At 43.8% G+C, this 121618-nt stretch overlaps 1 protein-coding gene across 3 annotated transcripts; it reads right to left on the bottom strand.

The window, feature by feature from the left end:
- Positions 1-7912: 7912 nt before the first annotated feature.
- Positions 7913-88330, bottom strand: BLM (BLM RecQ like helicase). Of its 3 annotated transcripts, XM_084772372.1 has the most exons (20): positions 88213-88330; positions 72264-72365; positions 70072-70754; positions 63665-63797; positions 62701-63371; positions 60259-60450; positions 58231-58349; positions 56449-56562; positions 54891-54989; positions 54571-54719; positions 38254-38360; positions 37235-37395; positions 34132-34327; positions 28727-28917; positions 24645-24783; positions 19585-19784; positions 18068-18260; positions 14576-14698; positions 11489-11693; positions 7913-8257 (listed from the first exon to the last, which is right to left on the bottom strand). In XM_084772372.1, exons 2-20 carry the CDS (start codon positions 72359-72361, stop codon positions 8080-8082), a joined length of 3951 nt encoding a protein of 1316 aa, XP_084628498.1. In that variant the 5' UTR covers positions 72362-72365; positions 88213-88330; the 3' UTR covers positions 7913-8079. The 3 variants fall into 3 exon arrangements, with proteins under 3 accessions (XP_084628498.1, XP_084628500.1, XP_084628499.1); XM_084772374.1 differs by lacking the exons at positions 70072-70754; positions 88213-88330 and having other exon boundaries at positions 72264-72364; XM_084772373.1 differs by lacking the exons at positions 7913-8257; positions 18068-18260 and having other exon boundaries at positions 11555-11693.
- Between the last annotated feature and the right edge of the window lie 33288 nt (positions 88331-121618).

Here is a 121618-nt window from a genome sequence, read left to right on the forward strand (position 1 = left end):
CACAGGCACAGGCACGGGCTTGGGCTCAGGCTCAGGCACAGGTTCAGACACAGGCATAGGTACAGGCACAGGCTCAGGCTCAGGCTCAGGCTCAGGCTCAGGCTCAGGCACAGGCTCAGGCTCAGGCTCAGGCACAGGCTCGGGCTCGGGCACGGGCTCGGGCTCAGGCTCAGGCTCAGGCTCAGGCTCAGGCTCAGGCTCAGGCTCAGGCTCAGGCTCAGGCACAGGCTCAGGCTCAGGCTCAGGCTCAGGCTCAGGCTCAGGCTCAGGCACAGGCTCAGGCTCAGGCTCAGGCACAGGCTCAGGCACAGGCTCAGGCACAGGCTCAGGCTCAGGCACAGGCTCAGGCACAGGCTCAGGCTCAGGCTCAGGCACAGGCTCGGGCACGGGCACGGGCTCAGGCTCAGGCACAGGCACAGGCTCGGGCACGGGCACGGGCATGGGCTCAGGCTCAGGCACAGGCTCAGGCTCAGGCACAGGCACAGGCTCGGGCTCAGGCTCAGGCACAGGTTCAGACACAGGCATAGGTACAGGCACAGGCTCAGGCTCACGCTCACGCTCAGGCTCAGGCTCAGGCTCAGGCACAGGCTCAGGCACAGGCTCAGGCTCAGGCACAGGCACAGGCTCGGGCTCAGGCTCAGGCACAGGTTCAGACACAGGCATAGGTACAGGCACAGGCTCAGGCTCACGCTCACGCTCAGGCTCAGGCTCAGGCTCAGGCACAGGCTCAGGCACAGGCTCAGGCTCGGGCATGGGTACAGGCACAGGTACAGGCTCAGGCACGGGCACGGGCTCAGGCTTAGGCACAGGTTCAGACACAGGCATAGGTACAGGCACAGGCTCAGGCTCACGCTCACGCTCAGGCTCAGGCTCAGGCTCAGGCACAGGCTCAGGCTCAGGCACAGGCACAGGCTCGGGCTCAGGCTCAGGCACAGGTTCAGACACAGGCATAGGTACAGGCACAGGCTCAGGCTCACGCTCACGCTCAGGCTCAGGCTCAGGCTCAGGCACAGGCTCAGGCACAGGCTCAGGCTCGGGCATGGGTACAGGCACAGGTACAGGCTCAGGCACGGGCACGGGCTCAGGCTTAGGCACAGGTTCAGACACAGGCATAGGTACAGGCACAGGCTCAGGCTCACGCTCACGCTCAGGCTCAGGCTCAGGCTCAGGCTCAGGCTCAGGCTCAGGCACAGGCTTGGGCTCAGGCTCAGGCACAGGTTCAGACACAGGCATAGGTACAGGCACAGGCTCAGGCTCACGCTCAGGCTCAGGCTCAGGCTCAGGCTCAGGCACAGGCACGGGCACAGGCACAGGCTCAGGCTCGGGCATGGGTACAGGCACAGGTACAGGCTCAGGCACGGGCACGGGCTCAGGCTTAGGCATGGGCTCAGGCTCAGGCTCAGGCACAGGCACGGGCTCAGGCTCGGGCACAGGTACAGGCTCAGACTCCGGCACAGGTACAGGCTCAGACTCGGGCACAGGCACAGGCTCAGGCTCAGGCACAGGCTCGGGCTCGGGCTCGGGCTCAGGCTCAGGCACAGGCTCGGGCTCGGGCTCAGGCTCAGGCTCAGGCACAGGCTCGGGCTCAGGCACAGGCTCGGGCACAGGTACAGGCTCAGACTCAGGCACAGGCTCAGGCTCAGGCACAGGCTCGGGCTCGGGCTCAGGCTCAGGCACAGGCACAGGCTCAGGCTCAGGCACAGGCTCGGGCACAGGTACAGGCTCAGACTCAGGCACAGGCTCAGGCTCAGGCACAGGCTCAGGCACAGGCACAGGCTCAGGCTCAGGCTCAGGCACGGGCTCGGGCTCAGGCTCAGGCAAGGGCTCGGGCTCAGGCTCAGGCTCAGGCTCAGGCTCAGGCTCAGGCTCAGGCTCAGGCACAGGCTCAGGCACAGGCTTAGGCTCAGGCATAGTTACAGGCACAGACATGGTAGTGGTTACCAAGTGAGGCTCCTGCTTGAGAGATAGATGCAGGATGAGCAAGAGTTTGCTCTCTCTGGCTACTGGCCAAGTTCAAGGCCAACCTAAGATACTTAAGACCCTCAAGTATTCCCCCACCCCATAGCTGCATTTCAGAGCTGGAAGTGCTTAGAGCCCTGTCCTCTTATGAGCAGAGTGTGAGGAAATTACCTCTGTGTAAGAATGGTCCACTTCTATGTTCATCACTCTCTGTGTCCCTGGACAGGTATTTCAACACTGAAGATGGAGGTGACAGATATCATAGAGTATAAAGCCATTTTTTGTTTGTTTTGAGACAAGGTTTCACTTCGTAGCATAGGCTGGTCTGGAACTCACAAGTCCAGACCTCAGCATGCCACCCTCAGCTTCTGGGAGTGCTGGGATTATACTTGTGAGCCACCCATCTAGTGAAAGTCTTCATTTTTGTACCTATGAAACAAAGATAAAGGAGGAGGGAGCCAGGTCTAACAGTGCACACCTGTAGTCCCACGGCTCGGGAGCCTGAGGCAGGACGATCACTTAAGCCTGCCAGGTAGAGACCAGCTTGGGCTACAAAGGAGAGAGGAGAATGTCTTCGCTAAGTCCAGGAAACTAAAACTCAGCAGCTATCCATACTCACCCAGGGCTGACTCCTGCTACCCTTCAGCAAGAGGCTAATCATGCTGGGTCTTAAACCATAGCAACAGATAGGAAGTCTGTAAGAAAGGCAGACTACCCTCCTGGACATGCTGAGTTCCATGTTTCCTCTTGCCCAAGGAGGCTGATGCTACAGCCAGAGTGGGAACCACCATCCCTGACTGCTGTCTTCCCAGCTGGGATCTGAAGCTGTTCACAGGTGCAATCCAAAGACTCTGCCCCATGGCCCTGAAGTCCTTACACAGCTTTCCACATGCAAGTAAACTATAAGTGCATGGACAGAAAGGGAGCTGAAATCAGATGCTGTGGGTTGCACAACTCTAAGCACATAAGTGATGCAGCTTCAGGCCGGTACATGGGGGGTGGGGGGACTGGGCTGACTATGTGAGATCCACACCCAAAACATCAGCGCATGCATAAAAGAACTGCATGAACACTGAGGCTGACCACAAGAAACCTTGCATTTGTCTTGGAAGTGAGGGAGGAACCAGGCCACAGAAGCTTGGGCCATCACCTCTATAGGCCATAGGATACCATGGTCTGTAGACTCAAGTCCCTGTCCCCATCCACCTATCCTAGTCTCCATTGTGAAAGAAGTCTAGGAGAATGCCATCAGTTGTCCCCTTCACACAGCTCACATGTTCATCCTTCCACCCCTTTTCCTGTAGCCATCCACTTATCAATTCATCTACCCACCCCTCACCGATTCCCCCAACTCATTATCATCCATCCATCCATCCATCCATCCATCCACCACCCACTGATCCCTGTCAAGCATCAATCACTTATGCATCTCTTTTCAGTTCCCAGGCACCTGCTGTGTACCAGCACCCTGGGTAGAATCCAGACCTAGATGGAGGCAGTGGCAGGACCTATTTGGGGCGGGAAGAGGGTCTGTTTCAATCTGTTTTCTGTTGCTACATATAAGGTAATAACTGAGATCGAGTCACTTATAAAGAAAAAGTTTAATTAGCTCAAAATTCTAAAGGCTGTGAAGTCTATGTGGTTTGAACTCGTGGTGGAAAGTGAAACCACAATGGGGCAAACATGCTTTATGATAATGTACTTGTGAAGTCAGCAGCTAAGCTAGCTAGTGTTTTTTGTTTGTTTTTTGTTTTTTTTTCCGAGACAGAGTTTCTCTGTGTAGCCTTGGCTGTCCTGGGCTAGCTTTGTGGACCAGGCTAGCCTTGAACTTGCAGTGATCTACCTGCCTTTGTCTCCCAAGTGCTGGGATTAAAGGTGTGCATCACCATGCCTGGCCCTAGTTTTTTGTTTTTGTTTTTGTTTTTGGTCAACTTGACAAAAGCTAAAGTCATCTGGGAAGAGGGAGCTTTAATTGAGGGATTGCCTGGGGGCAAGCCTGTGGAGCATTTTCTTGATTTATCATTGTTGTAGAGCCCAGTCCACTAAGGGCAGAGCCACCCCTGCATGAGTTAGTCATGGGTGGTACAGGAACACAGGCTGAGCAAGCCATCGACAGAGCCAGTCAGCAGCACTCCTCCATGGTCTCTGCTTCAGTGCCTGCCTAATTTAGAGTTCTGCTTTGAGTTCCTGCCCTGATTTTCCTCAGCAATGGAAAGATGGACTGTAAATTCTAAGATGTCATAGACCCTTTCTGCTTCAAGTTGCTTTTGGTCATGGTCTTTATCACAGAGGTTAAGAGCAGTGGCTACTCTTCCAAAGGTCCTTAATTCAATTCCCAGCAACCACCTGGTGGCTCACAACCATCTATAATGAGATCTGGTGCCCTCTTCTGGCCTGCAGGAACACATGCAGGCAGAGCATTGTATACATAAAAAATAAATTTTTAAAGAAAAAAAAAGAGTTGGCAGTGAGGTGGGTGTGATGATACACACCTTTAATCCTCATACTCAGGAGGCAGAGGCAGTAGGGTCTCTGAGTCCAAGGCCAGCCTGGTCTATCCAGCAAGCTCCAGGACAGCCAGGGATACACAGAGAAACCAAACCAAACCAACCAACAAACAAAAAGAGGCTCAGAGAGGCTGCAGAGCTTACAGTCACTTGATTTCTGAAGTCAGGGCAGACACAAGAGCCCCAGGATGACCCTTGATACTCAAGTCTTGTGGAGCTTGAGTGGGCATGTGTTGCTGCATGGTTGATCTCCAGCTGTACAGCACTGCCACCAGATGCTGACATTCCTCTATGACATTAATGGGGTTATGGTTTCACTAGTTAAGGAGAGAGAACTTAAGGTCCCTCCTATGGAAGAGAGACAAGGATGCTGAGCTTCAGCTGGCCTTTGGCCATAAGTCTTGGTGTCTCTGGTGTCTGTCCTTCCAGGTTAGGATGTCAGAGGCTGCTAATGGACAGAAGTTCCAGGCTAGACTTCTCAACTCAAGCCTCACTATGTCTCAAGGGTCACTGCTTGGGGTTTCTCCCCCCATGAGGTAATCTTTTCTGGGCGAATATGGAGCCCTGCCTTGGCAAAGGGTCACACTGCTCCCAGCAGGGACTGAGATAGGGCCAGGCCAGGCCAGGCTGCCCCTTGTATGAGCATGGCTGGCCCTCTGTGGGATCCATAAGGACAGACAGGCCTTTTAGGGGTACAGACCTCAGCTTAGGGGCCATAAAAAGTATTATCTGTCCCTGCACCCTCCTGTCCGTCCTCAAACCAAACTCCAGTGTGCACACTTGGCTGGATGTAGGGACCTAGCCACAGGCCCTATGTGAGGGTGAAGAATGGTCTACCCTACCAGGGGCTCTGTTCTGACTTCTTGTCTTGTTCTTTGCCATTGCAGCAATCATCGGAACAGGTCCAAAGGCTACCCCAACCACTGTGTATCTCCCTCCTCCTCAGGTAGCTGAATGAACTGGGAGGTAAAAAGCAGGAGATAGCCTGTTTTAGAAGCCCATATTTGCAAAGTCTGGAACTTTGTTCTGTCCTGCACAGCTGCAGATACTGAACCTTTGCCTCAGAGCATCTGGGAGCTAAGCACGAGAACCACAGCACCATATGGGGCAGGGCAGAAACTGCCTCCTGTGTGAGACTCACCAACTTGTGTCTTTGGTTCCCACCAGGGAGGTTACAGAGGGTCTGTGGGAGTCAACTAAGAGGCTGTTAGAGCTCAGTAGGGGAACCTCTCTAGGCCATTGTCCCTCTGCCTAGACTCCAGGCCCTAGAGGCCTCTCACCCAGACTGGGAGCTGGACTCTCAGGCTTATGGCAGTTCCCACTTACACAGTCCTGGAGCTGGAGAAGATTTGGCTGGGCTTCTAGAGCTTTCTAAGGATGGAGATGGAGGGAGACTTTCAGGGAGGTGGAGGTGCAGCAGTTTCTCAAGAAGACCAGGGCCCTGGGCCTCCATTTCCTCTTGTTTAGAAGCTGCAGCTGAGCTGTGCTGCCTGATTCTGCAGGCTGGCTGTCCCTGGAGCTTGCAGCAAGGGAGCAGAACAGGTCAGGGCAGGTGGACCCCGAGGCTTTGGAAGAATGGGGGAGGTTGGATTGCTTAGGGAAAGAACAGAGACTCTTGAGCATGTAGACCTGGATCGCATATAATTCACTGTCCTAACTGGAACATTTCTGAGAACGAAAGGGGGTTGTGTTAATTACAGCAGGAAAAAGATACAACCTGGGACTCTGGGGCAGAGGCCTGTGTTACCCTACTTATTACGACTTCCCAGCTCCTCTCTCTCTCTCTCTCTCTCTCTCTCTCTCTCTCTCTCTGGGTTTTCTCTTGGGAAAGTTACATAACCTTTCTGGATTCTGCTTCCTACATAAAAAAAGGATAGTATGATGTACTGCTTCCCAGGGCTGGTGCAGGATGAGTGGATGCGAGCTGCTGGATGGATAGACTTGACTCTTCATGTTTCCTCCATGAGGTCCTGGAAGGGACCAGGAGTCACTTACCTATTAGCTCTTTGGAATATAAGGACCTCATGGGGGTATGCATAGATGTTGGCCAAAGCTGAAGAGGCAAGCATCCTTATCACCGTGACCAGGGGAAGGCTCCAGATTCCTGGTGGACCGGCCTCTTGCCTGCCCTTAGGTGATGGTTGCACAGAACATCCTTATTAGGGTTCAGCTCAGGACAGCTTCACTGTCACTTGTCTCCTCTTGAGGTCACCCACATGGAATGGTGCATTCCCCAGGGTATCTGCTCAGATGGAAGCCAAGTTGGAGGACAGAGGCAGCTGCATTTTCTATGTCAGCTCCAACCTAGAATGTTTCTCCAGAGCTGAGTGAACCCTGTGTCTGCCATATGTGGTTGCTATATTCTGGACAAGTCAAAGTTCCCCAGGCTCCAGGCAGGATGTTGGGAGGACTATCCTGTACTTTTATTTTGGAGGCAGGGTCTTATATGACCCAGCCTGTGGCCAAATTCATGGTGTAACCTTGAACTCTTAATCCAATTGGCCTAGAGCAGATTTGCTTTTATAGGAAAGGTGGCAGCAGGGCCTTGTTGGACCCCAGCTCTCCTGGTGACCTTGGCTACTTTGTTCTTTATTTCTTCTTTTCACTGAACTCCAATCCTGGCTCAGCAGCTCTCAAAGGTTTATTAAAGCAAACAGCTCTCAGCTAACTAATTTGTGCAGTCTCTCCACTAAACAGCCAGAGGTAGCAGGAAGCAGGAGATCCCGAAGCCTAGATGCATGCCCACCTCAGTTCTGAAGTCTTAGGACAGCCGTCTGCAGGCTGCTAGCTCCCTTCTCCTGAGTGACGTCAAAGAGTTGGGCATTACACAAAAGATAAACCAGGAAATACATCAACATTAATAATTCTTGCAAGCACAGTCTATTTGGCTATTTTCATCTAGTACAGCCAAGACACTTTGTTTGTTTCTTGTTTTTGTCTGTTTATCCTTTTTCTTTTTAAGAAGAGAGTATGTCTCCATTGCTCAGGTTGGCCCTGAATTCGTAGGCTCAGGCGATTTTCTTGGCTAACTGTGCGACACTGTACCCAGTCCTAGTGTTGACAATGTGACAGGCAAAAGAACAGCACCTCATGTTTTAATTGCTACTTTCAATTAACTAGGGAGATATTTTTCACATATTTGTGGGCCATTTGAATTTCTTTTGTGGAGACTAGCCTATTCACAGCCTTTGTTCTGCTGTCTTTTTCTTAATGATTTATAGGTACTCTTTGTATATTATAGGAATTATGTAATATATTTCTATTTTCTCTGTCATTTGTCTTTTGATTTTTTGTTGAGGTTGTCTCACACAAGAAGTTCTACAGTTTCACAATGTCCCATGCAGTCTTTTGGCTTCAGTGTCATATTACACTCAGAATCTCTCTTGGATAGGTGACTCAGCCATCATTACAGATGCTCTGAGAAACAGTGGCCACTCCATTTGCAGTAGCAGCAAAGAAAATGTTTATTTAAAAATAAGAACCATCGCATGAGATACATTTAAATGTTAATAGACAGGAGTGCAAACTTGGAATGCTGTAATGAGACTAACAGCTTTCCCATTCCCAGACGGTCAGACGCCACCGAACAAGCTCCACGTGCTGAGAAGTACTGTTAGGAGAACGCAAACGAAGGCCTAAGGAATGTCCTACTTACAGGCTTTGGGGGAGCCATAATCCCCAGTTTTCTACTGGCTGTTGATGTTGCTTGAAAAGCAGATGAGGCCGAGCTGGATCCAGTTACACTAGCGAATTTACTTTTAGAAGATGCTTTTCTCCATGTAGTAGAGCCCCTAAAATGTGGCAAAAAAAAAAAAAAAAAAAAAAAAAAAAAAGAAAGAAAGAAAGAAAGGAAATTAAAAGAAAATTAAGGTGCTAAATGAGACCAAGTTAATGGTCTTTTGTCTGTTAATTTTCTAGAACAAGCATGGTTTTTGGGTCTTATGGTTGTCTGCATTTTCTGTCTGGAAACCCCATGGGGAGGGTGAGTTTCCTTATCCCTCTACACAAGTCTGCCCTAAATTTGTCTTTGTAAAGTATCTCAAATTCTGTGGCCTGTGACCAAGCCACAGACCCTCTCTCTTCAGTTACACCTTCCACAGCCCACAGTCAGAATCCTCTGGATCTATTCTGACAAAAAAGGAGGTGAAGACATCTCTAAGAGACGCAAATCTCTGGCCATCAGATACCCTAGAATGACGGCACTGACACAGTTGTGAGCTTTGTGGGTAGTGGGGATAAGGTAGAGCCTCTGGGTGGCCTTGTCCTAGGAAGGCTGCAGATGTGGCTCCTTAGGGAGGACCAAGATGCTTCATGCAGTGGTCTGGCATATGTCAGGTCCATGTAGCCTGCAGCTGCCCCTATACCCAAAGACCTGCCAACTCTTCCTTCCTGCTCACTGCCTCATGCAAAGAGGGAAGAGGGCCCTGCCACAGCCTGACTGAGTGGTGTACATCATTTCTTTGCTGACCTGAAGATAGCAATTTTCTTTCCCTTAATAAAGTAAAAAGCAATCCACCCTGCCAGTTGGTTTACAGTGATAGTGGGCAGGCCCTTCAGAGGCTCTGCAAACCCACTGAGGCCCACCAGTAGCTCTAGAATCCAGGACAGTCAGTGGCATCCCAGGACACTCTGCTGGGGCGAGGTAAAGAGTTTTTCAACATTTTAAAGCTCTTGCGGGAGGGAAAACAATTTTATTGCAGGTCTGGAAGAGCAGCAGCCTGAAGTTTCCCTATGCTTATTTCCTGCTGAGAAATGAAGCCTGGAGCAAAACCCCGCTGTTTATGTTGATTTACAGAATGAATCTGCCAACAACAGCCTCCATTTCAACAGCTCATACATTTTCCTCCCACTCAGAAAACCCAGAACACACCTGGCTCATTGTGTGTCAGCCAGGAGATGTAAGCCCCAGTGGTCTCCCACTGCACAGGTGAACAGCCTGGGGGCTGGAAACGCCCTCAGGGTGGGCTGTGAAACCCAGAGGACCAGAGCAGATGCAAAGAAGCTGCTGATGGTGAAGAGTTACCAAGCTGGCAGGCAGAAGAGAATCCTTCTTAAACTCACAGGCTAATTACACCTGGCATGGAAACTGGTGATGATTGTAGGACACTATGATATTGTTTTCTGAGACAGGGTCTCATATAGCTCAGACTGGCTTTGGCGTGCGTATGTATGTATGTATGTATGTATGTATTTATGTATGTATGTATGTATGTATGTATGTACGTACGTACGTACGTACGTACTTATTTTTGTTTTTCCGAGCCAGGGTTTCTCTGTATAGCCCTTGCTGTCCTCAAACTCAGAGTTTGTCTGCCTCGGCCTGTGCCTCTGACTGGAGGAGTGTGTGACCGTGTGTAGCACTGAGCTCAGTATCCTGCACTCTGACCTTCCTGCCTCCTACCTCCTAAGTGCTAGGGTTATAGGCATGGCCCTTCATGCCTGGTTTAAGTATGAATTTCATTCCTTATTAAATTAGATTGCAGGTGACACCGCAAAGAGCTTCTTTCTCACAAATGCTGTGAAAATTAAATAAAGGAGCCAGCAGCAATGAACAGTGTTGGCATCCTATCTTCTAACAAGCAAAATCCAGATGACAGATTGCCCACATTTTCAAGGAGTGTCCACAGATGCACACAAGTGAAAGCACTCTGAGCGGTCCTGCTGGGCCAGTGTCCACTCCCACCTCTGAAACTGACCAGGTGACACTGGCCTCAGGCAAGCCCTTCCCACATAGGCCAGTTTCCCCACCTTAAACCCAAGGGGGTTGGACCCGAAGCTTTTTAAGGTCTCATGCTCTGCAAGCAACTAAGGAAAGGAAATGAGTACTTCCCAAGGGAGAGGAATAAATGAAGGAAATGAGAAAATGTCCTCACTGAAGAATATCTGATGGTCACTTGCGCATTCAAAGCCACAAAATTAAACCACTGTTTCCGAATGTCTTTAATTCTGTATGCTGGCAGAAGGGTTAGCACATGTAAGAGTTCTGTTTATGGATTTAACAAGAAATGACAATTTAGTGATATTGCCTTCCTTTCTCTTCCCCCGACTCAACCTTGTTTTCATCATTCAGAAGAAGAGGTAGAAAAACTACAAACGCGCACACACACAGCTTGCAAAAGCCACTGCAGCCTTGCCTCTCCTTTCCTAAGCAATGCTGTTACAGTATGCAGTCATTGGGGACAACCACCTCCAGGCTGAAGGCAAAGATGCAAGGAAGAAGGTGAAGGCCATGTGGCAGAGGTGGGGAAAGGGGCTGTTGGACACAGTTCAGTTGTGGAAAAAAAGCCTGCTGCCAAGACCTGGCCATTCTACCTTTGCTTCTCCCTGTGTAGACATGTTGTAGCCCAAAGACAAGCAAAGGGAAGACAGAAATCTCTTACACACTCCTTGGTCTCCCAGCCTTTGGATTTCCCCAGTGTAGTCTCAGCTCAGCTATCCTGTCAAGGCTAGGAGGCCCAACCTCCAGGGAGGGCGGGGCAGTAGCCGGGCTGGCTGTGCTGATTTAGTATGTAGGAGGCAGTGCAGGAGCCAGGTGTGTTGCCATGTGTACTCTCAGCAGTTGGGAGGTAGAGGCAGGAATGTAAACTCAGGGTCATCTTTGGCTATAAACCAAGTTTACCAGGCTGTGCTCCATGAGACCCTGTTGCAAAGACAGAATCCTGCAGCCAGAGGGAGTGTAGCAAACACTTGCAGACTCACAAAAACCTGGAGGACACATAGTCCTCTGTTATTTATTCAATGTATTTTTGGTGGAAAAGTACTTTAAGAAGAGCAATTACCTCAAAACAAACAAAAATTCCAAGTCTGAAAAAAATTCCAAGTTTGAAAAGTATTTGCAAATTAAATTACTTTCGAAATCTTAAGCCATGTTTTTATTTTGGTTTGGGTCTTAACTATCAATCTATTAACTAATAATGGTAATTTCAGTAAGTACTTTAAAGCAACCTAGAGTAGTTCCGTGCACTTTTGTCCTTACCCCCCTTCCACCTGATGCTGCAAAGGACATCAAAGATCATACATACCCCTTTGCTCTGAAGCCACCATAACTAGTTCTTCTCCTCTTGGGCTTTTGGGAGGCTGGCATTTTCTTCCTCTTCCTTTCATTTCTAGTTTTATTTGCAAAGTAGTGAGAAGATACAGGTGCTTCCTCCTCCTCAGTTTCATCTGGGCTGCTCCTTCCCGTGCCTCTGCTGCCCATCAGGCTTCTGCCTGGGGAACTGTCCTCAGCTACAAACAGAAAATGCAGACGTTTGCAAGTGACCCTGGATTAGGAGCCCAATACTAGTTGCTTTTCTGTTGTATAAATTCAGTAACTCAGCAGGAACCAAACATTTCTATTTTGAAAAGCTCAACTGTGTTCAATGGCAATTTATATTTAATGAAAAAGAATAACAGTTCATTACTTAAAATTTTCAGCTGGGCAAGGTGGTGCAGGCCTTTAATCCCAGCACTGAGGAGGCAGGGGCAGGCAGACCTCTGTGAGTTCAAAGCCTGCATGGTTTATAGAGTGAGTCCAGGACAGCCGGGGTATACAGAGAAACCCGGTCTCAAAATAAACAACAAACAAACAAAAACCAAAAGCAAACAAACAAGCAAAAAATGAAAACCAAAAATAAAACAAAAAACAAAACAACAGCAAAAAATTCTGCCATAATTTTTAACTTAACTCAAGTTCACACTCTGCTGCATGAAGCCTATTGTGCAGCCGATCCCTGTGATTTGAAGTAAAGGCTGCCATCAGTGTCAGCCAACTTTATTATCATTTAAACTTGCTGAGAAAGGAAGTCCAATATAAAGAAGGCAACAAAGTATGTTCTCCCTCATCTTTAAGCAAAAGTCTCTTAATAAACACACTGGGAAATTCAGTACTATATTTTACTTCTTGTAGACATAAACCATTTCTTTATATAATTGTTATGAACGCTTCACGAATTAAACAGGAATGTGGCCTGAGTGAAAACATACACTTGCAAGGGAGAAAGTAATTTCTGTCAGTATTTGCATCTTAAGGCACCCGAAAAGCTGAAACCTCTCTAATGTCACACAGAGGTCTGTCTGTCCAGATGAGCTGCACTCTCCTAACCTGGAAAGCAGGTGGTGGAGGAGGAGGCAGCAAAACTACAGGTGAAGTGCACTGCTTTTTATTTTCATACTTTTCAGACAGAATCTCATCATGTAGCCCTGGCTGGTCTAGAACTCACTCTGTAGGCCAGGCTGGCTTCAGAATCAAGAGTTCCACCTGCCCCTGGCTCCTGAGTGCTGAGATTAAAGGTTTGCGCCATTCTGCCTAACTCAAAGGTAAAGTTCAAATCAGTTAAGTCCCCTCCAAACTAGTTACCAGGCTGGTCTCAAACTCACGGAGATCCACCTGCCTCTGCCTCCTGAATGCTGGGATTAAAGGAGTGCGCCATCACGCTCGGCTCAGAACATATCTTTTATTGAATTACTATATAAAGGAATTTATGAAAACCCATTTCTTTTTTTGTTCGTTTTTTGAGACAGTTTCTCTGTGTAGCCTTGGCTGTCCTGGACTCGCTGTGTAGACCAGGCTGCCCTTGAACTCAGTGATCCACCTGCCTCTACCTCTGAAATTCTAAGATTAAGGCGTGCGCCACCGCCCGGCCTGAAAACCTCATTTCTTAACACTTTGTTAAATGGATTAAGAAAATGCTGTGAGCCAGGTGGCTGTGGCCCACACCTTTAATCCCAGCACTTGAGAGGCAGAGGCAGGTGGAACTTCGGAATCTCTTGATTTCGAGGCCAGCCTGTTTTACAGAGTTCCAGGGTAACACATAGAAACCGTGTCTCAACAAAACAAAACAAAACAAAACAAAACAAAACAAAACATCCCCTGCCCCAAAACAAAACAAATACTGTGAAGAGCTTGACATACATGCTCATTTTTCACCTTGTTCACATTTCCATTAGTTTTTAGAAGACTTTTCTAATCCAGCTTATTAGAGGTACAGAAACAATGAGTTTGACAGGTGTGTTGGTTAGTTCTTGTCAATTTGACATAGGCTAGAATCATCTGAGAAGAGGGGCCCTCAACTGGGAGAGTGCCCCCCTCAGATTGGCCTATGGGCAGTCCTGGGGCATTTTCTTTTCATTTTTAGTTTTTTGAGACAAGGTTTCTCTGTGTAGCCCTGGCTGCTCTGGAACTTGCTCTGTAGACTAGGCTGGCCTAGAACTCAGAGTTTCACCTGCTCCTGCCTCCGAAGTGCTGGGATTAAAGGTGTGTGCCAACACTGCCTGGCTTGAATTTTCTTGCCTGGCTTGAATTTTCTTGACTGGTGAAGAGGAGGCCCCCAGCCCACCTTCAGCCACGTTGTCCTTGGGAAGGCGGTCCTGAGGACTGTGGGATGGCAGGCTGAGCAAGCCAAGCGGGGAGTAAGCCAGCAAGTAAGCAACGTTCCTTCACAGCTTCTGCTTCAGCTCGTGCCTTGGTTTCCCTCAATGGACTATGATTGAGGATGTATAAGCCAAACAAGCCTTTTGGTCCCCAACAGGTCTGCTAGGGAGGATAACTTCCTGCATGACACACAATGGACAGCACACCCTGTCTGTCCTTTACTATCCCTATAACAATAACAATACCCTTTTGTTCTCAGTTTCCCTCAGTAAGTGACTTCCATACCAGCACCAGGGCTTGTGAGGAGCGTCACAAGACAGACCTAACGCTGTCAGGCTCTTCTGATGACAAGAGCATTCCAAGGACATGCTCATTCCCCAAAGCATTTACGCTCTACTCTTACATGTTATCTTAGACAAGCTTGTTAGATAACATGCTCCTTCCTTAGATAAGGACACTGAAGCACACAGAGGTTGCTGGTGTCCTGCCAAGACTCACACAGCGAGGTGACTCCTTGCCTTACCAGAACAACAATGTGTAGGCCCATGGGCCCAGAGGTTCCCTTTTGTGCTCCATTAGCAGGTTTAATGACTGGCTTCCCTGGAGATGCCTGTCAGGCTCCCAGGGGGTGCTTCTAGGACATGAACGTCAGTGTGACAGGTGTAGGGTGAATTAACTACCTAATTCCAATTCAGTGAGATACAAAGCTTAACATTAAAATAGGCTTTTAGAAAGCAGGTTTGGTGGGATACTGAACCTGGCAATGTCCATTCTGAGTATTTTTGTAATATTGGAATCACTTCTGCACCATATTTTTCCAGCTTGTCTTCAGTAACACCATCAATCTGAAGCAAAACCTCAGGATCAGAAGATAAAGATTCTGTGTGTGGACATAAAATTAAGAATTTAAATTATTACTCATAGAAAAACCACTGAATTCATGTGCATCCACTCATTTAGCTCATGTTTGTTAAAAGCCAACTATTGCTGGGCACCAGGCACATGGGGAATTTCCTCAAAGGTAAAGTTAGGCCAGGGGGCAGGACCCATTGTCAAATTTCAGCAGCAAAGGTACAGATGCCAAGGTAAGTGGGTGGGAAACAGCCAGGTGCTTGGGGAAAACTAGAGAGAGGGATCTGTGCTGTGTGCTCAGACTTTTAGCACAATCAGATTTTGTCCACTGTCCCCATTGCCAAGACTTGTCTAGCTGCAAGACTGATGTCCTGTATTTGTTACAAACGCTCACATTCTATTTCTTTTTTTTTTTTAAATTATTTATTACATACACAGTGTTCTGCCTCCATATACACCTGCACATCAGAAGAGGGCATCAGATCTCATTATAGATGGCTGTGAGCCACCATGTGATTGCTGGGAATTGAACTCAGGACCCCTGGAAGAGCAGGCAGTGCTCTTAACCTCTGAGCTATCTCTCCAGCCCTCACATTCTATTTCTAGCTCTGACTCTTTCCTTACACTGCAGACATGCACACACCATCTTGAGAGACACATTACATAGATGCTGCCCCAGCCCTGGCTTATTCTTAATCTGGTCAGTCCCATGTAGGATGAAGCCACAAGTGGAATCTGGAGTGCTCTGCAGAGGTAGCATATGCATCTATGGCTGCACAAGTCTGTGGTTTAAAGGTCACTGTAGCTACTGTATGGAAAGAGTGGAAAGGGGGACTTAGTGGCTCTGAAGGAAGAAGAATGGAGCAAGCCAGATGCAGTGGTAGAGATCAAGAAAGCTTGGATTTGTTCTGAGGCCAAGAGTGCTAGCTTTGGAGAGCGAGGGGGTGCTAATCCCTACACCTCTGACTGGAGCAGAGGGTGGATTTCAGATCCTTTCTAGTCTGTGATTCCTCCTCATTCCTATGTTTAGAGGGAAAGCGGCAGACTGTGGGATAGAGCAGCAGTTTCCTGAAGAGGGCTGGTGGGAGAAGAAAGGAGATGACCCTTGACTGTATTGTGTCCAGTGAACTGTTGTAGCTTTAGTGGTTTTGGGAACATTAAAATTAAAAACACACCACGCTCACATCTGGAATTAGGGAGATCTGTTAGGAAACCACATTAAGGAAAAATCACCATTTTTTACTGATTCTAACTCACATACTTCCGTAATATTTTTTAGGGTGTGTGTGTGTTGGTGTTTCAAGACAGCTTCCCACTGTTTTTTGTTGTTGTTTGTTTGGTGACAGGGTCTTTCTGTGTAGCCTTGACTATCCTGTAACTTAGTATGTAGACCAGGTTGGCCTTGAACTCACAGAGAGCCACCTGCCTCTGCCTCTCCAAGTGCTGGGATTACAGGCGTGGCTTACACTGTTAAAATATTGCATTTCTGAAGTCAAGAAGAGTCTTATGAGTACTGCTGAACAAACTGCAGCTGTGCTGTACTCACTTATGCCTGTAAGCATGAAACCTTAAGTACAGCTATTAATAATTAGTATTGTTGCCAGGTACGGTGGTGCTTGAATTTTATCCTAGCCTTCAGGAGGCAGAGGCAGTGAGTTCAAGGCCAGCCTGGTCTACAAGTGAGTCCAGGACAGCCAGGGCTCTGTTACACAGAGAAATCCTGTCTTGGGGGTGGGGGTGTGGGGGTGGTGGGTGGGAAGGGGGGAGAAGCTGGGTGGTAGTGGCTCATGCCTTTAATCCCAGCACTCGGAAGGCAGAGGCAGGGTGGATCCCTGTGAGTTCAAGGCAAGCCTGGTCTACAATGAGAGTCCAGGACAGCCAAGGCTACACAGAGAAACTCTGTCTGGAAAAACCAAAACAACAACAACAAAAACAAACAAACAAAAATCTAAAAAACAAAACTCAACCAACCCCCAAAAGTTACCAGGCCAACAAACTTATTGTTATTGGTACATCACAGAGTTTAACTATATGAAAGACTATTGGGGCTAAGGATGGCTTAGTAAGTACAGTGCTTGCTGCAAGGCACGAGGATCAAAGTTTGGTTACTAGCACCAGTGTGAAAGCTGGGCATATAATTCCAGTGCTTGGGGGTGTAGAGACAGAAAGACCCTGGGGTTTACTGGACAGTTAGCCTAGCCTAATTATCTAGACCCAGGTCCTAGTGAAAGACCACTGTGGAAAAAAAAGTACATGGTGTTTGAAGAACAACACATGAGATTGTCTTCTGGTTTTCACACACACGCACACTGGACATATTAGCATAAAAATGTTGTAAATGTAGAAATGCAATAAGGTCAAGTTCTAGGTAATAAATTTAGCATTAATAAAGTATTTGTCTTTGAGAAATGACCATATTTCATAGTTTTCTTGCATGCAACACTGAGTGTTTTAAATGACCTAAAAAAGATGCTTAGAGTCAATAAAGCAGTATTACATTTTTGTTACTGAGATGTGCAACCTTCTGTTGACATCTTCTGGTGTCATCAAAAAAGCACGCGTATTAGAATAGAATGCTTAGGTGCGGCTGTAGCTTAGCAGTAGAGCCAGTGCTTAGCATCCATGGGGATCAGGGTCAAATTCCCAGCACAACAGCAGCATAAAATAAAACAAAAACCTCAAACCAAATCGCAGACTGGGGATAGCAGTGATGATACAAGGGACAGCAAAGGCACAGGTCCCGGATAGAAGAGTGATTTGACGGTAGGATGGGAACGGACCAGAGAGAGGATGATGATGCGGTTTCATGAAGGAGGAGCACAGAAGGAACATACAGCAGTTGATTACAACAACAACTTCTTTTCCAGAGAACTTAGCACTGAAATTCTGGGCTAAGCTATCTCAGCCCATGCAAATCACTCAGATCAGCAGATATTTCCTAACTAAAGACACAGAAGCATTATAGATCCAGATGCAAAGAAGCCTAAGACAGTTTCTTTCATGTTTAGCTCCTCATTGCAAAGCCCTTGCACAGAAATAGCTGAACATCACGAAGGAAGGCAAACTGCACAAATAATTGACATCTGGTTTTACAGAAGGCAATTATTCATATCCTCACATCCATTCAGCTTTACAGAAAAGCATAAAATTAAAATTATAGCACATATCTGAACTGTATATATCTTAAATATTTTTACCTCAAGAAAGAGCTTAAACTCAAAATAATTAAATAAATTAAAATAGATCAAGACTTGCAATGGCAGGCAGACCTCTGTGAGTTCAAGGCCAGCCTGGCCTACAAAGTGAGATCTAGGCCAGTCAGGGTGACATGGTGAAACCCTGTCTCAACAGCAACAAATTAATTTGGGTCAGAAGAGCAAGGCACACAGGCTCTTACCTGCAAGCTTCTTGAGTGTGGCTGTATTAAAAATATTGAAGTAATGAACACCAAAAACTTTGCCCAGCAATTTGCAGACTTCTGTAAGTTCTCCAAGACAGTTCTTAACTACCTCTTCTCTCTGGGATACTTTGGCTACTAGAGCTTTTTGTTTTTTCATACTGCTTGTATTTTCCGTTTCCATGAATTCCACCTTAGTGATAAGAAAAAGCACTCAGAGCGTTGAGCAGAAGCATACTTATAACCAAGGAAGGTTTTCTTTTTCAGTGTTTGACTTGTGTGTGTGTATATATATGAGTATGGATGTGTGTCATGGCAAATGTGTAGAGGTCAGAGAACAACACTGTGGAGTCAGCTCTTTCCTTCCACCTGGGTTCTGGGATCAAACTCAGGTAGCCAGGCTTGAATGGCAGCACCTTTACCTGCTGAGTCATGCTGTCTATGCTTGTATTTCTTTCCCTCCAAAGGTAGTAACACCCCTTGCTGGAGGATGCTTTTGTGCACTGTGTATTCAAATGCCAATTTCTGAACCCAGAGATCTGGTTGCAGGCCAGATTTTGGCATTGTAACTATTATGAAGCATCTGTCTTGAAGTGTTGTAAACATTGTTCTCCATCACCTTCTGATTGGTCAAATAAAGAGCTAACATCCCCCCCCCCCAATACCCAGCCAATAGCTGGGCAGAAGAGGATAAGGTGGGACTTCTGGGCCCAGAGAGAGTGTTTCAGAACATGGGTAAAGACTAAGATGGCAGATAACGGGCTACATGGCGGGGAAGTAGGGCCAGGCCATTATTGTTGGGTTGGAATAGCTGAGTGTCTGCCCAGCTACAGTACCTAAAGGTTTTTGGGTTTTTTTCGAGACAGGACTTCTCGGTGTAGACTTGCTTTGTAGACCAGGCTGGCCTCGAACTCACAGAGATCCACCTGCCTCTGTGAGTGCTGGGATTAAAGGCATGCGCCACCATGCCCGGCATGCAAGTACTAAAGATTTTAATAAATATAATAGGTCTCCTTGTCATTATTCATAGCTAGGGTGGGCACAGAAAAATTGTACTTTTATACCCTTTTGAGAACAAGGGTGTGCATTTTTCATTGCCAGGACCTAGTACATGAGAGCATCTCTTGATAAATACTTATTTATTTTTTTCCTTTTTATCTACGTGTGTGTGTGTATGCACATATACACACAGGCACACCATGGTGTATATAAAAGACAATTTACAGGAGTCCTCTCTCTCTTTTGTCCTGTAGGTCCCTTTACCCACTTGCCAGCCCACATGTACTTATTTAAGGAATTTAGGAAGATTTAGTAGGTTGAGTATCTATTAAATTCATTTTGACAAATATCATATTAATTGGTTCAATTTAAAAAATCTCTTTCCACTTAAGAACACAATATGTTCCTGAGGGAATATATATGTAAATTTAGTACCTAAAGTAAGGACAACAAACTCTGTCATGATATATTATGGTGCACTCACAGAGACAGCAAAGTGTGTGTTTAAAATACCTTACCTTCAAGTGGCCATTTAGCACACTTTGGGCTTTAGTTCCTAGCATCACATAGGCGATTGGTTGGTCATTAGCATTGATATATAGGTCTTCATCCAAAATTTTGTCTAGGATCAGCTTTTTAAAAAGTCTTTCGGCATTGTGTCGTGAATAGGAAGATCCCTTTCCAAATATTCCCGACTGAATCTTTGCACTCTTACTCCCTAATGAGGTTCAAAAAGGTTGATGAGTAAGTATAGACGCATCATTATTCAGACAGAAGAGGCTAAAAAGTCATGCAAGGACATCTTTGGACAAACAGAAGGGATCATCTGTTCCACAGGAAACCCCACAGCACAAACAGACCCACATTTCTGAATTACAAGCACATCTGAGGAGAATTCCAGGGTTTCTGTGGTTGCATGTCTTTTTCTCTTAGTACTAAGGGGCAGAAGCCAGCACCTTGTGCACACTGAGCTTGAATTCCACACCAGCCCCTGGCTTCTTCTGTTTTTCCTTGTTTTATAACACATGTTGTTAAAAAACCACAGCAAAATTAAGCTTGTTATATCAAAATGTTGCATTCACAACTTATAAAATTATATTAGAAAAATGGAGCAAAGAAAGAACTCAAGTAAGTGCTAACAGCTAATACTACTGTTACACTTCATATCTCTGTGCATTACTGACAAAGTTACACAACATTTCTTTGTTGCCACCATACTCAGCTCACAGAATTTTTAAAAATTATGTTTTATTTACTGTGTGCACACATGTCCCAAGGCTTCTGTTTTGGAGGTTTGAGGACAACCTTGGAGAAGCTGCTTCTCTCAACCATGTGGGACCCAGGGACTAAACTCAAGTTGTCAGCTGGGCAACAGGCATCTTCACTACTGAGCTACCTTGCTGGCCCTCAAAGAACCTTTGACATTTTTTTCCAGTGCTAAGGCTGAACCAAAGAGTCTAGCTTACACTAGCTCTATCACTGAGCCTCTGGATCAGTTTTCTAAATACCATTTTTGGTCCTAGTTATTTAAATATCCATTTGCTTATAAAGCACATATTTAAGTCTGTACATACTCTTACACTCTGATAAAGCATACCCAAATTCCAAAACCAAAACCAAAACCTAATATCTCACCAGATCTCATAAGAGGTGAGGATGAAGAAGTTCTGCCCCTTTCTCCTGTCTTCTGAGATCAGCACAGTGACACTTTCAACTTAACATTTTTGTTTTTGTTTTGTTTTTGAGACAAGGTCTCTCTGTGTAGCATTGGCTGCCCTGGACTTGCTTTTGTAGACCAGGATGGCCTCAAGTTCACACAGACCCACCTGCCTCTGCCTCCCTAGTGCTGGGATTAAAGGTGTGTACCACTACGACGGGCTTAACATGATTTTTTAAAGTTAAAAAAAAATTAAAATTTTTATTTATATACTTATGTTTTGTTTTTTAAAAAATTTATTTATTTTTCTTATGTGCATTGGTGTTTAGCCTACATGTATATCTGTTGGTGTCATCTCTCTCTTTTTTAAAAAAATTTATTTTATGTGCACTGGTATGAAGGTGTCAGAATCCCTGGAACTGGAGTTACAGATGGTTGTAAGCTGACATGTGGGTGCTGGGACTTGAACCTGGGTCCTTTGGAAAAGCAGAAAGTGCTTTTAACCACTGAGCCATCATCTCACCAGCCCCCGGTGTCATCTCTTAGAGTTACAGACAGTTGGGAGCTGCCATGTAGGTGCTGGGAATTGAACCAGGGTCCTCTGGAAAGGCAGTCTGTACTCTTAACCGCTGAGCCAGCACTCTAGGCCATAATTTTTAGTTTTTAGAGACAGGGTTTCTCTGTGTAGCACTGGTTATGCTGGACTCACTTTGTAGATTGGGCTGGCCTCGAATTCAGATACCTGCCTTCCTCTGCCTCCCTAAATTCTGGAATTAAGGGCGTGTGCCATCATGTAGGCACAATTTCTTTCTTTTCTTTCTTTTTTTTCTTTTTTTTAAAAAAAGACAGGGTCTTACTTTATAGTTTTCACTGGTTTGTAACTTACTATGTAGATGAGGCTGGCCTCAAACTTGTAGAGATTTGCCTGCCTCTTGCCTCTCAAGTGCTGGGACAAAAGTTGTGTACCACCATACCCAGGATTCAAAAAAATTTTTGGGACAGTTTGCTACACAACCTCAGATGGTTTGAAACTCAAAATATAAACAAGATTAGCTTTGAACTTGTGGTGATCTTCCTGTCTCTGCCTCTGTAATTACAGGCATGCCCCGCCCGCTATTCCTGGGAATTACTACCTGGTATCTTCCCACTAACACCCACTCATGCTGTGAAAGACACACTGTGGGTCATCTATGGATTGTGTTTGCACCGTTAGACAGAGCTCCTGGCCACCCCACTTCCTACTACTGTATGACCACTGGAAGCAGCCCCATACTTTTTATTCTTACTTATTGTACATTTATTTACTTATTCAGAGACAGGGTCTCACACTGTGTAGCTTGGGCTAGCCTCGAACTCACAGAGATCTACCAGTACTTCTACTGGGACCTCAGGTCAGTGCCACGGTGCACTCCAGCAATAGCACTTACTTTCTTTTTTTAGTCTTTTAGTCTCAAGGGTTACAGATAGTCACCTAATAATGCCAGTCTGGCTTTTGCATCTTTTTATCTTTCTAAAGTATTCAAGATTGTCTCTTAAGTCCCAATATGCCTCCATGGCATAAAAATTTGAGCAGAAGGCATTTAAATTCCTAAAATCCATTGTCTGCCAAAAAAGAAAGGCTCCCCCCAATAAACTCACTTTTCATCAAGTTGCTATGAAAACAAAAAACAAAAACAAACAAAAAACCAGGGAAGGCTGATCTCATAAGCAGAGAGGAGAGATCTCCACACCTCACGTTAGGCCACTGTCATAAACTACCGTCTCTCTCCTCTAGCAGCCTAAGCGCTCACTGTCTACCTACGTCAGCTGCTGCCCCTAAGCTCCCCATCCCCTACTAAGATGTACACAAAGCCCATATTCTAACTGCCTTACCATTTCCTCCCCATTAGGACAGGGTCTTGCTATACAGCCCAAGGTGGCCTCAGACTCTTGCTTCTTCCAATTCAGGCTCCTGGGTGCTGTGCCTAGATCTGTATGCCACCACTCCCTGCTTTCTGTTTCTTTACTGTCACTTTAGTAGAGCCTCAAGCAGAAAAGACAGGGCGCCATCTTAAATTAGATGCTGTGTGTTAGAAAGATGGCTCAGCTTTTTTTTTGAGACAGGGTTTCTCTGTGTAGCCTTGGCTGTTCTAGATTTGCTTTGTAGACCAGGCTGGCCTTGAACTCACCGAGATCCACCTGCCTCTGTCTCCCTAGTGCTGGGATTAAAGGTGTGCGCCACCACACCCAGGTGATGGCTCAGCTTTTAAGATCACTTGCTCCTGCAGAGGAACCAACTTCAGTTTCCAGCAACCACAGTGGATGGCATACAACTGCCAGTAACTTAGCTCAAGGGGCTCTGTCTCCCTTTCCTGGTCTCTACACATGTGTGCATACCGCTACACCAACAAACAACCCTGTCTCCCACATCCACACTTAAAATGGGGCACAGGAGAGATGGTTTTGCAGTTATGAGTGGTGGCTGTTCTTCCAGAGGACCTGGGTTTGAATTCCAGCACTCACATAGTGGCTTTACAATTGTCAGTAACTCTAGCTTCTGGGGGATCCACTGCTATCTTCTACCCTCTATGGGCACCAGGAATGCAAATGATACACAACCACATATGCAGCCAAAATACATACATAAAAATTTAAAAATTTAAATGGGCCAGGTGCAGTGGTGCATGCCTGTAATTCCAGCTCTCCGGAGGAAGGGGCAGGTAGATCACTGTGAGTTCTACAAAGTAAGTCCAAGACAGTCAGGGCTATGACACAGAGAAACTCTGTCTCGAATAAACCAACCAACCAACCAACCAACAAACAAACAAATAGAAAGACAATTTACAGGTAGTGCTCTAAGCAACTCATACTTGACTCACTCAAATGCATAAGCTTTACTACCATTATTATCTTTTGCATCATTATTCATCTGTGTGCATATGTTTGTGTATGTGTGTAGAGGCCAGAGGGCAGGCGTGGGTTCTGTACCTCAGCTGCTGTCTACCTGTTCCTTTTTGAGACAGGGTCTTTCACTGCCCTGGAGCTCACCAAGTAGGTAGGCTTCTGGATGGGGAAGCTCAGGGAAGCATGCTTGCGTGTATGTACGCATGCAAGAGAGGTTAAAGTTAAGTCTCTATCTGAAGCTCTTCATTTTTACTACTGTGGCTAGCTGGCAAGCTCCTGGGATCTGCCCATCACCCCCACCCCCCACCCCCATCACTAGGGCTTATAGGCAAGTACTGGTGTGCCCAGATCTTACATAGTGTTGGGACCCAAACTCAGATCCTCATGCCTATTGCAGCAGCAAGCACTTTATCCACTGAGCTGCCTCCCCAGCTCAAGTTTGGAATCCTTTCTTTCTCTCTTTCTTCTTTCCTTTCTTTCTTTCGGTCTGAGTAGCCCAGGCTGTCCTGGAACTCATTACGTAGCCAGGCTGGCCTCAAACTAAAGAGTTCTGCCTGCCTCTGCCTCCTGAGTTCTGCAATTGCCTGGCCCACAAGGGTTTCCTTTTGGAGGTTAAGAATATCAAACTCAGTCTTTGTGCCATCTTGTTAGTTCTATTGTAATGTAAAAACTCTCTTCAATGACTTTCTTTCTTTTTTTTTTTTTTTTGGGTTTTGAAAGACAGTATTTCTCTGGGCTAGGGCTCACTCTGTAGACAGAGATTTGCCTGCTTTTGCCTCCCAAGTGCTGGAATTAAAGTCGTGCACCACTACCGCCCGGCCAAGAGAATAAACTTTTTTCCTTTTTATTTTTTTGAGACAAGTTTTCTCTGTGTAGTCTTGGTTGTCTGGGACCTGCTTTGCAGACCAGGTTGGCCTGGAACTCACAGTGATCGGCTACCATGCCCAGCTCTTAGTGACTTTTTATATCCACTTGTAATCACTTCTTTAGATGTTTAATTTTAACTGATATAATTCAAACACACAGTAGATAACTTACCCAAGAAAATGTCGACCAGCATGTTTAGAGTAAATCTTCCAGAAGGACCTATATTTCTTGTTCCTGGTGATGAACTATGTTCTTGAACAAATCTTATAATATTTTTCACGTCATCCGTCACATCTTTTGTTTTATAATCCTATGGATAAAATAAACTATCTTCTGTTATAATTAAAATGAGACCCTGGTTACTAGAGCTTAATATTAACTATGGTAAGACTTATAATTTGTTTCCACACTAAAATGAAGATTAAAAACAAAGGAAGTTTTGCTAGGTGTTGTGGTGCATGCACGCCTGTAATCCCAGCATTCAGGAGGCAGAGGCAGGCAGATCACTGTGAGTTCGAGGCCAGCCTGGTCTACAAAGTGAGTCTAGGACAGCCAAGGCTACACAGAGAAACCCTGTCTCGAAAAACTAAAAAAAAAAACAAAAAACAAAAACAAACAAACAAACAAAAAAACCCTAAGGAAGTTTCAAAGGCTCATTCTTAAATTCTACAATAATTAGGGCTGTGTTGCTATTGCTTCAGATATATATCTTGTCTTTCATCACCTACCAGCACTCCAAGCAGGAAACACAAGTCCTTCATCGTTACAACTCCTAGAACAGTGAGTGCTCTGTCTTTTATGTGACATCCTTTAGGAGGAGAAGCACTGTCCATCAGTGCAGTTGATAAATTCTCTAATCTCTTTTCAGGCTTTGGTGCTATTGTATTGTATTGTTTGTTGGTTTTGTTTTCTGCTTACAAGGTTTCATTATATATAGCTTTGGCTGGTCTGGAACTTACTATGTAGAGCAGGCTAACCCTGAACTCCTAGCTCCACCTCCTCAGTGCTGGGATTAACTACATGGGTCACCATACATGACAATCTCTTCTTTCCTAAATGATTTCCTTTTAGTTCCTCTTCTCATTTCTTCAGTGTTTGCCTACCTTTTAAAGTCTTCATTACTAGATGATCCTTCTGCCTTCATCTACCCTATTTCTCCATATTGGCATGTCCACTAAATTCCTAGCACAGAACCTGTCAGAACAGGTGCTCCACAAGTAAGTGAACTGAGGTGAGTGGGCAGGAAGAACAGTGAATCTACAGATTCCACAGAGTAGCTCACTCCCTGCTCGCCTCGCCCTCCATATTTCAGCAACACTTCTGTATTACTCTGTAGTACGTGCCTGCCTTCCTTCACTAGGTGTTCCTAGCACACTGAAGGTGGTTTCAATAATATAGCAAGTGTGCAAAAGTCTGTAAACAGCGGGGCATTATAAATACTATAACATGAAGTATTAGCCAGGTGTAATAGCTCAATGCCTGTAATATCAATTCGTGGCAGTCTGAGGAAGAAGGAACACTGCAGACTTGAGGCTACACTGTGAGTTCTAGGACAACCTGTGTTACTATTTTAGGTTGATTTCTGTGGCTGTGATAAAACAGTTTGACAAATGTAACTTAGGGGGAAAAATGGATTTATTCTTGTTTACAGGTGTGTCTATCACTGAGAGAGGTCAGAGCAGGAACAATTAGAAGAACACTGCTTGTTGGCTCATGTTTAGCTAGCTTCCTTCTTCCTCCTTTTTTTTTTTTTTTTTTTGGTTTTTCGAGACAGGGTTTCTCTGTGTAGCCTTGGCTGTCCTGGAACTCACGTGGTAGACCAGGTGACCAGGCTAGCCTTGAACTCAGAGATCCACCTGCCTCCCGAGTGCTGGGATTAAAAGCGTGTGTCACCATTGCCTGGCTAAAGATGTTATCTTTTTAAAAATAAAATAAAAAGGGCGAGGGCTTGGGAATTAAGTTCTTTCGTAGATCACTTGCCTAATATGCTTGAGGTCCTAGGACCAAGTCTCAGCACCAGGGTGATTGTGCGTGTGTGTGAAATTGCCATAAGCTAAGTGCTGAATGAATGAATCTAACAGTCTCCAGGGCTATATTACACTTATCCAGAAGCCATGTTGTTGTCGTCATCCTCCTCCTTGACATCATCTCACTACGTAGCCCCACGTTGGACTTAAATTCTCTATCTTCCTTGACTCAGTCTCTGAACTGCTGAGATTTATACCATCATGTTGTTCTCATTCTTTTTTTTTTTTTTTTTTAGGTTTTTCAAGACAGGGTTTCTCTGTGTAGCCTTGGCTGTCCTGGAGTCGCTTTGTAGACCAGGCTGGCCTCGAACTCACAGCGATCCACCTGCCTCTGCCTCTGCCTCCCCAAGTGCTGGGATTAAAGGGGTGCGCCACCACGCCCGGCGTTGTTTTCATTCTTTATAGTTAAAGAAACACATAATTTTCAAACATAATACTATTACTACTACTGTTTTGAGAATATCTTTAAATATAGCTTATAGTTGAATTTAAAATATCCTGCTAAACCAGGCGTAGTAGTACACGCCTTTAATCCCAGTACTTTTATTTATTTATTTTTTTATTTTTTAAAGATTTCTTTATTTGTTATGTATACAATATCCTGCCTGCAAGCCAAAAGAGGACACCAGATCTCATTATAGATGGTTGTGAGCCACCATGTGGTTGCTGGGAATTGAACTCATGACCTTTGGAAGAGCAGTCGGTGCTCTTAACCTCTGAGCCATCTCTCCAGCCCAATCCCAGTACTTTTAGGCAGAGGCAGGCAGATCTCTTTTGAGTTCCAGGCCAGCCTGGTCTATAGATAGTTCCAGGCCAGCCAGGGCTACACAGAGAAACCCTATCTTGGTAAACCAAACCAAGGGCTAGAGAGATGGCTCAGAGGTTAAGAGCACTAGCTGCTTTTCCAAAGGTCCTGAGTTCAATTCCCAGCAACCACATGGTGGCTCACAACCATCTATAATGAGATCTGGTGCCCTCTTCTAGCCTGAAGGCAGAATACTGTATACTTAATAAATAAACAAATCTTTAAACAAACAAACAAACAAACAAACTACCCTGTTTGCCCAGGGTGGATCTTTTTTAACTTTTGGAACCAAGGTTTCAAGTAGCCCAAGTTGTCCTAAAGCACACCATGCAGCGAAGAGTCCCTCATCTTCCTGCTTCTGCTTCCTAAGAACTGGGCTACAAACAGGGGCCACAATGCCTGGACTACTTTTACTCATTTGCTTTTTTTTTTTTTGAGACAGGGTTTCACATTGTAGCCTTGGCTGTCCTAGTCTCACTAGGTAGACCAGACTGCCTCAAACTCAAACTTTGGCCTCCTGAGTGCAGAAATTAAAAGCATTTTCTACTACACCTGAACTACTTAAAACAAAAAATTATTTATTTAGTATACAGTGCTCTGCCTGCATGTACACCTGCATGCCAGAAAAGGGCACTGATCACATTGTAGATGGTTGTGAGCCACCATGTAGTTGCTGGGAATTGAACTCAGGACCTCTGGGAGAGCAGCCAGTGTTTTAACCTCTGAGCTATTTCTCCAGCCCTGAACTCCTTTAAAAAAGAAAAGAACAGCACATGTCAGAAATTTTCTTTTCTTTTTGGTTTTTCAAGTCAGGTTTCTCTGTATAATAGCTGTGGCTGTCCTGGACTCACTTTGGAGACCAGGCTGGGCTCGAACTCAGAGGTCTGCCTGCTACTGCCTCCCCACTGCTGGGATTAAAGTCAAGTGCTACCATGCCTGGCAGAATTCATTATCATCATCTTCTTCTTCATCTTCATCATTTTCTTCTCCTTCTTTTTAATGTTTTTTGAGACAGGATGTCCTTGTGTAGCCTTGGCCATCCTGGGCTTGCTATGTAGACCAGGCTGGCCTTGAATTCACAGCAATCTGCCTGCCTCTGCCTCCTGAAGTGCTGGGATTAAAGTCGTGTACCACCATGCCCAGCTCAGAAAATTTCTTAATTATTAAGTAATTTTTGTTTGTTTGTTTCTTTAGTTCTTTTTTTTTTTTTGTTGTTGTTGTTGTTTATTGATTCATGGTTTTTTCTGTGTAACCCTTGCCGTTCTGGAACTTACTCTGTAGACCAGGCTGGCTTTGAATTTATAGATTCACATCCCTCTGCCGCCTGAATGCTGGGATCAAAGGCTTGCACCGCCAGCGCTACCACAACCACCACCACCACCACCACCAATGATTAAGTAATTTAAAATGACATCTCTTACCTTTGCTTTACAGCAATTGTCACAAGAAACATCTGGGTATTTCTTACAAAAATCAGGGTTAAATCCTTTTTCACCAAAGTAAGCTAAAAGCTGTATTCTTCTGCATTCCGCTATATTTTCACAGTAGTGCACCATGCTATATAAATTATTGAAGTGAGTTTCCTTTGTATGATAGTTTCCATCTTTTTCCACTAAAAGAGATGAAGCACAAACAAAATAAAATTTTATAGTAGAATTCCAAAAGAGTAAAAAAGAATATTTAGAGTAGATTCATATAACTTTCTTTTCTATTTGTTTGCTTTTTGAGATAAGGTCTTGCTATGGTTAGAAGGGCTTTAAAATACCTTAGTTTCCTGTATGCAGACATGAGTCACTGTGCTCTGCTAGATTTAAACACGGAATAAGTAAATGACTACTAACAATGACATCGCTTTAAATTGCAATTTACTGGATGTTAAGTTCATCTCTCACAGTTTTAATTTTATAGGAATGTGTAGTTATCTTTTTTTTTTTTTTTTTTGAGGTAAAGTCTCACACTAAACCCAAGATGGCCTTGAAATTGTGAAATCCTGTCTCTAAAATATCGGGATTACAGGCATAAACTATTTCACACTAAAATGTTTATTTCTCTGCCCCCAAATTGAAAATCTGAAAATCCTCTTTACATCTTTATTATCTCAATGATAGAGGTTTGTGTTACACTTTCTCTCTAGGCAGACATGTGCTGAGCTGGAAGTCTAGAAGAAGCAGGGAGTTCCCATGGCTGAAATTCCAGTGAAACCCAGGACTTCTAAAATTGTGGTCAAGAATTCAGGGGAGCTCTAGAGAACTGAGATAGGCGGTTGTTATGGAAGTTTTGGTTTCTTTGTAAACTAAGTTATGTTATGTAAATATGTTTTTGTTTTAATCCCAAGTGTGGGATTTCAATTTGGGCTTTACTATGTCCACAGCTGTGGGGCGTGGTCTTTGCCAGCTGGTGATGCCTGGCTTGTCTGGTACGAAGAGGGATGCGGTCTAGGACTCTGAGGGAGATAAATAGGAGAGCCCCGAGACAGAAAGTGTAGTGTGTGGCCTGTGGTATGTAGCAATACCAATGGAGAGACCTGAGGTGGACGGTGTGGCAACTTGGAGACAGATAGAGAGAGAAACGGTTCAACTCAGTGGCTTGGAGGAGACTGCTTGCTGCGCCTGCTGTAGATGGAGATTGGTTTTCTCCCCAAAAGAACCCATTGACCCTAAACAGCTGGGAGAAGTAAAGTAAACTTCTTTCTCTTATCCAGGGCTAAGGGGTTATTGGAACTGAAGTAGAGGTTTCAATACCCTAAAGAAAATAATAGTTTAAAAAAACAGGAGGTCCTAAATTTAAGGGAAATGGCAATACCTACATTTGTTGAATGTTATTCAAACTAGTTATTTGAGATAGTTCATGACTTTAACATTGCATTATATTATATTTCAGGTGGAGATATAAATTTGTGAAGTTGGAATTTCTGTAGGTGTTGTAATAAAATGAGTAGTGCAATAAAACAAATATGACAATTATGGTGGTATATGTCTCTAATCCTAGTACTTGGGAGGCAGGAGGATTATGAATTTATTACAAGCTTGGGTGTAGAGGTGACCTTCACTCATACTGTATTAAGGTGTGTCTCTGTGTATTCACTGTTAATTGTTGGATCAGCAGTGAGCTAAATGCTATCAGATTCTGGTATTGTCACTGCTAGCTATTGAGGAGTCTTCTGTCTCAATATTGTATGAAAAAAAAAAGTCATTCCCTAATTATCTCTGATTGGTTAATAACGACGCTGAAGAGCCTATGACTGGGCAGAGGAGACAGTAGGCAGGATTTCTGGTGTGTGTGTGTGTTGGCCCCCAGATAGATAGATAGATAGATAGATAGACAGACAGATAGATAGATAGACAGATAGATAGGAAAGGAAAGGGAAAGGAGAGGAAGAAGAAGAAGAAGGTTCCTGGCCATGAGGAGCAACAGGCCATGAGGAGTTGCCACGGGGACAAAGATGAAGCAAGAGCAGCCGGGGCAAGACTAGAGGAAGTAGGCCTGGCTAGCACAGATGGGTTAAAATACATGAAAATCTATCTAGCTTAGTCCTTTAATGCTTATTTACAAATGTTACAGGTCCTTTCTGTCATATTTGGGAGCTAGAATGGGTGTAGAAAAAAACATAATACTTGAGTTACATAGTGAGACCTTGTCTCAAAAACACAAAACAAAACAAAAACAAAAAACCAAACAAACCCCAAAACCAGAACTATCCAGGCATCATGGAGCATACCTTTAATTCCAGCATGTAGGTGGCAGAAACAGGCAGATTTCTAGAAGTTTAAGGACAATCTGGTCTACATTGTCAATTCTAAGTCAGTCAGAACTACATAGCGAGGCCGTGTCTCAAACAACTACCACCACCACCACCTAACAAAAAGCCACAAGGACTAGGGATGTAGTTCAGTGGTAGAGTGCTTGCCTAGCATGTCCACACATGCCTCTGGGTTTGATCCCTAGCATCCCCTATACATGCTTACACAAAACAGAAACTAGGAGTAGGAGTAACCTATTTGAGGCCAAGAATTAAGAACAAGAAATGGGGCCGAAGAGATGGCCGAGCAGATTAAAGTGCTGCTGTTAAGCCTGATGACCTGGGCTTAATTCCTAGAACCCACATAGCACAAGGAGAGAACCAACTCGTGGAAGCTGTTGTTCTCTGACCACCACACACGCATGTGGCACGTGCACCCAGAAAACACATAACATGCCCCTGGTGTATATTCTCCATTCACAATCAATCATGGCTATTTAAGAATCAAATAACTATTTTCCTTCCAGTTTCTAAGTATTATTTTTTCAAATGGTTGCTAAGTTATCAGGATTTAAATATGTAGGCTTAATAATACAAATGTTTTTAGAGTTATGAAAGGTCATGCCTATCCCCCCCACCCCCCCTGCTTTTTCGAGACAGGGTTTCTCTGTGTAGCCTTGGCAGTTCTGGACTGGATTTGCAGACCAGGCTGGCCTTGAACTCACAACACCTGCCTCTACCTCCCAGAGTCCTGGGATTAAAGGCATGCGCCACCATGCCCTGCTGAAAGGTCTTGTCTTGATAAACCTATTTTGAGTTGAAAATATACCAGGATATTGCACTTAATGCACCTCTCCTGCTGAGGATCCCAGATGAGTAACCCAGCAGACTGTGAGCTGTCAGTTACTGACTCCTGTGGTTGTAAGGCTGATTTCAAGCTGAGGCTGCCAACACCTCAGATCACAAGAAAAGACCAAACTGTAATTAATTCACTAGCTCACAAAAACGTCAACACTAGGGTTTGGAGAGATGGCTCAGTGGTTAAGAGCACTTGCTGCTCATGCAGAGGACGTGGGTTTGGGTCTCAGCACTCACATGGCAGACCATATTCAGCTATAACTCTAGTTTCAGGGAATCTCATGCCCTCTTCTGATTCCCACAGGCACCAGACACACAGTGGTTCACATATACATTCAGGCGTTTACACATACACATAAAATAAACATTAGAAACCCCTCGCCAGGACTCCCCATACTAATATTAAAATTTTAAAGGATGGCTCAACTGAATGTATAAACCTATCATAAGGCTAAAATCTGTCAAGCCACCATAAATGGAAAACTGCTTGTCCAGGTTTTGCTTAAAAACACCAAAAAGCACACCAAATGTAAACAATTCATTGCTTTGTACTGAGCATCAATTTGGGACAGTGGACGAATCATGCCCAGGCTTTGCAGCTAGATGAACCTGGGTGGCTTTAGGGGATCTGCTGCTCACTGATTCTAGATCTCATTTTCTTCTCTTCAGTGAGGTAAGTAATAGTCTTATCAGAGTTGTGGTAAAGATAAAGTGGGCCGATAGGTAATAAAGCATTTAAAACAGCATATGGAGCTGGCTTGGTGGTTTACTGCTGTAATCCCAGCACTGAAAAGCCTGAGGCAGAGGATCATGAGTTCAAGGCCAACCTGGGCTACAAAGTGAGACTATATCTCAAAAGAAAACCACCACCACCACCACCACCAAACCAATAAACAAAAAGAAACTAACATGGAAGTGAAACAGCATCTGTACCAATGGCCACACTCCATCAGGTCATTCCTCCAATAAATGTTCCCTCAAGTATCTTGGGGGCAAGTTACAAAATCTTGTAGCTCACAGGAATTACTGTGTCTAGTGCCATTTTCAGTACCTGCGCCAGCACAAATAAGATCACAGTCTCAAAAATATAGGAACAGATTGCAAAACAGATTTAACTTAAAACAAGAAGAAAAAAAAAAGAAGCACAAATAATAAAATCAAATTCTAAAAAATAGATTCATTTGACCTAAGACAGTTGAAATTTATCCAATATACATAACTGTACAAATGCTGAAAGATACCTGTACAAGGCTGTCTAGCACTACATGGAGATAACAGTGAAAGATAATAAAAACTTAAATATCTATTAAGAGGGGTTTGCAATTTTCTGTAGCACTATGTAATTGAAACAATTATACAATATATAATAGACTCATTATGAGTCTATATACAATTATCTTTAGATTTTGTTTGTTTTTAAAATGACATTTATTTATTTATGTGTGCAAATGAACACATGCATATGAATATATGCATGTATGTACATGTGCTATTGCATAAGGTATGAAGGCCAGAGGACAACTTTTGGGGGTACAGAACTCAGGTTATCTGGCTTGGTGGCAGGCATCTAACCACTGAGACATCTTGAAGACCACCCATTTACATTTAAAAACATTTGCATTTGGAAAGGGTGAATATCAAACACAAGATGCTGCCTGCCTCTAATGGAAAAGAATAAAGCAGAAGAGGGCCACAGGGGTGGGGCAGAGGTGTCTGGCTCTCTTGCCCCTCCTTTCCTTCTAAGACTGGGTCTCACCATTCTCCCTTGCTTCTGAGACAGCGTTTCACAATGTTGCCTGGACCAGCCTCAGCCTCAACTCAATTCCTAGGCTCAAGCAATCTCCTCTGTCAGCTTTCTCAGTGAGACTCAGCCATATGCCTCCATACCTGGCTTTCCCCCAGTCTGCATTAACCTGGATGGTAGCTCATTATTTTCTCTTGTTTTCCCATGAAATGGTGTTATTATATGTAAGGGTGCATAAGATTGGGTCTGGAAGAGTATAAAGGAACCCACTATCTGAAGTTTAGCCTGCCTGGTTTGGAATTGCTCTGCTTTGTGCATGTATCGCTCGACTTTACCAAACAAGTATATACTACCTTTATGACAAACAAAGTTTACAATATCAAATGCCTCTATTTTCTATGACTATCTAATGAAAACATGACCAAATACTACAACAGCATAGTTAGACTGTTCCCATGAGATGAAGCGTGACGGTATTGGCTTACTCATTATAAGTCTCTTTAGTCTGGTCACATCATGATAGGCATAGAAAAGCACACAGTGAGATATTTCCCCATCTCTCCCAGCTCGGCCGGATTCCTGGTAGTAACCCTCCACGGATTTAGGTAGAGATGCATGAATCACAAATCGCACATCAGGTTTGTCAATTCCCATTCCAAACGCTATTGTTGCACATATAACCTGGTATGAAAATGAAAGCTTATTAGTCTCATAATGCATTTAAAGGAACACTTTAAGACTAGATAATTCCAAAAACTATCTGTTATCTTAAATAACAATTTAGGGTAACTGCACACAATGATATTTATCATGACCAAGGTGAGATGTTCATATTGGTAACTTGTGATTCTCTTCAGATCCAAAAAGGTAACAAGATGTTCAGGGTGGCAGGGTCTTTCTGTGTGCCCTGGTATTACCTCTGAAGGACTCAGAATCAACTGCAGCCAGCCCTTTGTGTGCTGGTTGTTTGTCCTGTTTCTGATAGGCACATGTGGTGGGTGTTGTTTACATAGCCATGACTTCCAAGTTAAGGTGCAGAAGCAATGTCTTGGGCCCCAAGGTGGTATCTAGCCCTCAGAAGTAATTGCTGCTAGCTCTTCCTATGACCAGAAACAATGACATTCTCATCTGCTCTTGTCTTTCTCATCAGTCTTTGACATAGTACCAAATGTAACTTGGTACTACATGTAACTTATTTTATTTGAAATCATAAATAGCTGATTTCAAAGTAAAAGCTTATGAAATTTAAACTGTAGATAAAAGCCTAAATTATTTATACAAAAAGAAAACAAAACAAAAACTATAAAAATAAAACAGAAAAACCAGGGATTATCCTCCTGGTCCATACAAATCATTTAGTGGAAGCTAGGTAACAGTTAATCTTTAGGAGCTTGACAAATTTGTACCAATTTCAAGGCCTGAAGAGAAGTTCAATTGTTAAAAAGAGTGTATACTGCTCTTGCAGAGAACTCAAGTTTAGTTTCCAGCACCCATGCTGAGCAGCTCACAATTGCCTATTCACTCCAGGTCATCCAATGCCCTCTTCTGGCTTCTGTGGGAACCTGCATTTATGTATAGAGAATTTAAAATAAAATGAGCTTGGCTTTGTGAGCAGCTCTACAAGTGCCTGTAACTCTAGCTCCAGGAGAAATCTATTATCTCTTCTGGACTAGGAGCACCTATATTCACATGTGCACATTTTGCCCCCACTGTCATATACACAGTTAAAAAAAAAAAAAAAACACCCCCAAGAGAATATTTCAATTGAAAACCTAGAACTTATTTGATCAAGGCCAAAATACTTTGTTTAGGCAAAATTACATTATACAAATAAAGTGGTCTATTTTTAGCACTTAAAAATGACTTGATATTGCAAGAATAGCATTTCAAGAGTGACAGAAATATCTAGTAGTCATACTAAGGCTAATGACATGATTTTGCCATTATGAATAAAAGAGGAACTACAACCCACAGGCACAGGGTCAGCAGATCAGTGTATTTATCAGCACAGGATGCCCTGGCTTACAGTCAAGGTTACTCATCTATCTACACTTATGGCTCTTGATTAAAAGGAATGTCCTAGGAAAGAGAAAGCTTACAGTGGCCTCTCATAATGGAGAGGGGACAAAAGGCTGTACCAGAGTGACCTGCAAACTTCTGTGCAGCAAGCTGCAGCTATCAGTGTTAGGTGAGTACACGGCTCTGAGGCACATGGTACAGGTTATCAAGAAGCCAGATGATGTCAATCATTTCTGAAAGTTCTTTTTTTTTTTTAAATTATTTTTTTATTTTATTTATGACGGGCTCTTGTACAGCCCAAGCTGGCTTCAAATTCATGAGATTATGGCCTCAGCCTCCCAAGAGAGGATCACAGCATAAGCTACCACGCTCAATTATCAATTATGAACACTCATATAACTGGAAGAAAATGGCTTTGTTTAATTCTCCCCCCACCCCCCACTTTCAGACAGGGTTTCTCTGTGTAATAGCCCTAGTTGTGCTGGACTCTCTTTGTAAACCAGGATGGCTTCGAACTCAGAGATCTGCCGCTTCTGCCTTCCCAAGTGCTGGGATTAAAGGTGTGCACCACCACCACCACCACCACCCAGAAGTGGCTTTGTTTCTTATTTCTGTGTAGTCTGAGAGAGGGTCTCAACTCTATATAGTCCTGGTTGCCCTGGAACTTGTTATACAGACCAGATACTCCTCAAACTCAGAGATTATCTTTCTTCCTATCTCCCTAGAGCTGGATTAAAGGTATGTATACCACACCTGACTTGTATATATATATATTTTAACCAAAAAAAAAAAAAAAAAAAAAAAAAAAAAGCAAACACTATGCTTTATATGCTAAAGATACAGTTTATATTGTTGTTTAATTTTTATTCACCCACATGCAAGTCCTTAGTTTGTTTTTAGTTTTTTTGAGACAGGGTTTCTCTGTGTTATCTTGGCAGTTCTAGGCTTGCTTTGTAGACCAGGCTGGCCTTGAACTCACAGCGATCTACCTGCCTCTGCCTTAAAGGCGTGCGTCCCCACGCCCGGCAACTAGGAGTCTTTCTTGACTACTCCTTACCTTAATTGTATCCAGCCCTGTATAATTTATTTTAGTGTAAGAATCTAAACTGAGCCAAGCAGTAGTAGTGCATGCCTATAATCCCAGCACTTGGGAGGCAGAGGTAGGCGGATCACTGAGGTCGAGGCCAGCCTGGTCCACAGAGTGAGTTCTGGAACAGCCAGGAATACACAGAGAACCTGTCTCAAATATCAACAAAACAAAGCAAAAAATAATCTAAAATGGTTTTACTACCAGGTAACTAATGCCATAGTTGAATAATGGTTTACTTAACAAAATTACAATGCCAGGCATGGTGGCGTATGCCTTTAATCTCAGCACTTGGGAGGCAGAGGCAGGTGGATCTCTGTGAGTTCGAGGAGAGCCTGGTCTACATGGCAAGTTCCAGGACAGTCGAGATTATATAGAGACCTTGTTTCAAAATAAACAAGCAAACAATCCCTCCAAGTCCCGAAAAAAAGAAAACTATGATGTGTGTTATATGCATGTGTTGCTGCTTCTGCAAGCATCACCTGGCAGCCATCCTGGTTGATCCACTTGTGCTGCACCTCATCTCTGGCAGAATCACTGAGGCCTGCATGGTAAGCCAGAGCAGCAAGACCATCTCTCTGTAAGGTGTCGGCCATTGTGTCACATTCCCTCCTGGAGAGGCAGTAAATTATCCCCGAGTCATCTGTCAAGAAGCCCAAAGAGTATTGCGGAACCAGGACTTTCCACTTAAATAACAACACATTTATGGTGTGTTCTTAGAAATACATGCCCTATAAATACATCTTTGTAGCATTCTTCTGATACAGGATGATTATGTAAGACAGTTTAAGCAAGGAATTCATGAACACAGAAAACAAGGCTGGACTTGTAACCCTGTTCCTGTGAGGGCAACCTGGACTAATCCTGGGCTGTCTCACAAAACCCAATAGTGGGAGCTACCTTGATGCAATTTTGTAGAAGATATGATAAAAATTATTAAGAATCTAGTAAATATCCTTTGACTCAATTTCCCTCTAGGAAACTAACTTAGGAAAGAAAATAGTACAAGGATTTATGCCAAAATTTTTGGTACAAAAGAAGCTCAATAGAAAACATGTGGGCATAATTAAGATAGAGGATTATGAAATAAATATACTATAACAACTAAGTTATAAAAAGTTTACAAAAGCTATGGGAAAATGATCAAGATGTTGAAAATGGGTTACATTAAAAAATGTTAGGAATGTCAGAAACTCATTTTAGTTAACATAACACAACACCTGGGAGAAGGCACTAAAACAAAGGGCTGTTTTATTCATGTACTGATAGATGCCAGAGAAAAAGACACTGAAACCAGGAATTATAATGTAGATGTGTAGGAAGTATATTGAATAATTTTTTGTTAGGGTTTATTGTTATCTAACCAAATGAGATTTCAAAATTATAATATTCCCTACAAATAGCAAGATGGTGCTATCATAATGCAAAAAGACATATAATTTCATATATTCTATTATAATACAATATCTTTAGATATAATTAATTATACAACTATACTTACATGGATGATGTTTTCTGATCCATTCTAGGCAATCAAATGCCACTTTTTTGGGTTTCTTTGGTAATACGTAGTATTTCAGATTGTGTCTATTAAAACTCATGCTAAACCTAAAAGAAGATCAAAACATAAAATTTAACTATTGTGAGAAAATACAGTTGCACCCACTATCATCAACTGAACGTTTTTCACCCAAAATTCTCCCCCCCCCCCCAGTGCTGGCATTAGGAGGTGGGGCCTCTAGGAGGTAACTAGATGGGGAGGGTAGAGTTACCACAGAGATTGGGGTCCTTATAAAAACAGAGGAATTGGAGAGATAGGTCAGCTGTTAAAGAGCAGTTACTGCTCTGTCAGAGGACTGGAATTTGGATTCCAACACCCACATTAGACATCTCAGAAACCTCTGCAACTCTAGTTCCAAGAGATTAAACATCCTCTTCTGGCCTCTATGGGTACCCACACATACATAGACATAGTAAAATGAATCTTTTTATTTGTTTGTTTTTGTTTTTTGAAACAAGGTTTCTTTGTGTAGCCTTGGCTGTCCTGGAACTCACAGAGATCCACCTGCCTCTGCCTTGAGTGCTGGGATAAAGGTGTGTGCCACCATGCCTGGCCCGTAAAACAAATCTTAAAGGAAAAAACACACCCAAACAGAGACCCTGCAGACCCTCCCCTCCTTGGTATATATGGCTCCAGTGGCAATACTCCCACGTACAAAACAGGGAGGGGGACTCCACCAGGCAAAGGATGAGCTGGAACTTTGAACTTCTTCTCTCAGAATCCAGAACCATAAGAAATAGATTCTGTTGTCTGAGTTATCCAGTCTATGATGCTACTACAGCAGCTCAAATGAAGGCAGCATTTTCAAACATTAAATACTGATTTTTTTTCCCCACCATGTAAACCTCATTAATGGTCTTACATTGACCATTATCCCTGGCAAGTGATATAATAAAACAGTGAAATGCACATTAGATAAAGAATTAAAGATAAAAAGAAAGTGGTTATAAAGAAGGATGTCTACAGACTAAATGATGGAGAGTTGGACTGTAGATTAAAAAAAAAAAATAGGCAAATCAGGAGCAGAGTCTTTTTTTTTTTTTTTTTTTTTTTAAAGTTTTATTTATTTATGTATTTATTTGAATACAGTGTTCTGCCTACACACCAGAAGAGGGCACCAGGGCTCATTATAGATGGCTGTGAGCCACCATGTGGTTGCTGGGAATTGAACTCAAGACCTTTGGAAGAGCAGGTAGTGCTCTTAACCTCTGAGCCATCTCTCCAGCCCCCCAGGAGCAGAGTCTTAAAGGTGATGTAGACTGAAGCCAGAGGTGGGGTGTAGGCAGATGGCTCAGTGGGTAAAGTGCTTACTGTACAATCATGAGGAACTGAATTTGAATCCCTAGCACCCATGCAATACACTCTGCACAGCAGTAACCTTGCCACTGGCAGGTGAACACAGGAGGACCTGAGAGACTCACCTGGCCAGCAGGTAATTAGTCTAGCCTAATTGGTAAGCTCCAAGTTCATCAAGACATCCTGTCTCAATTATGGTGGAGAGAAAGACACCAGATGCTGACCTCTGGCTTATGCACACACACAGACACAGAGACACACACACAGTTGTTGTTGCTGTTTTAAAGCAGAGATGGCTAAAGTCTTAAATGATACAATAAACAACTGTAACTTAAATATTTAAAGATAAAGGGGAGCAATATACATATATCACACGCATGAAATAGATAAATAGATCATGGCCACTTTTCTTTTGTTCTATGCAGCAAAGGGAATGTGGAGACTCTGACACCCATGCACCTTTTTCTCTGGGGATTGCTCTGGCACCCATTTACTCCTTCATGGTGCCTTAGTTCATTCTCTGTATTATCTTCTGACCTGTATTTCTAGACTCGTCTTGTAGGACAATTCCAAGAGCACTAAACGATTCTCCTGTCTTTACCTCTTTCCCTCCCAAGGCAGGTTTCTTAGAAGATTCGGTTCTATCCTCAACCAACTATTCACATACCACATTTTAAATGCTTATTACTTTTTTTCTCTGCCACTACCATCCTACAAAATATCTGCTGTGGTCCAGGTGTCACCTCTGTCCAGTCCTTGAGAATACCCTGGAACAAGTTCATATAGCACTTAGATGCATCTGTCTCTGAGTCAACACAGTAGATAGTTATTAACCTCAGGTGGGAAGGTTGCTTATACACAGGGGAACAAAGATGGGGAAGAACCACCATTGCCTTGAGGTTTTGTATTCCAAACCCAAGCCAGATGGCTTATGCAGCAAGCAGCAGTGATCAGAGCACGTGTGTGCACTGGTGGTCTTCAAGATTTCTCTCTCTGAAACTTAAAGCAATGCCACCAAAATCAGGGATATGACAAGGCTGTCCACTCTCTCCATATCTTATTCAATATAGTACTTGAAATGCTAGCTAGATCAATAAGACAACTAAAGGAGATCAAGGGGATACAAATTGGAAAGAAGTCAAAATATCCCTATTTGCAGATGACATGATAGTATACATAACTGACCCCCCAAAATGCTACCAGAGAATTCCTATAGCTAATAAACACCTTCAGTAAAGTGGCTGGATATAAAATTAACTCCAAAAAACCTAGTAGCCCTCTTTTACACAAAGGATAAATGGGCTGAGAAAGAAGTTATGGAAACAATAGCCTTTACAATAGACACAAATAATAGAAAATATCTTGGTGTAAGTCTAACCAAGCTAGTGAAAGAACTGTATAACAAAAATGTCTCATGATAGGCATAGGGGCACAGGCCTATAATCCCAGCACTCGGGAGATAGAGGCAGGCGGATTGCTGTGAGTTTGAGGACAGCCTGGTCTACAAAGTAAGTCCAGGACAGCCAAGGCTACACAGAGAAAACCTATCTCAGGGAGGGAAAAAAAAAAAAGGTGAGTAAAGGTGCTTGCCGTGAAGAGAAAGAACATTGTCAATAAAACAAAATGGCAGCCTACAGATTGGGAAAAGAATTCACCAACTCTACATCAGACAGGGGCTAATATCTAAAAGTTATAAAGAAGTCAAGAAATTAGACACCCAACAACCCAAATAACTCAATTTAAAAGTGAGGTATAAGCCATGAATGGTGGCACATGAGTCTAATTCCAGCACTTGGGAGGCAGAGGCAGGTGGATCACTGTGAGTTCAAGGCCAATTTGGTCTATAAAGTAAGTCCAGAACTACACAGAGAAACTCTGTCTTGAAAAACAAAAAAACAAAATAAAAAAGAGGGGTACACAGCTAAGCAGAGAATTCTCAGCAGAGGAATCTGGAATGGCCGAGAAGCACTTAAAGAAATGCCCAACGTCTGTTAGTCATCACGGAAATGCAAGATTCCATCTTACACCTGTCAGAATGGCTAAGATCAAAAACTCAAGTGACAGCAGATGGTGGTGAGGATGTGGAGAAAAGGGAACACTCCTCCATTGCTGGTGAGAGTGCAAACTTATACAACCACTTTGGAAATCAGTCTGGCACTTTCTCATAAATTGGGAATTCCACCTCAAGACTCAGCTATACCACTCCTGGGCATATACCCAAAAGATGTTCCACCATACAAAGACATTTGCTCAATTATGTTCACAGTGACTTTATTCATAGTAGCAGAAACTGGAAACAACCCAGATGTCCCTCAACCAAAGAATGGATAAGAAACTGTGGTACATTTATATAATGGAATACTACTTGGCTATTAAAAACAAGGAAATTATGAAATTTGCAGGCAAATGGATGGAACTAAAAAATATTATCCTGAAGGAGGTAACCTAGACACAGAGGGACACTCATGGTATATACTCACTTATAAGTAGATTATCAGTCTACAATCCACAGATCTAAAGAAGCTAAGTAACAAGGAGGGCCCAATGGAGGATGACTGAATCTCACTCAGAAGGGGAACACAGACATTGGAAGTGGATAAGGAGAGAGAACTGGGTGGGAGAGGGGGTGGGAAGGGGATGAGGGTGGGGATCAGGTGGGGGGAGAGCAGGGGTGGAGGGTGAAAAGGCTGGGAGAGAGAAGGGAAACCAATGGGGAGGGGCATCTCTGGGAGAAGCTAGAAACCTGAGACAGGGTAGGTTACTGCGGGAGGATCTGGGGGTGGTTCTAGCTGAGACTCCTAGCAGCTGGGGATATGGAGCCTAAAGTGACTACCTCCTATAGTGAGACAGGACTTCCAGTGGAGGGAGGGGGACACCAGTCCATCCACAAAACCTTCAACCCAAACTTTACCCTGCCTTCAAGGTGTGCAGGGATAAAGATGGAGCAGAGATTGAAGGAAGGGCCAAACACTGACTGGCCCAACTTAAGACCTTCTCCAATGGAAAGAGCCACCCCTGATACTATTATCGATATTCTGCTATGCTTACAGAGACTAGCATAACTGTCCTCTGAGAGCTCCACCCAGCAGTGGATCAAAACAGATGCAGAAACCCACCACAGTCAAACATTAGGTGGAGCTCGGGGAGTCTGGGGAAGAGTTGGGACAAGGATAGAGGGACCCAGAGGGGACAAGAACTCTGCAAGAAGACCACAGAGTCAAGTAACAAAGGACCATGGGGGCTCTCAGAGACTGAGCCACCAATCAAAGAACATGCATTGATTGGACCTAGGTCCCCTACACATATGATGGGCAGCTTGTTCTTCATGAGGGTCCCCTAGCAATTAGAATGGGGCTGTCTCTGACATGGGCTCTCTTGCCTGCTGTGGATCATTTGCCCCTAGCTGGGCTGCCTTGTTTGGCTTCAGTAGAAGAGGATGTGCTTGGTCCTGAAGTGCCTGCGGCAGGTTGATTGGGGGAGGGGTTATGTTCCCTTTTTCTGAGAAGGGAGGGAGGAAGGGAGGAGGAGGTGGACTGGGAGAGGGGAGAGGTTTATGATAGTGGTGTGAATTGAATAAATTAAAAAAAAAAACCTCTCTCTCTGATGCTCCTACTCCATGCTGCTGGCTAACAGCTCTGTCCCCTCTCACAACTTTACATGTTGGTGGGGCTTCCCCATCTCCTTTTTTTCCTTTGTCTACTCCTTAAATGAGAAACACCTTCAAATGTCTGTATCTCTTTTCTCCTTTTCTCAACTGCTCCCTCAGCATAGGATGTTCCCTATTCATGTGTTTAGATAGTGGTCTATAACTGGAGTATGCATGCCCTAGGGCTTCACCAAGACCTTCTAAGAACACATGAGTTAAGATGCTTTTAGGGCAGCGGTTCTCAACCTGTGGGTTGCAACCTTTGGGGTTTAACCACCTTTTACACAGGTTACCTAAGACATTAGAAAAAAAAAGATATTTATATCATGATTCATAAAAGCAAAATTACAGTTAAGAAGTAGCAATGAAAATAATTTTATGGTTGGGAGTCACCACAACATGAAGAACTGTATTAAAAAGTCGCAGCATAGGCAGGTGTAGTGGTGCACACCTTTAATCCCAGCATTTGGGAGGCAGGCGGATTTCTCTGAGTTTGAGGCCAGCCTGGTCTACCAAGCAAACCTAGGACAGCCAGGACTACAAGATAAACCTTGTCTTGGAAAACAAACAAACAAACAAACAAACAAACAATTGCAGCATGAGGAAGATGTGAACCACTACACTAAGGGAATCTAAAGCCTCAGTTTTCATGTCTACTTTCCCTAAAACAGACATGAGAATGGTCTTGCACTCCAGACATCTTACTGGCTACTTCTTCCCTATTTTTCACTTCATTAAGCCTCTTTCTACTTTCTAAATACTAACAATGAAACCTCATCTTCCATCTATTCACATTGGTCCAGGACATCAAACAAAACAAAGTAAACTATGGCATGGGTATAGAAACTTCTTCAATCAAAGCATCAGAAGCCTTTGGAGGGTGGCCTGTGTTTATGTTTTACCTATTTGTGTTAAGAGTAAAGAGTATCGTCAGCCGGGCGTGGTGGCGCACGCCTTTAATCCCAGCACTCGGGAGGCAGAGGCAGGCGGATCGCTGTGAGTTCGAGGCCAGCCTGGTCTACAAAGTGAGTCCAGGACAGCCAAGGCTACATAGAGAAACCCTGTCTCGAAAAACCAAAACCAAAAAAAAAAAAAGAGTGTAAAGTCAGCAATGTAGTGGAAAGGGCTCAAAAGGGCTGACCCCCGAAGCTGCCAGGATGCAGGACTCCAAGTCTTGTGATACTACTATTTAATAAGCATTTACCACCAGACAAGAGGATATGGACTTCAGAGCTAAACAGGGCTAACTAGTGAGACCCTGTCCAAAAAGATGCTTAGCAGTATAAATGATGAAGGACTTTCCGGAATTATGTGAGCTGATGTGGGCTTCTTACTGATAGAAATGCTAGAGGAACTTTGTGTAGGAATGAATGGCTTTATGTCTACCCACTCCCTATTTTAAACTAGATGTTACTTTCAAAACAGTGTTTCGTTCATTTAAAACAACAACAAATGCTTTGGATCAAAAACAAACATTGGGACGAACATGGAGGAGTCAGAACCCTCATAGGTGGGTGTTGGGAATGTAAAACGGTGCAGCCTCTTTGGATGACAGCCTGACAGTTCTTTCAAGGGTGAGGAAGGGCTGGAGAAATGGCTCAGAGGGTTCAGAGCATGTAAACTCTAGCAGCACTAGTCCTGAATTTGGTGCCCAGCATCCACACCAGGCGGCTTACAACTCTTGTTCTAGGGGCTCCAGCCCCTATTCTCACTTCACAAGCACCTGAATGCTTGTGAAGGAGAAATGCACAAACATACAGGCTGGCACACACATATACACCATATGTAAAAGTAAATAAACCTTTAAAAGGCAAGGCAGAGCTATCATGACTTGATAACCCAACTGCTAGCAATACACCAAAGAGAACCCACTTTCATACACCTTCAAGAGCATTATTTATAACAACCAACAGAATGGAAGTGATCCTAATACTAGGTGAATAGCTAAAGGCACTAAAACTACACCATTTTTTCCCCAGCATCAAATCTTGAAAATATTTTGCTAAAAAGATGGCTTAGGGGGAAAAGCACTTGCTGCCAAGTCTGATGGTCCAAGTATGATCCCAGGATCTACATGTGGAAGGAGAGAACCAACTCCAATGAATTGTTCTCTGACTTCCACATGCTTACTACCCTGGTAAAGACAGACAGACAGACAGACAGACAGACAGACAGACAGACACACACACACACACACACACACGTTATAACTCAGATGATTTTTGCAACTATGCTTAATGAAAGAACTGAGAAGAAAAATACGGAATTCGTTCTGATAAAACTCAATTCCATTTTGGAAAACGGAAATATATTTTAGACTTAGGGTATAGGGACACGCACAAATTCTTTAATCCTAGCACTCGGAGGCAGAGGCAGGCAATCTCTTTGAGTTCAAGGTCACTCTGATCTACAGAGTGAGTCCAGAACAGTCTGGACTACACAGAGAAACCCTGTCTCAAAAACGCAAACAAATAAAAAAACCTTTTTATTTATTTTTATTTATTTATTTATTTTTTCATTTTTCGAGACAGGGGTTCTCTGTGTTAGTCTTGGCTGTCCTGGACTCACTTTGTAGACCAGGCTGGCCTCGAACTCAGTGATCTGCCTGCCTCTGCCTCCTGAGTGCTGGGATTAAAGGTGTGCACCACCACGCCCGGCTAAAAATCTTTTTAAAATAAAAGATCATATTCACATAGAATGAACTTTATGAGACACCAGTCCAGGCAAACCTATGCACAGAAAGTGGACTAGTAGTTGCCTGGGCTGCCTGGGTAAGGAGAGGATAATGGGCAGAGTGGTGTACAGCGTAGAGCACCATGAACCACTGGTGACATGTTAGGAATGTGAGCTGGATGATGTGGACATACCCAGTAAAGCTCTTATTAAGAACATCTGGAACATAAGCTGAAATTTTGCTTGGTTTGTGACATAATTGGAAAAACAGAACTATTTACTACTTAAATTGGTCAAATAAATCTTTACTAAAAAGAATAAAATGATATGAGATTTAAACATAAACTTGTAGATCACAAATCCAAATAAAACTGAAACAAACAAATCATTCTACCATAAAAGGTCTGCAGACCACTAATGAAGAGCAGCATTCACACTGTTTGTTATGATGAAAAGTGAACAGACCTGCAGGTTATTGCTTATAACAAATCGTACATTGCCTGTTAGAAAATAAGATGTTAGGGATCACCAGATACCTAGCTAGAGATACTGCCTGTCAAAAAATAAGTGGAAAAGAGACAATTTGGGACATCTATACAAGTAAGTATTATTCACCCCTCCAAAATCATTTTTATGAAGGTTTTTATGTGAAATGAAGGTTGCAGCACATACAGCTCAGTGGTACAGTCTTCACTTAGCACTGGTGAGGCCATGAGATCGATCCCCATTAAAACACACACACACACACACACACACACACTTTATAACTTAGAGGATGTTGGCAAACATGCTTAGTGAAAGAACTGAGAAGAAAAACAGGGAATAAATTCTGATAAAACTCAATTACATTTTGGAAAATAATGGAAATATATTTTAGGCTTAGGCTATAGGGGCAGGTACATAATTCTATGAAAATATAAAAAACACATATAACTATATCTTATGAATAGCTGAGTTTTATGGTACATGAATTATCTCAACAAGTACTTAAAAAAAGACCCAAACTAGATTTCATTGTATCTTGACTAAGGGTGAATTAAATGCTGCCTTTAAAGGGGTAAAGTTGCTGGCATGTTGATATAAACTTATAATCCCAAGAACTTGGGAGGCAGACATGAGGATCAGGAGTTCAAGGCCAGCCTTAGTTACATAGCAAATTTTAGGTTACAAGTCTCAAACAAACAAAAACAAGCCAGGTCTGGTGGTGTTCAGGAGCCAAGAGCTTAGAAGAAAGACGGCAGGTGGATCTAAGTTCAAGGCTAGCCTGATTTATAGAGTGGGTTCCAGGGGCTGGGACTACATAGCAAGAACCTGTCTGAAAGAAATTGCTTTTAGAAAGATAAACAAAATACATTGTCAGCGTATTTCAAATGTCAGGTATAGGCAGAGGTTTCTCTTGAAAAGATGGAAAGAATACCTCACATTTATTAGACAAAACCTAGGAAAGTTTAAAAAAAAAAAAAAACAGAATATGGTCCAGAAAAGACTAAATAGTAGTATTGCTTGTTAGTCAAATATTTTCCAATTTTTTACCTCCCATAAAATTGAGTACCTAACTGAGATGTCAGTTGACAGATCATTAAAAATAATTTTTGATGACAGATCATGATGTAATTTTGGTCTTCAGAAGGAATTCAAATTGAGTGTTACTGCTGTAATAAAATGCTTTTCATTCCCACCTACATGTTTATGTCAGCAACATTTCTCAGGGCTTACATCTATAAAAATAAAATATATGCACTGAGCCAACTCATCTGTACATACAGTAATTGTAAAAGAAAAAAAATTTTGGTGTGTTTTTTTAGACAGAGTTTCTCTGTGTAACCCTGGCCATCCTGGAGCTTGCTCTGTATACCAGGCTAGCCTTGAACTCAGAAATCCACCTGTCTCTGCCTCTCCAATGCTGGGAATAAGGCGTGTACCACTACCCAGCAAAACAGAAATTCTTAACTCACTAACAAATATAATCTCAATAAAAAGTTTATGCCTAGAATCATTTTTGAAACATATTTAAGATGGATGTGGTGGTATATTCCTGAAGTTTCAGTTACTTAAGAAGCTGAGGTGGGAAGATAGCTTGAGCTCATGCATTCAAGACTACTCCTGTCAACCTAGCAAGACACTGTTCAGCTATACTAAGTGAATAATGCATTTTAAAGAAAGTAACACAGACATGTATGTAACCACTCCAATAATGACTAATGATCTTAGTCATTTATTTTTAACATTTACTTATTTTTTTATATGTTGTGTGCATGCATGCAAGAATGAATGCAGCATGCCACAGTGCATGTGTAGAGGTCAGAGAACAACTTGTGGGAGTCAGTTTTCTCCCCCACATGTGGGCTCTGGGGATCAAACTCAGGTCATTAGACTTGGAAGCTGGTGCCTTTATCCACTGAGTAGTCTCTTTGGCCCCTAATAATTTTAATAATTCAATCTAGATCAAAAATATTTTAGTACAGTTGATTTAAAAACCAAGTTTTATTTGTTTACACAATTTACTTGTATGCAAATATGATAAAAAACATTTAACACATAAAAATATATAAAATTCATGGATGCAGTGATGTGTGCCTTTAATCCCAGCACTCAGGAGGCAGAGGTAGGTGGATCTGGGAGTTTGAAGCCAGCCTGGTGAGATCCCAGACAGCCAAGGCCATAAGAAGAAACCCTCACTCAAAATAAATAAGTATTCTCCCTTTGTATATAAATACTGTAAGAATTAAAACACTTTTCTTTCTCCATTTTTCCCTCTAATGCTAAGGAACTTACCCAGGGTTTAAATGTATTCTAGGCTAATACTATGCTACTGAAATATTTGCAGCCTAAATGATAAACATTAAAAAAAATTATTTTTATTAATGGGTGCAGAGTGTACTTTTCAAGGCCAGAAGGGAGCATGAGATCTCCTGAAGCTGGATAAGGCAGTTGTGAGCTGACCAAAGTGGGTATTGGGAACTGTACTTAGTTTCTCTGGAAAAGCAGCAAGCACTTTTTACCACCTTAGCGATCTCTCCAGTTCCAAATTACACTTTTACAATGTATTTTGTGAATTTCATTTAGTGAACATAAACATTAAAGAGCTAGGTGATAAACGGTTTTAATGTTGCTGTTTAGGTGGGCTGGAGAGATGATGGCTCAGCAGTTAAAAGTACTTGTTCTTGTAGAGGACCCCTTCGATTCCCATCACCCACATGGTGGTTTACACCATCTATTAACTCCAGCACCTGGGGATCTGACGCCTGCCCTCTTCTGACTTACACAGGTACCAGGCATGCACATGGCTGTTGGGGGTTGGTCTGGTGCTGCTGTGTATTCAAATGTGGCCCCACAAGATCTTGTTGCTGTCCAAAAGAGTACATTCTCACATACACACCAAGTGATGCTATGTAGACTTTGCTCTCTTATTACCCCTGATTGTCTAATAAAAAAAGGTTGGAGCCTATAGGGGGTGGGCACAACAGAGGTAGGAGGAGCTTCAGTTCCCAGGCTGCGGGTGAGAAGGAAAAGGATGGAGAAAGTGGCCTGGTGGAGCAGATCCAGCCCAGGCAGGCTGATTTATTGACAAGTAACTAAGGGAATCCAGCTGAGAAGCAGCCAGACTAGCTTAGAAAATTAAATGTAAATCCATGGGTCTCTGTCGATTACTTTGAGGGCGAGCCCAGTCACAGAATAGCCCTTTAGAGCTTAATAAAGATTCAACTCCCATGATATACACACACATACATAGGCAAAGGATTCACACACACAAAATAAATCAGTCTAAAACAAACTTTAAAACATTGCTGTTTACAAAGGACCACACATATATGTTTGGTGTTGTTGCTGGGTACTGGAGTGTTAAATCTAAAGACTTTGGGCATGAGAGGAAAACATATTATCCACTGACTGGAAAATACACACCTGCCCTTGCCTGACAGACTTGTTGGAGTAAAAGCAGACATACTAAGACACTGTTTAAAATTACCTTCCTGGGCTGGAGATGGAGCTCAGTTGGTATAACGCTTGCCTAAGATGTGCAAAACCCTGGGCTGGAACTCCACAACCACATAAACTGGACACGATGGCACATGCCTGTAATCTCAGAACTGGGGAGGTAAAGGCAGGATCAGAAGTTCAAGGTCATCATCTGTTACAGAGTTTGAGGTTACTCTGATATGCATGAGACCCCAGCTCAAAAACTAAATAAAACAAGAAAAAGATGAAAATAAACAAAATAATGTTTTGGAGATGGGTAAGGCTCTACTTAGTAAATGCTAGACCAACCTAGGTTACATAGTAAGACATTATCTCAAAATCAATAGATGCCTCTGCAGTCAAAGGTGTTTGCCACTAAGCCTGACAACCTGAGTTCAATCCCAGGGATCTACACGGTAGATGGAGAGAACCACTTTCTGCAAGTTGTCCTCTGACTTCCACACATAGCACATGCATGCTCGAGAACACACACACTATAATACCTTTCAATTATGTGTATGAGGTATATATGAAACAAATCAATCTCATGTTTAGGGCTGGAGAGATGGCCCAGAGGTTAAGAGCACTGTCTACCCTTCCATAGGTTCTGAGTTCAGTTCCCAGCATCCACATGGTGGCTCACAACTATCATAATGAGATCCATTGCCCTCTTCTGACAGGCAGGCACACATACAGGCAGAACATTGTATACATAATAAATAAGTCTTTAACAACAACAACAACCACCACCTCATGTTCATTAGCCTTAAGTCACATCCCAAAATACCTCATTATGCATATGCAAATACCCCCAAATCTAGAAAACTTCACATCTAAAACACTTCTGGTCCCCAAGCATTGAGGATAAATAACCTGTATGTGAAATGTCCAGAATACAAAAAAATCTGTGAAGGTAAAAAGTCAATGAATGGTTGCCTGGGGCAGAGGGGAAAAGAGATTAGCTGTTAATGAGAACAGAGCTCTTAAGGGAGAGAGAAGGCACTAAAAGTAGACACCAGTGATGATTGCATAACTCCATGAAAAAACTAAACACTGCACCGACTCCTGCAGTTTAACTAGGTGAGTTTTATGGTATGAAAGGCAAATCTCAGTACAACCTGAGACTTTCTCCGCAAGCTGCCCCTCCTGTAAGACCTGCATCATTTTAAAAACATCTGACCTCCCCCCTCTGCTAGCTGCTACACTGTGTTACAATGCTGACTTTCTGGCCATCCTAGTCGGCAGTTATCTTTAGTCCCAACTTCTGTTTTGCATTTTAGAGTAGTATTTAAAAGTTTCTGCAACAAGATTGCTGGGATTGAAGTCTTTACTCCTACATTTGTTAGGGTTATGAACTTTGCAAGTTACTAATTTCTTTGTGACTGTTTCTTTTATCTTTTAAAAATAAATTTAAACTATACTTATTTGATATATTATGTATGTGTGCTATATTGGGCATGCAGAGGCCAGAGGGCAGCTTGAGGGAGCTGGTTCCCTCCACCATGTCTGACTTGCCTAACCCACTGAGCCATCTTGTCAATCTTTTATAATTTATTTTTATAACTTATGCATATGGGTGTTTTACCTACATGTATGTCTGTACACCATTTGCATGTAGTTTCCTCTGAAGCCAGGAGGGTATTAGATTCATTGGAACTAGTGTTACAAATGTTTGTTAACTACCATGTGGGTGCTGGGAATTGAAAACAGATCCTCTGGAAGAACAGCCAGTGCTCTTAACACTGAGCCACCTTTCCACCCACACCCCACAATATTACCTAATGTATTATAGGCTGGCCTCTAGCTTGCTATGTATTGAGAGTGACCCTGAACTTTTGATCCTCCTGCCTTTGCTTCCCATGCCAAGTTTTGGGATGTTGGTGTGGTGGCACATGCCTTTATCCCAGTGCCCAGGAAGGACAAGCAGAAACATGTGGATCTCTATGAGTGAAAGACCAGCCCAATCTACATAGTGAGTTCCAGGCTAGCCAGAGCTACATAGTGAGACCCAGTCTCAAAAACAAAAATAAAACAAACCAAGTGCTAGAATCTCAGGTATTTGCTATTGTGTGCTATGATTCAAGTTTGTCACCTGCCTGTGACTCAGTTTCTTTATGTAGAGAATGAGGAAATGGAGGATTATATATCATGTAGGACTTTTATGAGGTGAATACATAAGATTGCATATAAAATGTTAGGAGCAGCAGCTGGCACACTGTGGGGAGAAATATTACTGTACAACAGTTACATCTGTATGTTTGATTCTTTGTTCTCTCTTTGTTCATCTGCTAGGATCTTAGAGAACAGCATGAGATCATGTATTATTAGCCATTCTTGTATTTCCCAAAGTAGAATTTCCTTTTGCAAGTTCAAGAGGAAGAGTATTATCATAGGACTATAGGGAGAGAGGGGCGTGAGGCGACTGGTGTAAACCCAGGGGCATCTGACTTCACTAACACCACAACACAACAGCAGTTGGCAAATTCATTCAAATAAGGGACCTACTGGCAGAAAAAGATCAGGAAACAGCATTCCAGAAAGTGCTTCCTAAAAATCTACTTCTACTATGGGATTTATAACTTTCTAAAGCAGAAATAGCAGACATATTAAGGAATCAACAGATTTACATTTTATCCACATTTACCAAACCCTTCCATATGTTTCACTTATTCACTCGTACTGAGTATCAGATATGCACAAGGCGCCATGTGCTAGAGTCTGGATATGTATAATTTTGCTTTCTCAGACACATCGCTTTCCCACAGTTCCAGGAAAAGAGATTTAAGGTGCCTGTCTCTAGATAAATGTGTAAGTCCTCTATTTCCAGAAAATCATTCAAATGTAAGGGAATTTACATGACTTCTTTTAATTATGGGGTTGTGCCAATGGTCGTCAGCATTTGCTTACCACTTGTAATGCAAAAACCGGGAAGGCAGACATAAGGTGGATCCCCAGGCCATTCTAGCCGACAGAGCTAACTCCAGTCATATCAGAAAATCCTGCCTCCAAAAAATGAGGTGGTTGCCTCCTAAGGAACACTCACAAACACTCACATGAGCACACACACACACATACACACATTCATGCAGAAAAGATACATAATCCAGGATGATGGTGCACACTTGTAATCACCGCTTTTGAGAAGATGAGGCAAGAAGACTGCCAAAAGTTCAGTGATGGCCTGGTCTACACTTTAAGTTCCAAGACAGTGGCGCTTCATAGCAAGACTCTGCACCTCATCTCAATAAAAACACAGGAGGGTAGGTAGAAATAAAACATTTTATAGGAAGTACAATAGTTGTAGAAACACATTTCTAGCATTCAGCATACATTAGAACCTCATGTATAACATTAATATTCAATATAGAATTAAGAGCACATATTTAATGTGGAGGCAAAATATATTCTCTTACCCAAATTTTACATAAATATTCCTCACTGCAAGTGACATTAAAACATTCCATTCTAAGCTGGGCGGCGGTGGCGCACGCCTTTAATCCCAGCACTCAGGAGGCAGAGGCAGGTGGACCTCTGTGAGTGCGAGGCCAGCCTGGTCTACAAAATGAGCCAAAGTTACACAGAGAAACCCTGTCTCGAAAAACCAAAACGAAACATTCCGTTCTACATTTTGTGATTATACACAAACAATTCTGAGAACACTAACATTCTGCACTCAAGTACGGCCATTAGAGGTATATAAAAGTCAGATTACCAGGGATCTGATGTCTTCTGGCTTTTGTGGGTACCAGGGATAGATATAGTGCTCAGACATATATGCAGACAAACACTCGTATATATTAAATAAAATAAATCATTTTAAAAAATAAATAAAAATCTACCTGTCCATCCATATTCCTTCAGACAGTCTACCTCAACCTCAAAATAACCTTGGTGTGCAAACATGTTAAGTATTTGCTGAGCTAGTTAACTTAACAAAGAATGCATCTATTTCAACAAACTCAGGCAGAGGTGCGCTAACCCTGCAGGACCTAAATATATACAGGGGAATTTTTTGTGTGGCTTTTGTTACCAGTTAGTTATGGATTTGGAGGTAGCAAGAACCATGCTGTGCCATGAAGTCCAAGTGAAAATGGCATCCTAAGAGGGTCTAGACTGTTCTCAGATTATGCATATAATTGAGACTTTAAGGAAAAAAAAAAAAAAAGACAAAGCAGGGTCATCTGTTAACTCCATGAAGTGCTTTGGGAGCCTGGAAGCCAAAGTAAAGGTTACCTGTTCAGAGGGCTGCACTGTGTTGGATGTATCCCACTTCTAAGGCACAGGGTGGGAGCATTTACTTTTTTAATTTTTACTTGTTTGTCTATTAGGGCTCGCTTGTGGAGGTCAAAGGCAACAGGCAGGAGGTGCCAGTTCTCTCATTCTACCAGGGATTGAACTCGTGCAGTCAGGCCTGGCTGCAGGCACTTTTATGTGTTGTGCCATCTAAGCTGCCACAGAGTCTACTTCTAACAACAACAACAACAACAAAAAACCAAACAGATTTTGCTCCCAATTTTAATGCACCTGGAATCCTTTGAGGATTAAAAAAACAAACACCCAACTTAAAATATTCTAATTTACCTGCCATCGGGAATAATCTGGATACTTGGATTGTTAAAACCCCATAGGTGATGCTAATGTACAGAAGCAGGGAACTGAAAGCATGGCCTTCACCAACTTACACCTGAGGTCTGAGAATCTTCAGCTGAGTGAGGATGTCCTTTTGCACTCTGGGATTTGCTGTGGCAGTGAGAGCCATCACTGGAACAGAAGGAAACTTCTGGCGAAGCATATTCATCCTTTTGTAATCTTGACGGAAATCATGACCCCACTAATTGGAAAACAACACTGTTTCAGATCATTGTACCTCTATGACAGCCAGCACTGGTTAGAATACAGGAGGTGCTTTATTCTCCAGTGGGGCAATGTGGTTGTTCTTCAATGCTGTGGTTGTGAGTACTACTGGTGGTACAGACACACTGATAGCCCAAGAGAAACTCACCTGACTCACACAGTGCGCTTCATCAATCACAAAACGCGCCAAGAGCTTCCGCTCATAAAGATTCTCCAGAGTAGAAATCAGCCTGTTACTTGCACAGACCTGAATCAGAGATACATGAGATTTAAACACGTGATTTGAATGACTACCGTTAATATCACTGCAATTACTCTGCTAGAACTGGCCCACACAGAAGCGACTCTCTTCTCAGTCCACGGAGACCAGAAGTAGAAGAGCAACTGAGACATCTCCGTGCGCTCATGCACATTCTGTTGAGTCTCAGCTATCAGGTTAGCAGCTATAGCTTTTTTCCGCCTCAGCATATCTAAGTGTTCTTGCTTTGTCCAGAAGCAATGGCATCCCAGTAACAAGCACGACTTGACAGGGACATATGAAAAGGACACAGAAGCCAGGTTGATGAACCTTCCTCACTGGTCAAATCTAGGCAATTAGAACATCAAATACATAATAAAATTTGATTATAACTTACTAAACAAATAAAGAATGCACAAGTTCACACTGATAAGTGTGTAGCGAAGGCAAAGCTCTCACTATGCCATGATGGGCAATGCTAGGAAAATCAAAACTTGGCACTCACTCTAGTGATAACTGATTGAGAAACAAAGTCACCCATGGAAAGTAAAACTTGTGGAGCGGCTCTGGTGCCTAAGAGGGCATTTAAATCTCAGCATCCCCACAATGGGTGTCTACTAATTACAAAGACAAAGGGGGAGGAGAAGTAAGAATGAAGGAGAAGCAGCCTGGCAATGCTATTTTAATCTAGCGATTGTTAAGGAACACCACTGGTGGTGGACAAGTCAACGCCATGTGTCTTCCATCAGCACACTTAGGACCATGCCACCACATCTGCAGCATCCCTGCCAAAGTGAGAATGTGAATTTAACCAACAGGAAATGAGACAAATTCAACTTGAAGCACACTCTTCAAAACTGGTCCTTATGTTTCAAAAATGTCAAAATTAGAAAACTGGGGAAAAAAACCTGTTTAAATAAAAGGAGATTAAATTGGGATTTTCTTGCTTTCTATTTATAAAGGTCATTACTGGCGCTAGAGAGACAGCTCAGAGGTTAAGAGCATTTGCTGCTCTTCCAGAGGTCCTGAGTTCAATTCCCAGCAACCACCTGGTGGCTCACAACCATCTGTAATATGATCTGGTGCCCTCTTCTAGTGTGTATGAAGACAGTGTACTTATATACATAAAATAAATAAAGCTTTTTTTAAAAGGTTATTACTGGAAGCTTACTTGCTTAGGTAACAGGATGTAGCACTGTACATTTCCTGATGCATAAATTACACTGATTACTGAGGGAATACTATATGGTCAGGAAATGCATAGTGAAGAAAATGGCAGGTCTGCAACTCATTCTCAATTAAGTCCTTCAGAACAATAAAGGAGCCAGAGAAGCTCTTAGCATTTGTACTCTGGAGTGAAGACTACAAGAATTCTTTAATGTGTGTAAAAATTATGACAAAGTTCTTAAAATATATGTACTTTAGTGTGTTGTAATCTTACACTAAAAGTAGTGAAATAAATACAAACCTTCTCAGGAGTAACATACAAAAGCTTGATAATTGGGTCTTTTTTTGATAACTGGAGGTAAATATTTGCAGCTTCTGAGTCAGTCTTATCCCCCGTCAGATATGTAGCTGGAATCTAAGTTAAAAATAATAATTCCATTTTATTTATACATTAATTAGACATGCTTGTGCTTTTTAGGTTTTATATTTTATAAGTCATATACACCTGCCAAAAGAAACAAGTACCTCACTATAATAACAATGAACATACACATTTTTACTCTTACGTTTTGTTTTGTGAGTCAGAGTCTCACTTTGAGACTGAAGCTTGTGATTCACTGGCATCATCAGCTCTCCAATGCTGGTATTATAGGTGTGTCACATCTAGTTAGTACACAGTTGTAAAAATTCATGTTAAACATAACTCCAAATAGCCTTCCTACCTCAGTGGGTTGGCACAAGTGAGCAATCTCAGCAACACTCAAGAGGATGAGAAAGGCGGACTAGGAGTCTGAGGGCAGCCTTGGCATCACGGGAAACCTGAAGCTAGCTTGTGTTATGGCAAGATGCTTCTGTGTCAAGAAAAACTGCAAAAGCCTCCCCACTGTTCCTTTCATTTTCTCGTTTGAATATTTGCTACTAACCCTTCTCGACTTCGGCCTTCAAAGCTCTCGTTTGAATATTTGCTACGTTCCTTTCATTTTCTATACTGCTTTACCTCTTCTATCTGTAAACAAGACCATGGTGTCTGTGCACGTCTGTGTGTGTGTGAGACAGGGCCCGAAACTTGCTTGTAGGCCAGGCTTGCTGCTGCTGCTGCTGCTGCTGCTGCTTCTTCTGCTGCTGCTTCTTCTTCTTCTTCTTCCTCTTCTTCCTCTTCTTTTTCTTCCTCTTCCTCCTCCCCCCTCCTCCTCCTCTTCTTCTTCTTCTTGGTTTTTCTGTCTGGTCTGTCTGTGTAGCCTTGTCTGTCCTGGACTTGCTTTGTAGACCAGGCTGGCCTCGAAATCACAGCAATCCACCTGCCTCTGCCTCCCAAGTACTGGGATTACAGGCTGGCTTCTAACTGACAGAGAGGGACCTCTTTTTGCTTCCCAAGTGCTGGGATTAAAGGTTTCCATCACTGTGGATGGGTTGGCTATGCTATGTTTACAGGTCTTAATATATCTTTAGGGTTTCCCTGTAGAGCCATGATGGACAATGGTTGTAACACTGAACAGCTGGGCATAGTTACCATCACTGCACTGACACTTCTTTAGAAGAAAAATCAAACCAGTTGTCAAGCTGATATGATGTGATTCACAACATCGTCATCAATTCTTTTGCAATGTGAAGAACTTAATAGAATGTAGCAACAGCTGTAATTCCTTCAGCCCAGCAATGAAGAAAAAGACAGGTGTACAGGCACACCCATGTACATAGGGAAAGAGAGCCATGATCTCACATTAGCTAAAAAAAGAAACCTCTTTATAGTAGAAACAAATTACATCAGCAAAATATAGGTTAACAGTTATCACTAAAATACATTCTTCTAGAAGAATAAAATCAGACTGAATTACAGACGGTTATTTGAATCAAAATGTTTTAACACATGTGCTTCACTCTACAGCTTAACTATATGCTTTATTTATTTAATCTTAGTTATTTTTTGCAGTATGCTAGGCAAGCACTCTGCCATGGAGCTATGTACCCAGAATAATTTGTGAATTATTCTTATATCTTAAACAATAGTTAATAAGATTTCCTAGCTTACTGGAAAGTGTTTCTAAGGCACAGTTTTTATTAATAGTTTTATGTAATAACCTACATCAAAGGAAGTCAGCTTTTGGACTTGATCTACTATTAGTGACCTCAAAGGAGAAATGACAACAGTGACTCCAGGAGAAACACAGGCAGGTAGCTGGTAACACAAACTTTTACCACCTCCTAAAAGACAAATAACGAAAAAATGTCAGCTTTCATCTTGAGTGTAAAGGTAAAAGTTACAAAGGAAACCAAATATAATATTTAAAATAATTAACAGGACACCAAACAGGATTACCTACAGCAATTAGCCTTAATGAATTAAACAAATTCTTTAGGAAATTTAAATAAAGCGCAGTTTTTCAAGACATCTTGTATAGATATATGCAACAGTAAGTGCAAGAAACAGAAGTCAAGCGAACTGTTTAAAGCAATATAAGGGGCCTCTAAAAATCCTAAATCTAGGACTAACATAATTAATATAGAAATTATTCCTTTGAAATGAAAGGGTAAAGCTACACGTGTACTCATTTTCCCTCTCTGCCCTGCTCCATGTTGGGGCTCAAATTCAAGGCTCTGTGCAGGCATCTGCTCTACCAACGAGCTACACCTCCAGCCCTGAAGAACATATTTTAAATAACTACATGATTATATTCCAGTTAATTTGTAATTTCACCAATATACTAACGGCAAAAGCTGGGCTAGGTAGTTTTTAGAACTAAAATTTATCTTAAAAATATGTACTACATTCCTTCTTTTCCATATAGTGAGTAAATTTCATTCTGGCATATATGCAGACATGTCAAGAAAGGAGTGGGATGCTGAGAATAGAGATCTGCTCTACCACTTAATTAGCTGCATGGACTCAGACATGCCCTTTAACCTGTCTATGCCTCAGTTTCTTCATCTATAAAATGCATGAGGCCAGTGGTTTTAAAAAAGTTGTCTAAAAGAAATTTTATTTGGAATCGTTTTACTTTCTCTGTTGTCAAGAGGCTGAAATCAGAAAATGCCTCCGGAAGCTGGGGAGAGCCACTGAAAGCTCTGGGTAGATGACTGTCAGAGTCAGGGTCAGAACTTTCAAGGGCCAAACCAGGGTTGAAATGTAGGCACAGTGCCACTAAGTTAATAAAGTCTGAAATGTGGATAAGCCACCATTGCCTAATCTTTAAAATAAGTCTGAGGGCCTGGATAAAAGCTTGCTGTACAAGTCTGATAAGACTTTCACGGAGCCGGACATGGTGGATCTCTGTGAGTTTGAGGGCTGTTACACAGAGAAATCCTGTCTCAAAAAACAAACAAACAACAACAACAACAACAACAAAAACCCCCAAACCAAACCAACCAACCAACCAACCAAACAAACAAACAAACAAAAAAGCCAGGTGGTGGCGCACATCTTTAATCCCAGCACTCAGGAGGCAGAGGATCACTGTGAGTTCAAGGGCAGCTTGGACTACAAAGTGAGTCCAGGACAGCCAAGGCTACACAGAAAAGGCCTGTCGCAAAAACAAACAAAAACAAAAAAACAAAGACTTTCGCATGTATGCCCTGGCATGCTCATAGCCCCCTCAATGCCCCACATCACAATGTAAAAAACTATGTGATGTTTAACCCAGCTTGAAAAAATTCAGATGTCTAGTCAATAGATGTGATAATAAAAGCAGCAGCAATTGGTACTTGCTAAAGGCTCTGACAAGACAAGCAAAGAGTGAAGCGCCTTGTCCGTGGGCACGCCCCTCCCTGGCGAGGGGCAGAGCTACATGCGAATGCCATGCCTTCACCCCGGAGCTGATGATCAGAACCATGGCCATGGTTTCTCAGATCCATTTTCTGCTCCCTTCTAGGTTTATTTAGATTAGAAAAAAGAAAAATTCCCAAAGAAAAGTTCTACATCCGGTTACCCAAATGAGCTCTCAGTTAAAAACCTTAAGGAGCTGAGATAAATTTCCTTACTGTGGTTTGGTGGGGGGGGCCTAAAGGGTCCCTGGACAATAAGAATAATGTGAGGTGTTCTATTTATTTCTATTAAAGAGCTTTCATTTAACATCTGCCAATGGACTCCTGCCAATTCTTATCTAAAAATACATACCAGTGGGCATTAGGATAAAGCAATCTTCACCAAGCAGCGCAGCATTGATCGCCTCTAGCTGATTAGTTCTAAAATTATGCAAGCCAAATTTCTTATGGAAAATTTTCATCATTTCTTTTGTATGAGGAAAATTAAGACCTTGAAAATATTCATGCTTCAGATTTTTTGATGATAAATTTTGTGTCAACTTATCTACAAAACAATCAATATTTAAAAAACATCAGTACATTATTATAGTAATATAGTTTAGCATTCACCTTTCCCCTACAGAATCAATGGCACACTTTAACTGTTCACATGGCTTTTGTCCCAATTAGTCTCAGATGTTCCTAGGGGCCTAAATCAAGACTTTCCTTGACTTTTCCGCAGCCCCTATCAATACAATTTGTTCATCCTTCCTCTTCAAGATAATCATATCTTCTACTTGCTTTCTCTCATTTCAGTGGTGCTAGGGAGCAAACTTAGAATTTGTACGTCCTAGGATGTAGTGTACTATCACCAGGACACAGTAGTGTACAGCACACAGTGAGCTGTATCCAGCCGGCTTTGAACCCCCTTTCTTGGCTCCACTTCTCCTGCTCCTTAACTTTGGAAGTGGCATTTTGGGATTTTTACTCGTTCTTATTTGGAGTTTTTCTGGTCCTGTGATCTTAAACATAATCTGTGTGCAGAGAATGACTGGCTGTTTCCTGACATCCTCCTAAGTTCCCACTACAAACATCCAACTGACTAAAAGACACTACTTTCTTTTTAAAGCATTTTTAAAAATTAATTAATTTATTTATTTATTTATCCTATTTTTATTCTATGGATATGAGTGTTTCTTCTGCATGTAAATCTGTGCACCACATATATGACTGGTATCTGAGGAGGCCAGAAGAAGGTGTTGAATCCCCCTAGAACTGAGTTGTGAGCTGCCGTGAGGAACCTAACCCAGGTCCTCAGGTGGATGGCCAGTGCTCTTAACTGCCCCCCCCCCCCCCCCCGCTTCCCCCAGACATGTCCTCTTGAATGATTTTCTAACAGTTTTAAGTTCAACAGTCTGAAAATAGTCCTTCTCGACCACTTTCTAAATGGAATCGGCCTCCTGACTTCCCTATTTCTGTGAATGGTGTCACAGTCACCCAGGTCTGAAACCTCAGTGTCACCTGAACTTCTCAGATACTTCTTTCACTGTCTCTCACATCTCTCCCTGCTCGCATTTTCACAGGGCCAGCTCTGGTTCAAGAGAACAAGAGGCTCTCACACACCAGCTCTGGCAACTCCTCTCACTTCAACACTCAACTGTCTCAAAGATAATTGCAGACATCAAGTATGACACATTCTAACGTACCAAAATAAATCCATTAGTGGCTATTTTAAAGGTCAACAGCATCACTGTAAGAACAAACTCAGAGCTATTAAGTCATCAGTGGCAAAAATAGGGAGGGCTGTACTTCATAAAACTTTGCACATGTATTCTTGTTCAGTAAAACCACTTTGAGATAACTTTACAGGGCTGATGTAAGGCTTTAAAATTAATTTAGACTTCACTCTGAGGCCGTTGCAGTAGCTTAGTTCATTCCTCATTAAACTGCCAGATCCAACATGGGTTCTTCTGAAATCTTCCCAGAGCCCAGCCCAGGACATGGTGCACTGTGAGCCTTTACCGAGCAGTTAAAAGATGTTTGTTTTAAGATAGTCTCATGCTATAATCCAAACTCACTGTTATGCTTCTGCCTCAGCCTCCCAAGCGTGAGCCACCATGATTAACTTAGTATTTACTGATTTTCTGCTTTCATATCCTTCTTATGCTGTGTCACATTTTAATGTTACAAGACTTGAAACAATTCTGTACTTTGTAAGTGAATTCCGTCTCACTATCCAGAATTCTGAAAATTTACACATTTTGACCATATAAATTCACCTATTTAGGCAGGCGTGGTGGTACACACGTTTAATCCCAGCACTTGGGAGGGAAAGGCAGGCAAATCTCTGTGAGTTTGAAGCCAGCTTGGTCTGGCCTACAAAGTGAGTCCAGGACAGCCAGGGCTACTATACAGAGAAGCCTTGTCTTGAAAAAAACAAAACAAAACCAAAAACAAAACAAAAAAACCTTTTATTTTGCCTACCCCCAAGTCACTAAAAATTTGGCACCCATGAGCTTTATTGTTTTAGGGACTAGAAAATGTTAGTTTAAAGGCAAAGGCATTTGTGATGACTTTAGAGCTTTACTACAATAGGCTATAATTAGACATTTATAAACCTACAGCTGCTACAGAGACAAAGAGTAACTTGCTTTTGAAATTGTGATTTGTAATTCAAATCATCAGTAGAAATTTGCACAGAAACAATGTGGTGTTCAGGCAATAATGTGCTGCTATGCCTTTTAGCATACAACTCTTATTTTAGACAGTTTTGTTTTCCTATAATATTTAAGCATTCAATTTATTTTAGACTTACCAGTGCGACTCTGACTTGACTCTGTGAAGTTTTTATTCTGAGCAGTTGGTGCCAATGGAAGAGCCGTTGTCTTGGCTGAAGAAATCTTCTCTGATAGAGATTTAACTGGCCCACCTTCCTTGATAGGTGGGTAGGCAGCTGTGGAAGATTTGCTGGCTGAAAAACTGTGCATTATGTTTTCCCAGTCATCATCATCATCATCATCATCAAAGTCATCAATGTTAAAATTATCAATATCATAGGAGGCCTGAACTTCACTCTCTGTGTTGTTTCTTGAAGCAGCATGTTTTTTCTCATCTTTCCCAGTGGTGCTTGTTAGAACACTTCCCGGGAAATCAGTGCTTTCGTTTCTTTTTTCTGTCCTTAGTGTTTCAGCTGAGCTGCCACTTACAAAGGACTTCTGTAAATGACAATTCAACGAAGGCCTTTCAAAGGGATACTCTGGGGTGGCTAGGAATCCTGTCTTTCCTGGAGTGGTGGTCAGTAAACATTCCTCAGTGGAAAGGAAGTGTGAGGGAGGGGATGGTGAGTTTAACTCTTTAATAGAATGTCCCACAGGACAGGAATCACCCTGTACAGTGTGGCCAAGTGAATCAGGCCTGGGCCTACACAGTGAACCCAGAAGACTGATATCATTTCCATTAAAATCTGCTTCAGCCAGGAGCTTCCTTCTGAAGAAAAGAGAACACATTAAATGTAAAGAGTTTGCTATAGTAACCACAAATTTTACCTTCACTTTTAATCCCAACAGAAACTATAGAAAAGTATGTCTTTTTTCCCCAGTCTCAAAAATTATAATATAAATCTTAAATGAATGGTTTGAAAATGAGATAAATCTAAAACTTAAGTGATATAACTATCACCCTTATGTCTGGCCAGACAGCCTGGACACTTTGCCCATTTCTTCACTTGGAGCAGTGGAACTGCAACCAGATCTCTCCCAGAAGGAGGAAAACCAAGGTACCTTATGCTTCGCTGTTGAAGCAACTCGTTCCCACAATTCAAAGCTTTCAATCCATCAACAGGAACAGTATCAACTAATCGACAGATGCGCTCCATCACGTCAATAAGCTGCTGCTGCACACTCATCTGTCTGGCTATAAAGCAATTATAAATAAATAATGATGCTGGAACCCAGAGCCCGAAGATGCCAGGCAAGTACTCTACCACAGCACACCACCTCACAAGACCCTCCACCCTTCTCTTTATTGAGCCATACAACTAAGAGATGTAATTTTAAAAGAGCCGATGTTTTAGATGAAGGGAAGAAAACAATTGTTTAGGGAAAACAATATAAGCAAAGAAAGTGTACACTCAACTTCATATAAAGGAGAAAAAGTCAGTTTACATGGGCTCCAGGAAAACAGTATTCTCTGCAGGCAAGGAAATAAGAAAGGAAAAAAATGCTCAGAGAAGAAAAATGAGACTGCATGGCTGCAGAAGAAAAATAGGCAGCAAGGGTCAGAAAGGAGATAAGAGGGAAAAACAGGGGCATACAAAAACAGTGGGGGGATGATCTTTATGAGAAACACCCAGGAACTATGAGGAAAAGGACATGGCTGTGAGGTGCCAACCATGGCACTGCTGACTTCTTATGTCATTTTGGTTTTCTGTGTAAAGAGCCTCAGACCGAAAAGAAGAGGTTGCACAGTGGTCTGATGAAACTCAAAAGCCAAGGAAGGCTCATGAAGATGCAAGTCCCTACACAGTGGAAAGGAGCTCAGATCTCCCTGCTTGAGAGACCACATACCACCTCACACTACAAGGAAAACCCTTGACCAAGACCTCAAAGGAAAGTGAAGACAGACAACCGTTGTTCTGATTGGGGGGGGCGGGCCACAGGGGAAGGGGAAGAGTGACTGCCAAAAGCTACAAACTAGAAACCTTCACGTGACTCAAGACAAACTCTAGAACTTATTATCAAGATGCTGCTTTGTAGCTCTAAAGAGAGGAAACAATTATGGAATTAGGGAGAGTTTACAAAACAAACAGCCCTCTTACTGCTCCTTCTTTGGAAGGACTACTAGACTGGCGGATGCTAGCTGCCCATTCCTGAAGGCCTATAGCACACCTTGGACTCTAACAACTCTCCAGCAAGGTAGGCATTATTCTCTTCATTGTCTACAAGAACCCCTGGGAGCAGGGTGTGGGGCTGTATGCCTATGATCCCAGCTTGGTAAAACAAAACTCAGTAAGGTCCACAGAGGTTCAGTTAAAGTGCAGTTACTCTGCCAGGAGCAGGAGATGGTTTCCACCACAGGTCTCACTTAAAGCTTATACCCCATCCCTTCACTCTTCCTGCCTCAGACCTTGCTATTTCTAGAGTCCTATACCTAGTCTTTTGTAATTCCATAGAGAAAGAAGAGAAATATCTTGAAGAAAGGTTCATAACTAGGTGATGTCAGCTAGGAGGGAAGTCTCTTGTGAACTGAAAGTCGCTGTCCATGTCCTTATTCTTGAAGCCAATACAGAAGAGGAACCTAGAGATGGGGAAACAGGCTCGTACCATGGTTACCAGGTGAATTCGAGAGACTCCAGACCGCTGGTTCAAATCCTAGCTCTGCTGTTGCCATTTAATTATTTAATTCTCCCGTACCTTAGTTTCCTTATCTCTAGTAAGAGATCACAGCAACTTCCTTAAGGAAAAATTGAGGATTAAATAGTTTACATCATTGGGCTCTTAGAAGAGTGCAAAACAGACATTTCAAGGACACTTCCAGTAAGAAAATCAAGAGACCAAAAATGAAATAAAATAAAATTGGAGAAAAAAAAAACAAAAAACAAAAACAAAAACCAGAGACCACTATACACACATAGGCACGCGCACTATAGGAAGAGTGTGGATGTGTTTCATGAGTGTCTCATGACCTACAGAAATAAATACTCAGAGAACAGAAAAGAGCTCCTGGGTTTCCAGGAGTTGAATAAATAAAAACAATAAATTAGGATTGGAGAGATGGCTCAGAGGATAAGAGCACTGGCTGACTGCTCTTCCAGAGGTCCTGAGTTCCATTCCCAGCAACCACATGGTGGCTCACAGCCATCTATAATGAGATGCAGGCAGGGCACTGTATACATAATAAATAAATCTTTAAAAAACAAAAACAACACCCCCAAACAAACAAAATGACACAATAAATTTTTAAAAGTTAATGATGAAACAACTTTTAGCCATGTGTGATGGTGCAGGCAGTTTAATCCAGTTTCTCAGGAAGGATAGGCAGCTTTCTTGAGTTTAAGGCCAGCCTCGTCTACATAGTGAGACCCAGTTTCAAAACAGCCTGAGAAAAATTTTCTTAATGCGTAGAAAACACAAGAGATATGTTAAAAAAAAAAAAAAAGTTAAGGTGCTCACTTCAGCAGCACATATACTAAAATTGGAACAATACAGAGAAGAATAGCATGGCCCTGTGCAAGGATGACACGCAAATTCATGAAGTGTTCCATACTTTTTAGCTAAAATAATCCTATACAACAAAAGATCCTCCGGAGGAATCTCCATACCTTATCTCAAGCTGTACTATAGAGCAACAGGATTAAAACAGCATGGTGCTGGCACAGCAATAGGCTGGTTGATGAATGGAATTGAACTGAAGACCCAGAAATGAATCCACAAACATATGTTCACTTGATTTTTGACAAAGAAGCCAAATCTATTCAATGGAAAAAGGATAGCATCTTCAACAAATGGTGCTGGTCTAACTGGATGTCTACATGTAGAAAAATGCAATTAGACCAGTATTTGTCACCATGCACAAAACTCAAGTCCAAGTGGATTAAAGACCTCAACATAAAACCAGAGACATTAAATTGGTTAGAAGAAAAAGTGGGGAAAAGTCTGGAACACATTGCCACAGAAGACAACTTTCTGAACATCAACAGCCTAGGCCTTAATGTCAACAATTAATAAATGTGACCTTATGAGGCTGAGAAGCTTCTGTAAGGCAGGAGACACTGTCAACAGAACAAAGTGACAGCCTACAGACTAGGAAAAGATCTTCACCAACCCTACATCTGACAAAGGTCTAATATCCAAACTATATAAAGAACTCAAGAAATTAAACACCACCAAACCAAATAACCCAATTGAGAAATGGGGCTCAGACTAAACAGAGAATTCTCAACAGAGGAATATCGAATGGCTGAGAAACACTTAAAGAAATGCTCATGTCTTTAGTCATCAGAGAAATGCAAATCAAAATGACTCTGAGATTCCATCCTACACCCATCAAAATGGCTAAGATCAAAAATTCAACTGACACCACATGCTGGCAAGAATGTGGAGAAAGGGGAACACTCCTTCATTGCTGGAGGGAACGCAAACTTGTACAACCACTTTGGAAATCTATCTGATGCTATCTCAGAGAACTGGGACTAGGGCTTCCTCAAGACCCAGCTATCCCACTCCTTGGAAAATACCCAGAAAAATGTTCCACCACACAACAAGGACATATGCTCAACCATGTTCATAGCAGCCTTATTCATAATAGCCAGAACCTGGAAACAGCCCAAGTGTCCCTCAGTTGAAGAATGGATAAAGAAACTGTGGTACATTTGCACTATGGAATACTACTCGGCTATTAAAAACAAAGAAATCCTGAAATTTGTGGACAAATGGATAGAACTAAAAATGATCATCCTGAGTGAGTTAACCCAGAGGCAGAAAGACTCACATGGTATATACTCACTTATAATTGGGCACTAGCCCAAAAGGCATGTCCCAGGAAAGTCTTCACTTACTAGGAGATTGGGATAGATGTTACCTAACTGGGACTCTAGGTAAGAGAAATATAGGAGCCGGGCGGTGGTGGTGTACACCTTTAATCCCAGCACTCGGGAGGCAGAGGCAGGCCAGCCTGGTTTACAAAGTTAGTCCAGGACAGCCAAGGCTACACAGAGAAATCTTGTCTCGATAAACAAAACAAAACGAATAAACAAATAAAAACAAAAAACAACAACAACAAAAGAGAAATATAGGAGATGGGGAAATAGAAAGATCCAGAGGGTCCTAGAAACCTACAAAAAGAACAAACAAACAAACAAAAGGAATGCACAGGAGATGAAGGGTTAATTCCTGTTATTGCCCCCAAAGACCTATTGGCAAGAGACTCGTGATAGAAGACAATGATGCTCACAACCCTGACCCTGTGTTAAGCTAATGTTCATGTTCATGTCTTAGTTAAAGAACATTAATAAAGAAAGGAAAGATGGCTGGGCGGTGGTGGCGCACCCTTTTAATCCCAGCACTTGGGAGGCAGAGGCACATGAATCTCTGTGAGTTCGAGGATAGCCTGGACTACAGAGAATGTTCCAGGACAGCCAGAGCTGTTACACAGAGAAACCCTGTCTCAAAAACAAAAAAACAAAAATAATAAAAGGAAAGGAAAGATGGGGTTGGAGAGATGGCTCAGAGGTTAAGAGCACTGCCTGTTTCCTCCCAAGATCCTGAGTTCAATTCCCAGCAACCGCATGGTGGCTCACAAGCATCTATAATGAGATCTGGTGCCCTCTTTTGGCCTGCTGGCTTATGCACAGGCAGAATACTATATAAATAATAAATAAATCTTTTTCTTTTTTTAAAAAAAGAAAAAAGAAGAGCCAGCATGGTCGCACATGCCTTTAATCCCATAACTTGGGAGGCAGAAACAGGTGGATCCAAGACAGCCAAGGATACACAGAGAAACCTGTCTTGAAAAACCAAACCAAAAAAAACCCAAAAACCAACACAACAACAACAACAACAAAAACAAAAAACAAACAAAAAGAAAAGGAAGGAAAGATGAGAGAGAGGAGGGAAGGGAAGGAGTGAGAGATGAAGAGGAAGGAAGAAAAGTAAAGGGTGAATTGGATGTGGAAGTTTTTAATCTTAATTTCAACAGGAGACTGAGGCAGAAGTATCAAAAATTTAAGAGCTGGGGCTAAAGAGATGGCTTAAAGCTTTAAGAGCACTTGCTACTCATGCAGAGGGCCTGGACTGGGTTCCCAGCACCCACACGACGGTTTATAACCATCTATAACTCCAATTCCAAGGGATATGGTGCCCTCTTCTTACCATTGAAGGCACAAAGCATACACATTGTACACATACCCACAAACACACATGCAAAAACACTCATACACACACATCTTAGTTAGGGTTACTATTACTTTGATGGACAACATGACCAAAAGCAACTTAGTGAGGAAAAGGTATTTCATTTTACAACTTGCAGTCCACCATCCAGGTAAGTTAGAGCAGGAACTCACAGAAGAAACCTGGAGGCAAGAACTGTTGCAGAGGCCATGGAACAATTTATTAGCTTGTTCGTCTTATTTTCTTACTGCACCCAGGGCCATCAGCCCAGAGTTGGCACTGTTTAGCGAGCTGTGCCCTTCTAAATCAGCCATCAATCAAGAAGATGCACCATAGGCTTGTCCATCAGCCAATCTGGTGGGAGAATTTTCTTTTTTCCTTTTTTCTTTTTTGGTTTTCGAGACAGGGTTTCTCTGTGTAGCCTTGGCTGTCCTGGACTCACTCTGCAGACCAGGCTGGCCTCGAACTCACAGCTATCCACCTGCCTCTGCCTCCTGAGTGCTGGGATTAAAGGCGTGCACCACCATGCCTGGCTGGTGGGGGAATTTTCAATTGAGAGTCTCTCTTTACAAATAACTCTAGCTTGTGTAAGTTGACATAAAACTAACAACATAAAATAAGAAAAGGAAATATTTTACACCACTCTACAATCAATGCTTTTTGGGCTTAAGCTAAGTATGTATAAGAATTAAAGAATTAAAGCTTAAAAATTACAATGATCTAAAAGTAGCTACTGAGGAAGTGTAAATCTTTTGTGAGTTTTGTGAGTATGCTTCAGGCTAAGTGCAGTGTTTATAATGTAGTGAAATGGCTAGCAACATCCTAGGTCTCTGTCACTTTCCACTCACTCAGAGAAGCTTCCAGTTCTACCAGTTCCACTCATGGTTTGTTCTTTATTCAGTACATAAAATTCTTGAAAAAAAATTGAACGCTTATATTTACTGTACCTTTTGTATAACTAGAGATGTTTCTCAGAACATATCCTTGTCACTAAGAGATACATGACTGCAGTAAACAGGATGATTAGAAATTACCGTCAGCATTTGGTGTGTAATTTATGGTGACCAGTAAGAAATGACACACACAGGAGGGCTCATCTCACTTTCTAGTTCTATCAGCAGCTACTCATTTAACCTCTGTGAACCTTTCTTCATGTAGAAAAGCAGAGCTAACCCTGGCACAGTAGATATTCAGACCCTCAAGGACAAAAACTGTTTTATTTACCACTATTCTCAATGTTTAGCTTTAAATTAAAAAGTAGTATAAACACACTGAAATGAAAATGAGATAATGGCTACCTCTTTCAACTCCCAAATGAGTTTTCAAAGACTGACTTTCCTGAGAGTCTTTCCTCATGAGCTCTTCAGAGGCGGTGTCGTCGTCATCATCGATGCAGATCACGTCACTGCTCAGGCACTTATCCTTGTGATCCTTAGTTATGTCCACGTGCAGGCTTTCAGGGGAAGGAGTCAAGTCAGCCTTTGCTGTAGTTACTTTATGAAGTGGTGGGTTAAAAAAGTTTTTCTTTGTCTTTTTCAATTTCTGAGCAGTGCTTACCCTTGGGACAGGATTTTTGGTCAGGGAAACAAACGCTTCTGATTCTGAAATATCAAAGTCATCTATATCAGCCCAATCATTGAGGGAATCTAGTGAAGAACTAAATTCTAATTTCTTGAAAACAGCAATGTGGGGTTTCTTTGCAGCTGGGGTTTTTGGGGCAGGGCATACAACTTCCTGAGGAATCTGTGCCCCGTCCAGCAGTGATGCTTCGATGCAGGTCCCCTTGGTCTGCTGTCCTCCAGAACTTGTAAAGAAGCTATCAATCGTTGACTGCTGCTTTGGTGTGTGGGGCGGAGGCTCAGTAAATGAAGAGGTCTCAGACACATTCACATCTTTATCACTCAACGCAGGTGTTTTTACCACAGACACACTAGTGACAGACACATCGTTCTCTGATGTTTTCTTTTTAAAAGTAAAGCGTCTGAAAAATAATGGAAAAACTGAATTAGATGAATTCGTTTGTTTGTGATGCTGGGGACTGAACCTCGGGCCTCGTTTATGTTAAGCAAGCATTCTACTATAAATTACAACCCCAGTCCTAGGATGGATTCATTTCAATCTTGACGAACTCATTAGTCTAAAAACATCTTTTCAAATACAAATTACACTTAGGCCTGTCCTGGTGGTGCACACCTTCAATCCCAGCACTCAGGGAGGCAGAGGCAGGCTGATCACTGTGAGTTCAAGACCAGCCTATTCTACAGAATGAATTCAGGACAGCCAGGGCTACACACACACACACACACACACACACACACACACACACACAGAGAGACAGACAGACAGACAGACCGACAGACAGAGAGACAGAGAGACAGAGAGAGAGACAGAGAGAGAAGGAGAGACAGACACTCTGTCTTCCACCTCCACCCCAAAATATTACATTAATTGTATTACAAATGAGCACAGAACCCATCTCCCTCTGTGGTTTTGAAAATCCATTTGGCTGCTCTGATCCTTCCCATTCAGAGGCTAATTACTGGGCTTTGAGAGTTCCCATGCCAGTCCCACACCTTATTTCTCAGGCTGGCAGTCCTTCAGAAGAGACAGAATGTGTGAAAAAAGCAAGAGACTCAGAATGGTTTTTCCTCCTCTGACAAAAAATATTAAGAGAGAAGAGTTAAAAAAAAAGAAAAAAAGAAAGAAAGAAAGAAAGAGGGCATAGTTGGCGCGTGCCTTTAATTCTAGCACTTGGGAGGCAAAAGCAGGTGCATCTCTGTGAGTTCAAGTCCAACCTGGTCTACAAAGTTCAGGACAGCCAGGGAAACCCTGTCTCAAACAAAAAAAAATCTGCTGAGATCTAAAGGACATAAAGGAGGCAAGAGACTTGCCGTCTCCTGAAATTGCTGACATGACGGTTAATAGTGACTTTAAAGCAACGTTAACGTCAAGTGCCTGGAGCAGAGCCTGCGACCTGGTAAGGGCACAACCTAAATACAAATAATAATTACACACCTTAAGAACTTGGGGTATAGCTTGCAGGAGACAGCAGTTGTTTCCCTACATAATTTTGTGGAGCACATGAGATTATATTAAAGTATAATATCTGCCCAATTCTACAAGAAAATTCCTTACTTGTTTATCCAACTTTACTGGACAAGTAATAATGTGCCAGGGCCTGTGTAAAGCTAGAGCAATCACACCCAGATCTCCTAGCACCCGCTCTACTATTATTTTGCAAAATGGGAAAACCACTGAGCCCCTCATCTCCTCTGAAAGAGCTGGAAGAAGCCTGGTGTGGTAACAATCCCAGTGCACAGAGGCTAAGGCAGCACTGCTGCAAGTGTGCAGTGAGGTGGCCGGAACTAAGTAGTGAGTTCTAGGCCAGCATGAGCTACACACAGGATCCTACCTCAAACAGAGCTGAGAGACAAGAGCTCCATTTGTATGACACCTGATTTGCCATGTAAATGAAAATGAATATACTTACGAAGATTTTGGTTTTGAAAGGCTGAGTTTATTATTAAGTTTTCTGGCTGAATGGCGCTGCAGTTGTTCTTGTAGATTGTTCTGAGGAACAGCAGCCATGATCCTAAAAAGGAAGAGGGCAGCCATTAGTGGAGTGAGGTGCTTTGCATCACTCTGTGTATTGAGGAGGTAAAGGACTTGACTCAAAAAGGTGCCCAAAGTAACATGCAGTTTTCTGCTTCTTTTATTTTCCTTTTCTTCTGGTTTTTTTGGTTTTTGTTTTTGTTTGTTTGCTTTTTGTTAACAGATTGCTTTAACATTTACATCTGGTGACATTTAAAACATAATTTTTAACTAGCTAAAGATTTACTTGAATAACAAGTAAATGGCCTCATTTCTCTTTTTTTCAATAGACCCTAAAATCAGCACATTGTGGAGAAGTGGTGATTAGGAAATGCTTGTAGGGGGAAAAATGAGACCTGGCCTAGGCTTGGAGGATAAATAGGAAGTGATGGGGGCTGGGGGAGGAACAATCAAAGCAAACTGGAAACCCAGAGAACACCCAGTAAGTGAATTCTCTGTCCACAGGTTAAAAAATCCAGTAAAGAAAGAACACCCACACCAAGGGCAAAGGTTGAGCAGCAGGAGAGCACGCTGCGTCATCATCTGGCTCCAGCCTAGAAAGAGCAGTTCACCACATACACTTTGTGTAACAAGTTGCTGCTCTGCTTAGCTTTCACCCAAATAAAGCACAGCTCAGTCCACCTTGAAATCATTGAGCTAAAGAAAGACAACTGTGATCTATTAACAGTTTTTTTTTAAAGTTATTTCAGATGAATTAAAATCCCCTTTCCCACTCTACTTGGATTTAAAGCAAAATAGACTATTAGTGTGCATGTGCACATGTGCATGATGAAGGGGAACACTTGCCACCTCACACATGTGGAGGTCAGAGGACAACTCTGTGCAGCTGCTTTCTTCCCTTCTATCTTTATGAGGGTTCTAGGGATGAATGCTGGTCCTTGGTTTGCAGAACAAGCTTTACCACTGACCCACTTTACAGGCTGCTCTGTCCCCCTGCACCCCCCCCCCCATACAAAGTGTGGTGGTTTGACAAAGAATGGCTCCCATATGTGAATGCTTAGTCACCAGGGAGGGGAACTCTTTCACAGGATTAGAAGGACCAGGAGGTGTGGCCTTGTTGGAGGAAATGTGTTATTGGGCGTGGGCTTTGAGGTTTCAAAGGCCCATGCCAGGCCCAGTCTGTCTGTCTGTCTGTGTGTCTGTGTGTCTCTCTCTCCCTGCAGGTCCAGGTGTAGAACTCTTTCTTAGCTAGCTCTCCAGCACGGTGTCTGCCTATGAAAAGAATGGACTAAGCCTCTGAAACTGTAAGCCAGCCTCCAGCTAGCTAGGAGCTGCTGTGGTCATGATGTCTCTTCACAACCATAGAAGAACGACAAAGACAGAAGTGGTTCACTTGAATGAGGGATAGTTCTGTTATCACATTAGGCGTAATCATAACCTGGCTAAATATACAATGCATTTTATGATTCTATGTGGGATAGTTCTATCATGTAGGTGTAATTATAACATGGTTATTGTTTTCATTTCGGAATTAAGTATGACATAAGGTAGAAGGCAAGGGCTGACATCCCAAGCTGTTCTCTGACTGTCACACAGGCACTGTGGCAGGCACATACCTGGGGTGTGGGCAAACACACACACACAAACAAGGTGGGGATTCTAAACACCTCTAAGAGTGACCACTTTTCTCCAAGTACCGTATGAAGGCATAAATTAAACATACTCAGCATCTCTCAGTCCAATGCAATACAGCATCCCAGAACACTTAGGAATGTCAGTGTGGTTCATGCCTGGCCAGTGGCATTCGTTTCAGATAAATCAGAGTCACAACAATCACAAGTACAATTTGGGAAGTGATTAAAAATGTCTTTTACATGAAAAAAGAGACGTTATGACATTTTAACAGCAAAAAGCTACACTACACTGAGTGCAGAGCATACACATAATGCATGTGCGCGTGCGCACGCGTGCACGCGCGCGCGCGCGCGCACACACACACACACACACACACACACAGTCAGGAAACACAGGATGTGATGGAACACAGCTCTTGTGTGTGAAGGAAACTTATGTTAGAGTGAGAGTCTCAAAAAGAAATAAAGTAAAAGTAGTAAATCAAACTGGAAAACCATATCCAAGCCATGCATGGCAACTCACACCTGCCATTCCAGCACCTGGGAGGCTGGGCAGGAGGACCACTGTGTTTGAGGCCAGCTTGAGCTAGTTAGCATGTGTGTCATCTCAAAAAATAAATGATGAAAAGAATAAATGAGTATTCTTATTTGAACTATGTCTTGACTTAGTAAGATCTCAAATCAGAAATAGAGAAAGCTTGTAGTATTTAACAAGCAGATCATGACATTCAGGGATAGTCTTCTTTTATTTTTGATGATACTGAGAACTGAATTTAGGGCTTCATACATCCAAGGCAAGTGCTCTATTACTAAGTTGCATTCTTTTTTTTTTTAAAGATTTATTTTATTTATTGCATATGAGTGCTTTATCTGCAGGAGAGGGCATCAGATCACATTATAGATGGCTATGAGCCACCATGTGGTTGCTGGGATTGAACTCAGGACCTCTGGAAGGGCAGGCGGTGCTCTTAACCTCTGAGCCATCTCTCCAGCACCTAAGTTGCATTCTTAAAACTTTAATTTTAAGAAAGTGTCACACTAAGTTTTTTAAACTGACCTTGAAACCAAGATTCTCCTGCCTTAGCCTCCCCAGCTAAATTAGAGACCTATGATACCAGCCAGGGTCTTAACAGGTAATCTTATAAAATTAGGCCAATTGAAAAAGTATGTCCAGCCGGGTGTGGTGGGGCACGCCTTTAATCCCAGCACTCAGGATGCAGAGGCAGGCAGATCGCTTCGAGCTCGAGGCCAGCCTGGTCTACAAAGAGAGTCTAGGACAGCCAAGGCTGCACAGTGAAACCCTGTGTCCAAAAAAATAATAATAATTTTTTTTTAAAATAGAAAGAAAAAGCATGTCTAGCAGCTGAAGAGATGGCTTAGTGGTTGAGAGTGCATACATGCAGGCAGAACACTGTAAACATCATAAGTAAATCTTGAAGAAAGAAAAAGAAAAAAGAAAAAAGGAGAAACAAAACGAAATGAAAAAATAAGGCAAACCAGGTGGCACAACAGCACTTGGGAGGCAGAGACAGGAAAATCTCTGTGACTTTAAGGCCAGTCTACACAGTGAGTTCTAGGCTAGGTTACAAAGACTGTCTTAAAATCAAATCAATCAAATTAGTAAGTAATAGATAAATAAATAAACCTCTTCAACAACAGAGACACAGCAGAGAAAACAGGTTGTTTTAAAGGATGTGAGGGATTCCTTTTCTTTTAAATAAATGGAATAATTTTTAGATCTATCAAAACTAGGACTACCTTCTCTTTCTAGGTTAAACTCTCCTTTTATTCTTTTTGTTGTAACAAGACAGCTATTTCAGAATATCAAGAAATGGTCTGCCAAAACCACTATTCTAAGACACTTGGTGCAAAGCAACAGTCAGACACTAAAAGTGGAGGCTTTAGAAAGTTGTTCCTAAAAACACAGCTGAGCTCTGTGAGCCTCACCAGGTTACTGTCAGTGGGGAAGGGTGACCTTTCCTTGGGCAAAATGGTAAGCATAACACATGAGCATCATAACTTCATAAAGCTCAACTGGGGCCCTAGAAACAAGGAGCTCTCTATCAAATCAAACACCAAGCAAACAATTTCTGGTCAGAGCTTTAGACAGGCCTCTCATTAACATTATATGCTCTTTTAAATATAATGCATATGTGTCTTCTGCAAAAAGTGACGTAAGGGTTAGTTTTAATTATCAACTTGACAGAATCTAGAATGAGTTGGGAAATGAGCCTGTAAGTATGCCTGTGAGAAAACATATTGATTGCATTAACTGAAATGGGAAGGTACATCTTAATTACGTGTGGGACATTCCCTAGGCTGGGGATCCAGAATGGTGAGTGGGGAGGGAGCTGAGCAGCTGCATTCGCTCATCCCTCTGCTTTCTGACTATGGATGCTATGAGACCAGTTCAAGCTCCTGCTGCCTTGACTTCCCTGAAATGATAGACTATACACTCCCGGAAGGGACTTTTGTCAGGGGATTTTATCATAGCAACAGCAAAAGAAACTAGGACAAGACATGTAACACTCTGTAACTTAAAGTGGAAAAACAGCTGTCCAAATGTATTCCTGAATTAATTATGGTTATCAGAGTCTTAAAGCCCATTTTTTCCCCCAAGAATCTTCCCATTTACCGATTTAAAAAAAAAAATAGGTTTGTCTCACTTTTTTAAAAATCTGCAGTAAAAATGTAGTCAAGTAATTCTCAGCCTTTTACAAATAGGTTATGGTTCAATAATGTCTACTAGGCAAAATTAAGCAAAACAGTTGGTAAAAAAAAATATGAATAGAATCTACATGTTATATCAAAGGAGAATTCAGGAACTAAAAAGCTATACAAGTAAGTTTTAAAATGCCCAAGCTATATTTAATCTATATGACCCAAAGAACAAGAAAATGAAGAAAGCTAAAACTAAAGGTGTAAACACAAGCCAGGCATGTTGTACATCTCTGTAATCCCAGCACTTGAGGCAGAAGAGTTAGTTACCAGGAAGATCTTGATTAAGAGGCCCACCTAATGCTGTGGTGGCGCACACCTATAATCCCAGCACTCAGGAGGCAGAGGCAGGTGGATCTGGGTGAACTGGAAGTCGGCCTGGTCTACAGAGCGAGCTAAAGTACAGCCAGGGTTACACAGAGACCCTGTTTTTTAAAAATGGGGGGTGTGGAGGGGTGGGGGTGGGGGTGGTGGGGGTGGAGATACTTAAATTACAAAGAGTGTCTTCAGCAAAACATAACAAGGTCTACCTAGGAGACTTTCCTGAGAAACCCACATCTACAGTCGGTACATAAAACTACTAACCAACTACTGGTTAGTCTTTTTCAGTGTTTACTCAAATCTGGATTAAAAGCTTTTCACAAAATGCACCTTTGTTTCTGTAAAACAAAAGCTTACTCACTTCATATGGTTGTTATGCAAAATGAATATATTAATATTTGTGGAGTACTGTTATGTAGCAGTTTCCTCCCCAAACTGGCCATCTTAGAGGGAATCTTGTTCCTTAAGACACAAGATGTTAAAGGGGAGGTGAAACAAGAGGATATTCTAAGTGGAAGTAGAACATTCTATCTTGCAGAGGTGCCTATTACGCTCAGGAAATAAATGACGACTTCAGGAAGTTCCTGAAACTGAGCAGTCAGCAGGTCCCGCCTTCTGTAAGCAGACACATTCACTCACACACACAGCTGAGACTAACGGGCTGCCTTAAAAGACCACTTTTGAATTTGTTGAAATGTGCGTGTACTTCATTCACATTTCCAGCTTTCATGAGCTGTCATCCCTACTGGGGTGAGCTTTAGTGATCAGTGCAGACATTTCTGTTCCTGGAAGTAACCTCTCACCCATATTCCTGTATAACCCCAACAAAGTTTATTGGTTCACCAAGTAACACTTTGGTATATTGTATTTTGGTCTATTGTCAATTCTCTATCTGAAGTGAATGACCATTTGTTCATGTCTACCAAGGAATAATGTCACACAGTGAAAAAAAAAAAAGGAATACAAACAATAAACAACATTAAATTCAATAGTTATCCTATAATGTTATAAGAACAAATAGCAGACTAGAAAGATAGCTCAGAGGTTAAGAGCACTGTCTGTTCTTCCAAAGGTCTGAGTTCAATTCCCAGCAACCACATGGTAGCTCACAACCATCTATAATGGGATCTGGTGCCCTCTTCTGAAGGGCAGGCAAACATGTAGGCAGAATACTGTATAAATGATAAATAGAATAAATAAATCTTTAAAAAAAAGAACAAATAGCTTTCTACTGGACATACAGTTGCAATTTAACACTTACTTTATAATTATTTGATTGGCTATTTTCTCACTAAATTGTAAACAACCATTAGCATCTCTAAATGTTTAGAGCTCAATCAATATTTATTTAATTATCTGTTTGTTTGTTTATGGGCAGGGTCTCACTGTGTAGGCCTGGCTGGCCTACAGCTTATTATGTAGGCCACACTCACTGAACTCATAACTCTTCCTACCTCTTTCTTCAGAGTGCTAGGATTAAAGGGGCGTGCCACTATGCCCAGCTCAACAATATTTATTGAATGACAACAAAAAATGTTAAAGATTATAAAAAAGATATCTGAAGAGGATTAAAATTGTCATCAACTATGACTTCTCCCAGAAATGTAACATGGAACAAATTAAGTAAAACTACTCATCTATTATCCAAACAGTTTCACTAATAAAAACAAATATGGCCAGATAAATAAGATTTTTGTATGTTTCAAGATGTAGCATTTATGCAATGAATAAATTGTGACTATGGGGGGGGTCAACAGTTTTGCTTACATACCTTACACGGCACAGCACTCACATCAGGAAGAATGTTCCCAGACACAGAGGCTTCTTCACCCTTCCCCAGTAGGACTAGGTTAATGCCTTTGGATTGATTTTGATATTCTTTTCTGGTTTGCTTCCTTTTTATTAGATTTTTTTTATGTTTAGTCTGCACACATGTATGCATGTGCACCAATTGCATGACTTGTGCCCACAGAGGGCAGAGAGGGTGTTGGAGCCCCTGAAAATGTAGCTACACAGATGGTTTAAGCCACCACATGAGTGGTAGGTATTGAAAGCAAGTCCTCTGTAAGAGCAGTCAGTGCTCTTAACCACTGAGCCATCTCTCCCAGCCATTGTTTGGTTTCCTTTTGAGACAGGGCCTCACTATGTAGCTCAGGCTAGCTTGAAATCACAGTTCTCCTGACTCTAGCTCCCGAGTACAGGGATTACAGTAGTGACCATTACACCTAGCTCCTTGGACTTCTTGGTTCACACATTGTTATCAATATCTTTGTAAAAAGATGTGTAATAAACCTCAAACCACTGTTTTATTTTAAATTATGTATGTATGTATATATAATATATACATATATAATGTAAATATGGGGGGGAGTGCAAGATGACCGTGGATGCCAGAGTCTCTGATTCCCCGGGAACTGGAGTTACAGGCAGTTGTGAGTCACCCAATACAAGTGCTGGGAACTCAGCAAGAACACTATATACTCTCAACCACTGAGCTAATTCTCCAGCCCTAAATGCAAACCATTTTAAATAGATACATTCAAAGGTTCATACACACAAAACAAAAATACGTAAATCTTAAAAAAAAAAAAAAAAGTAAAACAAGAAAGACCACCAGCCAGTGGCACATGCCTCTAATCCCAGCATTTGGGAGGAGGCAGAGGCAGGTGGATGGTTCTGAGTTCGAGGCCAGGCTGGTCTACAAAGCTAGCCTAGGACAGCTAAGGCTACACAGAGAACCTCTGTCACGAAAAAACAAACAAACAAACAAAAATCACCACCAAACTAGAAGTATTTAAAAATCTAAAACTAGCCAGGCATGGTGCTGTACACCAGTAATCCCAGCACTCAGGGAAGCAGAGGCAGGTGAATCGATAAGAGTTTGAGGCTAACCTGGTTTATAAGGCAAGTCCAGGACAGCCAAGGCTACACAGAGAAACTGATATAACATCATATTTTATACTAACAGTGAATCTATTCAAAATAAAGGCAAACTGGGCTCGGTGAAGCAAACCTGTAATCCTAGCACTCAGGGAGCAGAGGCATGCGGATCTCTGTGAGTTTGAGGCCAGTCTGGTCTACAAAGTGAGTCCATGACAGGCAAGGCTACACAGAGAAACCCTGTCTCAAAAAAACAACAAAAAAGGCAAAATCAAGACTGTTCTCTGACCAGGCAGTGGTGGTGCACACCTTTAATCCCAGCACTCGGGATGCAGAGGCAGGGGATTGCTGTGAGTTCAAGGCCAGCCTGGTCTACAAAACGAGTCCAGGACAGTCAAGGCTACACAGAGAAACCCTGTCTCGAAAAACAAAAAAACAAACAAACAAAAAAAGCCTGTTCTCTCATCCCCACTCTCATACTGGCCATCCTTGTCATGGCAAAAAAGGAAATAGTAGAAGAGATGAGATTATCCTTATATGGAGACAACTTAATTACATATTAACACAATAATCCAAGGAAAACCAGTCATAACAACAGGTAATTAAAACTTCAGGAAAACAAAAGATAATATAAATTCTCAAAAGTCAAATGCATTAACATGTGGTAGTAATAACTAGAAAGTACAGTTGTAAAGAGGCATTCTGTTGCAATAGCAGTGAAGCGTGTTAAACAACCAGCAATTAACCTAACAAAAGACAGACAGACATGATAGCAAGAAAATGACCAAAAACTAGTTGAAAAACAAAAGACTTAGGGAAACACATCATGCTCTTAAGTGAAAGATCTAGATAACAGTTCCTTGTAAATTAGTATATGGGTTAACAAAATTCCAACTTAAATACTAAGATAGTTTCCAAAACTTGATAAAAAAAAAAATGCCTCTAAAATTCAGTTGAGGACCAGTTGAGATCACTTAGCAGAGAAAGGTACTTGCTGCCAAGCCTGAGGACTTAGTGTGATCCCTGGGAACCACATGTGAAAGGAGAAACAACTCCTGCTAGTTGTTCTGTGACTTCCACATGCATATCTGTGCATACACACACAAGAAAATGTAATAAAATTGTTCATATCTATTATAATAATGAAGAAAAAAGAGCTTATCCATTTGGGAAGGGAGAAAATATTTCTATTTTAATAAAAAAAAACCTCATACAAAATAAAATTCAGTTTACAAAAGCATAAAATAAAGATATTTTATAATACCAGAGCTGCAACTAGTCTTTAGAAATATAATCGTAGTTGAGTGTGGTGGCACACGCCTTTAATTCCAGCACTTGGGAGGCAGAGGCAGGTAGATTACTGTGGATTCGAGGCCAGCCTGTTCTACAAAGTGAGTCCAGGATAGCTAAGGCTACACAGAGAAATCCTGTCTCAAAAAGAAAAAAAAAAAAAAGAAAGAAAGATAATCGTATTGGGACTGGAGACACAGCTCAGTAGTACAGTACAGCCTGGCATGCAAGAGGCTCTAGGTGTAAACCCCAAAAGCACCTTCCCATGATAAATTTAAACGTTATAGTACCTACTCATCCTCAAAAAAGACAACGCTGGCATTTAACATAAAAGTACAATAATTACAGAAACAACACCACAAGGTAGGAATCATTCCCTAAGAAATGCTATGAGGACAAGTCAGCACTGTTCTCCTGATGAACGTTGGGTACACTATGACTCAGGCTGAGGCCTGTTTTGTAAGTTCGGTTTTGCATGCTCACATATTACATACAGTTACTTCTGAACTGCACAGGAGAATAATCCCAGAACCCACCAGTTGTGCAAAGCCTAAAAAAAAATCCCTATCTGGAGCCGGGCGTGGTGGCACACGCCTTTAATCCCAGCACTCGGGAGGCAGAGGCAGGCGGATCGCTGTGAGTTCGAGGCCAGCCTGGTCTACAAAGCGAGTCCAGGACAGCCAAGGCTACACAGAGAAACCCTGTCTCGAAAAACCAAAAAAAAAAAAAAAAAAAAAAAAAAAAAAAAAATCCCTATCTGGTCCTTTGCAGGCATGGCTTAGATTGCCCTAGATTATTGCTAGATGAAACAAGACATTCTGAAGTATATCTATCCAATCTTTTACGTATTCTCTGAAAAATTCTGGAGCTATGTCAGCAAGACTGGGAACCCAGACCAGTGACAGCACATGGAGGCTGCTATTCTAAGGATGTCTGTCTAACCCTGGGAACTGGAGCACCAGTTTATGCCTTGGAGGAAAAGCTTGGAAGAAGTCAAGGCTAAGGCCCACGAAAGTGTGAGATTTTCTATAAACCAGCATCCCCAAGAACTACCTCCTTCAGGGAAGAGGAAACAATCAAACAAAACAAACAAACAAACAAAAAACCAAGCCCCACTCCCTAGAAATCTACAGGGAAATTAAAGTTATCAGTTCCTGAAGGATTAAGTATGGGCAAGATGCCAGGAGTAGTGGTGCACACCTTTAATCCCAGCATTCGGGAGGCAGAGGCAGGTGGATTGCTGTGAGTTCGAGGCCAGCCTGGTCTACAAATTGAATCTAGGACAGCCAGAGCTATTACACAGTGAAACCCTATCTTCAAAAACCAAAGAGTATGGGCAACACTGAAGCACAAACCCAAGTAACCTCACTACCTAAGTAATTGACAAATCCAAGGTCTGAATTTAAAAGCCCAACACCAAGGCAGTTGGCAAGCACAAAACCCTGTCGGGAAGAATACACCTTTATTCTAGACTAAGTAATTCCAAGAACAGCTTAGAAGGACAGGCATAGCAACAGCCACAGGCATGCAAACAAGGCACAGAAAGTAAGTAGTAAACAGAGCCCAAGAGCCAACGCTATCAGACCTGAGTACCAAACAACCAAACATACTATTTTGAGAGAAACCAAAAGCATGGTTAGCAGTATCTGCAAGACACACACAAAAAAGTAAACTGGACAGTAAGCCAAAAGAGTGGGCAGCATGGTGCACATCTGTAATTCAAAAGGAGCCTGAAATTGGAAGGTTGAGAGTTCAAGTCTAGCAGTCAGTGCTCTCAACCACTGAACCATCTCTCCAGCTCCCTTTTGTGTCTTTAGGGGACACACTGAAATCATAGTTGTCAGCATACAATTGTTCACAGCATTATTATAAAAAGTATTTTACTCCTTTGTGTCCCAGTTTATACTGGGACAGAACCTAGAGCACTGCATACGTCAGATAAGTATATTGCCCTAACTACATCCTGCAGTAAGAATTTTGTAATTTGGTTTCTTTAAAAGCTTTTGTTTTAATCCCAGGTGTGGGTTAAGATGCTGCTTCGCAGCGGGTGACCATGATTTGCCTTGTGCTCTAGCAAGGGCATGGCTTTGCCAGCTGCACATGTTTCTGCAAGTGTGTGACATTTGGAATTCCGGAAACTTTTCAGAGTCCCTGAGAGGCAGGTTGGCTGTTGTTGGCTGGATGCTGTTGGTCAAGTAGTTGTACTCAAAGAAATGAGGGGGGGGGGGGATATCCTGACAGCCAAGGTCAAGCTTGCCGAGGAACTCGATGCCCCTAACCAGCAGGAAGCAATCTAACAATAACTTCACCCCCTTCCCCCTCTATCCTTTTCTCTCCTATGTTAGGGGATTAACAATAGTGGAGAAGGATGGAAGAAAGAAAAAGGAACCCACAAAGCATCAACACCAGCTACAACATCCAACTAGCCTTTTCACTTTTCACCTTGAGCCAGGTCTTATTAAGCTAGTCAGGCTTATCTTAAACATACTCTGTAGAACAATTTGGCCTTGAACCCACCATCTTCCTTCATCAGTCTCCTGTGTAGCTGAACTTATAGGCCTGTACTACCAGACCAGGGAAAAATCCTTTTCATTCTATAGTCGGTTGTAACAGTCCCTCTGTCATTCCTTAGCTACCTGAATCTCTTTCTATGGGACCTGAATGAGAATGGCCCCCACAGGCTCATATTTAAATTCCTGGTCCACAGTTGGTGGAACCATTTGAGAAAAATTAGGAGGTACGGCCTTGTTGGAGAAGTGTCCCCATGGAGGGCGTTGATGCTTCATTCCAGAACCTCTTCTCATGCTCACCGTCTCTGCCTCCAACTTGAGCTCAGATGAAAGCTCTCAGCTACTGCTCTAGCGCCAAGCCTGCCCGCCCGCCGCCATGCTTCCTGCCATACTGGCCATGCGCTCCACTACCTCTGGAACCATGAACCCCCTAATTAAATGCTTTCATTTATAAGTTGCCTTGGTCATAGTGTTTTGTCACTGCAATACAAACATAACCAAGACACTGGCCTCGAACCCACAGCGATCTGCCTGCCTCTGCCTCCTGAGCACTGGGATTAAAGGCCTGTGCCACCACGTCCGGCCACTCTAAGCTTTTCAAGCTGTGACCATTTGGTCATGTGGTAAAGGAGAATTACTGTTGTTGATGGAATTATCTTAAAATAACTACCTGGCAAAGGTGGTGTATTATTTTTATCTCAGCACTTGAGAGGCAAAGGTTGAAGACCAGCCTGGTCTACAGAGTGAGTTCTAGAACAGCCAGGGCAACACAGAGAAACCCTGCCTCGAAAACAAAAACAAAATAACTTTAAAAAACCTTCATGATAATGAATTTTTGTTCTGATTTTGGTTAGTGGTTTTATTAAATCATAAGTTTCTTTGTTTTAACTTGTAAATGTCTTTCTTTTCTCATTTTCTTCTGGCAGTTAAGAGCACTTTCTAAGGCTGGTTGTGGTAGCGGACACCTTTAATCCCAGCAGTCAGTAGGCAGAAGCAGGCTATTGCTATGAATTATAGGATAGTCTAGGACAGCCAAGGCTACACAAAAAGACCCTGTCTCGAAAAACCAGAAGAAAGAAAGAAAGAAAGAAAGAAAGAAAGAAGAAAAGAAAAAGAGACGTGCAGTGGTGGCGCACACCTTTAGTCCCAGCACTTGGGAGGCAGAGGCAGGTGGATCGCTGTGAGTTCGAGGCCAGCCTGGTCTACAAAGCAAGTCCTGGAAAGTCAAGGCTACACAGAGAAACCCTGTCTTGAAAAACCAAAAAAAGTAAAAGAGCACCAACATTATAGCTCACAACCATTTGCAACTGTAGTTCCAGGGAATCTGACGCCCTACTCTGACCCCCAAGGACACCAGGCACACAAGAGGTACACAGACATATATGCAGGCAAAACCCCCAAAATTTGTAAAAATATTATGAGAAGGGGGATAGAGAGATGGTCCAGAGGTAAAAAGAAATTGTTGCCCTTGCAGAGGATCCACGTTTAATTCCCAGTCCCAACAGGGTGGTTCACAACCATCCACAGCTCCAGGCACCTCAATGCCCTCTTCTGACCTCTGTGGGTACCAGGCATGCATATGGCTGCACATAGACACATGCAGGTAAAACACACACAAAATACAATGAATAAGTGTAATAAACTAAAATGTATCATTTATATAACTATTTGTGAATAATGTAATGGTAAGACATATCTTAAAGTGCATGCATATGAGTTTGAGTGGAGGCCAGATGTCAACATGAGGGGCCTTCTCACTGAACCTGGACTGGCTTCTGTCTCATCTCTGTGATGAGATCACAAGTTTGTGCCACTGGAACTGGTTCTGGGGGTCTGAACTTCTGCTTTCATGTTTGTGAAGTAAGTACAATTGAACCATCTCTCTAGCCCAGATGTATCTTAGAAATATTATCAACTGCTAGAGTGTAGCTCAGTAGTGGTAAAACACTTGGTTGGCATGCACTAGGCCCTAGGTTCAACTACCAGCACCACAAAAGAAAAAAAAGAAAAAAAAGCAAAAAGAACGAAAAAAAGAAAATTAACAAACCATACAAGAGCTGGTCATGATGACATACAAGTATAATCCCTGCACTCAGGAGGCAGAAGCAAGGATAGCTTGTTCATGGCCAACCTGAGCTATAATAACAAGACCTTGTCTCAAAACCAAGAGCTGGCGGTACAGTTCACGATTGCAATGCATAGAATACTTAACTAAGGAAACCTGAACCACTCAACTATGAGTACACTGTAATGACGGTTACCTAGGAAAATCTATATAGCTATTTTATAACTAAAATGTGGATAAGAACTTGTGAAAAATGAAAAGAGGACAGTGGGGTGGCTTAGGCAGTAAGAGTGCTTGCCAAGCCTGAGAACCTGAGTTGAATCCCCAGGCTCCACATGGTAGGAGAGAACTGCAAGTTGTTCTCTGATAGGTACCATGGCACGAACCCATACATGCATAAATAAAAAAGAGCATTAAAAATTTTAATAAGCCAGGGTGTGGTAGTGGTGCACACCTTTAGTCTCACCTTAGGAGGTGGATCTCTGAGTTTGAGGCCATTGTGGTCTCAGGTGAGTTCCAGGATAGCCAGGGCTACACAGAGAAACCATGTCTCAAACCACCACCACGACACAGACAGACAAGACAGACAGACACACAACACACAATGAATAAGAATAGCTAAAGTGACAGAAAGACAATATTATAAATGTAATGAGCATTTTAACGTTTGTTTTGGGCTTGGGGACAGGGTCTCATATAGTCTAGACTAGCCTCACATTTGATATGTTACCAGAAGAAGGCTGTCGACTCCTGATCCTTCTGCTTTCACCTTCCATGTGTGTGGACTACAGGCTTGGGTTGCAACAGGCTTCTTTTGGGGATGGAGTCTTTACACAGCTGCTCTCAGCTCTCCATTCTCCTGTCTTATTCAAAGGGCTGAGGTTATAGGTGTGAACCACTGCTCCTGGCGGGAGCTGCAAGACACTCGGGGGCTTTTAGGCACTGGATTGTACAGATTACTTTGCAATTTCTTTGAACCTGGTAACACAGTACAGGCCTGAGAAGACGGCTCAGTAAGTAAAGTGCCTGTAGTACAAACATGAGGACCTGATTTCAAATCTCTAGAACCCACTTAGCAAGCTGGGCGTGGTACTGCGCATCTACAATGACAGTGTTGGGAGGCTTGCGAGTTTAATCAGGAAGTTCCAGGTTCAGTAAGACTGTCCCAAACAGAAAGGTGGAAAACTGAGGAGTGCGTGCAAACACACACACACACACCTGCACAAACATGATCAAGGACACACTCGTATCTCCACTCCCCACAGAGGACAAAAGGAAAAGTACAGAAAATAGAGTGTGCCCATTAACCAAGTTTAAGATGTTACAATCTAGGCCCAGTCCACACTTTTAGTCCCAGCACTCAGGAGGCAGAGGCAGGCAGAACTCTGTGAGCTCAAGGCCAGCCTGGTCTACAAATTGAGTCCAGGACAGCCAGGGCTATTACACAGAGAAACCCTGTCTCAAAAAAAACAAAACAACAACAACAACAAAAAGATGTTACATTCTCTTTTGAAGGTAATTTCTGATACATACATTTAAAATAGCTGAGATAGTGGCACGGGTCTCCAGCACTGGAGAGGTTGACTAAGTATGATCAGGAGTCCGATCAGGAGTCCAAAGTCATCCTCGGCTACACAAGTCTGAGGCCAGCCTGAACTACAAGAGCCAAAACCAACCAACCAACCAACAAACAAAAAGGTATGAATTCTCTATCTTGGGGGACTAGCAATGAAAGTGAGTTGACACCTAGAAATTCCATTTCCTCCCAGGAAATTTAAAACGACCTTCTGACAGAATAACAGCTGGGCTAACAAAATGTTTATTTAAGCTGGTGTGCTGTCATGTCGTCACTGGGTAGCTAAGGCAAGAAGACCCTTTCAGGTTCCACTATAGAGTCCCCAGGCGGCTGCCTCTCCGCCGCTTGTGGTCTCTTCTCGGTTTTTCCTACCACTGGCCCTGGCTGTGGGAGGAAGGCAGTTTATCTAAAGGTGGCTGGAGTCGGCGGACGACAGGCGAGAGGCCGATCCATCTCTAGTGACCTATGGACCGGCAGGGGGAGAAGCCTGCGGCAGCGAGATATGCTTCCGAGCTAGGCAGGTCTTCTTCTAAGCTTCGGCTTCCCGGTCTAAAACTAGAGCAATTTCACACCTTCTGGAGTCTCTCGGAAGCATGTGTTGCAGCCTGACACAAACTCTAGGAAGCAGAAAAGATCTTTTCTCGCATGTGACACACGGAAAGCAAGATCCTGGACCTTAGGGAACGTGCGGACAGCGAGACCCAAGCCTCGGCCGCCTACAACACGGCCTTTTTATGGGGCTCCGGGACTCTGCTCCGGTCTGGGCTTCTGGCTTGGAGGGACTGGGGCAGATGGCTGGGGGAATGGCCGAGGGAGGCCTCGAGCTCCAGGCCCGGCCGAGTGGAGCCGGTTACCCGGTGGAAACACCGCAGCCCTGTGCGCGCCGAACTCACCTCACTCAGGCTCACGCCGCCACCGGGCCGAACCACTATCCAAACTCCGCGCGCTGACAAGGCCCTCCGGCGCCCCGCGCTGCCTCGCTTCGCGCCGCAAGAAGGATGGCTCTGATTGGGTGAGCCCTGAAGAAACGAACCAATACCGTGGCCTCTTGCATCTGGCCCCGCCCCATAGAGCTGCTGGGGCGGGATCACCAGAGCACGTACTCCAAAAGCCCAATCAGAATCCAGCGGATGAGTCAGGTGACTATGGCAAACTATGGGGCTTCCGGCGCTAGTGAGGCTTTGTTTGTGTTTGTGTTTTGTTTTTCTAGCGTCGGAAAAGGCACCTGAAGCCCTATCTGTGATATAATAGAAATTTCCTGGTTTGAAGGTAGCTGAGACTTGCTGGTTCCCACAAGCCAGGCGAAGCGTCTGTGTCCCCTGTTGGATCTGACCCTCTAGTGAGACTTCGGCAGTCTTCACTGCTGACTGTCATTGATGGGGAATTGGGGTCAAAAGCTCAAATGCTTCAGCGGATATGCACAGTGCCTGAGTGCGAAGCTACAGTTCTAGTGGACAGTTGCCACCGTAGCCCAGGCTGGCCTAAAACCTCCAACTAAGTATTAGAAGATGACCTTGAACTCCTGATCCATCAACTTCACTTTCCAAGTACTAGGATTACAGACATGTTCCTCAGTGCTGGGCTCTTGTTAATTCTTTCTTTTTACCACCCTGTCTTCTGTCCTTAGTAGACCAGGCTAGCCCCAAACTCACGAAGATCCGAGTGCTGGGATTAAAGGTGTGCGCCACCACTACCACCACCGGGCTGTCCTTAACTTTTTTTTTTTTTTCCGAGACAAGGTTTTCCTGTGTAGCCTTGCTTTGTAGACCAGGCTGGCCTCCAACTCATAGTGATCCGCCTGCCTCTGCCTCCCGAGTGCTAGGATTAAAGGCATGTGCCACCATGCCCGACTCCCTTACCTTCTTTTAAGAGGGAATAAATCCAAACTGTTGTTACAAGCCATATGGAAAACAGTACAGAGGATTCCAAAGATACTAAATATAAAGACGCTGCATGACCCAGAAATATCTCTTCTGACATATACCCAAATAAGATGAATAAATCACACCTTCCTAAAGCTATCTGCTTTCCCTTGTTCACTGCCTGATGGTCCACAATATCCAAGATATGAAAACAAGCTGTCAGAGAAAGAGTGGAAAGAGAAACTAGCACCATGCACAACAGAATAGTAATCAGCCCTGTGAAAAGAACCAGATCTTTCCATTTGCTACATGTGGATGAGCTTGAGGGACATTATGCTAAGTGAAACAAGTTAGATACAAAAAAAATGATTGCATGATTTTACATCTGGAATGTTTTTTTAATTTTTAAATGTATTTATTTATTATGTATATGAGTACACTGTTTTCATGCACACCAGAAGAGGGCATTGGATCCTATTACAGATAGTTGTGAGCCACCATGTGGTTGCCGAGAATTGAACTCAGGACCTCTGGAAGAGCAGCCAGTGCTCTTAACCGATGAGCCATCTCTCCAACCCACATGTGGAATCTTTATCAAATTAAAACATTCATATCTAGAGAAAACTGGCAGAGAGGTGTAGGTTAAAGGACACATTGGGTGAAAATATTTAGAGATCCAATATACAATATGCAACTCTTATATATTGCATTTGTGCTAAATGATTACGATTTACAAAAACCAAGAAAGGGGTTGGGCATGGTGTTGCACGCCTTTAATCCCAGCACTTGGGAGGCAGATAGCTATGAGTTCGAGGCCAGCCTGGTCTACAAAGTGAGTCTAGGACAGCCAAGGCTACACAGAGAAACCCTGTCTCAAAAAAAAAAAAAGATAACTGCAGATGATGATTAAATTCATTCGTTTCATTATAGTAATCTTTTTACTGTCCATACATGTCTGCATCTGCAGGCATCATGCTGACAAATGGAAACATTTTTAAAGCAATGTCTCACTATGCAGCTCTAGCTAGCCTGGAATTTACATATGTAGACCAGGCTGGCCTCAAAGTCATAGAGATCTGTCTGCCTCTTCCTCCTCCTCCTGAGTGCTGGGAGTAAAGGTGTGTGCAATCGTACATGACTTGAAATCTTTCTTTCCTCTCTCTCTCTCTTTCTCTTCCCTTCTTTCTTTCATTTGTTGGTTCATTCATTCTTTTTTGAGACAGGGTTTCTTTGTGTAGCTCTGGCAATACTGTAATTCCCTCTGTAAACCAGGCTGGTTTTGAACTCCAAGATCTGCCTGCCTCTGCCTACCAAGTGCTGAGATTAAAGGTGTGCGCCACCACTACCCGGCTATGAATGGACATTTCAATGCCTTTGTCTTCCAAGAAGCAGGCCTGCATCACCAGGCCCCAATAGTTAAGCAGTTGTTAAATAGCAAAACGGAAAAGCATGCAGAATAGAGGTAAGGAGAAGATATGACCAACCCACCAAAAGAACGGAACCAATAGCCCTGGGATTTAAGTGGTAGCACCCAGGCAGTAAGCGTGATGCTCACAACTTCCTGAACTCAGCTGAAAGTGCCTACATGTTTGTTTCCCCTTTTCTGTTTACCTTCACTGCTTTTCAACTCTGTCCCCAGTCAAGCTGCTGTGCTAGATAGGCCCCACTATCTAGAACTACCACTCAGAGCAGGCCTCAGTCTGGAGAGGAGGACAGTGCCGAAGTTAATATTCATAGTAGCCATACAAGCTGGCTGTGGTGGTGCATGCTTGTCATTGAAACACTAGGGAGGCAGAGGCAAGGAGCAGCTCCGGTTTGAGGTCAGCCTGAAGTACATAGCCAGACCCTGTCTCATCTCAGAACAGTAACCATTGAAGTCATGGGCATGCTAGCCCAGGGTGTGGTTGCTATCATAGCAGAGATGCAGATGCAGGGGTGGAGGGCCAGGGAAGACTACAGTGAAGGTGGACTGAGAACTGAGGGTAAGTGAAGAACCAGCCTGCCTCCATTTTAAGCTTAAAAGCCATCATACAGTAAAGCCAAACTAGGTCTTTCCTATTTATGATTAAACCTCTGTTTCTCAAGGCTTGGGGCTATGTCCAACCTGTAACCTAACTACAAATGGGTCTGTGCTCCCTGTTCAGGAAACAGCAGGCATGGCTTTGTTTCAGGAGGTCGCTCTGACTAACTTGTTATGCTTATGTCTGACTATTTTGCCCACTGAATCCTTCCTTTGGAAACCCCCTACCTGTGAACTATATAAAAACCTTGTCTTCCTCACATCCAGGGCTGCTCTCTAAAATCCCAACTTAGACAGCTGGCCAGTCCCAGGTGCACCTCTGAAATAAAGCTTGCTTGTTAGACAGTCACGAATTTGGTCTTTCTCCTCACAGTTTTCAGATTTATCAGTAAGTCAGGCCAGGAAAGCAGGAGTGGGTTAGATCTCAGCGACAGAGCACAAGCTTAGCAGGGATGAGGTTCTGAATTCCATCTCTGCCTCAGTTTCCCCTCCCCACCTCCGTGCTCCTATCTCCTTAAGACCTTGAACTTTTTTTTTTTTTTTTTGGTCTAAGTAGTATTGGCTGACCTCAAATTCACAGAGACATGCTTGCCTTTGTCTCCTAGGTTCTGGGATTGAAGGAGTGTACCCTGACAACCAGATTGAATTTTCTTTTTGTGGTTTTTGTTTGGTTTTGGTTTTGGGTTTTTTGTTTGTTTGTTTGTTTGGTTTGGTTTGGTTTTTGGTTGGGTTTTTATTGTTGTTATTGTTTTTGTTGTTGTTGGTGGTGGTGGTGGTTGTTTTTGTTTTTTAGAGACAGAATTACCCCGTTGTAGCCTTGGCTATCCTGGACTCAATTTGTAGCCCAGGCTGGCCTCAAACTCAGGAGATCTGCCTGCCTCTGCCACCCAAGTACTGAGATTACAGGTGTGCACCACCGCACCCAGCTATGTGAGTCATATTTGTACTCCCAGAATTCGAGAGTCTGATGCAGAATTGCCATAAGTTTGAGACCAGCTTGGACTATAGAGTGAGACCATGTCTCAAAACAAAACAACAGCAGCAGAAACGCCTCTAATCCTCCAAATTGTGCTAAGTATTGATTTTGTTTTGTTTGTTTGTTGTTGTTGTTTTGAGACAGGGTTTCTCTGTGTAGCCTTGGCTGCCCTGACTCCCATTGTAGACCAGGCTGGCCTTGAACCCAGAGATCTGCCTGCCCTTGCCTCCCAGTGCTAGGTGTGTTAGGTACTGTATTCTAGAGATGATTTAAATTATACTGTGGGGCTGCGAGTGTAGCTCAAGGTAGAGCATTTGTCTAGAATGCCCAGAATCCCCTGTATAAGAGGTGGCACACCCATATTGTATATTCTAAAAGGAAATGTTGTGGAGTGTTCACCAGAGGAGACTGCTCAGACATGGGGTTAAGCCAATAGAAAGTCTTTATTATCTGGCTGACAACCTGATTGGGTATTTGGGATCCCAGTGTAGCCCCAAGCCTTTCCCAGGGTTAGATTTTAAGCACGGGGTTGATGAATTTCCTAGGCTGATATATATCAGTTAATGAGAACAGTTAGCCAGAAGCTGAACTACAGAAGCCAAAAAACAAGGTCAGTACATTTAGAGACTTTCCCAGAACTACAGACTTTGATGAATTAGGCTTTTGTTTTTATTTTTGGCAGGTGGTGCTGTCTATGTGCTGAGTTTTACAGCCTGAATGGCACTTCCATCATGGAGTCAGTTGTGCTAAGGTCTGGGGCCCTATCAAAATGCAATATCTTGGTTAATGCCACTATTGCTGGTAACTCCAAAGGGAACAGGGAGTGTCTGTCAAACCTCGCATTGTGATTGGTGCTTGTGAAGACAGCTGTGATAGTCATTTATATCCTGTGCATCTGTGGGACAAAAATTCTTTACCTTGGAGGAACAATGTTTAGGTAATGGTGAAAAACTTCTGCCTCATAAGTGTGAAAGTGAAAATATCTGTTGACCAAAGCATCTTGTGCTAAGATGGCTGCCAGAAGATGGCTGAGTGTGTAGCCCTCTGAGCCTGTCCTTTAACAGGGACCTTGACTAAGAAATGGAAAGCCACCACGCTCACTGAGCTTCCCCACATTTAGTGACTGGCAGTACCATCCCATCAGCCATAGGTGCCTCGTGCTCTTCAGTCCATCCCAAGGAGCTGCCTTGCCCAGGGTGGACTTCAGCTAGCATGCTAGCATCTGCCCAGGAACTGAGAATAGTGAAAAGCACCTCTTCCTGATGGTGAACTACACCAGAGGGCCCAGGGTCGGCTCCACACTGGCTTCTTGTTTATTTGAGACAGGGTCCTGTTAGGTAGCCCTGCTGGGCTTTGAATTCAAGATCTCTAACCCTGCTGCCTTCACCTTTAAGTGCTGGGATTACCGCTGTGTATTACCAGGCCTGGCTTGTTGATTTGTAAATGAGTAAGAGAAGGGACCAGGATGGTGGATGCAGAAAAATCTTGTGTGTGCAGTGACAAAGCCAATGAGATACACAGTGCTTGGAGACAGGCAAATTGTTGAGCTAGGCACAGTAAACAGCACAATAGATAAAAGTGCTGATGGGTGTGCTCCGTGCTTGTTATTGACAGAATAGTCAGTAACTTTAATAGTGCAGGCTAGTAGGCGTGAGAAGCTCCAATGAATGGAACCAGATTGTTAAGACTGTAGTTTTTAGGCCGGGCATGGTGGTGTATGCCTTTAATCCCAGCACTCCGGAGGCAGAGGCAGATGGATCACTGAGAGTTCAAGGCCAGCCTGGTGTACAAAGTGAGTCCAGGCCAGCCAAGGCTACACAGAGAAACCCTGTCTCAAACAAACAAACAAACAAACAAAAGGTTGTGGCTTTCCACAAGGAGATTCCCTGCTATGGACTGAATGTTTATCCTCCAACCCCATCCCTGCTACAAAACCAAACACCAAAATGAACTAAAGAGCAAGTGTTGAAGGTGTAGACGTCCTTACCTTTATTGTGACTATGTTTGGAGATTTTATGTGGTTGGGACTTTATGGAGGAGACTAGAATACATTAGGGGGCCCCATCCCTGACAGGATTGCAGTCCTCATGGGAGAGATATGTTTCTGAGAACACACAGTACATTTGAATTTACAATGCACTGTGTTGATTGCATTGGAGAATCTGAGCCCAATGCAGGAAGCCCCTGAGCACTAGGGATTGAACCCAGTGCCTTGCTCAGGATCGGCCAATGCTCTACCATTGAGCTACAACCCCACTTCTGCTTTGGATAGCTTTAAGGCAGTGGAAACAAACACTATGGGGAACTTAGGCAAGCCAAACATTTTTTTAAAACATTTTTAAAGAGGAAGTCAAGGCTGGGGATGCTGCTCAGTAGGTAAAGGGCTTGCCTGACGTGCACTAAACCCTGGGTTTGATCCAAGTACCACATAGACCAATGGTGGTGGCTCATGCCTATAATTTCAGTACTTGGGAGGTAAAGGCAGGAGATTCAGAAGTTCATGATCATCCTTGGCTGCGTAGTAGGTTTGAGGCCAGCCTGGGCTACATGAAATCCTGGCGGGGCGGGGAGCTGGGTGTGGTGGCTTGTGCCTGAAACCCTGCACTTAGGAAGTGGAGTCGGGGAAGAGATCACAAGCCTAGAATACACAAGAAGACCCTGATTCAAAAACCATACCAGCTGGGCTTTAATTGTCGCATTAATTAAGGCTAGTGTGTTTGTTTGGGTGTTTGTTTAAGACAAAGTCTCTGTGTAGCCCAGGGTAGCCCCAAACTCAAGGCAAACTTCCTGGCCTCAGACTCTCAAGTGATGGGATTCTAGAGACGAGCCACCATGCTTTGATTTATATTTTTAGTTGTAGAATCTGGCATCACTTCAGTCTATAAAAGAGCCCAAGTATTCTCCTGGGCAGGGCAGAGAAAGCTTGGTCTTCCAGACAGAGAAGGGTGGAAATAAAGCAGAACGAAGAACAGAAGGTCCTTCCCAAAGCACTGTCCCTGTGCGGCAGGGCGGACTAGAGAGCAGAGGAAAAATAACTGCATGGCTACTGTCTGGCTTCTTCAGGTTCCTTTTTATGGGGATTAGAGGATAGAGGAAGTTCATCGCAATGCCAACAGAAATGTGCCCGTTGCGGGAGCTGCGCTGTTTCTCTGCATTTCTAGGGAGGTTGCATTTCTAGGGAGCTTCATTTACAACTCCATTAATTTTTAGTCTGGTCTGTTTATAGTCTTCAGGGAAAGCCCCTAGTCCAAAAAGGAGTTACAGATACATACATACATACATACTATACACACACACACACACACACACACACACACACACACACACACATATAACACTAAACTTGTATTTTTTGGAGACAAGAAGGTCCCGCTATGTAGCTTTGGTTATCCTGGAACTTGCTCTGTAGACCAGGCTAGCCTTAAACATACAGAGATCTGCTTGCTTCTGCCTCCCAAGTGCTGGGATTAAAGGCATGTAAGACCATGTCCAACTTTTTAAAAAAAATTTTTTTTTTGAGACAAAGTCTCATGTGGTCCAGGCTAGTCTTGAACTCTGTATGTAGCTGAGAGTGACCTTGAACTTCTTCTGAGCCTCTATATCTCAGGTGCAGGAATTATAGGAGGGTGCTACCACCCCTGGTTGTGTGTGTAGCCGTGTGTTTTCTTATGAGATGACTAGACTAAGTCTCCTCGGTACTCAATCATCCCTCATACCCTCCTGCAAATGCCAGTGTGCTGTAGGTGGGGGCTTTAATAACATATGTATTTGGGGATGCACATACACATTTGGGTGATAACACCCCCTATAACACAGGCAGGCTTTGTCTAATCAGTTGAAAGCCAGAAAAGAACCAAAGATTGGCTTTTCTCTCCTGCAAGAGGAATTTTACAGTAGACCATCTTCGAGTTTACTGGGTCTTCCTGATGGCATTTATTTATTTACTTACTTACTGATAGACATGAGGTCATGTATTCCAGGCTGTTCTGAAACTCCTGTGTGGTTGAGGATGACTTTGAACTTGTGTTCCTCCTCCATCTACCTCCTTAGTGCTGAGATGACAGGCTTTTGCCATCATGCTTTTAGTTCATGCAACATGGGGATTTAACCTGGGGCCTCTACTAATTGAGTTCCACCCCCAGCCTCCTGGTAGCCTTTAAACCAGAACACTTGGGCTACAGAGATGGCTTAAAAAATGAGTGCTTGCTGCTCTTCCAGAGGACCCCACTTTGACTCCCAGCACCCACGTCAGGCAGCTTACAAGCAACTGTAACTCCAACTCCAGGGCATCCAACATCCTTTCTGGCTTCTGCAGTCACCCACACATGTGGCATAAACTCATATGGCACACACTCATACTAACGTAGACACACGGGACAGACAGACACACACACATACACATATCTTAAACAAAAAAAAGAAAAGAAAAGAAAAGAAAAAATCCAGACCCTTATTCTCCCGTGTCTTCTGTACCACAAGGCCACCTTACAGATTTTAAGTCTACCAGCCCAGTAATTTCATGACCAAGTTTTCTCTCATCCTGTCTGTGGCTGGCCCCAGATCTGTCATTTCTTTCTTTCTTTCTTTCTTTTTTAAGATTTATTTACTATGTACAGTGTTCTGCCCGCATGTACGCCTGCAGGCCAGTAGAGGGCATCCAATCTTATTATAGATGGTTGTGAGCCACCATGTGGGTGCTGGGAATTGAACTCAGGACCTCTGGAAGAGCAGGCAGTGCTCTTAACCGCTCAGCCATCTCTCCAGCCTGAGATCTGTCATTTCTTGACTCTGCTGACAGTCCCTATGCTCTTCTGCTTTTGAGCGTCCACACTCTGCTGTTATCCATCCTATTGGTCTTATCTTTGTAGATCTGTTGTAGTTAAAACATTGCTTACTTAGCTGGGCGATGGTGGCGCATGCCTTTAATCCCAGCACTTGGGAGGCAGAGGCAGGTGGATCTCTGTGAGTTCAAGGCCAGCCTGGTCTACAAAGGGAGTCCAGAACAGCCAAGGCTACACAGAGAAACCCTGTCTTGGAAAAAAAAAAGATTTGGATAACATTTCCTGGACACTGTGTTCTTATCTAATAAGTTAGTGGCCTTCTGTTGGCCTCCTCCTCATTAAAGATCCTCAAACGAGATGTCTTAATCTCCCTTTCTTCTGTGTCCTTAATGGCCACGAGGCTGCTAAAATAAATTACAATTATGCCTGTCCCCAGCTCCTTGGGTATACACAGTGTGGTGGTGAGCTAGAGGCAGTCTGTTCTGGAGAAGCAGCTGGTCTCTAGGGACCTGACCTCACCACCATTTCACTAATGCATACCTGCTTGTCCATGTCTGGCCTTTGCTGGCAGGAAATATTAAAATATGCTTCAATATAAAACCACTATTACAGCTAACCCAGGCTAACATCATTAAATAATTACCTTTGTCTCAAAACCTAAAAGGCTTTTTTTCCCTCCCTTTAAACAAGTCCTGATAGTACTGTATTACAGTAAGTACTTTGCTGTCTTCCATCATTAAAAAGAAAGGAAGGAAGGAAAAACTTATCAGTGACCCTGAAACCCCAGGCTAATGGAGCAACTGTCTACTGCTCAGTGAGCCCTCCCAGCTGTGTGTGGAGCATTTGATGTGGGGAGGGGCGCCTCTGGCCTGGCAGGCTGTGCATCTCAGCTCCTGCTGAAGAACCCAAACACAAAGCTCAGTGTGAACTGGGCAAGGTGGCACACGCCTTTAATCCCAGCACTTGGGAGGCAGAGACAGGCGGATCTCTGTGAGTTCAAGACCAGCTTGGTCTACAAAGAGAGTCTAGGACAGGTAAGGCTACACAGAGAAGCCCTGTATGGGGTGGGCGGGGTGGGGGGGTGAGGGGGCGGGAGCTCAGCGTGGCAGAGCATCTCCTCCCAAATCCTGGGAGTTAGGACATTGAGGCAGGAGGATGTGAAGTTCAAGGTCATACGCAGATACCAGTACTGAAATAAAGAAAGAAAGAAAAAAAAAGAAAGACAACGAATGGAATGTGTAAAGCGCCCAAAGACAGTTCTGGTCAGCTTCTGTTTTACTGATACCCACTGGTCATATCGTCTTTACACAGATCTCTAAATAAACACAGCCTTTCTACTTCTAACTCCAAAATACTAAAGACCTCACAACCGACTTTTTGGGTTGGTTTTTGCCTTACTTTTATTTCTTAACTTTTCCTGCCTTCACACACAACAAGTCCTGATTAGACAGGCACCGGTCCTTGACGGGGATTGGTCCAGCACCGGCATGGAGGGCTCTGACCGATGAGGACACATCTCACAGGGAGGTGTCCAAGAAGTTTCGGGTTTCCCAGAAAAAGATCCCCAGGAAGAGTCCTCCCTTTTTGCTAATCATTGTTGGGCTAATCATTCGAGGAGAAAGACCACTGACCTAAATCATCATGGCCAAATTAACTCAATGGGCTGTTTCTTCCTAAAAGTAGGGTTCAAGAGATCAGCACTGAGCCAGGCGGTGGTGGCGCACGCCTTTAATCCCAGCACTCATGAGGCAGAGGCAGGCGGATCGCTGTGAGTTCAAGGCCGGCCTGGTCCTTCCTGCTGGCTGCAGTTTACAGGTCAGCTGTCTCCAGGTGCCTATTGTGTCCATGTTTGTTTGTTTGTTTTTTGTTTTTTTGTTTTTGTTTTCAAGAAAGGGTTTCTCTGTGTAGCCTTGGCTGTCCTGGACTCGTTTTGTAGACCAGGCTGGCCTCGAACTCACAACGATCTGCCTGCCTCTGCCTCACGAGTGCTGGGATTAAAGGCATGCGCCACCTCCGCCTGGCTCAAATGGCTTTTAAACCCAAGATGGAGGCAGGCTGCTGTTATCACCGTAGTCTAGACCACAGAGTCTGGCCTGGGGAAGCTAGAGGGAAAAGACGGAAGACGTGGGTCCTCTACAGTGCTGCTGACCGAACAAACTGTAAATGAGATGAGATAGTCCAGTTCTTTACAGTAAATGTGAAACCGCTCCCCTCCCCTCCCCCCTTTAAAGCTTCTCTCCAGTTCTCTCTTGAATCAGGGACTTGGATTTGGCCAAGGGCAGGCAGCAGCAGCAGATGCAAGAGTGCAGCCATGTCAGTGTTCAGAAGTCACTGCACCATTTGCCTGAAGCTATCACTGATGCCAGGTGGCTGCTGTAAAACAGGCTTTCCATCACATGCCTCTGTCTGGGTTTTGTTGCTATAACACGTACCGGAGGCTGAGCATTTCATAAAGAAAAGACCCATTTACCTTCAACTAGGCTTCATGTTCTCTTTTTATTTTATTTATTTATTTATTTATTTATTTATTTATTTATTTATTTATGGTTTTCGAGACAGGGTTTCTCTCCGTAGACTTGACTGTCCTGGATTCGCTTAGTAGATCAGGCTGGCCTCCAACTCATAGCAATCCACCTGCCTCTGCCTCCTGAGTGCTGGGATTACAGGTGTGCGACACCACTGCCCAGCTATTTTTTTAAAGACAGGATCTCATGTAGCCCAAACTGGCCTGAAACTTGCTGTATAGGCAAGGACGACCTTGAATTCTGATCCTTCAGACAGTGTCTCCTACTTTCCAGCTGATAGGATCCAGGCATTTCATTTTGGTGGTGACACACTTAGACTATAGTCAGAACACTGTCTTTCTCATCAGATTCCAAGCCATCACTCCTGCCCTTGCCCTCTTAAGAGTCTGGGAGATAAGCCGGGCATGGTGGCACATGCCTGTAATCCCAGAACTTGGGAAGGAGAGGCAGGCGGATCGATAAGAGTTCGAGGCCAGCCTGGTCTACAAAGGGAGTCCAGGACAGCCAAGGCTACACAGATGTGCAGGGAAGGTTCATCAGCTGTAGAAAAGTGCCTCCTAGTGGATGGTGTGGCTCATGGGGACACTGTGCACGTGAGATATCTTACCCTGATTTTTCTTCAAAAAACAAACAAAACAAAACTTAAAAGAAAGAAAGCTCTAGCTACTGCAACAATTGTTTCTCTCAGAAGGTGGTCTGTCTCTGTTTTTACCTACCAGCACTCGGGAGGCAGAGGCAGGCGGATCTCTGTGACTTTAAGGCCAGCCTGGTCTACAAAGTGAGTCCAGGACAGCCAAGGCTACACAGAGAAACCCTGTCTCGAAAAACAAGAACAAAAACAAGAAAAAAACAAACCAAAAAAACCTACTGCCTAGGGTCCTTTGGCAACTAACCTTACCATTTCTGCACTCCAAATCCAGACCCCAAATGCAGGCAGGAAAGAAACCGTTGAGGCTGAAGGTCTTATACTATGTGACCTTACTATTCCCCAGGCAACCCCTGGCAGGCATGTGGCGTCACTCCAGAGTATTTGCTGTGCTCACGGGATTCTTGGACTGACCCCAGTGAATAAAGGGGTGAGATAAAAGAGTTTTGGTTAAAGTCATTAGATGCTCCTGATGTGTTCCAGTGCTATACAGCAGACGGACAAACTGTCCCGCCGCCCTTTTTAAGCCTAGGGTGGAAGACAGACCCACAACGTCATTATTCTGTTCATGTCATCCAGATGGAAAACTGTTGATCACATGAATAGAAATGTATGTTTGCATATGCATAATAGAAATATCACCCCTGGAAGACCCTCTTCTCAGATGATGCAGTCGGTTTGTGTGACCAGGATTGGCCTGGCTTTGTCCTTGTCGCTGCTTTCCCTCTGTCTGTTCAAGAGAAGATGGACCCTGCGCCCTCGACAGATGGAGAGAGCGGTTGACTGCAACTGGGATAAGAAAAGTACTTTGACTTCAGGTGCAGAAATAAAATCCACGTATGAGCCCCGGCAAGCCTGAGTTTCCTGTATGTAGGATCCCAGGACATTCCATGCGACCACCTCACTGTCCAACCCCTGCCCCCCTTGATACTGTAGAAGACCAGTTCTGGCCAGTATGGTGCGTTCTTGCCCAGGCCCCAGCTCTTTCTCTGCAAGAACACTCCATAGGAGCCGGTGTACTCAAGTCATATCAGAGCAGTCGGGTTTTTATCAAAATGACAGTCCTCTGACAGAACCAGAACCACCGATTTTCCTAGTTTTCAACACACTCTATGAAAATACATCCTCCTGGCAACTGAAGAGAAAATATCTTCCGGAATGTTAGTTTCTCAGTCTAGAATACCTAATTTTAGAACATGAGATTTTAATAAGTTTTAATTTAAAAGATATGGATACATGTTCTAAAAAATACTTTAAAGAAATAAAACATTTAAGTGATAACTCAAAAAAACAGATATATCACCATATACAAAATTAACACATTGTTATCATCAAAGAGTTTATACGATTTCTGTACTCAAATTGCCTTAAGTCATATATTTATGAGGCTGGTGAGACTGCTCAGTGGGTAAAAGCATTTGCTGTCAAACCTGACAACTCGGGTTGATCTCTAGAGCCTACATAGTGGGAAGAGAGGACCAGTTCTCACAAGTTATTCTTTGATTTCCACCTGTGTGCCATGGTGCCTATGAAGCACACACACACAATAATAAGTAATTTAAAAAATAAGTAAGTTTGGCTGGAGAGATGGCTCAGAGGTTAAGAGCACTGTCTGTTCTTCCAAAGGTCCTGAGTTCAATTCCCAGCAACCACATGGTGGCTCACAACCATCTATGATGAGATCTGGTGCCCTCTCCTGGTGCGCAGGTGTACATGCAGGCAGAGCACTGTATACATACATACTGGGTGGTACACACATGCCATGTGGGTGTGTGGAGGCTGGAAGACAACTTTTAGTGCTCATTCTCTCCTTGTACTGTGGGTTTCTGGGACTGAACCCTGGTTGTAGCTTCTGAGGCGGGCAGTTTTGCCTGCTGAGCAATCTTACTGCCCCCTCATGCTCGTCTTTGAAGCATCCTTGTTCTTTGTTTAATGTAACTGGGCATACACTTTCTAAGTCAAATAGGAAATAAAGTGAATCCTTTCAGACAGGCCTTTCACAATAGATTTAGCCAATATGGGCAGAAAAAAAAAAAAAAGACAGACTAGGATTTTGACAACTAAATTGGTCAGGATATGTGTAGAAGCCTGCCTCCGACCACCTAGATGCCACTCTGAGTTCTTGCCTATATGAGATGTGTCACTATCAAAGAGACAAGATTTTATTACCTTGAAATATGACTGGACAGGCCCAGGACACTTCCCCTTAGGTTCCCAGGAGAACACACTTAAAATAAATCATATATTAAGTGACTGACTCTTAAATCAGTTAAAACGTCCTTTAGAGAGCTGTGCCAAGGCCTTCTGCACTGGAGCTTGCAGTGGCAAACACTGTATGGCCTCATCTGTGTGTCCTGCAATCAGCGCACCATTTCTGCTGCCATGCTCCAGCCTCTCTCCTTCCTTCTTACTCCTTGCCTCTCTGTTCCTCCCACTGCCTTTCCCTCCCTTCCTTCCTTCCTTCCTTCCTTCCTTCCTTCCATGTTAGGGATTGAACTCACAGCCTGGATCTAGGCCCCGAGCCGTGAACCCCTTGTTTTTAATGGTTTTACCTTATGACTCTGTTTGGCCTCTCTCGGGCACCTGGACTCTTATGAACCGACATGGCTATGCTGCCTATGAGTTTGTGACTCTTCCGCCCTGTGGCTATGGTCTCTGACTGGCAGGGGTGGGAAAGCCCAGCTCCCTTATTTGAGTTTGGACAAGCTCTGAAGTATGACAGACCTGGCAGAGCTCCCTTCACGGTGCTGAGGCTGGGATTTGGCCAGCATCACACCCTTGCTGTCTACATCTTTCTTCCATTCCTTCCTTCCTTCTTTCTTTTTCTTTTTTTCTTTCCTGTTTGTTTTTTGACACAGGGTTTCTCTATGCTCTACATAACCCTGGCTGTCCTGGACTCACTTTATAGACCAGGCTGGCCTCGAACTCACAGAGATCTGCTTGCCGCTGCCTCCCTGAGTGCTGGGATTACAGGCATGCGCCACCACGCCCAGCTTCCTCCATTCCTTTCATTGCCTCTGCTGGGAGCACTTCCTTAGTAAATCACTTGCACACAGTCCCTGTCTTAATAGTTGTCTTTAGGACCCCAATCTAACCTGAGAGAGAGAGAGAGAGAGAGAGAGAGAGAGAGAGAGAGAGAGAGAGAAAGAGAGAGAACAATCACAGCTGTGGCTGCTCTGTGAGGGAGGTCCCCAGAGGCCACTGGAAGTGGCTGTGTTCTCTTTGAGCACTAGGGGAAGGTCAGGATCTCTGTTAACTTCTTCTTACCTGATGAAGAGAGTTTCAACCACAAAACAAAGAGATTTTTCCACATTTGTAAAAACAAGACAAAAACAAAAACCCTCATGTCTTCTGATATATCCTGGCCATCGCTCATTGTAATTTTTAAAAATTACAATGCGTATTTTGACTGCGTGTACGTCTGTGTACCACATGTGTGCCTGGTGCCCTGAGAAGCCAGAAGAGGGTGTCAGAGCTCCTGGGTGTAGAGTTACAGAGCTGTGAGCGGCCGCAAGGATGCTGGGAATTGAGCCTGCGTCACCTCTGGAAGAGCCGCCTGTGCTCCTGACCACTGAGCCATCTCTCCAGCCCCAGCCACGCGTTATAATTTGCTCACCCATCACCTCACTAGGAAAAGAAAGCAGTGCTTTGTTTTGATTGACGTGCAAATGTGTTAAGAACCATGTAATCAGCTGGGCAATGGTGGTGCACACCTTTCGTTCCAGCACTCAGGAGGCAGAGGCAGGTGGATCTCTGAGTTCAAGGCCAGCCTGGTCTACAGAGCAAGTGTCAGGACAGCCAGGCCTACACAGAGAAACCCTGTCTTAATGTCCACCATTCCTCTCTGCCCCCAACCCCCCCAAATCTCAAAGTATGAGTACTTGGTTTCCTGGTTGCCTATGGTCATGTGGGACCCATGAGTCCCGGAAACCTAGATATTTTCAGATAAAGGCAGCAAAAGCTCAAAGAGCTCACAATCATCAGGCTGTGTGCTACAAGGGTGATGAAGGTTGCTCAGTGGCTGAAGGGCATCAGATAAAGTCTTGGATCTTGGGGCTGTGGAGGTGGCTGCTTGGGTAAAGTGTCTGCCCTGAAACTTAAGTTCAGAGTCCTCACACCTACTAAGGAGAGAAGGGACTGAGGAAGAAGATACCCAACACCTGGCTTACACACACACACACACACACACACACACACACACACACACACACACTACACCAGCACACATGACTATATAAGGATAAAGCTGGGACCCAAGTTAAGTTCCCAGCAACCACATTTAAACATTGACAACTCACAACCACCTTTAATTCCAGGTCCAGGGTATGCAGTGCCCTCTTCTGCCCTCCAAGGGCAGTGCACACATGTGGCACATAGACATACATCCAGGCAAACACTATACACATAAAGTAGGAATAAATACAAGCTCAGAAAATTAGAATGATACAGTTCAAATATATAGGAAGGAATGAAAAAATATGAAACACTGTGTTTTTTGCTATTTTCTTGTAATTCCATTGGAAAACTATTTCAGCAAAGACAATCACTTTTTGTTATAAGCTTTAAAACCAATGATAGATGGGGAAATAGAAGGATCCAGAGGGTCCTAGAAACCTACAAGAAGAACATTATGACGGGCAGATCTTGGCGGGGTGGGGAAGTGGGGGGGTCCTGCTCAAACTATGGCACCAGCCAAGGACAATACATGCAGTAAACTTCGAAACCCTACTCAGATCTAGCCAATGAACAGGACATTCTCCACAGTTGAGTGGAGAGTGGGGACTGACTTTCACACAAACTCCGGTGCCCCATATTTCACCATGTCCCCTGGATGGGGAGGCCTGGTGGCACTCAGAGGAAGGATAGCAGGCTACCAAGAAGAGACTTGATACCTATGAGCATATAGAGGGGGAGGAGGTCCCTCTCAGTCACAATCATAGGAGAGGGGAATAGGGGAAAAGTAGGAGGGAGGGAGGAATGGGAGGATACAAGGGATAAGATAACAATTGAGATGTAATATGAATAAATTAATAAAATATATATATATATATATAAACTGCTGAAAAAAGTGAACAAACTTAAAATAAAATTAATTAACTAATTAGAACTTTTGGGGGACATACATTTTATGGAAATCGGTATACATTAGTTTCAAGCAGAACATGACCAAATAAGGATGCACATTCAATCACCTGGCACTAAAATGACAACACTATGACAAGGTTGAGCTTATCAAAACAAGTGGAGGAAGAAGAGCAGAGGAGGTCTGGGAATGTGTGGTTAGCTGAAGGCTGGAAAGGAACGGCAGAAGAAAAGAAAGTAAAGCCAACTGAAAACAAACAGCGAGGTGGTAGATTTAAACCCTACCATGACAAACACTGCACTAAGTATATTCAACACCAGCGTTAATGGAGAATATCAAACTAGATAAAAAGGATTCAAATGGACTCAGGCTTAAGTGACGTATTTCAAGTGAACAGATAAAGCAAAAGCAAGAGACCAGGAAAATATATATTATGTAGACATAATAAGATAATAATAAGTACAAACAGGAATAAGAACAAATAAGAACGCTGGTGTGATATCAAGGTCAAATAAAGTAAGCTTCCAGATAAGGCTTGTTATCAGGTATAAGAAGAGATTTTTTCCCCCCATTTCTTCTTTGTTTCTGAGTTTCAGTATCCCAGGCTGGCCTGTGTAGAGAATGACCTTGAATTTCTTAAAACACAAAACAAGTTGAACATGGTGGTGGGTGCCTTTAATGCCAGCACTTGGGAGGCATAACTATAGGTATAACCCACCCACACTAGCTTATTGATGAAGATTTTAGCCTCTGTCAGTCGGCCAAGAACAAAGAAAATAAAACCAGCAAGGAGATTGTATTCATTACTTGTCCAGTTTCTGTGGCAAAATATCTAATAGATACAATCTAAGGGAGGATTTATTTAGGGTCCCAGGTCACAAGGCAGGGAAGTCACAGCAGCAGACACTTGAAGTAGCTGGGCACATTGCTTCTGCAGTCAAGAAGTGGAGAGTGGGCAGGGTGGGTGGCGCACGCCTGTAATCCCAGCACTCGGGAGGCAGAGGCAGGCGGATCGCTGTGAGTTCCAGGCCAGCCTGGTCTACAAAGTGAGTCCAGGACAGCCAAGGCTACACAGAGAGACTCTGTCTCAAAAAAAAAAAAAAGCCAAAGAAGGAGGAGGAGGAAGAGAAGGAAGAGAAGAAGAAGAGGAGGAGGAGGAGGAGGAGAGGAAGAGAAGAAGCAGGATGCTTGGATGCTGGTGAACAGCTCTTTCTTTCTCCTTTTTTCATAGTCTGAGGACCCAGCACGTGGAATAACACCATCCACACTCAGGGTGGGTCTTCCAAAATCTAATGGAATCTAATTTTGGGAATCAATTAGCATACTACAAAAATTACTTATGGACCAAAGGGAAAAATCATATTGGTTAAGGTAAATGCAGTAGGAGGAGAGTTCAAGGCCAGCCTGGGCTACATAGTGAGTTCTAGGACAGCCAGGGCTCCAAAGAGAAACTCTATCTCAAAAACAAAAGAAAATAAAATAAAAGACCCCAACCCCCCCAAAAAAGACTAATTTTATCCCAAAGTGACAGAAAATAAAAACAAAAACAAATAATAAAAATGAGCAGAAACAAAACAAAACAGAACAAAACAAAAGAGCAGAAACAGCAAAATAGAAAACCAACAGCCAGGTGTGGTGGTGAATGCGCTTTTAATCCTAGCACTCATGAGGCAGAGGCTGGCAGATTTCTGTGTGTTTTGAGGCCAGCCTGGTCTACATAGTGAGTTCCAGGACAGTCAAGGTTATATAGAGACTCTGTCTCAAAAGATAAAACAAAACAAGGAAAGGAAACCAACAAATAAAATTACAACTTAGCTTTTTGAAATGACTGTTGGATTCATAAACTCCAGCAAGACTTAGCAAAAGTTTGGGGGAGGGTTAGTGAGGTGGGAGAAAGGGAAAGTGGGGCTAAGGCGAGCAAAATCAGCACCCTCAGCAGGCTAGGCTGAGGCTTCGTAACAAGACCTTGTCTCAAAAAGACAAAAACCAAACTAAACCAAAGCCAAGATTTTTGTGTGTTTGAAATTACATCAAAATAAACATTTAAACAAAGTGGGAGAAATGTGCAAACTGATCCTCACACACACAGGCCCCAAGTCTCCGTGATGAGAGGCTGCCTTTTTCTTCAGCTGTGACTAGAGGAGGGGGCAGGGGGGAGGGACTCCAGGAAGGTGGAGTCATAGGTGGAGGAAAGGATGGATTCTTTTGTTTGTTTGTCTTGTTTTTGTTTTTCGAGACAGGGTTTCTCTGTGTAGCCTTGGCTGTCCTGAACTCGCTTCGTAGACCAGGCTGGCCTCGAACTCACAGCGAACCTCCTGCCTCTGCCTCCCGAGTGCTGCGATTAAAGGCGTGTGTCACCATGCATGGATTCTTAACTGCATGTGTGACCCTGGCTGGTCACAGTCCAGTGCACTTCCCTACTGACTGTGACGTCCACGTCCTCACCACCTAGGGCACTCTGACCCATGCCAGTGAGCGTTCGCCCATGAAGTCTGCTTGTTTGTTTTACATTCCTCTGTATTGTACAGTCTGTTGGGGGAGGGGGGGGGGAGTGCACAGCGCATGAGTAGGAGTCATAGGACACTTGAGGACATCCATCCAGTCTCTCCTTGCACAGAGTGGGACTAAACTCAGGTCGACAGTCTCAGCAGCAAGCTCCTCCACCCGCTGAGCCATCTTGACAGCCCTCCTTGTAGTTTCTCAAACACCCCTCTCGGGTCTAAACTAAACACCGCGTAAAAGCATCTTTTCCCCCTTGCAATACTATGGGGGGAGAGGACTGTGCTTTCCAGGGAGAGAAGACATCGTTTAAATTTAGGTATGTGGATGAAAGCACGCCTCATGCTGCTTCTGAATCAGAAACAAGGCAGAGCCGCGCCTTTCTTCTAAAAGCCAACAGCTGCTCAAAGATGCGCAGATTGGGACACTTCCTCCTGCTCAGAAATTCTCAGAGCAACACGCGCGCGCCCGCATACATATGGTTAGAATAAAGGAGCAAAATAAAAACGAATCCACTGAGAATGCTCCCAGAGCAAGCGCGTAGCTCAGGTGAGTGCTGACCAGTGAGTTAGGGCTGGTATACGGAAGAGGGAAGGAAATAGACATCACTCTCTTTTTCAGGAGTGATGGTGCATACCTGGGACCTCAGCACTGGGGAAGCTGAGGCAGGAGGATTGCCGTGAATCTGAGGCCAGCCTGAGCAACAGAATTTCAGTTTGCCTTTTTAAAGAAAAGTTGGGGCTGCTGAGACGGCTTGGTGGGTCAAGGGACTTTATATAAAATCTAAAAACCAGAAATCAGTCCTTGTGACCTACATGATAGAAGAAGAAAACCAATTTCTGTAAGCTGTCCTTCACTCTCAACAGTGCATGCACACTCACACAGTCACACACGCACGCCCCACAGGCATGCACACACACCAGACAGGCATGCACATACATACACTAATCATAAGCCTAACTTTTCATTTTGAAAAGGTTCAAACTCACATAAGAGGACAGTGTGGCAGGCACCTCCCACAGCCATCACCCACGCTAAAGAACCCGGTCCCCTGTGGTGGGAAGGAATTGTAAAGGAGAAGTCTGCACTTTGGGATCTAGAGCAAAGCAGAGTTAAATTTAGCTTCAGTGGGAGCTTGCTTCAACTTGATTAGTTGGCTAATCAAAACTCTTTGTTTAATTTCAATTTCCTTATCAGTGTAAAGAAAAGCTATGCACAGTCACCATCTGCTCCAAGTTCTTCGGGTCCGGGTCGGATTCTCAGGCTCTGCTGGGGATCTGTGGTCTGGGGTGGGGTGGGGCGCAGTGGGGGGAATTGTTTTGTTTGTTTAGTCTCAGAAGTCTTGTTCTGTAGGCCAGGCTGGTCTAGCCTCCTGACCCTCCCGTGTTAGCCTCCCAGGGCTGGGATTATAGATGCTTGTTACTGCGTAGTGCTCGGGTGGTCCCTTTTTAATTAAGAATAAAAAGAAGGCTTTCTATTATTCTATTTTATTTTTTCATGAAAAGCAGGCTATCTTGGGTTTGTTTGTTTGTTTTTGTTTGTTTTGTTTTGTTTTTTCAGAGACAGGGTTTCTCTGTGTAGCCGTGACTGTCCTGGACTCACTTTTGTAGACCAGGCTGGCCTCGAACTTACAGTGATCCACCTGCCTCTGCCTCTCCAGTGCTGGGATTAAAGGCATGCACCACCATGCCCGGCTTTTTTTGTTTGTTTGTTTTTGTTGTTGTTGTTTGTTTCTTCTATTTTTTCCTATCTTGTTTTTTATTTTCTTTTTCATTTTTGTTGTTGGTTTTTGTTGTTGCTGGTTTTTGTTTGTTTTTGGTTTTTTGGTTTTTCGAGACAAGGTTTCTCTGTGTAGCCTTGACTATCCTGGACTCTCCCTTTGTAGACTAGGCTGGCCTCCAACTCACAACAATCCACCTGCCTCTGCCTCTCCAGTGCTGGGATTAAAGGCATGCACCACCATGCCCGGCTTTTTTTGTTTGTTTGTTTGTTTTGTTGTTGTTTGTTTCTTCTATTTTTTCCTATCTTGTTTTTTATTTTCTTTTTCATTTTTGTTGTTGGTTTTTGTTGTTGCTGGTTTTTGTTTGTTTGTTTTTGGTTTTTTGGTTTTTCGAGACAAGGTTTCTCTGTGTAGCCTTGACTATCCTGGACTCTCCCTTTGTAGACCAGGCTGGCCTCCAACTCACAACAATCCACCTGCCTCTGCCTCCCAAGTGCTGGGATTAAAGGCATGTGCCACCACCACCCGGCTCATTTTTGTTGTTTTGAGACAAGGTCTCCCATGCCTGGCATTAAACTTGCTTTGTGGCTGAGGATGACCTTGGGTTCCTAATCCTTCTGCTGCCACCTCCAGAGTGCTGGGACCACAGGCCTATGATGTCAGACCTGACGAGATTGTTTCTAATTCTGGGCTGAAGAGACGGCTTAGTGGTTAAGAGCACCAGCTGCTCTAGCAGAGGACCTGGGCAGTGTTCCAAGCACCACATGGTGGCTTAAAACTACCTGTAACCACAGTTTCAGGGCATCCAGTGCCCTCCTGAGCCCCTCATGGATACCAGGAATATATGTCTATATCTGGGCAAGCATCCTTACATACACATAAAATAAATAAATCATTGTAAAAGAAAGTTTTTAATCTCAGGAGTGAAGAGGTGTCTTAACAGTTAGGAATGCCGGCTGCCTTTCCCAGCAACTCATGTCTGCCTGTCACTCTAGCTCCAGAGGCTCTGACACTCTCTTCTGGCCTCCAGGGGAACCAAACAAATGGGATAGGCACACACACACACACACACAGGCACGGGCACGCGCGCGCTCACGTTCTCATGTGCCTTTTTTTTTGGGGGGGGGGTGTCTCAAGACAGGATCTCTCTGTGTTAGCTTTGGTTGTCCTGGACTCACTTTGTAGACCAGGCTGGCCTCGAACTCACAGTGATCTGCCTGCCTCTGCCTCCCAAGTGCTGGGATTACAGGTGTGCACCACCACGCCACACCTGGCAAGACATTTTTTTGAAGAAAGGACTAAGGTCACAGCTTAACATTTGCCTAGCAAGCATAAGGCCCTGGATTCAATGCCGAGGAGGAGGAGGCGGAGGAGGAAGAGGAAGAAGAAGAGAAGAGGTGACAGTTCCCCTAAGTGAGAGACAATGTTAGGGAGGACAGTAAGTAAGGCCCGAGGGGACTTCTATGACACTTCACATTACAAGTGAGGCTTGCCAGAGCTAGGCCGGAGAGTGCCTGGTCCAAGGAGAAGGGAATCAAGCGGACTAACCGTAGAGAGGGTGCCTGCCGCCCAAGTGCTGAGCCTGTCTGAATGAGGCAGGAGAACGGCCTGACACAAATGTGGGAAGGCAGAGGACAAAGTGGAATTGCTGCCCAGCTTGCTTCACCCCTTCCCACCAGTCTTCTGAACCCCTTTTTCCTCTGTGCCCCGCACTAACTGTTCCTGCTCAGGAGCCATCTCAGCCTTTGCCGTTCCAGGCCACATCAGGCCCTGTGGACGCATGCAACATTCTGTACTTTTCTTCCTGCAAGTGTCATCCTCGTTATTGGCTTCCCATGACTCATTGCCCAAAGCTTAGATCTGTGGCTCTGCTCTTCGTGGACGGTGTCTGGTTATCTACAGAGTGACAAGAGCCTGCCGTGGTGTGTGGCCCGTGTTGTGCTCACTAGAGCGTGAGTATGTGAATAAATAAGCAAATGAATGGACAAACGGGTGAATGAATGCGAAGTGTCATTGACCCAGTCTCAGGACCCGAGGCCCCAGTCGGTATTCTTTCTAGAAACTCCCCAGAGGGTTTTATGGTCTGCAGTTCCCACTGGTGGACTCTGGGAGATGCCCAGTGGTGCCTTGCCACGGCCGGCTCCTGATGAGGCCAGAGTGGCTCTGCCTCATCTCAAGCCTCAGCTCAGCGCGGTTGCTCTCTCTGCAGGTCACTGGCCGGCTTCCCGGGCTGAGCAGTGAGTGCCTGGGAAGCCAGCCTGGCCCCTGGTGGGAGGGGAGCAGCATGGAGTTTAGCTTTGGGAGAGGGGAAACTTAGGGTGATGATTTGGGGTCTGGGGCAGGTTTTTTGGTTTTGTTTTTGAAATTTAAATGCGTTTAAGCGTCAGTCGGAAGGTTCCAGTCAGAAAAGAAGACTGGAGCCTGGCACAGTGGCGCACGCCTGTAATCCCAGTACTCAGGGAGGCAGCGGCAGGCGGATCTCTGTGAGTTCGAGGCCAGCCTGGTCTACAAAGTGAGCTAGGACAGCCAAGGTTACACAGAGAAACCCTGTCTCAAAAATCCTCCCCCCCCCAAAAAAAAAGAAAGAAAGAAAGAAAAGAAAAGAAGATTGAAATGAATGAACAGGAGTGATTAGAATCCTCGGGAGCCTCTTCCCATTAGCTGGCTGTTCTTCGTGGCTCAGAGCTGGCTGCGGACCCATAGTGAGGCAGCCCCTTCCCACAATTCCATCGTGGGATGCTAGACCACCACACAGGACCTGGAAGAGGAGTGTCCAGAGTGAGTCATTGTTCTGACCACCCACTTCCAGCTTGTGAAGAGGAGGGCAGGCTTCCAAGAGAGGCCGGAGGGTGAGGAGGATTTTCTGGGACACTTGGGGCACCGGAAGAGTGGCTCTTGGGGCCAGAGACACAGGGATGTGCTCTGAGGAGGATGACCATACCCACACAGAGGAGATGGGGGTCCAGGTGTGAGAGGGGGTGATCTAGAGCAGCGTGTCTCCAGTTTTTCTACTCATACTCCATTTTTGCCCAAGAAATCTTTATGTGACTCTGGTCACATAAACACATAAAATAGGACACCAGCTAGGCTGGCGCGATGGCTCCGTAGATACAGATACTTGCCACTAAGTTGATCTGCCACCTGAGTTTGATCCTGTGAACCTACGTGGTAGAGGTTGTTCTTCGACCTCCTTGCACATGCCCTAACATGTGTGTCCCCTCCACACAAATAAAATAATTAAAAAATTTTTCACTCATAACCCCCACTTTTATCTAAGAAAATGGTATATGACCTTGGTCTATAGATACAGATGTACAAATCAAACATTTATTGGTGATAAATCTAAATTTTATTTTAAAAAATTCTTAGCACACATATCATTTACCAGCTATTAAAGATTAAAGAAAATTTGCATACTAATGAGAGGTGTGTATCTGCTTATTTTTACATTAAAAAAAAATCAAATCTGGGCTGAATGTTTGATGCTGCAGGACAAAGAGCATCTTCAGCATTTTTCAGAGTTGATTGACGTTTTGAATTTACGACTGCCAAAGCCGAGTGTGCTTCATGTTAGCGTGCAGCATAAAATGGCAGAGGTGCTAGGCGGTGATGGTACGTGCTTGTAATCCCAGCACTCGGGAGGCAGAGCCTGGCAGATCACTGTGAGTTCGAGGCCAGCCTGGTCTACAAAGTGAGTCCAGGACAGCCAAGGCTACACAGAGAAACCCTGTCTCAAAAAACCAAAACCAAACCAAACCGGCAGAGGTATGCTTAAGGCCATTTCAGAAACGGCTGCAAATCCTGCCCTACTCCAAAGCCGAGATTCAACCAATGACTCTTTAGGAAACTGAAGTCAACAACTCAAACACGGAGTTTCACCTGTGTCGTTGCACATGTGTGTGCATCCATGTGAAGGCTGGGCGTAGAGCCACTTGTCTCCTTTCATAAACCCCCACCTTACATACTGAGGCGGAGTCTCCCCCTGGAACCCAGAGTCCTAAGCTGTGGCTAGTCCAGCTGGCCCAGCTTGCTTGGAGGATCCCATCTCTGCCTACTGAATGCAGGATTGTGGGCGGGCCTGGTGGCATTTATGTGGGTGTAGGGTTCTAAAGCCCAGTCCTTGTGCTAGCACAACAAGCATTTTAACCACCGAGTCACCCTCAGCCCCTCAAACAGCAATGTTTTAAAGATTTATTTGTTATTTTGTGTGTGTGTGTGTGTGTTCGTGCTCCTGTTTTTTTGTTGTTGTTATTGGTGGTGGTGGCTTTTTGTTTGTTTGTTTGTTTGTCTTTTACCTTTCTGGTTTTTCCGAGACAGGGTTTCTTTGTGTGGCCCTGGCTGTCTTGAACTCGCTCCGCAGACCAGGCTGGCCTCGAACTCACAGAGATCCCTCTGCCTCTGCCTCCTTCGCACTGGGATTAAAGGCATAGGCCCTGTCAGCTACATGCTCCTGTTTTTTATGCCACGTGTGTGGGTGTGCCCAGAGATCAGAAGACAGTGTTAGATCCCAAGCAGGCAGAGTTAGAGGCAGTTGGGAGCCACCCAGTGTGGGTGCTGAGAACTGATCCCGAGTCCTCTGAAAGAGCAGCAAGCATTGCTAAGCCACCTCTTAAGCTCTCAGAAAGAAGTTTAAAAAACCAAGCACTCTACACAACACAACCCAAAAGTGTATTGATTTTGAACTCACATGCTGGCTGCCTAGATTTATATCAACTTGACACAAACTATAGTCATCTGAGAGAAAGGAACCTCAATTGAAAAAATGCCTCTGTTAAGATGGGACTGTGGGCTAGCCTGTAGAGCATTTCCTTAATAAGTGATTGATGGGAGAGGGCCGAGCCCACTGTGATGGTCCTGGGTTCCAAAAGAAAGCAGGATGAGCAAGCCATGGGGAGCAAGCCAGTAAGCAGCATCCCTCCATGGCCTCTGCATCAGCTCCTGCCTCCAGGTTCCTGCCCTGCTTGAGTTCCTGTCCTGTCTTCCTTCCATGGTGAGCCTCGGTATGGAAGTGGAAGCAGAACACACCCATTCCTCCCCAGCTTGCTTTTTGGTCACGGTGTTTCGCCCCCGCAACAGAACCCTAACAGACACATGCTGAGAAGTGACAGTAGGGAAATGTCTTTGCTTTGTTGAGACTGACTCACCGTGTTGTGGCAGGATGTTTGATCCCAGTGTGAACCCCAAGACTGAACTCTAAATACTTGTTTCTTGTGGCTCAGCCCTAGCACACGCCCTTAATCCAAGAACTTTCTGTATACAGGATTAAATAAAGTTAACCCTAGGTCAAGAGGCAGAGCTAGAAACCAGCTGACAGGGAGTAAACAGGAAAGACGGCAGCGTTGAGTTGTAGGGTACTTAAGACAGTGTGGAGAAGAGACTTCTGGCTCTTTCTTCTGGGACATCAGGTGAATAGGAAGGTCAGCTGGGTGCTTTCTCTGCCTCTCGGATCTAATAGGTTTTCATCCCAGCATCTGCGCCCTGAGTCTTTATTGGTAAAAACTGAACAGTTAGGATTTTCTTTTCTTTTTTTCTTTTTCTTTTTTTAAAATAACACCATGTTGGCCTGTGTTGGCTCGCTGGCTTGGAACTCTCTACGTAGGGAGGCTGGCCTTGAACTCAGACTCTCCTGCCTCTAATTCCTGAGTGCGGGTATTACAGGCCTGTGTCATTGTACCGGGCAGAATTCCCACTGCCTTTTAACACATGGTGGGGGTGGCGTCAAACTTCTCACATGGGACCTTTTAGGGGGCAAACAACACGCAAACCTCAGTGAGAAGTCACCAAACTTCTGAGTCTCAGGCACCCTGCAGCCCCATATGAAGACAAATCACATAAATGACTGCTGGACCCTCAGTCTAGAACCTTCCTCAGTGGGCCCTGTCTCTTCCAGCAGGCATCCACTTGGCTCAGCTGCAGGCCTCCCTCGGGACCCACAGTTTATTTCCTTCTCACAAACACATGGCTCATACAGAGGGCTCATCGGCTTTTTCTTAACCTTGTACATTTTCTTTTTTTCCTAAATGGCAAGACACTATTTTAGTCACTGTTTTACAGGGGGTGGGGGATGGGGGAACCACCCTGTTTGTCCTTGTGATTCATTTGGTGGCTTGTAGTGATGCTGTGTTGGTTCCTGAGACTCAGCGGGCATCTGGTATGAATTAAATAAGACTTTCTCTTGGTGACAGTAAAACCGAAGATTAAACACATTGACTAGTAAAAAGAAGCCGGAGGACACATCTTGGGGACCTGGTCCTCTGGTTCAGTCATGATCTGTCGTCCTAGCACTGGGCTGTGTCCAGCGGCAGGGTGGCGTTCTGGCTGCAGTCTCCAGCCCTCACTTTGCCCCGGTGACTGCGGGTTAAACAGTTTCCCATGATGCCTCAGTATACTCTGGAGCTGGTCTCCCAATTATACAGCTGAGGAGACTGGGATAGGGGGGATAAGGTGGGGGGTGAGGTGCAGGGGTGGAAGAGAGGTGCAGGGGGGGGGAGGGGTTCAGACACCACTTCAACCATCACCTAAGGAGCTAGATTGTTCCAGGAAGTGTTCCTCAGAATCCTTAGAGGACAGCCAGCGGTTTTTAATGAGGGAGGGTTTTGCCATCTGAGGGGCATTGGGAAATGTCTGGGACATTTTTGGCTGTGGCAGTGAGGAGGGGCAGCTGGCATCCAATGATGAGGGGAGGCAGGGACGCTACTGCTTACAGCTTACACTGCTTGTGGCTCACATGTCAGGAGAGTGGAGATTGAGAAATCCTGCTCTAACCCAAACTGACCTCAGTACTCAAGTGACTTATGGTCCCCAGGCCACCAGCCAACTTAATGGAGAGGCCTCTAGACACGGTGAGGGGGAAGGTGGCTCAGTGGGTAAGGCGGTTGTTTGCCAAACCTGACAACCTGAGTTGGATCCCTGGCACCCACATGGCGGGAGGAGAGACCCCGGCTCCTGCAGGCTGTTCTCCGGCCTCCCTTTACGTGTGAGACATGGTGTTTACACACACACACACACACACACACACACACACACACACACACACACACAGTGGGGGGTACGGGGGAGTGGGGGGATGAATAAATGGGTCAGGGAGTAGCTTGTTAGGTCACAGAGGCTGTCCCTTAGAGAGACCAACCATGTCTCAGTTCTGTCTTTTTTGTTGTTGTTTTTCGAGACAGGGTCTCTCTGTGTAGCCTTGGCTGTCCTGGACTCTCTTTGTAGACCAGGCTAGCCTCAACCTCACCTGGCTCTGCCTTCCAAGTGCCGGGATTAAAGGCCTGCGCCACTGTGCCTAGCTACTGTTATGTTCTATCTTAATACCTTCTTTAAAGGCTAAACTCCTATCACGCAGCTGAATTTCTTTTCTTTGGTTGCCATTGGACTTCTTACCCCAGCTTCCACTGCTGTGAGTAAGCAGTGGTTTTTTTGTTTGTTTGTTTGTTTGTTTGTTTTTTCAGACAGGGTTTCTCTTTGTAGTTCTGGCTATCTCGGACTTGCTTTGTAGACCAGGCTGGCCTTGAACTCACAGAGATCCACCTGCCTCTGTTCAGTCAGTTCCCAGCAATAGCTCACAACCATCTATAATGTGATCTGGTGCCCTCTTCTGGCCTGGAGGTGTAATGTAGGCAGTCACTGTATACATAATAAATAAATTAATCCATCCCAATCTCTGGGGTGGAGACACAGCTCAGTTGGCGTAGTGCTTGTTTAGCATGTACTCCAAGTCTGATCTCTAGCACTTCATAAAAACAACCATGATGGTCCACGCCTGTAACTCCAGGGCCCAGGAGGCAGGGACACGGAGGATCAGAACTTTAATGCCATCCTAGGCTACACATGGAGATTGAGGTCTGCCCCACCAAGTATTTTTAAATGGCGACATGACATGCATATAGTATATTAGTTTTTTTTCTGAGACATATGCTTAAGAGAAACCATTTTAAATGAGGAAAGATTGATTTTGAAACACAGTTTCAGAGACCCTAGTCCAAGATCAGCTTGATCCAGTGCTGTTAGCCTGAGGCAAGGCACAGGGGGCTGGTCAGGAAGCATGGAAAGACAGTCAAGAAGGGTTCAAGAGCCAGGTATAGTCCCCAAAGGCAGTCCCCCCCCCCCCCCACAGTGGCCTACTTCCTCCAACTAGACCACACTGGCTGAAGTCTCCACCACCTCCCAAAGTGCCACCGACAGCCAGGGTCTAGGCCATCAACCCCTGAGCCTGTAAAGGACACTTCAGATCAAACCAAAGCATACAGCAAAGCGCGCAGATCGGAACGCACCACTTGCAGAACTCTGACACACACACACCTTCACAGCACACACAGACTGGGCAGGGAAACAGGAAAGAACGCAGGGTACTTACAGCACTTGTTACTCTCAAAGTCATGGACCAGGCCATGAGCAATTGATTTGTTTTGTCCATATGCCGAGGACTGAACTGTGATACCCAAGCTTTAGGCTGGAGGCAGCTCGGTGTTTGAGAGTGCTTGCTGCACAATCAGGAGGACCGGAGTTTGGTTCCCGGCATCCATGTGATTAGCCAAGCGTTACACGCATGCCTGTAACCCCAGCTTGGGGCGTGTGGGGGTGGGGGTGGGGCAGCAACAAAGACCACAGAAGCTTGCTGGTTTCCAGGCTAAGTGAGAAACTCAAGCCCTAGGTCTATGAAGAGACCCTGCCTCAAATGAGTATGCGTGGTACAGGATGACACATGAACACTCTCCTGGTCACAGGTACACATACTCACACACACAAATGTGTGCATATGCAAATGAACACACACAGCGAGAAATCTATCCTCTATCTATCTATCTATCATCCTCATTTATCTTTTTTAAACTTCTTTTTAAACCTTTTAAACTTTAAAGTTGAAGCCTTACCCTTCAGTGTGGCTGTATTTGAAGACAAGCGCTTGGCAAATCATAGTTCAATGAAGTCATAAGGGTGGGTCCTTTATAAGAAAACGGAGGCCAGAAGTCTCTGTGGGAATTCACAAGGAGCGACCATACGATCAGAAACCAAGATGGCAGCCATCTCCAAGCTTCGAGAAGAGGCCTCAGAATAAAACTGAGCTTGCCAGAACCTTCATCTTGGACACCCCTACCTTCTCGAATTAGCTGCTATGTTAGCTACCTGCTTATGCTGTTTTCTGTGGTGATCTGAGAAGATTGACACACGTGCCCTGCAGCAAGAACAAAGAGACGAGACTGTGTATAATGGAGACGCGCTCCTGCTGGGAGCTTAGGCAGCCGACCACACTCTGTACGAGAGGTCTGTGCCCACATAAGTGGGAAAGCCAGTGCTACAGGCAGGCTGGAGGCCAGACAGTGGAGTGAGGCCCGTGTCCAAACCGACTTGGACAGCCGGCAGGAGACGTTGGATCAGTTTGAAGTTATACCTAAATGTCACCCAACAGCCTCTCACCCATCTGTCCCCTGAGAAAGTGCTTTGAGACATCCAACTATCCATCAGGGCTTTCCTTTTATTTTCCTGGTCCAAATGTGAGTCTGGTGGGTAGGCCCATCTGAGCGCTGACTTGTGAGGAAAAACCCACCCACACTTTGGTATGGCTTCTTTGTCAAGTACCAGGCAGCTGTGGAGAGACTGCTCCAGTGTGGACCCAGCTCCGTCTTCCCCTCACCTGAATATTGATGAAATTTTAGCCAGAAACAGTTTGGATGGGGGTCAGTCTTTCTCTGGCCCCCCTTCGTTTGTCATTGTCCTGTCGGCTGTCATTCATTGTATATTAGTGTTCTGATGACAGAAGGCTTTAGTCCCCCATCTTGGCTAGTGCTTGTATTTCTGTCTCTAGAGTTTTTGTCCTTTTCTTGCTGTTTCTGTGATTTTTCTCTCTTTGTTCCCTCAGTATTTCAGTGTAGCCTGTTCATCCTCTGCATCACAATGCTGCCCCAGGCCCAGATCTTTCTAATACAGGGTGGGAGGTAGAGGCAGGATACAATCCAGCTCTTTCTATTTTTTTAAAAAATATTTTTATTTAATTTTAATTTATGTGCATTGGTGTGAGGGTGTCAGATCTTGGAGTTACAGACAGATGTGAGCTGCCATGTGGGTGCTGGGAATTGAACCCCGGGACCTTTGGAAGTGCAGATAGTGCTCTTAACCACTGAGCCAACTCTCCAGCCCCCAAGATCTTTCTAATAGAGGGTGGGAGGTAGGGGCAAGATACAATCCAGAGCCAAGGCATGGATCCCTCATGGCAGAGCAAGAGAAGATTAATTGAGGGCTTGCTCTGTGGGGCCTTCAACTCTCCCACTAATGCTTTGTGCTATACTTTACACCCCTGGTGTATGTGTATATGTGTGTGTGTGTGTGTGTGTGTGTCTGTCTGTCTGTCTGTCTGTCTGTCTGTCTGTCTGTCTGAGACAGAAGCTCATGTATCTCCAGTTGGCCTAGGACTATGTGGAAGAAGATGACCTTACTGACTACCCTTCCTTTCCCGGCTGCTGGGAGCACAGGCATGGATCACCGCACTTGGCTTATGAACAATGTGGCTCAAATCCAAGGCGGGCACAAGCCCAACACCTCCATTTTCATGTATTTATTTATTTTAAATACTTTACACAGGTGTGGTGGCTCCCTCCTTTAATCCCAGCACTCAGACGGCAGAGGCAGAAGCAAGCAGATCTCTCTGAGTTTGAAGTTAGATTGGTCTACATAGTGAGTCCCAGGCAATGAGACCGTGTGTGTGTGTGTGTGTGTGTGTGTGTGTGTGTGTGTGTGTGTGTGTGTGTGTGTATGTTTCTACTCAGAGCCAAATGTGGTGGTGCAAGCCTGAAGGTGTCTGAGGTTGAGCCAGACACAAGGATTATACCTTTGATGCCAGGACATTAGATGTCGTAGGATTTCTATTCCCTGGGATTAAACACCATGACCAAAAGCACTGTTCATCACAGAAGGAAGTCAGGACAGGAATTCAAACAGGGCAGAAACCTGGAGCTGATGCAGAGGCCATGGAGGGATGCTGCTTACCGGCTTGCTCTCCATGGCTTGCTCATCCTGCTTTCTTACAGAACCCAGGACCACCAGCCCAGAGATGTCCCCATCCAGAACTCAACTTCCACTTCAGCTCTCCTGAATTGTGTGTGAGCACACTCTACTCTGGGGTTCTTGGCCCCGTGCCAGTGCTTGTGGGAGTGTCCCAAGCCCCCAGGCTCTGCGACCTCGGTCAGCCTCTGCCATCTTGATTTCTTTCCTTCTCTCATAGCTTCTCTTCACCTTCAGTTTGCCGTGGCAGTTCCAGTGCCCTGTCTGTCATTAAAGCATCTCTCCTCCTCTGAATCTAGCTCTGAGCCTTTCCCGAGTGGCAGTTTCACAGCCAGCGAGGGTGAACGGCTAGCACGACACTCCCCGACTCCCTGACAAAGTCAACCTCTTTACAGAAAATCAGAAAGCCAACTTTTATCTAAAACGAAACGAAACAAAACAAAACCCACCTTGTTCCAGCCCCATTTTCCTCTCCTCTCTTACGGCCCACATCCTCCACAGGTGCTCAGCTCCTGACTCTCTCTTCCTATCCTCTCCTTTCGCTCCCTTGACTAATAACCTCCTTCCTTGACTAATAACCTCCTTGGACCGGGTTTCTGAGTTGCGCCTGACTGCCCCCTTCAGGACAGCTGCATTTCTTACTTTAGAACCTGCTTCGTTGCGCCCCTCACATCCATCCTCACAGCTCTGTCCTCAAATGCAAGATCCCACCACCCGCAGAGTGCAGCCACTTTTCCTGCTAATGTCAGACAACACTCGCTGCCTCGTTACCTGTGATGTCCCTGATGAACCAAACTCTCGGTCACTCTCTGGGTCTTTGCACCTTGTATTTGTTCATTTTCTATCATGAGCAAGGCAACTTACAGAAGGCAGGATTTATTTGGGCTTAAGGCTCTTAGAGGGTTGAGAATCCATGATGGCCCAGTGGAGGGGTATGTCTCTGCAGCAGGAAGCTGAGGGTTCATATCTTCAAACTGCAAACAGGAAACGGAGAGACCGAACTGGGAATGGCATGGGGCTTTGAAACTGCAAAGCCTGCTCCCAGGGACATACCTCTACCCATGCCCTACCTCATGCCCAAATAGCATGAGCAACTTCAAGCGTTTGAGCCGTGGGGGCCACTCGCATTCACACCACTACACCCCCGCTTTCTCTCCTTTTGCCCCTCTGTCCCCTGGTCTACTGTAAC

Source organism: Acomys minous (assembly GCF_964271855.1).
Source record: "Acomys minous genome assembly, chromosome: 2".
Classification (NCBI taxonomy): Eukaryota; Metazoa; Chordata; class Mammalia; order Rodentia; family Muridae; genus Acomys; species Acomys minous.

What these genes read in the sequence shown, in the direction of transcription:
- BLM (XM_084772372.1), bottom strand. Translation starts at nt 72,361, where the DNA reads ATGGCTGCTGTTCCTCAGAACAATCTACAAGAACAACTGCAGCGCCAT. An exon ending in CTTTATCCTAATGCCCACTG is followed by an intron (nt 58,350 to 60,258) that starts GTATGTATTTTT and finishes TTTGTCTTTTAG; the next exon opens with GAGGTGGTAAAAGTTTGTGT. An exon ending in TGCTAAATGGCCACTTGAAG is followed by an intron (nt 18,261 to 19,584) that starts GTAAGGTATTTT and finishes CTTATCACTAAG; the next exon opens with GTGGAATTCATGGAAACGGA.